The sequence below is a fragment of the Callorhinus ursinus genome, unplaced genomic scaffold (assembly GCF_003265705.2).
Source record: "Callorhinus ursinus isolate GAN/ISIS: 27379988/994484 unplaced genomic scaffold, GSC_fseal_2.0 scaffold19, whole genome shotgun sequence".
Classification (NCBI taxonomy): domain Eukaryota; kingdom Metazoa; phylum Chordata; class Mammalia; order Carnivora; family Otariidae; genus Callorhinus; species Callorhinus ursinus.
The window spans coordinates 20572466-20695581 of NW_027397081.1; the positions used below are offsets into that span (position 1 = coordinate 20572466).

At 46.0% G+C, this 123116-nt stretch overlaps 5 protein-coding genes across 12 annotated transcripts; 2 read left to right on the plus strand and 3 right to left on the minus strand.

The window, feature by feature from the left end:
* The first annotated feature begins 35457 nt into the window (after window positions 1–35457).
* On the plus strand, window positions 35458–41989 carry NRGN (neurogranin). The gene is made up of 4 exons (XM_025893812.2): window positions 35458–35649; window positions 40278–40504; window positions 40759–40776; window positions 41173–41989. The coding sequence occupies exons 1-2, from the start codon at window positions 35635–35637 to the stop codon at window positions 40497–40499; spliced, it is 237 nt and encodes a 78-aa protein (XP_025749597.1). The 5' UTR covers window positions 35458–35634; the 3' UTR covers window positions 40500–40504; window positions 40759–40776; window positions 41173–41989.
* Window positions 41990–42305: 316 nt separating this feature from the next.
* VSIG2 (V-set and immunoglobulin domain containing 2) lies at window positions 42306–48016 on the minus strand. The gene is made up of 7 exons (XM_025893811.2): window positions 46872–48016; window positions 46163–46326; window positions 45347–45554; window positions 44425–44583; window positions 43386–43505; window positions 43125–43269; window positions 42306–42445 (listed from the first exon to the last, which is right to left on the minus strand). Exons 1-7 carry the CDS (start codon window positions 47119–47121, stop codon window positions 42313–42315), a joined length of 1179 nt encoding a protein of 392 aa, XP_025749596.2. The 5' UTR covers window positions 47122–48016; the 3' UTR covers window positions 42306–42312.
* A 139-nt stretch (window positions 48017–48155) lies between these two features.
* On the minus strand, window positions 48156–56475 carry ESAM (endothelial cell adhesion molecule). 2 transcript variants are annotated; one of them, XM_025894003.2, is made up of 7 exons: window positions 56253–56475; window positions 52547–52734; window positions 51279–51480; window positions 50926–51081; window positions 49596–49718; window positions 49190–49316; window positions 48156–48978 (listed from the first exon to the last, which is right to left on the minus strand). In XM_025894003.2, exons 1-7 carry the CDS (start codon window positions 56320–56322, stop codon window positions 48663–48665), a joined length of 1182 nt encoding a protein of 393 aa, XP_025749788.1. In that variant the 5' UTR covers window positions 56323–56475; the 3' UTR covers window positions 48156–48662. The 2 variants fall into 2 exon arrangements, with proteins under 2 accessions (XP_025749788.1, XP_073760005.1); XM_073903904.1 differs by lacking the exon at window positions 49596–49718.
* A 136-nt stretch (window positions 56476–56611) lies between these two features.
* Window positions 56612–84724, plus strand: LOC112840335 (endothelial cell-selective adhesion molecule-like). Of its 2 annotated transcripts, XM_073903905.1 has the most exons (6): window positions 56612–56649; window positions 61035–61134; window positions 81278–81383; window positions 82984–83160; window positions 83358–83513; window positions 84627–84724. In XM_073903905.1, exons 4-6 carry the CDS (start codon window positions 83019–83021, stop codon window positions 84707–84709), a joined length of 381 nt encoding a protein of 126 aa, XP_073760006.1. In that variant the 5' UTR covers window positions 56612–56649; window positions 61035–61134; window positions 81278–81383; window positions 82984–83018; the 3' UTR covers window positions 84710–84724. The 2 variants fall into 2 exon arrangements, with proteins under 2 accessions (XP_073760006.1, XP_073760007.1); XM_073903906.1 differs by lacking the exon at window positions 56612–56649 and having other exon boundaries at window positions 61034–61134; window positions 81282–81383.
* Window positions 60504–92267, minus strand: MSANTD2 (Myb/SANT DNA binding domain containing 2). Of its 6 annotated transcripts, none has more exons than XM_025893676.2 (4): window positions 91153–92267; window positions 67663–67762; window positions 65997–66057; window positions 60504–62038 (listed from the first exon to the last, which is right to left on the minus strand). In XM_025893676.2, the coding sequence occupies exons 1-4, from the start codon at window positions 91912–91914 to the stop codon at window positions 61186–61188; spliced, it is 1776 nt and encodes a 591-aa protein (XP_025749461.1). In that variant the 5' UTR covers window positions 91915–92267; the 3' UTR covers window positions 60504–61185. The 6 variants fall into 6 exon arrangements, with proteins under 6 accessions (XP_025749461.1, XP_025749460.1, XP_025749462.1 ...); XM_025893675.2 differs by having other exon boundaries at window positions 67663–67918; XM_025893677.2 differs by lacking the exon at window positions 91153–92267 and adding an exon at window positions 70463–71698 and having other exon boundaries at window positions 67663–67918.
* Window positions 92268–123116: the final 30849 nt, after the last annotated feature.

Below are 123116 nucleotides of genomic sequence, written 5' to 3' on the forward strand. Positions count from 1 at the left end.
CCAGCCTCCCATCCATTTGCTCCTCAAACAAAGCCACCCTGCTTGCGGGATTATGAAGGAGTCCCAGAATTAATACAAAGACTTAGCTTATCTGACCTGGAGAGAAGACCAGAAGAGAAAAAGGAGATTTCCCCCGCTAGTGAGTATACAGCAAGAAAAAAAGAAAAAAAGACACCTGTCAACTTTTTAATAATTCTGTTCTATACATGAAGTGATTAACACTGTGCTTGTCACATATCAGTGTGCACACATACACAAATCTAGTGGTAGTGACATTTTTGGTGAAGGAAAAAGAAAGAAAAGAGAAGAAAGTAGGGAGGAAGAGATGTCACATCATAACAACACATACTAATAACACTTTACTATCATTTAACTGGTTTTCCTCTTATGTCCTTTCCTGATCCTTCTCAATCTCCTTTGCTGGTAACTTCAACATGAAACTCTAAAGTGCCCCCAGGCTCAGTAGCTGGCCCCCTTTCCAAGTGATCACACTTACTTATTGATCTTATCCAGTTTCATGGCTTTAGAAACCTTCTACAGACTAACTTCTCTCAGATGTGCAACTGTATACACTGGGTCTTTCTCCAACTCCAGACTTGTATATTCAATGGCCAGCTTAACATCCCTATAGATATCGATAGGCAACTCAAACTTAACACATTCAGTACCATGTTATTGCTCCTGACAACCTCTCCTGATATTCAAGTCTTCAAGTCCCTCAGTTTTTCCCATCTCAGAAAATGACCATTCCAGTCTCCTGTTTGCTCAAGCCAAAAGCCTAGAATTCATTCTCAGCTCCTCTCTTTTTTTCACACTCCATTTATAATATATCAGCTAAACCTGTGGGTTCTATCTTCAAATATACCCGGAATCTGACCACTTCTACTGTGACCACCCTGGTCCTAGTTCCCATCCTCTCTCTCGTGAATTATTGCAATTACCTCCTTATTGCTCAGTCATTACCACATTAATGCCGCATAACCCATTGCAAAGTCAGAGATTTAAAACAATTACTTTTTTCTTATGAGTCTGTGGATCAGTAGCACATTAGCTGAGGTAGGCTGGACCCCAGGCTGGAGATTAGGTTCAGATCTGCTATAAGCTGAAGGTTTGTGGGTTGCCTGGGAAAGATTTGCTTCAGGCTGTGAGCCCAGGGGTCAACTGTAGTACCTCTCTTTCATGTGTCCTATTCAGAACCCATACTAAAAATGCTACCCAAGATATGCTCTTCTCGTGGTAGTCACAGAAGCACAAGCAGGAAAAGCCAACATAGAATATTTCAAGCCTTTGCCCATATCACTTCCCCTGACATCCCATTGACCAAAGAAAATCACTTGACCAAGCCTAAAGTCAAGAGGTGAGAAAGTATACTGCTCACCATGCAACCATAACAAAGATCTCATATATGCACTACAGGGTAGTGAAGAATTGTGAAGAACCAATAATTCAACCTACCAGAGTCTGCTCTCTTGGTTATAATTATTTCCATCCTTTTCAAATATATGCAAAATAATTCACTCCTATCCCAAGACCTCTAAAAGATCCATCAAATCCTTGAAATCCTGGATCTATATCAGGTCCAGATATGGCTGTTCCTGAGCCTATGGATTAAAAGAGCAAGTATCTTCTTCTCATACACTCAACATGTAACAAATGATGGGCAAGGACAACGTAACCGCAAAAAAAAAAATACTCTCATTCAAAAAATAAAACAATGGACCCAAAGAGGAGTCACTGGTCCATAACAATTATGAAATCCCACTGAGTGAAGATTGTCAGGTTCCTCTATTTGGGAAAAAGGAATAATGTTCCATGATTAGGCACAGGTTCTGCTCTCTAAGAATGACTTCCCAGTCTATTCACTGCAACTCTTAGTTCGTCAGTCTAGAAAATTATTCTTTTTCCATCATCTTCCTTAGTCACTTGGAAAGGGCATTGGCAAATATGTCTTTCTTGGTGGATAAGTGGATTTCTCAACCTGATTCCTTGCCTGTAGAAAATTGAGGACCCAAATTTCTGTTCACATCTTGCACATCTCTAGTCTCTTTTAGTTGTTGGTAATGTTTTTGCCAATAGACTTTTCTTAAAAACTTTTTGTGAGTTTTCTCTTTGACTCTAGGCAACTTCATGAGCCAAAAGCTGCACCCATAATTTCTTTCAGTATATGCCTCCCCCTCTCTCTCTCTAGATTTAATTATATTAAAAGGAGTGAAGAATTGGAACCAATATTCCAATATACTAAAGCCTCATAACCGTCACAACTAGTCTCCCTACTTCCACCCTTTTCCATTTTCAATACCTTTCCCCCCAGCCAGAAGGTCCTATTATGGTTTAAGTCCTACCTTGTCACTCCTCTGCTTAAAATTTCCAATGGCTTCTCATCTCACCCAGAGTAAAATCTAAAGTCTCCATAACGTTCTACAAAGTTCTACGCAGATCTTGCCACCTGTTACCTCTCTAACTCCTTTCCCCTATCAACTTTCCTCCATGTTTCTGAATACCATCTAATGAATATGTCTGTTTACTGCCCACTTCCTCCTACTAAAATGCATGTTCCATGAGGATAGAGATTTGTTATTTTGTTCACTGCTCAGTGCCTCTATTACATGTGGCAGAAAAGAGTGAAATGTTTCTAGTGGCTCATACAGAAGTGGGAGGAGAAGGGAGAAGAGATATTTATCTTTTTCCATCAAATTAGCTCTGATTGGGTTATACATCCATCCCTGAATAAATCACTGAGGGGAAAAGGGTATGCTCATTGGCTCATACCTACCACCATCAGAACCCACTCCTGGGAGTAGAGGTCAGTTCTGCCCAAAAAACCTGGTTGAAATTCACAGAAGTTTGAAGTCCCTTCTAGGAAATAGAGTAATATTGCCAGGAGGAAGGGAAAGTGGATGCTGGGCCGGCAACCAACAAATAGCCACCACAATACTTTAATCACCACATGGATTCACATTACACCGTGCTGTTTGTTAAATTATATTACGATCTGTAATGAACATATGATGACCCATTTTTGTATGAATTTATGATAGGAATAAACTTCTATCCAATTGGAAGAACTTTTTACAAATAAAGCTATTGGGATTGGCAGTCACTTACATCTGTGAAGCTCTCAGAAGAGAGTGGACATGAAAAATGCGATACTTCAGAATGTAAAAATACTTTTGTGAATAAAATGTCCTTGGGAGTACACAATCTCTGTTGTATAGAGACAAAATGTAAAAATCTGCTGGGGATGGTGATGTTATCGTAACGAAAATCTCAAGAGCCACCACATTCATTACCAAACACCTTGGCACAGGAATGTCAGCCCTCCAAAACCAAGAGGTCACCACAGGAAAGAATATACGATCCCAAGGGGGTCAGAGATCATGGAAAAGGTGCGAAAGGCTGCCACCATTCTATCCCTGAAGACACCTGTCTCAGAGGCTTCTGACCAAAAACTCAGGCATTTTATTCCATTGAAATTATATTATTAAGAAGCAGGGCTCAGTGTGATAAACCAGGCATGAAGCCAATTTTGGAGGCTGCCAGAAAGACTTGTTTTTGAAATCCTTGAGACATTTGAAAACATGCTTGCCTGGAGACGTAAGCAATCAGAAGGGAAATATGATCAGTGACTGCAGTGCTATCCCCATGCTGAGTTTAGAGTCACCTGCTTTTAGATTGTTGGAGTCCTGTAGTGAAGGCTGTGGTGTGCTGCCCAGACCAGCCCCTCCCGACCCCAGGTTTTCAGGACCAAAGGCTACTTCCATTTTAGAAAATGCCTTCATCGTTAGGGAGGTGCTTCCCCCTAGGTTGCACCCTCCCTGGAGACAGCTTGCATCTGATGGTTACAGCGGTACACAGCATGGCCCCTTGCCTCAGAGTGAGACATCTGTGCAGGGCCTGCCCAGCTCTCAGCCATACGATTGGCTGAGATTCTGCTGCAACTTTAGCCCCATTCAATTTCTTCCTCCATCCCATCCTGCTTCCCTACCATCCTTACAGCTATTGTTCAATAAACCACTTCTGCTCAAGCTCTCAAAACCATCTGTCTCAGAAACCATTTCCAAGGAACCTGACCTATGATAGTTAACTTCAAAGTCTCTGACATGCTTGCACATATATAAACTCTTTGCTTCCTCTAATGTCATTTGTATAAAAATTCAATGATGGACATATTGGCTGATCAGGGGCTAATCTATAACAGAAAAATATGCATTTCTATTTCTTCTCTAAATGAATTATAATTACCAAAATTCCAAATAATAATACTATGTACTGAACTGTGTTTCCTCCAAAATTCATGTGTTGAGGCCCTAACCCTCAATGTGATTGTATTTGGATATGGGGTCTTTGGGAGATACTTAATTTTAGATAAAGTAATGAGAGCAGAGTCTTCATGGTGAAATAGGTGCCCTAATAAGAAGAGACCTCAGATATCTCTCTCTCTCCCTCTCTCTCTCTCCCTGTCTCTCTCCCCACCCCACCTTCTTTCCATGGAAGAGCTAATGGTGAGGGCTTAGGACTCATTGATTAATTATCAGGTATTATAATGGGAAAACATGGCAATGGTCACTTAACTGCCACTTTGAGCCTTGTATCAGGTTTTGCTGGGGGTGGCCATTTCTTGACTATCAAGTCTCACCTCCACCTTCCCATTAGCACCTAGCTTTTCTCTTTGATTACTACACTTCACCAACACAGACCAAAAGTTGAACCAGCTCTAGAGGTAAGTCCAGATTGGCTTAAGCCAAATAACACCTTCTGTCATTGTTTCAGACCAGGCATGTGATTTAGGCCCATCTAATTAGGTGAGAAGCTCTCAAATGGGGGTGATTTCACTCCCCAGGAGATTTTTGGCAATGTCTGGAGCCATTTTTGCTTGTCCCAATCCAGGATGGAGAGGAATGGTATTGGTATCTAATGGGTAGAAGTCAGAGAATTTTCTTAACATCCTACAATGCCCAAGATAGACATCCCCCCCCAACAAAGAATTATCTAGCCCAAATGTCACCGAATTAGGCATAAAAATGTCCTGTAGCTGCAAGGGAGAACAAGCTTTAGAATAAAGCTGACCTGGTAGGAAGTAGATCAAAAAGAGAGAAAGACACTATATCTGGTCAATGATCTACTCAATGACCTCCTGAAGTCCTAAGTGCTTTCCACTTGTATGATCCTATTAATCCCTTGGGTTTTTTTTTAACTTTTTAGTAATCCCCTTTATTTCTAATAGTTTTCAGTTGTAACTGATATTCTTCTAAACTCATCACTCCGGTGTATAAGAATAGTAAGGAGAAATGCGGACATAAAGAAAAAGCAAAAAAGAGGGAAGAACACAAGATAGTGACTAAAGGGATCTGCAGCTAGAGCCAGATATGCAGAGGAAGACAACATCCTGCTGCCCATCAGCTAGGGCTTTTCACCCACCAGTTGGGATTTACTGGAATTAACAATGTAGAGGATGAAAGTATATAAATCATGATCCTTGCCTCAAGGGAACATAGAGATTTATCAAAAAGTAAGACATACAAAGAATACAGGAAAGATAGAAAAAGGATTTTTAAAATGTAGCGCAAAAAGCACATACCATAAAAGAAACATCTGATAAATATGATCACATTAAAATTTAAACTTTCATATATCAAAAAACACCATAAGCAAAGTGAAAAACACAGCACAGAATGAGAGGAGATTTGCAATTCAAAATGCATAAAATTAACAAAGGGTTAGTATCCAGAATATAACTTCTACTCAGTATAAAAACTTTGCATGGGAACGGTACACTAAATTCATGATAGTGATTATTGTGCAGAATGGAAAAGAATAGGATTGAAAAAGGGGGTCAAAAGGATCTCAAGTATATACATGTTTTATTTCTTAAAAAAAAAAAACTTAGAGTAAGACAATGAACGAATACAAATAAGAGAATTTAATAAAGCTCAGTGGTAGGAATATGCATGTTTTTTATATTAACCTCTATTCTTACCTATATGTTTCAAATACATTTTACCAAAAAAGTTATGAATTCCTGCAAATCATTAAGAAAAAAATTAAGGAAATGGGCAAATATATGAGCAGAAAAGGAAAGCCAGGTCCAGTATACATATGGAAAAAAGATGTGCCTCCTCCCTATTTAATAAGGGAAATGTAGATTCAACAATGGTAAGATACGATTTCTCATTCGGAGATTGGCAAAACTTAAAAGTAGATGATGTACAACCACTGGAACTCGTACTGCTCCTGGGAATGCATGCACACTGGCACATTAGCAAATAAACTTGTTGACAATAAGCATACTTGCTAGTGTTTATGGAGGTCGGCATATAATAAACCTCGTTTCTCTGTTGCCAGAGGATCTCTTTTAAGCTCTGACAATAAGGGCCATTCAGGAGAGACTTAAAGGCTGGAGGAGGAGGAAGGCACATGCTCCCTTTTTTTTCTTTTTTTAAAGATTTTATTTATTTGAGAAAGACCTAGAGAGCGCATGTGTGCACATGAGCAGGGGGAGGGGCAGACAGAGAGGAGGAAGCAGACTCCCCATTGAGCAGGGAGCCCAACCTGAGCTCATCCCAGAACCCTGAGATCATGACCTGAGCCAAAGGCAGATGCTTAACAGACCGAGCCACCCAGGCGCCCTAGCACATACTCCATTCTGTTTAACTTCTCCTTGGCTTCCTATGCCTGTTGATACCATTCAAGGCTGCTTCTTCCTCACCCCAGTGCAAAGGTTCAGAAGCAACCGAATCCAGCTTCCCAGGACTCATAGCTGGCCTTACAATGTGGCCTCAGAGAGGCCAGCTTCAGCCAAGTGTTCTTCCTCAGATGCCTGAGTTTCAGCTCTGGGAGGCCCTTCCACTAAGTTTCTAACTTTTAGTCATTCCGACTTCCTGTCTTTGTTTTGCAGGCCTAGAAGCAGTAGCTGCTTCCAGCAATTTCTATCTCCGTATCAGCTGAGTTTTCTATTCTAGCTTTTTAGGTAACAATTCTTTATACCTGATTAACAATTCTTCATAGTAAATTCTATTAAAATAAGTGTAGTGGTTTTTATCCCCTGATTAGATCATGACTAATTCAGATAGGAAGGAAAATATCAGATTTTTTTTCACTTAGAATGGTGGGTTGGAGACTTCTGGATTAAGACAGAAGACTGATGTATTACCCAGGAACTCCATTAAAGCAACAGCAATGAATTTTTTTAATGAAAACATAGTTAGTGCAATAGGAACTGAGACAAAATCAACAAGTTTTGGAAACTGGAAACCAGATTCAGCAGAACCAAAAGGGCCAAATCCCAAACCCAAAATGAGGAAGGCTGAGAATGAAGACAATTTGTATGACAAAAATCATAAACGGCACAGAAACAGGCAGTATCAGTTAAGTTAGCACAGGATCTAGAGGTAAAAGGGAAAAGACTAAAAAAAACCAAGTAAAAGCTGTTTGAGAAGCAGTTAGATCCTTAGGTTCATTTTCCCACTCCATGCCACCAGGAACCTGCCCCCACCCCCATTCTAGCAGAAACCTAGAGGTTTACAGTCCAGAGAGAATAGAACAGCCTTCAGACTGGGAGCTACCAGGCCCATTTGAGGACAGAAACACCATGCCCAAAGAAGGCTGTAAGGTGACCATGTGCGTACTGAATAGTGAATCCAGAGACTTCCAGCCTTCTTCCCCAGTCACCCTCCGCCACCCCAGAAAACAGGTAGAAAGACCCTAACCTTCCACAGGAGATTGGAAGGTCCTTCTTTGAAGAATCTGACCAAAATAATTGACATTAGGGCTTCTCAACAAATAGCCCAACAAATCACTCTGACACCCAAAGCCAACAAGACTACCTACATGATAGAGAGCATGATCCAACCAGTTTTCCAGTTCCTCATTCTTGAATAAAACTATTCTTGATCAGCCAAGGATTATGAGACACAGACTGCAAAGCCTCTAACATAGAAACAGATTTTTTTAATTAATTAAATTAACTTTGTGAGACAGACTATACAGGGAGAAGAAATCTCAAAAAATACATATATCATTGATACTCTCAGGGAGGAAGATATTACATCCCATTTTTAAAATGAAGAGGAATTCAGAAAATTTTAAAAAGATCTCTTAAAAATATCTAACTTGATAGTAAAATTTCAAAACTCAATGGAGTTTGGCAGTTCCTCAAAAACTTAAACACAGAATTGCCATATGACCCAGCAATTCCACCTCTAGGTACATACCCAAAAGAATTGAAAACATATGTTTACACCAAAACTTGTACATAAATGTCCATAGCAGCATTATTCATAATAACCCAACAATGGAAACAACCCAAATGTCCACCAACCAACTGATGAGTAAACAAGAATTGTATATCCATACAATGGACTATTATTCTGCCATAAAAAGAAATGAAGTATTGGGGAGCCTGGATGACTCAGTCAGTTAAGTGTCTGAATCTTAATTTCAGCTCAGGTCATGATCTCAGGGGTTGTGGGATCAGCCCTGCTTCGGACTCTATGCTCAGGGGGCAGTCTACCTGAGATTCTCTCCCTCTCCCTCTACCCCTTCTCTGCTCATTCTCTCTCTCTCTCTCTCTCAAGTAAATAAATAAATCTTTAAAACAAAAGGGAATGAAGTATTATTACGTACTACAACATGGATGAGCCTGAAAAAAAAACTATGCTACGTGAAAGAAGCCAGACACAAAAGGCCACATGTTGTATTATTCCATTCATATGAAATGTCCAGAATAGGTAAATCCACAAAAACAGAAAATAGGTTAATGATTCCCAGGGGATGGGAGTAGGAGGGAATTGGGATTAACTGCTAATAGGTACAGAGATGTTAGAAATGTCCAGATCTTGGGCTGTTAGAAATGTCCTGGAATTTGATAGTGGTGATTGTTATACAACATAGTGAATATACTAAGAATCACTGAAGCATACACTTTAAAGTAGTGAATCGTATGTTTTGTGAGGCATATCTCAATTTTAAATGCTTTTAAAATAAAATTCAATAGAAGGATTAAAGGAAACGTTTGGGGAAATCTCTGAGAAAGAAGGGTAAAAAGACAAAGATGGAGAATAGGAGAAAATTAGAAATTTAGGGGAAAAGGGAGCAGGAAAACAGAATAGGGTAAATTATCAATGAAATAATTCTATTAACATTTCCAGAACTGAAGGTACAGTTTCGAGATTAAAAAGATCCTATGAGTATCTAGAACAACGGATAAAAGTAAATCCACTGCAAAGCACATGGAGAAAATTTGTAAATATTTAAGGACAATAAGAAGACTCTACTAATTTTGAGAGAGAAAAAGGTTTTTCAAGAACTATACTGCACTGGAAATTTCTTTGAATTTCTGAAAGAAATTATTCTTTACCCCACCAAACTATCATACACATATAAGGATAAAGTAAAGACATTTTCAGACATGCAAAGTGTGTTGAATATTTTCCATTTGCCTTTCCAGCCCTTCATCCTGCTTTCTGAACTAGGAGAATTTTTTTTTTAAGATTTTATTAATTTATCTGAGAGAGAGAGAGCACGCCTGAGTGGGGGGGAGGAGAAGAGGGGGAGAGACAAGCAGACCCTCTGCTGATTGCAGAGCCCAGTGCAGCGCTCTATCCCACAACCCTGAGATCATGACATGAGCAGAAACCAAGAGTCGAACATTTAACTAACTGAGCCACCCAGATGTCCCTGCACTAGGAGGATTTTTTAAATGATCTGCATCAATGGTTTCCTTTGCCTTCGAGGTTTGATAGTAGGAGACATCAGCAGAAGTTCAGAGGTCAGGAGGAGACAAGGGGATGATATCTATTCTCTTTGCCTTCCTGCTTGGTTTCTATGAATTGTCTACATCCCTCTATCAAAAGCCTGCTTTTGCCAAACATCTTGTCCTGTAGCTACTCTCTCCAGGTTCTAGTAGGTTCTTCCTCCCCTTCATCCTTCAAGCTTACTATCAGCATCTCTGAGGTCCTGCCCCACCTCTTAATTGGTTTTTATTTATTCTAGTGTACCAGCTAGCTATTGCTATACTAATCTGCATATCCACCTCTCCAAAGTCCAATATCCTAAAACAACCATTTGTTCTCATAAATCTGCAGGTGAGTTAGAACTTGGCTGATCTAGACTGGGTTCAGTTGAACATCTTTACTTCATGCTCTGGTAGCTAGAGCAGCTATGCTGATTCTCACTGTAGCTCTATAGGAGAGTCGGACCAACTCTGTTCCACATGTCTCTCATCCTCCTTGGGCTAGTATGTATACTTCTGTCATGGTGATGACAGAGGCTCATAAGAACATACAAAAACATGTGGGAGGGGGACCTGGGGGGCTCAGTCAGTTAAGCATCTGCCTTCAGCTCAGGTTATGATCTCGGGGTCCTGGGTTCAAGCCCCACATCAGGCTCCCCACTCAGCAGGGAGTCTGTTTCTCCCTCTCCCTCTGCCCCTCCCCCTGCTCATGTGTGCGCATGTACTCTCTTGCTCTCTCAAATAAATAAATAAAATCTTTTTTTAAAAGCCCAAAAAACATGTGATTCCTCTTAAGGCCTAAGATTGGAGCTGGTATCTCCTCCCACTCCCATGCCATTGGCCAAAAAGTCACATGAGCAAGTCCAAAGACATGAGGCAAAGAAGTACACTCCACCCCTAATGAGGACATGAAAGGGTATGGACAGAGATAGGGATGGAGAATTGAGCTCTACTCAATCTAGCATCCCCACACTAAGCTTTATAAATAGTCATTTTATTAAACCCACCTCAATGACATTATTTGAGTGTGCCACATTTTGCCTTCTAGGCTCTGAACTGATATAAGAATAGATACCGGGAAGGGCCCAGAAAACAGTACCCCAAAACAGGAATCTGATATCCTATTGCTCTCATAGCTGAAAAGCACAGAACTAACCTCCTTACCAGGAGAAAATGGAATACTGGTAATCCATTCCAATAATGACATTCAGTGGCATCACAGTGACTCAACTTATCCTACAAGGTGGCAAGGAATGAAGTGCAGGTGGAGGACAATGGAAATCAAGTTACTGTGGTACTTAGTCTCCATGGTGACAATCGTGATTATAAAGACTGTGGCATTGGCTGGCTGATTCTGATGGCTCCCCAGAGAGTAAACAGTGAAAAAGACATACTGAAAGCCTCTTAATACCCAACTCAGAACCAGGTAGAAGATCAGTGTCTATGATCTTCTTTCAGAAGAAAGTGTCTATGGTAGCTCTAAAGGACTCCATGTCCTATAGTCTCTGAATTGATATGGATGATGACCAAGTCTAGAAAATAATTTTAACAGCTACAGCATTGCAAACCCAATTAAATACTCAAATCCTTCAGTTTCAATCTCTTAGAATAAACTGAGCATGCTGATGGGAAGGAAGTGGGGTCCCAAGATATGGAATGGACACATTTATGTAGACATGAAGGGACTGAGGACTTGAATGTTCAAAACTTGCTAAACCTCCCTGAATATCCTGCAATCTTCTTCCCACTGAATAAAAACTTTTCAGTGACTGCACCAAGGAAATTCAATTCCCCTTAGGACTCACCTCCACTACCCTCATTGCTTCCAGATCGTCAAGGAAAGTTAAAGAGCAGCATATTTCAGACTGTAAAGTACCAGCCCTGGGCCTTGAGGAGAGAGACTATATGCCAAAAGAGTTGTGGGACTTCGGGAGTCTGAGGAGGGTGTATTTAAGTGGATTCTAAGTTTGTTAGACCAAGAAGAACATACCTTAAGACTTGATTAGCTAAATTTTTGAAAATGGATGCACAACTGGGAATTAGGATTTAATGTTATGATTTGAGTACTTGGGAAATGGCATTACTAGACAAGTAAGTTGGCCAATCTCAACTATAAGCTACAGCCAGTAAGATCAAAATGTCAGAACTTCTCTGGCATATACAGATGGAGGAAGAAGTCTAAATGCTGCAGAATATGAGAATGTTAAAGGGAATCTGTTACAGGCAACCTGCTCACCACCCCCTGTCCCTATTCCCTCAGGAGGCACCAGAGGATACTCTATTCTTCAGAGCATTAAGAAATTAGTTGAATTAAATTAATCCTAAAACCTGAAATACTCTGTTGGATCACTCACTGGAGTGTGTTTATGAAAGTCAGGTAAAAAATGGAGTTTTTGTCCAAGTCCAGTGGGACCATGGATCAATGTCATGGTTCTCAGTCTTCGAAGGTATATTTTGAATAGATATACTTAGTAACTGGAAGAATCTTCATTTTGGTTCCCTGACCCACAGGGTGACATCTATTATGGCCAGAAGGGAGAACCAAGTAGAAGGCCTTAGAACTGCCCTACCTCAACCCATTCCCCCCTGCCAAACTAGTAATTCAAAAGCAAATCCAGCATCCTGAAAGAATTAGAGTTAGTCCCACCATTAAAACTTGAAAGAGGTAGAGGTGTGATTCCAATCACATCTCCATTTAACTTCCTTCCTGGCTCTTGCAAAAGCCAGATGGTCCTGGAGAATAGCTATAGATTATCACACACTTAATCAGTGATGCCATTTACAGCCAACTCTTCATGTGGTTACTTCGTTGGAGCAACACAACAGAGCCCTTGGAAGCTGGTATGCAGGCACTAAATTAACAAATTCTCCCCCACTCTCCATTCCTATCACCAAAAATAATCAGAAGCAATTTGACTTCATGTGGCAGGGACAACAATATACTTTCACTGTTAATGTTCCTGCTCTTTGTCGTCAGATAGTCTTGGAGACATCTCAATTGTCTTGATATCTTTTAGAACATCATACTAGTCCCTTATGCTCTTACCATGATAGAAAGCACAAGGGTTTAACACATCAGTGAAGTTCCTAAGGATCTAGTGGTCTAGTTCATGTCAAGATATACTCTCTAAAGGAATAGACAATTGGCTGTATCTACCCATAAAAAAGAGGCACAATACTTGGCAAGACTCTTTGGATTTTAGCAGCAACATATAGTACATATGAGTGGGTTTCTCCTACTCATTTATCAGGAAACTCCTAATAAGGCTGTCGGTTTTGAGCTAGATCTAAACAAGGAAGGACTTTGCAACAGGTTGCTGAACGAGATATACTTCCACTTTTAATTATATAGGGCAATGCTGACTACGGGTAAGTGAATGGGGCCCATTGGGCACTCTCCACCAGGGTTACTTTGCACAGCTATGGTCAAGGAAGGTTTCTTGGGGGAAGAAAAGGTATGGGATCATATGTTGGAGAAGAAGCATGAGTCCGTTCCAGCCAGGGAAAACAGCTAAAAGGCTTGTGTGTTTCCACTTAGCTTTGTTTCAAAAACCTGGATCTCAGGAAGAGGTATCATTCCTAAATTGGAGAGGTCACATGAAGCTCAGAGTTTCTTGTCCTCTGGTGACACAACCAGGATTAGGGATCATGGGCTGGCTTCTACCCAAGTAACTCCAAACTCCAACATAATAGTATGAGTGTTTTAAAGTAAGTCTTTGCCACCAACACCATCTCTGTTGATATGCCCATACGGGGAGGTGACCCAAAATGGGGAAAACGAATGTGATATCCCTGGGTAAATCTTCACAGGATAGTGGTTATGGCCATTCTTACCCGATATATTTATTCAAGGATGATTTTTTAAAATTGTTTTCCATTCTATAGGCCACAGTCCCTTGAAGGACACACTCCTTCCTGGGAGCTGACTGTGGCTGTCTTAGTGGTTTCTCTCTGGAACTCTTCCCTAAGGGTCCCCAAATCGGCCCTGAGGCCAGAGGAAAGGGGAAGAGAGGAAAGGGGGCCCTGTGTGGTTCTGCCTTCCTTCTGGCTCTGGCGAGGTTGGAAATAAGCAGCACGGTGCACCCAGCTCCCTGACCGCTAGGACTCCAGGGGAGTCCAGCGAGCAGCCAGAGAATCGTGGGTCTCATTGGTGAGACCAGCAGAAAGGAATCTTGAGACCCCAGCTGCCGTCCATCCCCGGCACCGATGTGCCCTCGCCGCCATCTCTAGGGGACAGAATCTGTGTCAGAAGCCGAGGAGGCAGGCAAGGGCGTAGTAAATATTTGGCAACGTTAGCAGCTTCCCCAGTGGGAAGGGAGAAGCGAAGGATCCAGAGAGCAACATGGAGGCCCAGGCAAGCCCGAGCCCTGTTGTGGCTCCCACTCCCGGGGAAAAAGGAACAGGCTTCCGAATACCCGCCTGCTGCCAGCGCAGCTCACCCCACCCCCGCGCCCCCCGCCAGGCGAGCAGCACCGCGCAGGGGGGCCGCCGCCCGGGAGAAGAGGAGCGCCGAGGCGTGGGGACAGCTGGGGGCGGCGGCGCCCTTTGTGCGGGGAGCCGCTCCGGGGCCGAGATGCTGCCGAGGGAGTTGCAGGCAGCATAATGATTTGTTTCTCCTCCGCCACACGGTTGTTAGCGGTGGTGGTTTTATCGTCGCGGTTTAGCGCTGGGTAGCGCCTCGCCTCCCCCCGCAGCGCTTGCAGGCTCTCGGGCTCCCCGGCCGCCCGCCTCCCCGCACCCACGCCCCCAGCCCTCCAGGCTGGGCTCCCGCTGCCTCGTCCTCTCCCTCCCGGTGCCCGTCCCCCGTCCGCGTCTCCGTCCCCGGGCGCGTGCAGCCGGGGAGGGGGCAGGCGCCAGGCTAAGATACTAATTGTATTAACGAAAATGGCAAATACGCATCCTTCCCATCTGGCAGCACAAAAGGAGAGGCTGTGGGAATGCAATCACCCACTACAGGAGAGAGTAAAATATTTGTCAGGTTTAGCAATGAAATTAATATCCCCAATTACTAGAACTTCACTAATGAGATGGATACGAATTGCCTTTCCTAGCTGCAAAAGGAAGAACCTGTCGCATAAAACCCTAAGTGCGTTTTTTTGTTTTTTTTTTTTTTCCTTGCAGGAATCTCTTGCCGTTGAGACAGGCATTCTCCCAGTCTGAGGAGTCCGGGTTGTGAAGCTGGAGACGATGTTCTGATTGTTGGTGACGCACACCCTGACATTACAAACTGGGGTTTGGGGGGGGGATGTCCATCTGGAGCCTGTGCTCCTGGGACTCCAGAGGGCTCTGGACAAGTGTCCAGACCTGTGTGACAAGATGGCCAAGCCCCCCACGCACCCCTGGAGCACCCAGTCACTTTCGCCATGCCACCTGCCTGCCTTCCAGGTCCACTGCAACAAATGGTTGTAGCCAGATATTTCTGCAATTTCCGACATTTTTTTTCTTCATGAAATTTGTATATAGCAAAACCTGGGTTTGCTTTAGGCAGAGCATATGTTTCATATTTATTGGAATAAGTTTTCTGGTTCCTTAGCATTCTGTTCACTGATATAACGTATGTTAAAAATATCTCCGCTTTTTCCCCTGATACTCAGTAGTAGGCAGCCACAGTTTTCGTCTATAGTTTTTCTGGGTAGAAACCAGAATCTGCTCTCCACAGCCCGGGGGAGTATTCTATACCTTAGGAGAGGGATGACCTGATTTCCCACCCATGAAGAGAAATAATGATTTTCTTACTTTCCACCAGTTCCGCTGGTAAGGATATCAGGCAGCCTGATTCCAGGGAGCGAAGACCCGGATTTTAGGAAAAGCTAAGGCCAAACACTTTGCCTGTCACTTAGGGGTTCTGAAATTCTGATTCCTCTTGCAGGTCTGTAGTGTGTTCCGTGTAGGAAGCATAAAGAAGAGGATCCGAACACCTCAATGAGTGGGGGACTCAAGGAGATTGCAAATAAACTCAGCACATGCACTCTTCCCAGGAGGAGTGGGTTATCAGTCCCCTGGGACCTCACATGCTGAGCCCAGGGCTCTACCAGCCTCTGTGATTTCCTGGAGGTCCAATGGGGAGGCCGTCTTCCCTGCTGAGTCCCCAAGAGACACAGGGAACTGCCATTTCAGCAATGGGAAATTGATTTTTATGACAACTTCAGCAATAAGTGAATAAGTGAATAAGCCAGAACTATCCACACTTGAAAAACAGTTTTTGGAGTTAAGATGGTGAAATCAATATCCGAACTCTTAGGCGTGTGTGTATATATACATAATATACACATAATATACAAACACATAATGTGTGTGTGTTTGAGAGAGAGGGAGAGAGAAATAGAGCAAGGAGACAGAGAAAGACAGCCAGAGAGACAGAGACAGAGACAGAGAGAATGAGATGGTTGGGTGGGGCTGGGGGTAGAGGGAAGAACAAACCACTCCTTGGAGCGGACCCCATTTGAATGTGCCCCTCATCTGCTGGGAGAATGGATAGAGGATGGAGTTGCCAAGGCCAAGGCTATTCATCTGCTGGCCCCTCAGAGACCTCCAGGGAAGACCCTCCCCCTCAAAACCCATTGGACCTCTGCAGGAATGCCTGCAGCTTGTTGCCTCCTCTGAGCCAGGAAGCTGTCCAGAGCTGTCCGGAGCCATATGTCATGGCTTCATAGGCCCACTAGCAAATTAGGTGCCCAACCTGGGCCCTGACCTATCTTCTCTGGGCCTGGCCTCAAAGAGATTCTGTAAGCAGACCAACCTCATGAACTCCTTATGTTTCAAATATTCTTTTAGAAGTGGATTATCGTTCATTTAAAATGCCTTTTCTAACATAAACAACAACAAACCAACACGTTTGTTCACTCACCCAACACTTGTTTATTGAGTACCTGGTCTACCAGATGCTGGGAACACCGTGGGGACATAGAGCTACAATCTCAGATCAATGCGTAAAAACCGATTCAATCGATAATAACGGCAAACTAATTTTTGTGTGTGGGAGAACTACATTCTGAGTTCCAGCTTGGGCTACCTGGAAAATAGCATTCCTTGCCTTGGCAATAGCAATTGGAACTCCCACCTGGTCCCTGAGCAACTGCAACCATAAGAAAGAAGTGCAGAAACCAGTATCTGCGCGTACCGACTGTTTGTCTGGCTGTGCTAGCACTTTCCATACATCTATGGGATATTGCTCTGTGAGACAGACACAATTGCTCTCATTTTACAGATAGAGAATCCAACTCTCAGAAGCTAAGTAAAGTCGCTTAAGGTCAGACAGTTAGTGACTAAGCTAGAATTTGAGCCCAGGCTGCTGACACCAACGTCCATGTTGCTGCTTCTGCTCATCAACTGATGGCCTCAGTTTGGGCTTTGGCCCCGACAGGTAGGGCAGCTTGGAAGGTGAGAACTGAAGGTACTTTTCCAGAGCTTCTGACCATGGTTGGCCATGGGGCCACAGGGAAGTAGAGTGTGTAGATGTATAGATGATTCCTCTGTCGAAATCAAGCTCTTGACAACACTAGCCACTTCCCCTGACGTGGCTTGTGGCTGTTACGTGCCCTGCTGCCTACCCTGGAATCCTCAAGACTGATAATATATTCAAGTTCCCAAGACTCAACTGGAGCTAAGAACCCTTTCCTTTCACTGTGTTTTCTGAGGGAGATGCTGCTGGAGACAAGCAGGAGGAAGCCAGAGCGTGAGTAATGAAAGAGTTGCTTATGTAATAAGAAACCACGCAGTCTGGACCATAGGGACCTCTCTGGGAGTCAGGGAGCCCGAATTCCAGAGTCCTGTTCCAAAATCTACCGTGTTTGGACCTGTCCCCTTGAGCAAATCGCCCACACCTTCTCCCATTTTCCCCCATGTAACCTTGATTGGGGGGATACTCTTCCTCCCATTTCCCACTGAGAGGCCCCCAGGAATGCCTGCAGCACGGGGAGCTGTGTGACAATTTGAGAGACATCTTTTTCTTTCTAACCCCCAGCCCAAGCCTCTCACCTCCAGATGCTAACTTTTCCACGGCACTCCACAGGGGTGGTGGCCCCATTTGTCTCTCAAATGTCTTTAGACTTATTTGATGTGCCTAAGATGTCTTCTCCCCCAGGGCCCCCGTAAGGGTTATCATGGCTTCTAATTATCAAGCTGTGTGCAAAGGAACGCCAACGGCTGCTTTGACTTAAAATGGAATGAGTCTCAGCCTGGATACCTGTTTTCTAGTTACTACTTCTGTCACTAACGAGATCTCTGTCTCGTTAAAGTGGAAAGTCACTTACATCTCTGGAACTCAGCTTCTTCATTCGTAACAGAAGGGGATCAAGCCGGCTGTCTCTGAGAGTCTTTGCAGTTCCCTGGTTTTGCTCCCCTTACCTAGGAATTGCAATCATCTTCGACAGGGACTCTCCCCTTCCTGGAAGTTCACCTTACACCACTTCGCTTTTATGAAAAGACATACAATGATGGTACCTGTTTTCGCTCACTGAAAGAAATCCAAAGAGGATTTCTGCTTTTATGACAGAGGGTGAAAAGCGAAAATAGTATTCGGGGTGTGTTTGTCCCAAAGAGGCAAGGTGCACACCCACTCCCCCAAAAGGTGAGAACAGCCCCATCAGAGCTTTGAACTGTGTCTGTGAGCAGCTGTGCTTGATCTTGATTTATTTCGTGCATCCATTTGCAAGATGTGCCCTAAGATATCAGAAAGGCTTGAGAGAGGTTATTTTGGGGGTCTGCAACTGTTAAAAATTTTTCCATATAAATTAATGGTAATTGGTTCTTCACTTTATATCATTTTGATTTAGGAATGGTTTCATAGGAAGGCTCTGCTTTTGGGTAGCTGGGGAACCCTTACTTCCTTTTATTTCATAACCTTAGGAATGACAAGACTCCATGGGTTGATTGGAATGGACACACAGAAACATGCACACAAACCCAGGCCCATCCCCAATCGTGCACCTACTTAGTCCCCTAGTGTCAGGTTGTGAGAAGTACCATTCCAACCACTGCCATCAGATGTCTTAAACTCGAGCTGCTGCCCATCGCCTGCCCTGGCACCTGCTCCCCAGGACCTTTGCCCCCATCCAGTTCCTGGAGAGTTTCTTCTGCACAGCAGGTGGCTGCCCACCAGCCAGCCACTCTCTGAAGTTAGAGGGCAAATCTGGAAGGGGAGACTCACTCCTTGCCCAGCCACCCTCATCCCAGCCTCAGGACAGCTTTGCTCTGCTCCCCACGCCCTGCGTGGGTTGGCTCCTGTTGCTAGGGGAACCTGACCATTTGCATTTCCTGCTGTTTTTATTTTAGATTAGCAGCCGTGCTGCTGCAGGAACACAGGGTATTTTAAGAAAGACAGAAAAGGGAAGGGTGAGGGGAGCACCTAGCATGGGACCTCCTTCCCAAAGGCCTCCCAGGCACTCAGACCAAGGGGGCACCCATCCCAGACCCCGGCCCCACCCAGGACTCTTGTTTCCTCACCCCTGAACAGCACTATCCCCCAGTCCTGGCATCTTCATGAGCATCTACCTGCAAGCCACACAGGAACAAAACCAAGGTCTTCTTCCAGAAAAAGACTGAGCCTTGTGCCCAATGAGACTGGTGCCACACACAGAGCACCAGTTTCCCCATCTTTAAACAAACAAATAAAAACACTTCTAGATTCCCATAGGGATTTCCAACCTGTCAAAACACCTCATCTCCAAAGATGGCTCGTGTTTCCTCCTTTCCCTTGCCCCTCTCTCTAGGCCTGCCTTAAAGATGGAGGCTTGGCTTGTCCTTCAAGGCCTCCCAGAAGTCAGTGTTACCAATCTCTTTTAGGGTTCCTGACCCCAATTCCAATGGTGGGGGTTGGGGAGAGGTCCCACACACACTACACCAAGCAATTCTCAGAGAACCTGCTGGTGTCCGAGAATTCAATTCTGACACTAACTACCCAGAGATAACAGGTGATCCTGTGGTTAAGGGTTCAGTCCTACAGGACTGCCCCTCATGCCCCACGTCAGATGCCCGTCACAAGCCCTGGGCTGTCACCTTTGCTTCTGACCAAACGCCTACAGATTGGAGGCCAACCAGCTACAGATTGGAGGCTCCAACGGCCTCCTCCTTAGATTTGATGAATTTGCTAGAGCAGCTCACAGAACTCCTGGAAACACTTACTTACATCTACCAGTGTATTAAAGGATGTGATAAAGGATGCAAATCAGCAGCCAAATGAAGAGTTGCATAGAGTGAGGTCCTGAACAAAGGAACTCTGTCCTCATGGAGCTTGGGGCCCTACCCCGTTGCATATAGAAGCATTCTTGTTTCCCAACCATGGAAGTTCCCCTAAAAAGAACCCAAACACTGTCCTCTTGGGTTTTTATGGAGGCTTCATTACATAGTCATGATTGACTAAGTATTGCCTATTGGCTGAGTCAACCTCCAGCCCCTCTCCACTCTCAGAGGTTGGAGGAGGGAGACTGAAAGTTCCAACCCTTTAATCACAAGGTTGGTCCTCCTGGCAACCAGCCCCCACCCTTGGGTGGCATCCAAAAGTCACCTGCATTAATAATAAGATACCCAGTTCACCTTCATGGCTCTGAAGTGTTTTCAGAAACTGTGGATAAAGACCAAATATATCTGATAAATACATTTCGGTCATCTGAATGATGAATAGATAGGTATCTTATCTTATCTTATATCTCTATCTTATCCTATAAATCATTATATTGAACCTTCCCAGACCCTTTTGTTCAATTAATCTCTCCCTCCCGGTTCTGAAAATACCTGCATCTTCTCACCATTACTTTTGTTTCAGATCAGGAATCTATTCTTCTGTCTCACCCACTAAACTGTTGAACACCCAGAAGCCAGTATCTTTGCAATTTTTTTAATCCCCTTCTTCCTGCTAGAATATTTGCTCACAATAGACGCTCATTAACACTTTTAAAATTTGTTCATCCCCATCAAACAGGTATTGAGCCCTACCAAGACTTGCACACCATAAGTAATCATGAAACATTCTCTATCATTTATGGGGCTCTTGGCCCAGTGGAGGAAGACAAGTAAACAAGTTTAAACAATGTGATGAATGTTGTAATAAAGATAGGTCCAGAATTGCAAGAAGTTTCCTGAGGCAGGGGTGAGGGTGGGGTGGAATATGAGCAAGAGGAATCAGGAATGGTTTCATGGAGGTAACTCTTGAAGAGGGATTAACGTCCACCATGGGATGACCACTTCAATCAGGAAGAGAGTGTACAAAGGTTCAAAGACCTAAAATAAATAAATAAATAAATAAATAAATAAATAAATAAATAAATAAATAAAGGATTGAATTGAATATACAACCCAGGGGCTCAACAAGTGGAATCTCTCACCGGCCCAGTTCACCTCTCTGACACCCACATCCCAGACCCACCCCCACTGGTGTCTTTCCTCAAGAGGTAACGACTTCCTTCTCCTCAGCCACCTATTCCAGGCTGTGGGGAACAAAGTGTTGCCAGAAAGAAGATAATTATGAGAGACCAAACAAAGCTGTTCCTAGACACATACCACAAAGCCTCCTGTGGAGCCACATTCCTCAGTGGAACAAGAACCCAGTTAGTTAGCTTCCTTTCAAATAGCCATCCTTATCAGAGGCTAACCCTGCCAATCTCAGGTGGGAGGACCAGCCTCTGAAGACCCACTGTCAACTGAGGAGTTGTTCAGACTGATGGGACTGCTGATGGGACTCCGTCCAAACAAAGGAGGCACCTGGGTTTTCGGTCTCTTTCTATAAGCATCTTTGTCTGGGCAGTGGGCATGGAACCCTTTGCCAGATGGCAACATCTCTTCCCCCAAATCCAAGATTCTTGACCTTTAGCAAGACAGAGACTGCAGCAGAAATTTCTAGGTGTCTGCCATTCTCTCCTTTTTCTTATTAACAGAAACACTGGTTTTATATGGAGCTGCGACATGGTCAGTTGAAAGACCGTATTTCCCAGCCTCTCTTCCAGGTGGGTGTGGACAGTAGGATGGAGGTGAATTTCTGGGATAGCTTACTAATGGGGAGACAGAAGACTGGAGTGGATCTTTTCTGCTCCCTTCTGCCCACCCCACCTTTCTCCTGCTCCTTGTCCAGAAGATAGATGCTCGGCTAAGGCTCTCGCAGCTATCTTGGGCTATGAGGTGACCTCAAAGGTGGGTACCACATGCTGAAGATGACACTGTAGAACATCACACCAGCTCTGAAGGAAATTCACTACTGTCCCCAGAAAGCTGTTTATGCGTGCACACATAGTTTGGCAAACAATTTTCAGGGTTTTGTGAGCCCTGTAACCAATGCATGGACCCCAGGTTAGAAGAACCTTGCTTTAGACATCTGGGGAGAGTCAGCTCTACCACAGTTGCTTTGATCACGACTGTTAAAGTGGGGGGAGCGTTGTGACCACGTCCGCTGTAACCTGCAAGCCCTTTACTTCCATCTCCAATTCCAGCACCAATACCTTGGCTGCCTCATTCCTCTTACTGGTTCTAAAGCAGGCCCACCCATCTCTCCTCACCTCCTCTCCTTCCCCCTTCCCCACCTATTCTCCCTGGGCTGCCAATCCCACTCCAAAGTCACTGTATACCAGGAAGGAAATTAGCATTTGTGTTGGGACAAAAAGTGACACTGCTCAGCTCTCCCTGTCATTCTGCTCTTAATTAATATTTAACCTCCGAGACTGTGTAGCAGACGGAAGTGGCTGATGGGAGAACTCAGCCAGAGCTGGCTCTCCTTTTCACCACTGCCTCCCTGACTCTCAGCCTCACTCCCAGCAACTCAGGGCCCAGAGGGCCCAATGGGGAGTGACGGGAAGTGACGAGGAGTGGCAGTGGACACCCCGGGGAATCCCTCGATGGTACGTTATGGATTGGCTCCCTCAGATCTCCCATCCAAACAGCCCTTCTGCAACCAAGTGGGAGCAACTGGAACTCAGAACCGCTTGCCAGTACCCAGAGCTAGACCCAGGCCTGGCCAGCCCGGAAGGATGAAGATACAGGCGAGGGGGAAAGAAAAGCAATGCAAATGTGCCCCTCAACAGATTATATTTAATGCACTATTTTTAGTTGCCTTCAATCCCTCGGGGCTGTCAGGGCGGTTGCAGCCCCACTCCCCCGGGGAGAGGAAATGACAGGCATTATTACTGAGCCCAGAACACTGGTGCAGTGCGCGGTGGGTGGGGGAGGTGCTGCCTTGCCAGCTCCAAAATTTGGGAACTTAACTTCCAGCGGGAAATTGAGGACACCAAGAGAGATCAGGCTATACACAGAAGGGCCCACAGGACCCCCTCCTCCATCTCCAGCCAGCCTGCCAGACCATCCCCAAATACGCGTCCACTGGGCCCGGACCAGGAGTGTGGGAGTCTCCTCAGTCCTCAAGTGTCTCGAAAACTAGGTTATACAACATCCCTCACTGCCAAGTTCTTCCTTGTCTCTAATCTTAGCCCTGCCTTCGGTCTAAGCCCATTTCCCCTTGCTCTGCATGCAGAGGCAAAGGAGGACAGCTGGGCGCCAGCCCCCAGCCAGGGAGTCCTTCTTTGTCTTGAAGAAAATGATTCAGTTTCCTCTCGGCCTTCTCTTCTCCAACCTGAGTCATCTCCAGCTCCTTTAACCTTTCCACACATGTCATGTTTTTTCGCTGATCTCCTAGTCACTCTTCTAACCCTGCTCTGGTTACATCTCCAGCTTCCTCCTTGGAACCTGATCAGACGCTGGACCTTCGCCAGGGAGCACCTGAAGGTCAACCTGAATGGAAGAACTTAGTGCAGACTGTCCCTGAGAGGTCGTCTGATGATCGTTATTGTGCCTCTCCACAAGACCAAACTCTGCTTACAGATCTCATCCTCTCCTTCTGGAACCTCCCTCACCCTCTTCTGCACCCAGCTAAGTGCAAAGCTTTTAAGAAGCGGCACATACATTTTCACTGGGTTTTAGGTTTAAATGAGATGGCACGTATAACATTTTTTTGGCCATGTAGTTATCATTTGCTTTGTAAATCATCCGGCAGCATCTAAGTGGTAGCTTTTATCGTTGTTGTGTGTGCCAGACCCCTGGAGAATGCTTGTTTTTTAACGGTAGCAACGCAAACCACAGCACTGTCTTATAGTCAGTCAACCCACAAACACTGATCAAGTGCCTGCTGTATTTCAGGCACCATGCTAGATCCTGAGACGTCAAAACGAAAGGCCAAATTCTGGTTCCACAGGCATCCACAGCCTCGTGAGGAAGATGAGACATGAACAATTACCAAGGAGTGTGGCAGCCACTGATAAAGCCATGACACATCCTCGGGTATAGAGAAGGAGGGACTGACCACAACCCTTTACTCTCTGTGATTACACCTTGTTGAGTGTTGGTGTGCTGTGCTTATGACTGCCAGCAACCCGGCCAAAGGCCGGCTGAATCTGTATTGTCCAGGAGTATTGGTCAGCAACATGGGCACATACCCAAGAAGGGCCATGCAGAACCCCTCCACAAAACTTGGTATACGGATACTGAGGAAGAGATGGTCTCTTTTTCTTTTGTAGTTTGGGGCCTGTCTGCAGCCTTCTCACCAATCTGAAGGTAAATCTAACACTGAGAGACTCTGAGGGAAGCATGGTTGAAAAATGGAAAGGAAAACAGAAACCTACAATACACTTCTAAGCCCCTGGGTCCAGCCATGCCAACCCAGTCAAGCGGCCCACTGAATCCTTGTTTTTGTTTCTGCTAGGAACTCCAGAGGAAGCAGAAGCCTGAAAAGAGCCTGCAGATGGCATCTCCTGGAGGGTGGTTGAGGGGTAGAAGATCATTGCCCAGTGTACAGACCTAGGGTAATTTTTCCTAATGGCTCCCTGACTCTAACAGAGGAGAAACTCATCTAGGGAGGAGAGGTGGTCAGGTGATGGAGTAGCTTTGGAGTTAAGCGGATTCCAGTGGAATTGCAGCTCTGCTGCCTACCAGCTATGTGACCTTGTTCAAGTTGCTTAACATCTCTGTTTCCCCACATGTTCCTTGTCTATAAAACACAGATACTAGAAATTGCTTCCCTGGACTATTATGAGCATTGCCTGACTTCCTGTACTGAACTGGACATACAATTACTCAGTCAACCTGGTCAGGAACAACTCCCTTTCTTTTGCGGAAATGCTCTTCCCGACTCTAACCAAATGGTTCTTGAGGGCACCGCCAATCATAGAATCCACCTGGCCACACAGTTGTGCGACAGGCTGGGTCAATTAGAGTTCATCCTCCTAGCCACAGGGATTGGTGTGGGGCTGGGCATGCGGCCCGAGTCTCCGAGAGGAGAGACCTCTCCTAGGAATTTTTAAATTATTATTAATGAAATCGGGATTGAAGAGTGATATTTCCTCTTTAGTTTCAAGACTCTGATGGTTTAAGCTCAGAGCTGCCTGCAGCCATAGTTCCAGTAGAATGAGGATGGCAGCATTATGCAGAGTGAGGCAAAGACAAGAAATTAAAAGGGAAGAGGAGAATCTTATCAATATTTTATACCCCTGGATTTGGTTGTCCCTGAAGTCCACCTGTGTCTTTGCAGGGAACTGATGCCTGATGCCTATCCTAATGTAAACTGGGTTTCTATCCCTTACAAACAAGAGAGTCTTGATCAATATAACATGTGATGCCCTTAGTATAAAGCAGATGCACATAATAAATGCTCAAAAGAAATATTTGGCACAGAAAATGCTCCAGGAAAATGGTTTGAGACCTTCCAGACTTATGACATATTTACTTTAATTTAAGGCAAATTCAGAAGTTCTTGCATACATGCACTGGTTTACAATAATAATAAGTGCCCTCCCAGTGTCCCAAAGGTTTCTGCTTATAGGTGCAAAGCATTCCCTTGTCGTGGTTAAAAGTAATACCCATTTTAAAGGAGACACGCCTTCATTAGCCGAAGAACTGGTAGAGAATCCTGGTCCTAGGGACATCTAACTAACCCTTCAGAATATCAGCTCCACTAGACAGGCCACTCCTTGTGGACTACGTGTACTGTCTGCAGGAATGATGAAGGAGAGAAGTGTGCTCTGAAAGAGCTATGAAGGCTGTACAGAGATTCTGGATGAATATCTGCTCTGCCTTGAATCTATCTCTTTCCAGTGCTAACCTTGGAATGTTTTATTTTTACTGAAAGAGGTGGGAGCTTGCTTCACTGTATGGTCTGACATGGTTAATCCCAATTCCCTTGAATAAGGTCATATGTTAATGACTTCTCCCTACCAAACTAAACCAGTGGCCTGTTGGGTGGACAAAGACCAGCCTGTTGCTGTCATTTATGAGGAATCAAGGGTCTACCACCTATAACTTTTTTTTAAAGATTTTATTTATTTATTTGACAGAGAGAGACACAAGCAGAGGGACTGTGAGAGGGAGAAGCAGGCTACCCGCTGAGCGGGGAGCCGGATGCAGGGCTCGATCCCAGGACCCTGGGATCATGACCTGAGCTGAAGGCAGACGCTTAACGACTGAGCCGCCCAGGCGCCCACACCTAAAACTTTTTAAAAACCAGTACACATCAGCCATCTGACTAGAGATAAAATGCCTAAACCCATCCAGTCCTCATCTATCTCTGGGTTCTTGTCTCTGTCTTAAAGGAATTTTCCTTAATTGTCAGTAATTCTAATTATAGCAAACCCACACACTAGTCATGGGACAACTGAGAGGTTGATGTGGTAGCAGTGCTGAGAGGCCAGGGACAAAGGCTTTGAGCGTGACTACAGGAACTATAAATGGTCACTTGGAATCCTACAATGGTTCCTTTAATTAAGCAGAGCCAATCTAGGGCAACCAATTAGGAAGTCAAGCTGCATGAGATCACATACACTTGCGCCTGAATTACTAGCTATTTTAACTTAGAATTTTCAGGTCTGTCATCAAAGAATCCCTGGAAATAACCTGCGCATGCAGTCTTCATCCTGTCAACGACAGGTGCCCTGATCTGCCCTTGAACCTCTCTTGTATTTTGATGTCATATTAGGGATTCATTTGTGTAAATCTTATAGAACGTTTGAATGATAATGGCTTAAATATAAAGGACGGTTTTTTTCCTCGTGATTTCAGTATTTGACTTGCTGTATGGTCGAAAGATAGCGGATGCCGCTCTAGACTTCAGGTCTGTATTTAAGGCAGAAAGAAGGGGGCTGGTGGTGCCAGCAGCATCTGCCTCCTCCTCTCGGGAAAGCAAAAGCTTTCTCAGAAGATTTCTCAGCAGAAATTTGCTTGTATCTCATTGGCCATATCTGTGTCTTGTGACCAGCCCTAGCTGTCATAAAAGCTGAAGTAGAAACAGGCTTAGACTGATTATGGCACAATGTCAGGTCCGGACCCATGACTGCTCCCAACAAAACTGCAGTTCTGTTAGCAAGCAAGGGGAAATGCGTAGATATTGGCTAGGAAACCAACAGCGTCTGCCATGATGGTTTTAGTAAGATCTATACACATCCTCACATAGTATCCCAAATGTGGAACTTTCCTACTGTTATGATCTGACATATGTTTAGCAAATCATAACATAGCATAGCTCCATGATGCTGTTTCCAGTAGAAAAAAAGCACTCTCTCTTTTTTAAGGACCAGGCTTTATACTCTTTTGCTTCGGAGGAATATCTACGCCACAGGATTGTGTCTATTGTATAGACTTTGACTCTGTCTTCTATGTATATGTGAACACTGAACACCTGTAGAAAGACTACTTAAAGACCTTAGGACTTCAGGGTCAAAGGGATAGAATGGTTTTACCTGGCATGCCTTCTAGCTAAGCAGCAGGAACATTTCCACTAACAACCCAGTCCCAAAACAGCTCATGTTCCAGCACTCCCCACTCACCCCACTCCAACACACAATCCCACAGCAGGCAAAGCAAAAATAACAAAAGTATACCAACCCCAAATAACTACCAGTGCTTACCTCATTAAACTTAAATGCTCCGCCCAAATTACAGAATAACAAAGGCTTGTAGTTAATAATCCTTTACTTTCAGCGCTTCCATCTGGCCAAAAAGGAAAAAAAAATTCAAGCAAAACAACATCACTGTCCAAGGTTAGAGGCAGGGTTAAGCTAGGTAGAACTACTCTCATTTTTACATTAGGAAGACATTTGAACCAATGAACAAATTCCTGTGTCATCTAATTTCAGGGGTGTGTGACATGTCTTCCACGTTGGGGGATGCCTTTGAGGAAGCTTTCTCTTACAGATGGCTTGCCAACCAGGCCTTACAATGGCTGAATTCTAATATCTGTTCCCCCATATCTTGGCCCTATCAGATGACAGTCTGCTAGGGAAATTCTGTCAATATCTCCTTCCTTTGGAAGTTTAAGGGTAAGAGACCGCTCCATACCGACACTTACTATTCTCACAGAAGCTTATATGGAAAGTCAGTAGAGATGGTCTTTGGCAACACCATCTCCAGCCATGTGGCTGATCTGTATTGGCTTAAGGAAAGTGAAAGTTGGTAGGCCCTTAATTCCTTATAAATGGGAGTGGCTGGCTGGTCTTCATCTACCCATCAGACCACTGGATTGGCCTGGGAGGCAGAAAACATTAACATATAGACTTATTCAAGAGAATTGGGATCAACTATGGTCCGACCACTCAATGAAAGAAACTTCCCCCTTTAAAAAAAATAATAATAAAACTCTCTAAGTTTATCGATGGGAAGAGAATCTCTCGATGGAACAGGGCAGCAAGACCACAAAGCTGGACTCTCATCTGCCGAGAGACACCTTCCTTGTAAGATGCCCCACGAATGACTGCTGCCACCAAGTTGGCTGTTCTACCTTGGGCTCCCCGACCTGAGACTGCATATATAACTCTTCCTTAAATGTCCCCTTTCATAGCTCAGACAAAGTTGAAATGCTTAACCAAGATAAAGGAAAGAAATAATAAAACAGAAATAGAAATATTAGACTCAATAAACTGGTTTACAGGCATGGCTCCTTCCCTTCCCTCCTTAGGCCCTTCTCATGCTCCATCTCCCATGCTGCTCCTATAAAAGGGCCACCTCAGCATGGACTTCCAAGGAACACGTGGGTCTATGTCTCAGCTCCTCAGAATGGAAGGCCTAAGACTGAATCTCAGAGAGATAGAGTTGCCTCCCTATTTAAGGCCCACCTACTGAGTGCTTGCTGAAGATATATCTGGCCTCTAACAAATTAGATCATGCCTGATCACAGGTGTACGCACTTTTTTATTTGCTCCTTGTTTCCTCCTTTAAAAAAAAAAAACTTATTTATTCATTTGAGAGAGAGAGAGAGCATGAGCAGGGGGAGGGGCCGAGGCAGAGGGAGAAGTAGGCTCCCTGCCGAGAAGGGAGCCTGATGCAGGGCTGGATCCCAGGACCCCGGGATCATGACCTGAGCCAAAGGCAGATGTCCAAGCAACTGAGCCACCCAGGTGCCCCCCCCACCTTGTTTCCTTGTGACAGTATTATTCCTTCACCTCCTTATTCATTCAATCATTCAAACAATATTTACTGAGTATCCACTATGTCCCAGACACTGTGCTAAGGCTACAGTGGTAAAGAAAACTGCTCTAATCTCTTTCTTTATGGAGCTTCCAGGCTAATGAACATATACTTTAAAAATATGTATTAAAGAGTCTGTACGTTTCAAGGACACATACTTAAATGTTTATGAATGAAATGGTAATGGGAGAATCATAAGGAATAAGGGTTCTATGAGTTTGGTGATGTGCTGGGAATTACTGAACGTGGGTAATGGGTACAGTGGGGTTCATTATATATTACTTAACTTTTGCAAGAGTTTAAAGTTCCCAAAATAAGACAAAAGGTAAAAAAAAAAAAAAAAAAGAGTACATTGCTAGATGCCAAATAAATGAGAGCCATGGCCAGTGGATCCAGATCAAAACCAGCACTCCAAGTTCTCAGATTAGACAGTGTGAACATGAAGAAGTGTAAGGCTGGGATACTGGCCCCATACACACGCTCCAAGAGATGCTCATTCTAAGTGATTGTAAGAGGGTCTCCATCTCCCGGATGAGAGTTATTCTTTCTGCCCTGAGGTAGACAATGGCAAGGAGAATGGCCTGAACCTCACTTAACACATATTGCTGGTAAAATCAAGAATGCCTTTTATCTGAAGTTCTGGCTGAACCACAAAAGAAAGGGTCTGTAAAAGGACTAAAGAATCAAGTAAGAAGGAAAAAAAAAAAAAGAATCAGGTAAGAATTGTACCTCATGTAAGTCTTTTTATAAAAACTAATTCAAACAGACATTTGCCTGGACCCAAATTGAGGTGGTTATAAGGTTGGTGCCGGAATTTGTCATTAAAATATTATCAAGATGGTTGTCCCCATGTTATAAAAATGGTTGTGTTGGTCCAATGTTTACAGATGGCCTGTGTAAGCCCAGAAGGTACACACACTGCTTATAGCCATCAGTAGCTGTGACTCATAAGGAAAGGTGGGGAAGTACACTGAGGAAGGGGAAGTGGAGTGAAACAAACAAGTAGACATTTGGGGCAACTGAGGAACAAGGAGTAAACCACATCCAGGACTTTGAACTACACAGGTCCAGAGAACAAGGGGGTGGAGGTGAAGGAAGCAGCCTCCTGCCACATCAGGAGGAGCAAGGGGTCGCTGTGTGTTAAAGCACCAAGGACCAGCATGGCTGGGAGCAGGCATGAGTACACATCTGCTGTGTACCTACAGGTCCTGGAGGGTTTCGAGATGTCGCCATAGGTAAAATCAGGATGCTGAGCTTCAGACATAAAACCTTGTTGGGGGGGAGGGGACTTTGGGAGGATGCCTGGGTGGCTCAGTCAGTTAAGCCTCCAACTCTTGATCTCAGCTCAGGTCTTGATCTCAGAGTCATGAGTTCAAGCCCGCCTTGGGCTCCACATTGGGCGTGGATCCTACTAAAACCAAAACAAAACAACCTTGTGAGGAGCAGGAGGAGATTGGGATTGCTGTCCTCAGGGCCTTTCTGGAATGGGCTAGCGTAAGCAAGACACTACATGCAGTGCACGGCTCGCAACATTTGCTCCTGCCTAAGATGTCCTTCTGCCCATCTCTAGCCCCCTCATCCAAGAAGCCTTCCTGGATCATCCCAATTCTCAATCATTTCTTCCACACCTCAACTCCCATAATGCTTACTCTGCATCATTCATTTGGCATCTATCATTTATTACTTAAATATATCTCATATATATATATATACACATAGATATATATACACGTCTACATCCATACATATATCTACATATATGTGCACACATATACATACGTACTTTTATCATCAGACTGTTAGATCCAAGAGAGAAGAAACTATGTCTGTTTTGCTAACCACTATAATCCATCCCATGAAGCCCAGTGCAAGTGCTGGGTTGTTGTACAGAGCACCTTAGAGGTGAAAACACAGAATTCAAAGTTAGAACTCCTGCATTTTAGCTCTGGTTCTGTAATTCACCAGAGGGCTAATTCTAGACCTCTAATTCCAACCTCTCTAGGCCTTACTTTGTCCTCAGAAAAAGGAGTTACAAATATTAACACCTCCCAACACAATTCTCATGAGCACCAAATTAAATCATGAATTTGGTAGCACTTTGGAAAACACTATTCCAATGTAGAATAATGTTATTATTCTGCTTTGAGTTTTGATCTAGATTTTTCCCTTGAATGACGATATAGCCGTGGGTAAATTCTTCAACCCTTTTGCTTCTTCACCTGTAAATAGGAAACTTAAGGCCGAAGTCACAGGATTGTTGTAAGAATGAAATGGAACCACATAGATGTTGTGGTTAGCACAACACATGACACCTAGTAGTCACTCAGGAGTGCTGGTTCCTTCTGCTGTCTTTCCAAGTATATTAAACCTTCTCTATTGCATCCCTGGTCGCATCCTGCACACAACAGAAGTTCAAGAAGTATTTCCTGTTCTGGATAATGCTGCTAATGATAAGGATACTGCTGATGATTGCTACCAACTATGGGTGAAGAGCACTTAATGGTCAGTTAATGCCCAGCAAATCCGATTTGAATGCACCCCTTGAGCGATGCGCTTTCTTCCCCTCTCCTTTAGGACGTGTGGGGTGAAGGTGGGAGGAGGCCTCCAGTCTGGCAGAGGCCCCTTTAAAAATGTACCCGGGCTCCTCCTCTGCCAACCAAGTTGCTAAAAATACTACTACAGCAAAAGCTGAAATATTTGCAGAGAAAACTGAATTTCCTGCTACCCCAACCCCCTCCATTCAAATGGGTGAAATCCTGACCTAAGAAGCTCCCAGATCAACTCCACCAGAGGCATCGGCCTCCTACTTTCCACCCTCATCTTATCATGGAGTCCGTCTGTGGGCTTGAGCTGCGATGTTATGTTCAGAAAGTGCCCACTCCAAGGAAAGGAAGCCACAAGTATTGGCAAATAGCTTGCCATGTGCCTTGGCTTTTCTCTCTGCTTACGAGGACCAACTCTCTCCAAATCCCCCACCATCTGTCCCCAGATGGATCCATATTGGACCCCAAAAGCTTCCGACTAATCCATCTCTTATTTTTTCTTTTGTCTAAAATCTCTTCCTCGGGGCGCCTGGGTGGCTCAGTCGTTAAGCATCTGCCTTCGGCTCAGGTCATGATCCCGGGGTCCTGGGATCGAGCCCCGCATAGGGCTCCCTGCTCCACAAGAAGCCTGCTTCTCCCTCTCCCACTCCCCCTGCTTGTGTTCCCTCTCTCGCTGTGTCTCTCTCTGTCAAATAAATAAAATCTTTAAAATAAAATAAAAATAAATAAATAAAATAAAATCTCTTCCTCTGCTGGCCCTGGCTTCGACTTTGTGCCCCTCCCCTGCCATGCTCCCTGCTGGATGCAGCCCACCTCCCCCACATGCCCCGGCTCCCTCTCTAACTTGGCCCTCCAGAGTTTATCTCATTTCCAGGCTGCCAGTCCCTCTCCTTCAATAGCTGGGGGGGGGGGCCTCAGAGTTTATGAAATTCGAAGAGGCACGGAGGACAGCTACGGGGCTCAAGTCCAGCTAGTTAATAAGTGACCCTCAGAAGATGACCTTGGCACCCAGGTCCTCATGGGGAGTGTCATCTGGCACGGCTCTGCCAAGCTCCTGAGCTTTGCAGAGTGAGGCAGCCTGCTCCCGAAAGCCACCAGACCCAGGCATTCCACACAGCTCCTGTCCCTTCTCCTTGCTCATCTGTTTGAGCAGGGGCTCGGAGTTCCACCCAGTCCATCTTGCTCTTGAACCCTGGCCACCTAGTCCAAAAGAGGAAGCCCTCACCAAAGAAGCACGTACCCCTGGATGCATGATGGCGAAAGGGCGCACTGCCGTGCATGTGTTTGGATGTCAGTGGGTGGCAACGGGCCCACAGTATGTGTCTCTCTCTGTGGATGTGTTTCTGTGTCTCTGGGTCCGTGTGTGTGTGTCATTTAAATGAGGCTGTGTGTGTCACTGCTCCTTCCTCTGGATTGTCTGAGTTTGTGTCTGTCTTCTGATTCCCGTCTCTGCCTTCCTCTCTGTCTACCTTTTCCTTACCTCGGAGACTGCCCATCCCCCACGGCAAGCTCAGTGGCCAGTTCTGCGTGGGCGCCTCAAGTGGGCTGTTGCTGAAATGCTTGTTTCGCGGATGGAACTGACAGTTGCCATTTCTGCTCTTCCATGGGCCCGCCAGTGTTTGGAGACACCCTCACCCCACACAAGGGCGTCTTTTAGGAAGAGGGAAGGGCTGTGCTGCCTGCGTGGGAGTTTAGGGGGGCATGTTGTAAAGCTACCCCCCCCCCACTTCAGCTCTGACCAGCAGGAAGAAGGGCCCAGAGGCAGCTCAGCCTGCAGAGGGATGTTGCCTAGCAACTTGGGAGACTTTACCGCAAACTCGCTAAATCCCGAATTCCTCAGCTCTAATTTGGGAAGAGAAAAGCAGAGTCCAGGCCTGATACCCATTCTGTCCCCAATTTCCTCCTTCCCTTTCTCCTCTGGATCCTAGATTTGAAGTCCAACCGGAACTGGCCTAAGCTAAGGCCCCAGGTGTGCCCATCATTTAGGCAAGGGGCTGAGTTCCCAGGACATCCTGCCATTTGGTGGAGGTGGGGGGATAGAGGATGTGCCAGAGACAGATTGGGGAACAGATTTTCAGTTACAAGGGTGGGTGGGTCCCAAACATGCTGGGAGAGACACCCCTATACCCCAAGCCCTGGAATCCCGGCCAGCATCCCGCTCAGTTTGGGGGGCCAAGCTGCCTAACCCTGTTCCCATCATGAGTGGCCACAAGAATTTCCCTCCCACTCATTTTCCCTTTGGCCGGCAAAGCCTGCAGCCCATTCAGGTAGGAAGGAAGACTGCAGCAGCCCTGCTAGGACTGGCCAGTGGCTGTGGATTCACTGCGGTACTGTTCCAGGATCCCCTGTCCCAAGCAGAGCCGCAGGGCTTTTTCCCCACCTTGCTCTGCTTCAGTCAACCTGCCTGAGCAGCCTCCCCTCCTCTGGGACCTTAGCTGAGAAAGACTTTCTATTTTCTTCGGAGGTGGCCTACTCTATCCACTTAACATGCCACACTGCCCACTCTCCTACCCAGACAGGCTGCTCCGCGATATTCCTCCCATATCTCCCTTCTCCGGCCTCTCACAAAGCCCACATCCTTCCTCCACCATGGACCCAAAAGACAACCATTTTTTTAAATTTCACAATACTAGGGTTTCAGGTATTTTTCTTCTTCCCAGGGGCAAGGTGAGAGTGGCCAGTTTTTGTTTTACTCTGAAGCAATGGATCAAGAGGTTAGGGAGGGGCGCCTGGGTGGCTCAGCAGGTTGAGCAAGGGACTCTTGGTTTTGGCTCAGGTCCTGAACTCAGGGTGTGGGATCAGCCCCACGTGGGCCTCCACCCCCGCTTAGCAAGGTGTAGACTTGTCCCTCTCCCTCTGCTCCTCCCCACCCTTGCTCGCTCTCTCTCTCTCTCTCTCTCTCTTGCTCTCTCCCCCCTCTCTCTATCTCTAAAATAAATTATTTTTTTAAAAAGAGGTTAGGGAGATTCTGGACTGGGGAGTGGGAGGGAAGGGTATTTCTCCCAAGCTAGTATCTATGCATAAATACATACATTAGATAGATGATAGATAGGTAACGGGGACCTCGCGGGTAGGGTGATTACCCACCTATGCAGGCCGTGCACCCGTCTGCATTTATCAGCACAGCGTGTGTACAAGGTCTGTGTAGTTATTTTTCCAGGTTGTGTCTGTAGGGTTGCATGCAGCAGTGCACGTTTTGGCGAGCCGGGGCAGTACCACATATACACATGTGGGGCTTGTGAGCTTTTGTGTTTATGTGTGCTCACCCTCAGGTTTTGTACTGACAGCTTTCTTGGTTCCTTAGCAGAGTGATGATGGGACTTTTTAAACGCACGTCTTAGGGGGCTTTTCTTTGAGGACTGGCGGGGGTGATGGGAGGAGGAGTTAGAGGGAGCCATATTTGGGACTCTAGCTAAGTTGTGGAAGTGTGGGGAGGTGGGTGAGGGGTGCGTGGTTTTCCACATATGGGTGGGAGGGGTGTTGTGCCCAGATGTGAGTGTGTTTGTCCCCGGGATGTCGGGGGCCTCCTTCTGCCCGCGGCGGCATACATCTGCCTGGCAGTCTGCCGCCTCAGCAAACAAGGGGGTTGAATTTGGGAGGATGGGGTGTGTGGGAGGAATGGATGTAAGTGTGTAGGCGGAGGGGTTGGGGCAGGAGGGGGAGCGAGGCAGAGGGAGCAGGGAGAGGGCGTGGTCCTCCCTGCAAAATCCCCGCCCGCCCTGCCCGAGCCTTCTCCTGATTGGCTTCTCGACCGAAGGGCTCAGGTTACATTCGCGAGCAGAGCGGAGCGCGGGAGAGAGGACCCGAGAGCAGAGCGGCTGCTTCAGCGCTGGTCAACGGGCATCCCAAGGCCCCAGAGTCCCCACCCAGCACCACACAGACCCCACCCCCGCCCTGCGCCAGCCTGTGCCCCAGCCAAGGACCCCCAACACCAGCATGGACTGCTGCACCGTAAGTTAGAGGGCCGGGGGGACCGGCACTCAGCTTGATCTGGGGCAAGGGGCTCCCAAGAACCCCCTGGAGGGAGAGTAAGGGATGGAAGTGCATTTGAGGGTGCAGAAGACCCAGGAGCAATAAAGGGTGCCTGCTGAGACGTGGGTGGCGGGTGGTGGAAGGTACCCGCCTGACTTGGAAGCCCTAGGAAAAATGCTCCCCAACTCGCGGGGGCGTCTGGACGCCCATCCGCCAGGCAGTCCAGGTTGGACCGGGGACTCTGCAGGGCTCTGCAGCAGCGAAGCTGCAGGTAAGACGAGAAGAGGAACTTCCCCCGGAGAGACGCTGTAAACTGTAGCGAAGCTGCGTTGATTCCTTTCGGTCTCCTTTCCCCTGGCTTTCGCGCTCACCCCATTCCCCATCCCGCTGCCACCGCCGTGGGTGGGCAGGCAGGATGATCTCCGTGACCCTCGTGTACAGCGCGGGGGCGGGGGACAGTCAGTTCATATTGGTTAGCTCAGGAATGATGATGGGCAGCAGAGAGCCTAGTCAGTGTGGTTCTGGGGAGGGGTTGGCCCGTCCCTCAACGCCTTCTAGCCCCGGAGGGGGCTGGGTGAAGTGACCGCGAGGGAGCCCTGCTGGCGAGGCAAGGAAATGTCTGCAATTTGTCAGCGCCCACACGGAGACCTGGATGCTGTGAGGGCCTGATGCCCAAGTAGATTGCTGCTAAGGTGACTTGGGTACGAAAGCGCCTGGCACAGGACCTATACCCTAGAGGGATACAGTGATCATACATATAGCGAATGTGTTTATTTTTTATTTTTAATTATTTATTTTTAGCCCCTACATATGGAGAAAGACTACTCCAAAGTCCTTGCATTCTCTGTCATTCAGTCAACCAGCTAATGATACAAGAGGTTATGACTTTGCCTGCTCCCCACCCTCCACCCTATGGCTTACAAAAGAAAAAAAAAAGTGAGGTTTGGAAGGAAAGAATAGCCCAGTTTATAAGAGGTGAGACTTCCCTATGTCTGGGTACCAAGAGGCAGAAAGAACTTAGGGGTAAATCACTGCAGTTGTTATTATGATTTTGATTCATTAACATCAATAATATTGGTCAATTTGTGATTGCTTACCATATTAACTTCATATTTAATCATCACAACAACCCTGTGAGGCCCTGTCCCAGATCTGCAGGGCTAAAGGACTAAGCAAGAGACAGCATCATTGTAAGACTGTTCGGGGGGCTGGGGGGGGGTAAGAAAATAAAGAAGAGGTGACTGGCAGAGGGCTGGGACAGGGCTGGGACTGAGCATCTTCCTACCCCATCCCCATTCTGTGGAGGTGGACTGAAAGCTGGAAGGGAGCTGGGACATGTAGAGAACAGAGTGTATCTGGGGTCTAGAGGTCCTCTTTTTTTTTCTTTTTCTTTTTTTTAAGTAAGCTCTATGCCCAACCCCCTCTACACCAACCCCTCTCACCTGAGCCAGCCAGGCACCCGAAGGCAGCACCCTCTGTATCTTTCATTCTGGGGCTCTCCTTGCTGACCATCTGACCTGGTGTTGGGAAACGGCTAGTCCTGCCTTATTTCCTTCTTGCCCCTTGGTAAGGAAGCTCGAGAAGAAAACAGAGCTTTTTTTTTTTTTTTAAGAGGCAGAGCTGCTGATTCAAACGTACCAGTTGCTGATTTACATAGTCACATATATATGACTTCCCTCCATTCACTTACTATGAAAAGGCAAAGAGACATTTTTTTGGATTCCACTCATTTCTTTTGCTTAGTCTGATTGACTTGGTCTAGCTGAACTCATAGAAATAATTACCTGCCCTGAGGCTTCCGAATCCCATCACAGTTTGTTAGCTCTGTGGCCTTGGGTAAGTTACAAAATGTCTCTGAGGCTGTTTTTTGACCTCTGAAGTAGGGATTAAGTGAGGTAATGTGTGCAAAGCGCAGGGCCTGGCATATAGTAAGCAATATGCAGGGATAATTTTTTTCAAAGATTTACTTATTTATTTATTTGAGAGAGAGCACATGAATGCGGTGAGGGGCAGATGGAGAAGCAGACTCCCCACTGAGCAGGGAGCCCTATGTGGGGCTCAATCCTGGGACTCCAGGATCATGACCTGAGCCAAACGCAGAGGCTTAAACCAACTGAGCCACCCAGGCGCCCCAGCGGGGATAATTCTTAAGGCTTTGAGGATTGGGGACCTAAAGAATGTATCCATCTAAGCCAAGTTCCAGTTGCGGCCTGAAGAAACTGAGACCTCTGGAGGTGAAGAGATACGCCCGCTTGGGACCAGAAGCCATGGTTCCTGTTTTACCCTCTAGCGCACGTTTCCACTGCTGGTTCATATGGAGCTCTCATGCTTTAGAAGGCACCAGCTCAGAACCATGACCCTTCCTGGATTCCTTTTATTCTCCAGTTCTGCCTGTGGACAGGCCACCTAGCTGCTCTGCCCTGAGGATTCAGCTGGAGGGAGAGGGAGCTGATCTGGGGGAGGAGTAGTGTGTTGGATGGGTCTGCCAGTTGTTCTGGGTTTCCATTCTGGATCCGGTTGAGGTGGGTAGAGACAGCAGTTTGGTTGTAGCACGGTTGGGGGAAGATACCCCTTCCTCCATAGCTGCTGGCCAAGGATAGGTGGGTCAGGAATGGGTTAGTTGGTTGGTTGGTTTTAAATCGTTGTCCTCTGTTGAGGAGAACCTCTGTTCCCTAAGGATATCCCAAGAGAGGCATGGGCTCTGGGAATCAAGGGACACAAGAGTTGTTTCTGATTACAGGTGGAGAATAAGACGTCAGAGAGGGAGTGCTAGGCCTGCAGAAGACAAAAAGAGTGCCAATCCCCTCCGCAACCACACAGGCTTCTTAATAACTCCCTTTAACTGCATTTAAATCAATTGTGGGCATCTTGAGCACAAATTGCAGAACACTGAAGCCCAGGAAATAAAAACAGCATTGCGAAGATGATGAGGGGAAGCCATTTTTAAAGCAGAAGTCCTTGGGGTGGGGGGGGGGGGGAGGAGAGAATTCCTAGAAGCCAGAGGGTCAGATCAAAAGAGAAATGCCTTTTTAACTCCATAGTAACCATGTGCATCCCAACCCACATTAATGCTGTGCGTAATATTAAGCAACAAAGGGGCTCAGGGACTGAGGCGCTCTCCATTCCAGAGCCTTACTTCTAAAATCAATACCATCTATTCCCTAACCTTTGCCTGTCTCAGCTAGGGCAGGCTGTGGGAGACAGAAACCTGAGGCCCGGGGGTGGATGTGATTATTATAGGCTGAACCATATGAAATTGGGGTTGTTTTATTTTTTGGCCTATAAAAACAACGATTTCACATCAACTTATTAATTAAAAGAATCATCATAATAGCTACCATTTATTGAGCAACTAGATTGTGCAAGAAACTCGATGTATATCATGCTGTTTATTCTTCCTCACAACCCATAGAGGTAGATACAATGATCCTGATTTCAGATGAAGGAGCTGAGACAAGAAAGCATTAGGTAACAAGAGGTAGAGCTTGGTTCATTTTCTTGACTGCCTTTGCTTATCCATGGAATAGGGGTTGAAAATATACTCTGGACTCTGACATACAAGGGTCTGAATCTTAGGTCCATTAGTAACTATCTGTACAACCTCATGTAAGATTTATAAACACATCATCAGTTTTATTAGAGGTAAGCTCGGATGACAATAAAAGGTGCGTCATAGCTTTGCCAGGACTAAATAAAATAACATCTGTAAAACACCGTGTTACTGTGCCAGGAACAAGAGAAGTACTTAATGGGTAGCTATAGTCATCACGCCTTTCTTCTGGAGCACACAAGGCCAAGGGCTTCTTGCTCCTCCGTATCTTTCCTTTGTCTTTTTTGGAGTGAAGCCTTTTCTCTGTAGCTTCTTCCAGACCACCTCGTCTCTGCTGTGTTTGAGTACCTCCTGGGGAGCATTGGAAAAGGAAGAATCAATGGCAAAGCAGTCTCTGGGCCTCTAGCCCTAGGTGGGGGGGGGTGACTCACCAGGGGTTAGCCCCACCTTCACCCTAATTCCAGCTTTGAGCTCTGATATAATTTTACTTAGGGAAGGGACTGGCCTGATTCTTCTACACCCTGTCCCAGGGAATCCTGGACTCAGAAGGGGCCCTTCTGATCTGGAGGCACCCTCTGAGGACAGGGGGGAGGGGCAGCCACGTCCAGGAGTCCCTGCTGCTGTTTACTTTGCGCCTCCCAGCCCACCCTCCATCAGCTCTGCGGCTCTCCAGCTCGGACCGCTGGTGATGAACCCTTCGCTCAGCTCACTGAGGGCTATCTGGCTGCCTTGTACCCCATCCCACCGTGCACGACTCTTTCCTGAGTTGGAAACACAGCTGTGTCCACCTGACCATGACCCTAACTTTTTGCTTGCCGCTCTCCAGGAGGCGCGCGCGCGCGGGCGCGCGCGCGCGCGCACACACACACACACACACACACACACACACACACACACACCGGCGCGCGCGGCCCTTGCTCAGTCCTTCCCCACGCCCGTAGCTCCCCTCTCTGCGCTTCCCACTCGCGCGTCGGTCCCCCCCAAGGCTCTACTCCTACCCCACCCTGTCGGGGTCTCATCGCAGTCACCCCACGAGTACCCCCTGCCCCGCCCCCAGGAGAGCGCGTGCTCCAAGCCGGACGACGACATCCTAGACATCCCGCTGGACGATCCTGGCGCCAACGCAGCGGCGGCCAAAATCCAGGCGAGTTTCCGGGGCCACATGGCGCGGAAGAAGATAAAGAGTGGAGAGCGCGGCCGGAAGGGCCCGGGCCACGGGGGAACGGGCGGAGCTGGGGGCGCCCGGGGAGGCGCGGGCGGCGGCCCCAGCGGAGACTAGGCCAGGTGAGGCGGGCGGGGCGCGGCGGGCGGCAGGTTCCCCCTTCCCAAACCCGGGACCTGCCGAGCGGCCCCGCTCCCCCTCCGAAGGAGCCCGGAGACTACGGGCGGGCTGCGGGGTGGAGAGGGAGCTAAGGGTCGGGGGCTCCCAGGTGAGACCTGGGGTGGGTGGCTGGGAGGAGGCTGAGGGTGCTGCGGGTTCCGAGAGCTCACCTGTTCCTCTCTCTCCTCCCCCGCTTCTGCCCCGCCCTGGACCGAAGAACTGAGCATTTTCAAAGGTAATTAATAAGACTCGGAAGCGGGTGGGAGGCCTGAGGGGGAGAAAAGGACCAAATCCCCCACCCTTCCCTCTGCCCGCCGTCACCCCCTCCAGCCTACGGGTTTTCTGATACATCAGGACGCCTGAGGCTGCGTGCGACAGGGACACACCTGGACCAACACAGAAACGCAGCCATCCCCATTTGGCTGCACAAACCCGGCCTGAGGCTATAAACACACTGCGGCGCACACACGCACTGGCCACGGGCTTATTTCAGCTCAGTGACTCGGGTGGGGGTTCTGGGTGACTGGGGTCCCCTGGCGTTCCCCGCCCTGGTGTCCTGGTTCAGGAAGGGAGAAGGAAGGGGGAGAGGAAGTACCGGGAGGGCAGGTGCTCAGACCTTCTCTGTCCTCAGTTGCCAAGGAGAGATGGATGCCGCGTCCCCTTCGCAGTGACGAGACTTCCCTGCCGTGTTTGTGATCCTCTCCTTCCCACCAGCCTGCCAGCTTCAGGAGCCCTCCCTGCGTCCCCAGAGACTCCCTCTCCCAGGCAGTCTCCGTCGAGGAGTCGCTAAGTCCCTGCCCTTTTAGTTAGTCCTCCAGTCTAATATGGTCCCCATTCGCCCTTCCTTCCCACCCTAGCCCCAAACCCCGCGCTCTCACATCTTCCTTCTTTTGCTTCTCGCCCACCTCTGCCCGCACCCCGCATGCAGCTCTGCCTCCGCAGCCTCCGTGCACTTCCCTGCGCGCACTGCGGAGGGCGCCCTAAGCGTCGCCCAAGTACACTAACTTAAAAAAAAAAAGTCCTTTCGTTCTGTGCGCAGATAAAGGGGGCGCTCTGCGTCTCTGTGCTGTTCGCGCCCCAGCCTAGCCCCAGAACTTTGGCTCTGGGGCGAGGAGAGAGGGAAAGAGGGTTTTTATGGTGTTGGATACCTCCTGCTCTGATTGTAAGGGAAGTACCTATTTCGCACCCCAACCCCATGCCTGCCTGTAATCTGCTTCCCTTCGCCCCAGCGCACCCCGAGAGCCACCTCTCCAGCTCTCATCTTGTTTATGCAAACGCCGAGCGCCTGGGAGGCTCGGTAGGAGGAGTCTGCCGCGGCCCCGCCCCCGCCCTGCTAGCCCCGCCCCCCGCCGGGCTCCTGGGGCTGTGGCCCGAAGGATTTTTATCTCCGTGTGTGCATGTGACCGTGCTGGGTTGGAATGTGAACAATAAAGAGGAATGTCCAAGTATTCAGAGGGTGCCGGACGGGAGGGAGTTTGGGTGCACAAGGCCATCGCCTGAAGCTTTGGCAAATTTCACTTGACCAAACCCAAAAGTGGAGGTGAGGATGGGGAAAATGGGAAGAGGACCTTGTTAAAACCTACTCTCTTGGAGCCAGCCAAACTTCCCACCTACAGCGTCTCCTCTAGGACTCCAAGCCCATTCCTTCGCGTACTGGTAACACTCTGTGCCGCCTAGAGGAATTTGCTATGCCGGCAGAAAGAAGAGGGAGACAATATGGTACCCAAAGGCTTTAATTCTTGATATTCCCCCTCAAGGATAGGTGAAGAAATCAGACAACCATAGGGAGCTTGGACTTGGTGGTCGTCACACTACTGGCAGAGGGGGGCCTCTCCAGGAGCCCTCTGCTAGAATCAGGTCTCACAGAAGTTTGCTCCGAAATCCCAGGCGCAATGGCATCCTCCCTGATATAAGAAAATTTTTAGTGAATGCTGGGGGCATCCCTCAAATGATTCCCCCCATCCTCTAACCTAAAGACTTTAAATTTTTACTGTGCATGAAAATCATCTGTGGAATTTGGGTTGAAATGAAGATTCCAGGTCCCATCACACACACACACACACACACACACACACACACACACACACTGCTTCAGAAGGAATAGGAAGTAGCCGGAATCTGGTATTTTCTGTCCCAGGAATCTGAAGACCACACTTTGAGAAATATTGCTCTGAGCCCTCTTCTGGACCCCACGACTGACAGCTAATGGGTGACAGAGGCAGCTTTGCCTGTCCTTTCCTTACTCCCCCACACAGAAGAACTAAACTCAGTTGAAGGTTCAGGACAAATCCAACTCTTGGCATCCATATCCTATATATATATATAAAGGACTTAAAAACTAAAAATTCTTTTAAGTGTGAGGAGGGTGAGGGAAGCGGTGAACCAAGTCCCCACCCTGTGCATCGCTCACACACAAGCACACTTGCTCTACCTGCCACCCCCACCACCGAATCCCAGAGCTGAGCAGCACTTCTTACCCCCAAACAACCCGAAATATGTCAGAGTTTGAGGGCTGAAGTCACCTACTCATAACCCAAGCCCTTTTCTCCTTTTCTGTAACCCCCGCCCAGCCCTCCTGCTCACCGAATGTCACTACCCCCATATGTCTCCTTGGGCTTCTTCCTCCTCTCTTTCTGGAATCTTATCAGGCAGAATGCAGCAACTGACAGGAGCAGCACACCCAGGAGCACCCCAATCAGGGCCCCAGCCACTCGGCCTTTGGATGGGTCTAAAGGGAACACAGGGAACTCGGAGGGGCAGACCTTCCTTGGTCTCTCCCCAGGTGTCTCATGCAGCCTCCCCAGCCCAGGCCTGCCAGTCGGGCCTCTGCCCAGCATCCCCTACCAGTCACAGAGAGGGTCAGCTCACAGGACGCACTGCCCATCTGGTTGGTGGCCACACAGCGATAGGTGCCAGAATTGGTCAGGGAGAGATTGGTGAGGATGAGCTGGCCAGACACCTCATCTAGAGGGTAAGGAGGAAGTGTTCTATCATTCATTCAGCTCACAGGGAGCACCTACTATGATGAAAACATATTTCATCCTTACCACAATCCTGTCAGGAAGGGACTCACCTCATTTATTAGGGGGGACCCTGGCTCAGAGAAGGAAAATAATTGTCCAAGGTGACCCAGAAAGGAAGTGCCAAAGTCACTGCCACTTCTGTGCTCTTTCCACCCTGCACAGCTGCGTTTTCAGGGGAGGGGGAGATGGCACACTCGTAGGATTGGGGTGGGATGCTTACTGGCTGATGTAAGGTTCCTGGTTGAGGTGAAGGGAAGGCTTGATTGCTAGAAACTGTACCTTCTGGGGTAGCTCAAATGTTTTACTAAGCTGCTTACCCTCCCTTTAGAAGGCAGAGCACACACCAGATGATCCAGAGGGCTCTCTGGATTGATAAAGGGGTGTGCTGGGGCTGGGGCAAGGGACGGGGCGCTGGAACCAGCATGAGGAGGCTGAGAAGACAAGACCCTTACCCATTTACCTGGCTCCTCCCAAGACACTGACTAAATGATTCAAGCCAGTCCATGCTACTCTGCCTCAGTTTCCTCTCTGGGAAGCTTGGAAATGATTTGTGACCCTCAAGAAATCCCCAAAAGTGGGAATCATAGAAGACCCCCCTGTCTTTCCCCTGTCCTCCACTGTCTTCCAAGACACCAGGAGTACATGTAACTTGAGAAATGCTGCCAGGAGCACAGAGCCACAGACCACAGGAAGCCAGACAGGTGGGAGCAATACAGGCCCGCAGGGAAGAAGCAGGGAAAGGTACAGCGGTCTGCCTGGGATCCACAGGCACAGAACCGATAAGTGAGGGGGTGTGGAGTTTAGAGACCAGGTGTGCCCAGGTCCTGAGTCCCCTCTTCCCTGATGCCCCAGGCCCTTACCTTGCGCCATGGTGCCAGGAGAAGGTGTAGAGAGAGATCCAAGGTGTACCCAGTTGTACACTGGCCTGGGGGCTCCCCGGGAAGAGCTGCACTTCAGTGCAGCAGAGCCCCCCACGGAGGTCTGACCACTCTTGCTGCACAAGGGACTACTGGGGGGCACTGCAATAATCACAGAAAGTACTTTAGCCATCTTTTAGTCCCACCCCCCATCACGTGCTAGATTTCCTGCTCCAGTACTCCCACCAAATAGTAGTCCACTTCTGTTCACATTCCACTGCATCCCCAGGAAACGATTGCCACTATTGGAAATTCTGATAGTTAGAAAATTCTTCCTCGTGTTGAGCCAAAATCTGTGTTAATATAATATCCAACCGTTTGGTCCCAATTTCTGCCCACAAAGAGAAATGAAAAATCTCTCCTCCACAGGACAAGCCTTCAGATACTTGAATGCAATTGTTACACACCTCCTAAATCTTCACTTTTCCACCTAGACATCCCCAGCCTCTCTCATAGTTTCTGTTTGCTCATCTCTGAGCAGGTTCTGGGTTGGAGTGAGATGGAAATTCTGAACACAAGGTTGGTGCCTAGTGACAGGGGCCCTTGTTCCTTTAATGGCCACTCCCCTTTTCTGCCACTAACCTACGGAGAGACAGAATCTGAGCTACAAATGGGACGTTCCCCCAAAGAAAGAGTTGTCCGGAGCATGACTCAGATCCCTATATATGGGAAGAGCTTTCTCTCTCTTGAACTCTTTGTGACTGGAGACTGAGGGAAGAGGCATTCTTTGGGGAGGGTGGAGGACTTTGGGAAGGAGGTATTTTCCCTTGGGGTAGAAATCAGGGATCTGGGGGAGGGAACTTAGCAGGGCCAGTGCAATCTTTCTCAGTACATGGGTGGCTGGTGGGTCCCCAGCCTGCCTTACCAAGCACAGTAAGGTTGATGAGCCCCAACCCATTGGTGTAGAAATCTGGCGGGTTATTAACTTGGCAGAGGTAGGTTCCAGTGTCCGAGGGGTTGACATCAGGCAGCTTCAGGGTGGCCACCCCTCTTGTGGGGGGGTTCTGAAGCAGGCTGGCTCTCTTTGCCTTAGAACCAGTAGGATACAGATGGCCATTGGTGAAGTACAGGATCTGGGGAGAAGCAGAAGACACACATATGTGCCTTTTTCTTCCTGGCATCAACTCTACAGTCCTTTCTCCAAAGCGGGTGTAAGAAAGTATTAGAGGCCCTCCTTTTATACCAGACAGGGAAGCCGATGCTCTGGAGCCAGAACCAGCAAGGTCTATCTGTCCCCAAATACCATCCCTTCCCAAGGGCTAAATAAACTAGTTTTATTGCTTTCAGCTAGGCAAGGTCTCAATCTGAGGGGGGAGATTAATGCAAATATTCCTGGAAGGGGCATCATTTGATCCTACTAACAATCACCAGAGCTTAGCATTAATGGGTTTATTAACTGAAACTGGGACTGCACTAGGATAGGGGAGTTGCTTGTAGGAGCTAGGGGAGAGAGGTTGGATATACAGAGCCATATATGGCATAGGGAGTCATGCAGACTGTGGTCCTAAGAAGATCTAGAAAGAGTCCACTCTTTTTTTCATCCAAGTATGCCGATCCCCAAACCCACCCTCTCTGACCCGCACCCTCATCCTGGGTGGGCCTTCCTGTTCCCGCTTCTCCCAGCCAACCCCACTAAGAGGCGGGAGGGCCGCCCCACTCCAGCGCAACGCTCTCAGCTCACGGGGTGGGACTCAGAGATGGGCTTCCCAGGCGGCACAAAGCTCCACTCCAGGGCGAAGTTGTCTCCCACCGACGTGCTGTAGCTGCAGGTCAGCTCTGCGGTCTTGCCCACGGGGGTGCTCAGGGGCTCAGCGGGTACCTTCACCTCCACGGCTAGCCCGGGGGCTGGGGGTACAGAGAGAGAGGGGAGGCCGGCGGGAGAAGCGCTCGGAGGGCGCCAGGCCCGGCGCTGGGGTGGAATGGAGGTTCGGGCCCCGAATCCCGGTGGCGGTCTTGGGGTCCGGCCCAACCCGCGGCTCTCAAGGCCTCCCTCCCTCCTCCAGAGCTCAGCTCCCTCCCCTCAATCCCTCCCTTCTCGAAACCTGAGGTTGCCCGGAGGGAGGAGCACACATCTCGGCCGGGGTTTTGTGGGTAAAATGCCCGAGACTGGGCCAGGTATGAGGGTGTGTTTGTCAGGGAAAGGAAAACAATAGTCCGGTGGTGGTTAAACCCTCCCGGGGAGGCCCAACTTGCCCGCTGGCTTGCGTGACTGTGTCCTTCGCCCGCCCGGCCTTCGACGCCCTCTCCCTAGTCCCGCCCCGCGGATCCCCGGCCCCTGCGGCCCGGGGCACCCCCAGCCCGCTCCGCGGGACTGAGCCGGCCCCAGAAGCCCGGAGACCAGGCGTCTCGCCCCCCAGCTCTGACTGTGGTCCCGCCCGCCGCCTCCTCACCGCCCAGGCAGACGAAGCCCAGCAGGGCCCCGCAGAGGAAGGGCCCCGGAAGCCGGGTCATGGCCAAGTCCAGCCGTCTGCGGGTCGGTCTGAGCGTCTGGGTCTGGGGGAGGGAAGGCAGAGCCCACAGGGCGGCCTCCTCATGCAGGGCAGGAGCGAGACTGGTTATCTCAGAGCAAACAAGGGGAGAGGCCGGTGCCCTCAGGTAAGGAAATGCTCCTCCCTCCTCCAGCCCCAATACTGGAATCATTCTAGCCCTACTCCCTTCTTCCGACCGCTTCCCGCCAATTTCTGAAGCTGTCAGGCCCCGGGAAAAGGGCTGGGCTTGGGTGGCCACCCCAGGGGAAAGGGATCAGATCTGGAGCGCTCTGTAGACAAACAAAGAGTGGCCCCTGAAGAAAAGGGAGGCATTCTAATAACCTGAGTCTGCAAATGGACATCACCACTTTGGGGTCCCGCCCCGGAGCATGAGCCCCAGGCAGAAGATCCTTTCTGACCCTTTCCGAGATTCTTATTCCTTCCTAGTCCTTCTTTTCTCTGAGAGTCCTTCTTTGGCACCTTTATCACCGCTTGCTGAGGTAGGAGTCTCCATGGAAACTAAAGCCAGCTCCCCGCTCCCAGAGCCACTCCATTTCTCGGCAGAGAAACTGAGTCTTGGAGGAGACCCCACCCTTGATAGGAAAGGGTGTGGCAGAATTGGGGCACACGCCTGCACCCCCCATCCTATGTCCAGCTTTCCCTCACCACACTGGAAGGCAAGAAGATGTGTTTGTTAAGGACTCAGTGGTCTGGGAGAGGGAAGACCAAGTCAGGTTTCTCCCTCCTGCCCTTAAGAGGAAGCAGGAGATGAAGAGCACCCACACCCCAAGTCCGTGAGTACTCAAGCCCTAGCAGAAAGGGCACCGGGTTTCATCCCCTTGCTGCTCAGAGTGGGTTAGGGTCTTCCTGGCCTCAGACTTTTGGGGCCTTCCCCATGCCACCTGATAGCAAATGACCCTTTTATTTATTTTTTTAAGACCTATCTATTTATTTGAGAGAGAGAGAGAGAACAGGCAGGATGGGCAGAGGGAGAGGAAGAGAGAATCAATCCCAAGCAGACTCTGCGGGACTCCATCTCAGGATCCTGAGATCACAATCCAAGCCAAAACCAAGAGTCAGATGTCCATCCGACTGCGCCACCCAGGTGCCCCCACCAAAAGACCCTTTTAAAGACTCTAGAAGAGCGGTTTCAGGAAGCTGTTTGGAGAAGCCCTCCAGGGTTTGAAAAGGCAATTTGACTCCTACTTTCCATACAAACACAATGCATCTTTATTGAAATTTGCAAAATAAAAACAAAAACACACATTTCAAGTTAGTTTAAAAAATACCTTCCCTATCCCCTGCCCCAACAAAACCCAACCAAGCCAGCAGGACAGGTTATATGAATGCAGGGAGCTGGAGTGGGAGCGAAGGATGCTGTTAGATGGGGTGGAATACAGATCAAGGGGGCCTGGAGGACTCATTCACTGGCAGTCCCTACCAGGGCCCTACCTCAGCAGTATTCCCTGCAGTCCTAAGGAGGACTGGGGGAGGGGGCAGGTGCTCTTCCTAATCTGAGGTCCACTTCCTCTTCTTCTACTTCCTGAATGTTTGGATCTTAACAGAGACTCAGTTTTCCCATAGTAAAGAAAGGTGTGGGCAGAGGACTGGAGGTCTGGAAGGTGGTCCCCCAAGACTCAGGCCTCTGAGGTAGGGGTGACCCCTATAGGAAGGAGAGAAACCAGATGGCTTAGCTAATGAGTGGCTGGACCATCACACCAGAGACCCAGCCTGACTCTGGGCGGGCACCATCACGGGGACAGCACCCATGCGGCTCAGAGCAGAGGAAGAGACCCCACCAGGGCTGGGGGATATTGGCTGAGGTTGGGCCCCATCTGTCCTGGGCAACCTGGGTGAGGGCAGGACCTGACTGGAGAGGCTGAGTGTGGGGGTCAGTGCACCAGGTCTGGGAGGACCTTGGGGGTGCCGGAGGGCTCGTGCTGAGGTGACAGAGGAAAGCGTCCCATTCTTGGAGATTGTGTCTGAGCCCTTGGGCCAAGGCAGGGTCCGGGGAGCAGTGGCATCTTCCCTAGTGATCAAAGAAGTAATAACAGGTCAGAAGCTGGAGGGGGGAAGAGGGGAGAATTTCTACATGCTTTGTCTTACTCCCCGCTCAGACACCGTTTCCTCTCCCCTCCCTTCAAATCCACCCAATGGAATGATGTTTCAGACAGCTGCCCAAACTCCCAGCCAAGGGAATCTAGGAGAACCCTGTTCGGGCAGAGACCAGACACACTTACTTGATATCATTGGCCGGCTCCTCTAGGGCCTTGCTCCGGCGTTGGTACAAGAGGACCAGCCCAGCCAGCAGCCCCAGTCCAACCAGAGTGCCCACAACAGCTCCAGCAACCACCGCAGGCCCTGGGCCTGGAAAAGCCTTGGTGTCAGAGGGAGACCCCCAGCTGGTCCCCACCCCCTCCAATCCCTCTACCCCACTGCCACCATAAAGAGTTTTTTCTTCTTCCATTTTCTGTCAAGCAGAAAATGGTCAGTCAGTGACCAGACATTTGTACAAACATCTGACCAGGACAAGCTCCTTGTCCTGTTAACAATGACAGGCCTCAGCAGGCAGGCCTCCTCTCCTCTTGCGACCCCACCCCCACCAGCGTCCAATCTTCTCCTTAACCACACTTACCCCTCACTGACCTGTGCTCACTTCCAAGGTCACATTGCACTGGGCACTGCCCACCTCATTGTGGGCCTTGCAGATATAGACTCCAGACATGGGACTGGAAAGGTTTGTGAGGCTTAAGGATCCACGGATGGCATCTATGGACACAATTGGGCCATCAGTCCAGGGACCGTCTTTCCCACTGAAAAAATTCTGTCCCTCCTGGAATGTCCTCTTTGACTCTCTGGGAGACTCATCTGTCTGTTCCCTCACGGTGGGAAAAGTTGTGATAGCCAGCATGTTGGGTTCTGCCCCTGAGTACAGAACTGCTAACTCGATGGCGCGCCCCATTTCCCTGATTGATATCTAAAAAGATTCAGAGAGGAACTGATGCCCAGAAAAACCCAACACCATGTTTACTTTTAGTTCGGATTGGCGGTGTGGTGAGATAGAACACATTAGGCTAGGAATCAGAAAACCTGACCTCCAGAACAAGCCATGTGACTTTAAACAAGTTGCTTGCTATCCCTGGGTCCCAGTTTTTTGACCTGTAAAACGGGGTAATATGACCTCCTTGATGGTGTTGAAAGAATTATATGAAATAATCATTATTAACAGTTAAAGTTTATTGGCCGCTTACTCTATGCCAGAGACTAAGTCCCTTACACGTACCAACTTACGAAAATTTCACAACAAACCTATGAGCTGAGCACTATTTAAAAAATACAAATAATTTTATTATAAAAATGGTCACATGAAAAGTAGAAAGAGGGATGAAATGAAAATCCATATACCCACTACTTTGATTCAATGATTGCTAACATTTTGCTATACTTACTTCATTTCTCTCTCTTCTTGTGAGACACTTAAAAATAAATGCTCAGCATGAGTCTCCAAAAAATAAGGACATAGACCACATAACTACAATACCACTGCTGCATCTGATAAGTTAATAATCCTCTAAAGGAATTATCTAATACCTAATAATAATCATCTAATCATCCATATGGAAAATGTCCCAGTTGTCCCAAAACATCTTTTATAACTAATGGGTTCAAATCAGGGCTCTGACATCCCCGTTTTACAAATGGAAGCACAGAGTCACGCGGCTAGTAAATGGCAGAGCTAGAATTTGAATGCAGATTATCTAGCTCCAGAACCTCTTCAGTAACGTAAGTTTACAGCACGTGTAAGCCTCCAACACAGTGGTTGCACCTGCTGGGCCCTCTTCCCCCCCCCCCCCGCCCCTTCTCTCCACACCCTCCTCTGCCCCAGGACTTTGCAGCACTGCCTCCCCTTTTCACCCCAGTCCCTCTGGTGCCTCTCATCTTTCCCTCCCCCAGCCACAGCCTCAAGCTCCCTCACCTAAAACTGGTGCAAAGAAAACCTGGGCGGATGGGGGTGCCCGCTCCCACTGGTACTGGGCAGCTGGCTTACTCCTTGGGGACTGGCAGCTCAGGGTCACGTTGGTCCCCACACGGGGCACACCCAGGAGACGGCAGGATGGAGAAGCTGGAGGAACTGGAGCAGGGAGACAGGTTAAAAACTCAACCCCAAGGGATCAACAGATCCCTCCCACCCACCCCCAAACACACACCCCCCTTCTGTCACTCTGTCTGCCCTCCTCCAACCCTTACAGTCAGCCATTTGGGAGAGAGAGCTGCCTGGCCTCCACTGCGGCTGGGGAAGGTGTTGCCAAGTGTGCGCTTCTCACTTACCCAGCACCCTGAGCTCTAGAGTTTTGCTGCTGTGGCTCCTTTTGATGCCTTGGTGGTCTTGCACATTCACAGAGCAGCGGTAGGACCCAGAGTCTTTTTCCTGGAGGCCCTGCAGCCGCAGGGACACATTCTGGGAGGGCATGGAGTAGACCAGGGAGACCCCCGGTTTGCTTGACGTGACCCCACTGATGTACGCCAACACCTGGTATGGGACAAGATGCCTCCCCATTATTACATGTGTGCCCTGTGCCCACAGGCTCGGCTAATCCCCCCCCTCCCCCGGACTGGCAGTCTTCAAGCCTTCCTCCCCTGTACTCACCCCTCTAACCTGTCCCAGCTCCCTGTTCACCCCCTGTCTCCCTAGGCTCCCTCTCACTGCCCCCGGGTCCTCCTCCCCACAGCAGTTCTTGATCCCCTATGCTCTGTCTCTTCATCTCCCCCTTGGGGTGTTTAGAAGGGTGGTATAATGGTGAGGGATAATGTAAACAGGGGGTATTTATGAAAGAAACTTAGATTGCAGGGGTAGATCAAAGAATTTTTAAAAAAAATCTTTTTATAATCTTCTTTATCTTGAAGATGTCCCTCCTTCCCCATGTATAAACTCAGGTCCTGTGAAACCTGGATCTACCTCTGCAATCCAAATTTCTCTCATACGTACCCCCTATTTATCAAATGACCTCTAGAAAATACTTTCCAGAACTTGGGAGGAGCCCGAGCAAATAAGGGGCTCTGAAAATGAAGTTTTCATTGGCTTCTGGGTAGATCTGCCTCTGAGAAGTCTGGTATCAGGAAGGAGGGTAGGTGTACGGTTGGGAAAGCAGACTGCCCCTTGTCTCTCAAAGGAGTGTGTAAAGGGGCAGTGGGACAGATTCGGGAAGAGAAGTGGCCTGTGACAGTATCCAAGGCATTAAGAAGGTGAAAATAGGAAGATGCTCAACTTTTTCAAGTTGTGTGAAACTTGCCCTAACACTTTCCTGTTCCTCAAACCCCAATCCTCACTGCCCCTCCCCCAAAGCAAAGCAAAATGCCTTTCCACTTTCCTGTGTTTTGTGTACTGGATTTCTAGGGCAAGTTGGGGAAAAGAAAATTTTGCGGGGCAGCCTCCAAGGTCAGAACAAAAATTGAGCCGCTGAGGAGGACCTTACTTTTTCCTGAAATTCCCTCCCGGTCCCCCCTTCCCTGGCCAGTCCTCCTACTCTCACCAGCCCTTCCCCACGCTCAGCCACAGGGTGTAGCTAGCCTCTGGCTGAGAGGCTTCCCTCCCTCACCTGGTTCAGATCCTTCCCTTCTTGCTCCAAGAACCACATCACAGCGAGCAAGTCCCACGGCTGAGACGAAGATACCTGCCCTTGCAGGGTGTACCACGCCGGGAGCACTACTTCTGCTCCTTCTACTGCCTTCAACCGGGTGAGACCAGCGGGCACGTGGAGTTGCAGCTGGGCCTGCGAGGGGGACGCTGAGGACAAAGCAAGGAGGCGTGAGCGCGGAGGACTGGCTCCCCGCTCGGCCAGTGGACCTCGCCCAGCGCGGCGGGAAGAAACGACCTCCCTCGCAGGGTCCCACCTCTGTGGGCCTCAAACACTGCCCAGGGACTGCTGACCTCGCGTCCTGCTTTCATCGGAGCTTATTCTCCGTAACCTCAGCCCGTCGGTTCCTAACAGGGGATAGGGACACATTTCTGCGTTTATTTGTATCCAGAGGAGCAGATTTCAGAGCACCAAGAAGAGGGGGCAGATTTCCAAGGCAGGGGCGGGAGGGGGAAGACCTCTAAGAGGAAGGGCAGGTTGAATACTTTTAACCTGCACTCTACACAACCCACTTGCTCCCCCAGTTTCCCCGGGCGAGAGTCAAGAGGGGGTAGCGACGCTGGTCAGGATACCGCCAGCGCTCCCCGCTCCTGCTTCTCAACCCGACGGGCGGAGGGGGTTGGGAGGCCGCCGGATTAGCGATTAACCCGCGGCTCGTTCTGAACTAACAGCTCCGAGCGAGAGACCTGAGCCGCCCCGCGCTCCAGCTGACCGCCGGACGACAGTGCTCCCCCGCCTCCCTCTCAGTCCCGACCCAGGGCCTCCCCCGGGGAAAGCCGAGAGTTGAGGCCCAGAAAGGAGCCCTTTTGGGGTCCAGGCGATCTGGGCGAGTCCTGTGAGGTCGCAGGAAATCACGGCAGAGCTGGAACACGAATGAAGGCCCCCCCCACCCCGACAGTCAAGTACAAGTCATCTGTCTGTGTGTGCTTGGCGTTCAGGAGGTGTACTGGGGTGTCGCTTTCAAGGAGAGGACGATGGAACCAATGCTTGCGCGATGGCGTCCAGAAACATTCACTTTTTGCCCTTCAGAGAGGCAATGGAGCAGCCGAATCCTAAGCCCTTGGGAGGAATAACCTTGGGCTTGGAGCGGCCAGGCCCGAGGAGGCTGGCCACCGTAGTCCTTGGCCTCCGCGCTCTGGAGTCCAAGACGCCATCTCCGCGTGGTGACCAGGCGGCCAAGGCGCGAGCAGAGGCGGCGCGCAGCCCGGGCTTTCCGCCCTCCTGGAGCCGGGCTGCAGGCCCGTAAGGGCCCCGACGCGGAGCCGGCCAGGATGCGAGCCACCCCCACGGCTTTCCGGCTGCGAGTCTTTACAGAACCCCCACCCCTATTCCTTGGCCTTCGCAGCCCGCCCCCCATCCATTTCCTGGCGGGGGTCCCTGCGGGCCGGGCGGGAAACTGGTGCCCGGTGATAAGCCAGAAGACAATGACCGGGGCGCCGCTGGACCGGAGGCGCTACAGGCGAAAACAACGTCTGCCTCAAGGAGCCCGACGCCCCCTTGGGGACCGGGGCGGACCCGGCCGGCTCGCAGGTCTCTGGAGGCCGGGACGACAGGAGGCCTGCGGGCGGTGCCGGATCTTTCCCGGCCTTTCTGCCGCGCACACCCGAGAGGCCACAAACGGTTCCCGTCGGGAAACCTGCCTGGGGGCGCGGGAGACGCGCGAGCTTCTTTCGCCGCGGGCGCCCCCAGCGACCTCCCCCAGGTCCTGCATTGACCCTTTTCGCTGCGAAAGGTGGGGGTGGCGGTGGCGAAAGATAATGATGGACTCCCTGGGGTCTGGACAAATGCTCCCCGTCCTACGCCCCAGTCGGAAACTAGGAGCTGAAGGGGGCCCGAAACTTCCCCGCCCTCGGGCCTGGGTGTCCGCTGCAGCAGAAGCCCCTTGTAGCTCGCGGGGTCCGTGGTGCCATAGGGCGAGGACAGCGGAGTGGTTGGGTCCGAGTGAAGGACACAGGAGCAGCCCAAGGAAGGGACCCTTCTGGCCCACTCCGAGACCAGAGTGAGGGAGCCGGCAAGGGCCGAAGGAGCACAAAAAATGGGCCCGCTCCCCGGGGCTACTATTTTTAGTCTCCCTTTCTCTGGGAAACTCCCCCCGCGGGCTTCTCACGCCCCAGGGGCAGCAGCGCAGAGCCACCGAGGAGCGCGGAGCGAACGGGCCTCCCCGAGAGCCCAGTCCAGCCGAGCCCAGAGGAGCCGGGGCCTGCCCCCAGGGCCCTGGCCCCGAGTGCCGGTTAACTCCCGAGTGGCGGGTGGGCGGTCAGCAACCCCCGGGGGGGGGCGGCCAGGTCGGGACGCTGAGCCTGGGCTGTCGTTGAGGAAACTGAGGACCAGAGTTAGGATAGAAAAAGAAGTTGCAGGAGAGGAGCAGGAGAGGCCCAAGCAACGAACTTGTACTTTTCTCCCTTGCTTCCTAAATGCCCCAGCAGAGAGATGGGGAAGTTGGGATAGAATGCAGAAAGGAAAGGGGTGCCGAGTTCACGTTGGGAGAAGGCGGCTGAGAGATTAAGGGATCCTGGAGCAGGCCCACCAAGCCTAGAAGGACAGAAATCTGTCCCAGCTTTGGTGTGGCAGGTGGGCTCCTCTGGAGCCCTCTTCGTCTGGGGACCCTAATTACTTCATGCCCCAAAACCCTTGCAGCACGAATCAGGCTAAAGGGGGCATGGGTGAGAGTTAGGTGGTCCCCATCACTGTGGCTGAATTTCACTCTATGTCTCTCTGTATCTGGTGACTTCCAACCTGAGTGAAATGAGTTAAATTTGACCTTGACAGACTCACCCTTCACCCTTTTTGGGATCCTTGAAAAGAGATGGCAAGACAGAGCCAGAGGAAGTGAAACTCGCTTGTAATGGGCTTAGTTCTTGCTGGGGCTTTACTCTCCAGATGTCCCAGCGGGCCATCCCTAGGTCCTGGGAGCTACTGGAAGCTTTCAACACTCCTTAAGCACTTGCTCTAAGGAAGCGCCCTTCCTCTCTGACTCTTTGAGGAAACTCCTCTCTACTTCCTTTGTCCCTTTGGCTCTGGGAACCAATGGGGGTGGTGGACTTCATGAGGGGGGTCACAATTCTGCTCCTTTAGGCATTCAAACCCCTCCCCCATTTCCTGTGTCCCAAGTGACCTCACGGTCAAGCTTTCGGGGCACTTCCCTTTATTCCCAGGGCAGGAAGCAGGAGGGGGCTTGAGGGTGGATCTGGGCTGGGGAATTGATGTGAAGTGCGTTTGTCAAGCCTGGGATCTAGGGAATTCCTGGGGGTTCTTGCATATCAGGTTGTGTGGGGGGTGTGGGCTGGAGTTAAGTCCTTAAGCTCTTTAGCCAGTGTCTCATCTAGCAGCTCAGCTCATCTGGCTCTGCGGGGTGGAGGTGGGGAGTGCTGGTGAGGAATGGTTCCCACAACTCACATAGAGGTCTACCCAGACCCTCTCCCCTACCACACACAGTCCACGCCCAAAGTGGTAGCTGTCGGGACAGAGCGGAGACAGAAGTCACCACCAGCCAGTGATGCCCTGGGTGGGTAGATGGGGGAAGGAGTGTGGGGGGAGGAGGGCAAGAGTCGGCGGCTGGAGGCAGCACCCATCCAGTTCCTTCATCAGTGCCCAAGACCACCTCCCTCAGGGTCGGATTCATCCCATGACCCATCTCAAGTCCGTTCCCCGTCCAGGTTTCACTCACCGAGGGTAGTCAGCCCCAGGAACAAAAACCGCAGCAAGCTGGTCGCAGGGGGCCTGGGCAGGGAAACCATGGCACTCCCTGGCCCCGACGGAGTCAGGGGCGCCGGCTCCGGGACACACCGACCGACAGGTGCTGAGGCGTCTCGGCAGCTGGGGCGGACGCGGGAGCCCGACCACTAACACCGAGGGCGGCTCTAGCCAGAATCTGTGCGCGTGTGTCCCGCCGGCGGGGTGGGGACCGACGGGGACAGGGGGGCGGGGCGTTCGAGGGGGCGGAGAGGTCGCGGTCTTCCCGGGCGGGGCGTGCGGGTGACCCGCCACCGAGGGGGGGGCGACTCCCGTGCTCCGACGGCCGGATCTCGCGGCCTCCACCCGAGCAGGACGCAGGGTGGGGTCGGGTAAGTCGCGGCGCCCCCACAGCCGGCCGGGGGCCAGGGGAAAAGGGAAGGGTCCTGAACTGCCACACTGGGGCCATACCCTTCCCCCTCCGCCGCCGGCGGGTGGGAAGGAAGACGGGGAACGGAGAGAGCTTTGGGGGACTCTCCGACGTCCAGGAGCCGCCCGCACGCTTGACGCCTAAGCCGGCCGGGGCTCTGGCCGGACCACCGCTCCGAGCTTGGGGGTACCGTGTCCTCCGCCTAAGCGGGGCGGCCTTCCTGAAGGAGGAAGAGGGGAGCCGCGTTGTCCCGGAGCCACTGGGCTTCCTCAGGGTGTGGGGCGGAGCGGCGGGAGGGGGACCGGTTCTCCGGAGCCGGTCGGGAGGTGCGGACGGGGAAGAGATGCGGCCGAGCCCGCCTCCGCCCAGCCCCGCAGGGACCCCTGCGGATGCTCCGGGAAAGGCCCAGAGCCGCGCCAGCCGGGGCGCGCGGGGACCGTCTGCACCTGCGAACGGCGGAGAGAAGGGAATCCCTGAAACCCAGGCCCCAGGTCACCGGGTCTTGTGCTTCACACCCCGAGTAGGGGAAGGACTGGCGCCAGGAAGCCCCAGGAGCTGAGCAGGAAACTGAGGAAACAGGAGCCCGGCTCCCAGCTCCTCGCCTCTGAAAAGAATGGCTTATGGGCCTTATGCTGACTGGGGAAGAGGCGGGCGGCTGTGAGAAGGTAGACCGGACAAAGCCCCCCGTTTCCTTATCCCCGTATCTTCGCTGCCCCCCATCCGCCATCAGCCCCGCTCTGATCCTTTAATTCCCGGGACCAGATCTCGTTCGCTGTGAATTTAATTTAACCGTCCCCCCCGCCCCCACGGCCCACCCCACCACCTCCCGTCGGTCCAAAGGCACCTCTGCGCCCTCTGGCGGCCGCAGCTCCCTCACAGAAGGGCACGCACCTGTTCTTGCTTCTCAGTCCAACAGCCCAAATACAGGTAACTTCAAACATTCGGGCACCAGCTTAACCACCGAGCAAAGGTCACTGGGGGCAGAAAGCATAACAACGAATTCTTGGCGCTGCCTGCTCCGGGTGGCAGTTGACTGGGAAGAAAAGCAGCCAGGCCTGCGATCCCATTTATTCCACACAGTTCTGCTGTTTTAACACCAAGTGTGGTCCTGGTGCCTGCATGCCCCACAGACTCTCTGGGATGCCTCTGCCTGGTGTGACTTGCGTGGCTGCTCTTCAAATACCTGCCAGGCAGTGGCTTTGAGAAATGCCTGTGCAAACACTAGACCGCTCATGCAACCCCTGGAATCTAATACTTGGCAGCTGAGCCGGAGCAAAGGCAACAGAAACAGACAACTGCCAGGTCTCATACCCTTATGCAAGGATCTACAAACTTGGATCGTCAAGGAGAGAGAGAGAGAGAGAGAGAGTGTGCTTAGGGATTGTTGGTTTGGTTTTCCTCTTCTATCACACTCAAATTTTTCCTTAGTTTACACTGCAAACCACCTCCTGTAAACATCCCTCCTTCATTTCCAGACTAGGGTTAAGTTACCCCAAATAGGTAACTCCTTCCAAGAAAGGTAGTGCAAAGTCTCTTGGTTGTATCCCAGGAATGCTAAAGCCTCTGATGACACGGGCCGTGCTCATCCCTATCAAGTGCTATATATTCACTCTGTGTGTGTATGTATATACCTACACACCCTCTGTAGCTAACTTTTTCGGAAAGTAGATCCCAAATAATTTGCAACATCGGAAGTAAAGCTGCAACCAAAGATGTGTAGGTGGTGAATCTTTCCATGTAACACAGGGGCCGTCCGGTTAGGACTCTTTCACTGCCTTCACCCCAACCAAAAGATCTCCCATTCTAACTCCTATTCCAACCACTTCTTTCTGCTGACCCCGAGTCAGTCAAAGTGACAGAAGTTAGCAGAGCAGCTCCACTCCTTTCTCAAAGTTTTTGCCAGGATGCCTTTTAGGATGAACACTGCTCTCTACCCTTGTGTAAAATGAGAATGTGGGCAGACAACCCAGGAGTGGCCTGGAGACTGCTTCCATAAACATGTTTCATGCGAGAGCTGAGTTCATAGTTTCATATGTTAAGAGACATGCAGGTCACTAGCGTTTCTTCCAATCATACTTCATCTCATCTCTCAAAGCGCCTTCTCATGCTAATTCTTACATTTGAACATAGTGTCTCCATCCCCCCGACTCAGTTCTAAGGCTTCATTAAGGTCCACGTTTTGTCTTTAGTAGTGCTCATAGAGTTATAGGATACCCTGCTATCCTCTCTTCTAGATCGTTCTGGCCAAAGAAACTGGATATTCAGTTATCAGCAAGCTCCTTTCTTTCCAAGCTTCCAGTTCCCAGTGCTGTTTCTTCCTCTTGCCCTTACTGCTCACTCATCCCGGGTCAGATGGTGAAAACATACTGGTTCCGGGATCCAGTCTCGGCCCCCTTCTCCATGCTGCTCATGTTGCTCTAGAAATGCCCCATTCCCAGTAGTGTTAGGTAGATCTGAAACACCCTCACCAAATGTTCCCGAAAGTAACTCAACAGCAACAGAAAGTGGGATGGGAAAAAAAATGCATGAAGCATGTTGGCTTTGGGGTTGGTCGGTGGCAAAGTTTGGGGGGTGCCATGTGGTACTGGTAATGCTTTTTCCTGCAGCACTTAGCACTGAATATTAAGAAATTACTGCTAAAAGATGGTCAATGGCGCCTCAGCCTTTAGGTCTGTAATTCCAAGTTCTAAAGAAAAGCAAAGTCAGGAGAATTTCCTAAGGCCCATACGTATCGACTGCGCCCAGAGAGAAGAGGTGCTACACTTGAATTCCAAGAATATTTATACTCTCCCCGAACTAGCATCCACTTATTTTTTTGTTTGTTTGTTTTATTAAGTAAGCTGTACACCCAATGTGGGGGCGTGAACTCACAACCCCGAGATCGAGAGTCACATGCTCTACCAACTAAGCCAGCCAGGGGCCCCAACTAGCATCCATTTTTAGCAGCTCATATCAGAAAATAGCCAACTCCTTAAACCTAGACTAAAATGACATTAATAAAAGTCATCCCATTGATTATACGCTCTCTAACCATCGAAAAATAAGCATCAACCAACCTAGAGGTATCAGGATGAGAAAAATCACTGCTTTGAGGCCATTCGGGTTGTAGGAAGGAGAATTTTTTTTTTAATCAATATGCAATTTTATCTTCAATAGTATAAAAAAAGTGGGGAAAATTATAGCTCTTACCTGGATTTGCAGTCCATCTAAAGGAGAGCACCTGAGAGATGTTGAGGGAATCACTGAAGATAAACCATCAATCTAACAAGTCCCAGCCATGAGACCAAAGTGACCCTTGACTGCCCTTGCAGTAAACTAGTTGTTAGCCAAGAGCACTAACCTTTAAGTGGAGTGCTAGTTGATGCAAAGAAATCCCTGAAAGGTCTAAATGGGATAGCTACTTTCCTAATGGACTGATCCCTTACAACTTCCTTTACTGCGGATCACTTAAAAAGTTTTTGGATGTTTCTATTACATCTTCTCTTTTTTAATGAACAGCGTGAGGACAATAAGTCCCCACTTACACTCAGGGAGTGGCCCCTGCCGACCGAGTGTAAAGATGAAGAATGAACATCTCTTACACATTCACGTACGTAGGGTCAGAAGGAATATCCCAGCCACTTTTCAAAAAGAAATACAAAATGCAATGTCCAGTGACTTTGGTGCTCTGCCAAGAAGTAGTGACCTTGGTCAGCGGGGTGCAGAGAGTGAAGAAATCCCGTTCCCTTTGTTCTGTACGTTCTGAGCAGTGAGGTCAGAATATAGACCACACTACCGGTGTGTCCACACCCGGCTACAAAAAAGCTCAACTAGTACTCCAAGAGGCCAAGATTACTTTAATAATTTTTTTTTTAAAAAGTTTAAATGGCAACACAACTGTAAAGTTGGTACATCACAGAAACAAAGGTCTTTGCAGGCAACACTGATTGGGAATAGCAAAACACTTGGTTGGTGAAAAAAATGAAACTCTAAATTATATACAATAGTAGCTAAGGGTGATATTGAAAAACAGTCTTATTTTTACTGTGACTCAAGATTTAACTTGCCATTATCTATTGCTTATTTATTCAGGGTTGTAAATAATACTTATATAGAGACATAGAGATGTGTAAAAATGAAACATTGTGAAAAAAATACAATTTTTCAATTTCATATGAAACTCAAAGTATAAGTTTTGTCCAATATGGAATGTACCTACATTTGTTTATATTAGGGCTCTAAAATCCATTTAAAAATCGTCTTTTTGTTTTTAAAAAAGGAACAGCTGACCCACCATGCAAGTTCGCTGTATATCTTGCTTGCTCAAAATGAGCATTTTCAGGTGAGGTCTGTTTTTTCTGCCCAAAGTCTAGCGTGATTCCGTTGAAGTTGTACTGGCCCGATTGTGGAAAGAATTTCCGTGAGGAGTCTGATGGCAGCATCTGGATGAGGGGCAGTCTAATGCAAAGTGAGTAGAGAAGAGGGAGGTAAGAGCCCAAATCCTTATGAAGGATGACATTCAGTTGTTAAATTTTAAGGGGTATCCAATGGCTTTTTCCAGGCACTCAACTAAAGAGCCAGCGGAAAGAAAATCCCTCTCTACTTCTACGAATTTGATATAGATGGATTTGGGGGAAACTCCGGGATCCACAAGACAGTTCTGAGACAAAAACCCATTAATACCAACCCAATCTTTGCTGAAGGTTTTGGTATTTGCCTGGAAATGTAAAAATAAGCATTGCTGGAGAGTCCTGACCTCAGCAATCCCGAGGTAGCAATAGATTATTCGGGTGGGTTCAATTTCCACCTGTAATGAGGCTTGTGCTGAGAGGGTCTCCAAGTCAACCCGGCCCTCCTTTCCTGGGTCCAGAGAACGTCGCTCCAGGTGTGGCGAGGGGGGCCTCTCCATACATTCTTCATAGCCAATGGCATAAAGGCCTGGACTTTTGGGAATGCCTCCTGGTAATAAATACTGAACCACGTTCCCACCAGTTGGTTTGGAATGGGCAATGGGTATCCAGTCAATTTCCATATGCAGCTCCAGGCACCTAGCTTCACTAATGGTGATCTCTAAAAACTTGTAGTAAACATTTTTCCAGTTCATTTTCTGCACGCGGGTCATAATGATCCGTCCCTCAGGCTTCTCGGAGTTGAAGTACTCCCGCAGTCGCTTGCCAAGGGGCACCTGGGAGCTGATCTCAGCATAATGGTAACGGATATCCTCTTTCCAACGGGTGTTATAACCAATTCCAAAAATGGCCAGTTTGTTAGAAAGATGAAGCCTTGAAAAGTCCGTCCAGCTCTGAAACAGTTCCCACTTCAATTGTACTGATTCCAAAATCTGTACGATATTTTGCATGATGTCTCTCTTCCTAGAAAGAGAAATACAAAGTCAAATTCCTCAGGTGTCTAGCTCAGCACGGTGCAACAGAACTTTCTGTGATAATGCAAATGTTCTGTATCTGTGCTGTCCAATATGGTAGCCATTAGCACTTAAAATGTGATCAGTGTGAGATAGGAAATTTTTAATCATAATTTGAAATTACGTTTAAACAGCCACATGTTGGGGCACCTGGGTGGCTCAGTCATTAAGCATCTGTCTTTGGCTCAGGTCGTGATCCCAGAGTCGTGGGATCGAGCCCCGCATCGGGCTCCCTGCTCAGCGGGCTCCCACTCCTCCTGCTTGTGTTCCCTCTCTCGCTGTCTCTCTCTCTCTGTCAAATAAATAAATCAATAAAATCTTTAAATAAATAAATAAATACCCACATGTGACTAGTGGCCACCGTATTGGACAGTGCAGGTCGAGATAAACATAGTATTAAAATCCGAGAAACACTCTTTCCTAGGAAATTTCTAGGAGTTAATGATAAACTGCTTTCTATCACTTCTATAGTCTGGCTGTATTAAACTCAGTAACTATTGATATGTAAGACCCTAGGATTTCAGAAACCCAAGGATCAAGAATTTAAAAATTTTTTAATTTATTATTATTAATTCCAGTATAGTTAACACGCAGTGTGATATTAGTTTCAGGTGTACAATCTAGGGATTCAACACTTCCATACAGCACCCACTGCTCGTCACGACAGGTGCACTCCTTAATCCCCATCCCCCATTACCCCTCTGGGAATCATCAGTTTGTTCTCTATAGTTAAAGGGTCTGTTTCTTGCTTTGTCTCTCTCTTTTCCCTTTGCTTGTTTTGTTTCTTAAATTCCACATACGAGTGAAATCATACGGTATCTGTCTTTCTCTGACTGACCTATCAAGTGGCTATTATAATGCATAGGACGGCCTTCCGACCTAAGTACCAAAAGCAGATGAAGGATGTTGTATTCAAAATGACATCCCATATCACTTAAAATAATAAATAGCTTAATTTCTAACCTGGAAGTTCTTAGAGGTCAGTAATTTGGGCCCATACATGCTTGCTGTAGGAAATGTACAACTGATTATGTCTAATGGCCTGATGCAGAAACAAAATGATATTTTCTTCTGTTTGTCTGAAACTCATTACTACTCCCAAATGTAGAACTGTCAGTTAAGCACAGAATTAAGATCCGAGAATTCAGATGGAAGAGGTCTGCACCAAGCTTAGAGGGGAAAATGAATGAATGGAGACTATCCTAGAAAATATTTTCTAAAGGAGAGCAAAAGTATAGAAACCATTCCGATTTGGATTTGGAGAGTTAACAGAGTAAGGCCGAATGTGCTGGGAAGTTTTTGTTTCAAATGCTGCTTAACTCATATAATCATATGTGATACTTCACGATAATTCATGCACTACATATGAGCATATGTAATTACAAGTTTGTTCCTCAGGTATGGCAAGACTCTGATACTGAAAGACTGAAGTCTGTTAAATATTAACTTGGCAACAACCTATTACAGTCTATATCCGTCATAGGTTTAAGCTACAAAAATACTCAATGACTACCCCCATGTATGATCGAACATAGGCAAACGGAAGAGGGTGTACATGGTTGCTAACAACTTCTTGGAAGGAGACAGATGCTTGAAAGTTTCCTATTAAATCCTCGTATCTTCTAGGGGAAGAGTTTTGGGAACAAACTGTCATTTTGTTGAAATGAGACACATAGTCGTTCTCAGTCTGTCCTCTTAACTCTCTTTGGCTTTCTCTGCAAGATGACAAAATGCTAAGATTTTGTCACCTGCTGCTTCTCGGAGCCAAAGACTGCCCTAGACTTATCTTCCACTCTATAGTTTGTCCCGGAAGTTCCCAAGTAACGGAGTGGCCATCTAGATGAAATCACTGCATTGTTGGAGAATGGTTTCTTCTCCGAATACACAAAGACACTCAATGATCATTCATATATAGCTTGGTGCTCGTGAGGTGAAGATATAGGACCGTGTTTCTGCATGAATGCTTGAAGAAAAGCTCTCTTTCATAGCCACCATCCTTCCTTTGTCCTCTTTTGAAACGCTACACTGATCTCAAGGACTAGGCTAAGGAGTTGGAATGGAGGGCAGAGATTCTGCTCACTGATATATCCCAATGCCTGACATAAAGTAGGCACTTGGCAAATAACTGTTGACTAAATGAGCAGGTTAGGTAACTCTTCTTTATGGATGAAGGATGGTTTATTTTAACTCTAGGCTATGTCCGCTAGCTCGGGCTCATCCCAACTATACCTGGAAAAAAAAATCCAATGCCCAGATGAAGTTATTTTATTCAGCACTGTCCTAGGCCTAAATCATCCCTAAGGAATAGTTCTGAGGAAACTTGCGCTGGAAAATAAATGGCCTATTAGGAACCACTTTAAAATTTCTCCCCTTGTGAGCTAAAACTTGGGGAGGCAGCAAAGCTGTCCATTTCTACGGAACCTGTCAGTGTCTTGCCCTGCTGATCTGATGTCAGCCTGAAGACCCCTGGGCCTAAGACTCATCACATTTTCAAAAATACAGAGCGCAGTAAAAATGAGACCTGGTGATTTAAATGGCTGCAGAGAAGGGACTATTTTAGTTCCTGATTTCTGAAGTTCCAACCACGGGAAAAGTGCAGACGGTTTGAGGGTAGGGACACCAATTCTGTGAAGCTCGAGTTCATCTCCAGGCATGTCAACTGGGCCTCCCCTCAAGGTCCCAAGTGGTGAAAGGGAGAGTCAGGACATTTTAGTGAAGGAGACGCAATGGCCTTTTTGGAGACTCAGGATCTGAAGGGATGGGCTAGTAATAATGCATTTTTAAAACTATTCATCATCAAAGTTTCCCTTCCTTTGGGACATTCTGATGTCACAACTGGAAAACAGACCTACTTCCCAACAAGGGACGGCCTCAAACTGACTGACTTGAGTCATAAACTTCTTTTTTGAGGAGTGGGGAGTGGTTACAATTTTAAGGAATAATTCTTGATCCCTAAACTTTCACCATCTCCCCTGACATGGGAGTAGCTGATACTGGGAATTCTTTGGTTCTACAGATACTCTGAAAAAGACAGGAGCATTTGCAAAGCCGGTGGTGGTGGTGGTGGTGGTTGGCTCAGTGAAAACAACAGTTTCTTTTTTATATTGCTTGTTGCTTATCACAGCTCTTTCCATCTTGCCTATTCCCCCTCAAACATCAAGACTGCATGTGTGGAATGAAGTACAGAAGGAGAAAAATGGATGCTATCAATGCTTCAAAATGACCAGGTTGAGAAAGAAAATGGTGTTCCTCTACTTTCCCCCTAAATTTATCTTTTAATGTATTTGTTTCATAGATTTGATCAGGGACTTCCTTAAAGTTATTTAAAAGAATGACAAACATACTATCACCGACTGAAACTCAGAGACCTGTGGTCTCCTTACAGAAGAGATAATGCTGAACTCTATAGGGGAGGGTCAGGTGATGTAGCCAGCAGAAGGACCCCAGCCTGGGACTCCATCTTTCATCCGTCAACAGCTTTTTTTTCCAAATGTATAAAAAGGCCACCTAAGAGCTCTCTCTTTGATCCCCAAAGTGTAATATCATAAGGAATGTAAGTGCCCCTCTGGCCCTCCTGTCATCTCACCCAATCCCAGATAAACTCAGGGCCCCGTGAATCATCTTTGTACTGTAATTAAACATGCACATAGCCACATTCAAGTACAGGCAAACACCAACACACTTATTTTTGTGTTAACACATTTATTTCTTCATGTTGTATACAAAATTCTCACCATAGATTAACTATTGGCAAACGTAAGCTGAGCAGATGAGAAACCATGAGTACACCTGCCCCCTCAGTGGCATGTCTGTATTTTCCATACGTGTCTATTGACAACATTTCTGGGTCTTCCCAACGGTCATTAAGTTTAGGTAAATATACTTTGTAGAAAGAAGCATCTACTTACTGTGCTTCTTCAGAAGACTCTTGTTTTATTTTTAACGTTCTCTTTGTGACAGGTATTTCATCTGAAAAGCAAGGTTTTTGAAACAAATTATATTTTTCTAAAAATCATATTTTTCTAAGTAGCATACATTTAAGTAGAGAAGTAACTGTGTTTATTTACTGTGCATTTCATACTTTCCAATGCAAGGCTATAATTCTAGTGTCAAACACTGTCCAATGTCAGATTTATAAATATAACTCTTATATAATGAGATGCATACATTTATATGCAAGATCAGAAACCAGCTCTACAAGTATAAAATTCTTCAAGGTCACCAGTGGATTTGTAGCTAGGAGCTTAAGGCTTAATTTCACTGCAAACATGATTTTTAAAGGAACGAGAATGAAAAATGATTCTCTTCTATTTAGATATTCTATGTAGGTTTTACAGAGCAATTTTTCCCCCCAATATCACGATCAATATACTCTGCATGTTATTATTTTCTTCCCAAAGGTTTGGGTGGAACATAACTCTCTAGGGCAAAACCCGAATAATGGGATGCCAAAGCAATTTAGACCTTATTACCGTTTAGAAATTAAAAGGCAGTGATCACTTGGCATCAGCCCTTTTTATTCTCCCGATCTTTAAGTCTCTTACATTGCATCAGTCTTATAGTTTTATAGCTTCTTTCTTTTCTCCTTTTCCCTTCCAATATTTGAGAGATTTAAAAAAGAGCATTTATAGGAGATAATTAGCATTTAATCCTTTTTCTTTTGAATTAGCATTTTTCTCCATCATCAGGAATTCTGTAGAGCCGTGCCTATGCGCTTTTATCTTAAGCTAGGATAGCACATTTATAGTGCCAATCCTACTTATACTTCCTTGGAGGTTGCCTCAGTAGCTCACTGGGGAGTCAGAACGTTTACTTAGGAGTGAACACTCATCACATAACTTGCTACTGAAGCACAGCACCTGCACTGGAAACTAGACTCGGACTTCCAAACTACGAAAACCCAAACTAGAGCATTTGTTGCAAAAAGAAACAAAAAAACAACTACCTATATACCCGTTTTAATGAGGTCACCCCAGTTTGGATTTGATGGCCAAGAATTCTGTTTCCCAGTTACTGCGTGGATGGGATCCTTAGTGAATCTGAATTTTAAAGGAGTATGATCACTGCTAAAATTCGAATATCAGCTTTTTTCAACATAAACTGAGGCTTCTATTTTTTGTTTGTTTGTTTGTTGTTGTTCAGACTAAAGTCTGGCTGGGGACCTTTCCCAATTCATAAACAGAAAAGTATTTGGGATAAAGGAAGGAAAAGACCGTCACGTCTAGAGCAGCTGCGCCAAGAGTTAATGTTCTTGGCAGTTGTCTTAGACCTAGACGGTGCGGGATATTTTAAATTGCATAGGATTCCACCTGTCACTGATTAGGAATTCTGGGTCTTCAGGAATTCTCCTCGTAGCCAGATCCAAATGACTCACAGCAAAGCACCAACTCACAGTTTAGGGCTAAAGCAATGATGCCCAGGTTGCCCCAGGGAAGCTGGCCGTGTGCCTTGTGTTAAGCAGCACCAGAGGATGTGACAGGTACTAAGGACAGGTGCACATGTAAAGCTGTACAAACACACACACACACACACACACACACACACGTGAAGTATCACACATACGGGCTTTCTTACCCAATTCCTGATCTGTTGGATAGCCATGGAGATCCTGACTGTGGTTTCCCCAGTCCTCCTGTGGATACTCCTCCATAGCGCTGCCATCTGACCCCAGCTCCTGGTACAAGCCACTACTGTTAATAAGTACAGGCTGGCAGGGCTGAGCATCCCATCCTCCCTGACCAAACACCTGTTCCAACTGTTCAAATGTGTAACTGCTCTTTCTTTTCCCAACACCATGTTCTTTCACCCGACTGTAACACCTGCGAAGGGTCTAAGACACAAAGTCTTTTGTTATTCCTTTAAAGCTGTATTCCTCTTCCAGGTACGGACCACAGATATTAATTACTATTAGACAGACACAGACAGACAAACACAGACACATTGTTACAGGAATGCTAGATTTCAAATTCATTATTATATTAGAAAAAAAAACAAAACTAATTTAGCATTTACGCAAACATGTTATAGTTCAAACAATTATTTTGCAATTGATCATCATCCATTAAACAACAAGAAACATTACAACATTATTGCATGTACCCCATACACATATTTTTATGCCCCCACCCCCCTTTTAAAAAGAATAAGGGGAAGAAAAAAAAAAAGAAAACAAGAAATACCAGCCAGCCAATAGGATGCACACCTGCCACAGAAGAGAAAGAACTGCTCTTGTGCCCAGAATTTGGAAAAAGTGAGGGAAGGGAGGACAGAAAGAAGAATTTCCCAAAGCAAAGAATATAACCTTCCTTACTCCTAAGAAGGAAAACAGGGTAAACACAATTGCCTGAACGAATCAGCTAGGAAAACATACTACTTACAAAAGTCCATAGTCCTTACTAACTGACCCTGTCTTTAGGGAAGTTGCTAAAATTTGAAGGAGGTCAAATCAATTATGCTACAGATCCCCAGTCTCAAACAACAACTATCAAGAAACGATACACGCATTCCTACACCGAAAGATTAGCCAGTACTCATCTATTCGACCAACGCAAACCGCCAGCTACACAAACCAACAAAGGAGGCCAATAATTTCCACTTCTTGGGCGGGGGTGGGGTGGGAAGTGAAGTGGACAGGGTATCATTTCACTTCTTTCTCTGCCTTGTGCCACACAGCAAATAAAAATCACTATGTGAGTCCACAGAGAAAACCTGCATGATTTTATTATCGTGCACAACCCTTCCATTTTGTTCATGGTCTTCTAACGCATACATTAGCCCAGTTTCCTTAACTCTGTCTTACATGGTATTTTAAAGGATAAATCAAGGACTTAGTGCCAGCATCCACATTTAGTTTAGTGCTGTCCAGTGTCTATCCCATCTCTGCTCCCTTTTGTTCCTTCTAACCTCCCTTCTCCTTGACTGGACTTCACCCAGAATTTTCTTGAGAGACAAGACCCTTTTTCCCTGATGGCTCCCAAATACTTTCTAACTCAACTCTGCAAAACCGGTTCACCTCAGACTTAATTTATACGCATTAGCCAGACTGTAGGTTTCTCCTAAATGTGAGATTACTTTCCAGAAGCCAATATATCGCATATTCTCACCAAACTGAAACAACTCCTAATAATCTTTACAGAGCCTCCATGAAGGTTCCATATCTTTAAATCACGGTTGATAAAGGACAAGAAGACACTGTCAAATACTTGGCAGATCTGTCCCTGGAGGCCAGAAATCCAGATGGGCAAAAGGAATAATAAAAGCATGACACATAGGATGATCCTCCTCAGACATAAACAGAGCAGTGATTAATCACCCCGTCCAAAAACCAGCCAGCCTATCCCCTGCGTAAGCACCTGCCTTTCTCCCTTTCTAGAGATCTCTTCTGGTGCTTCCAATGATGCCTTAAAGAACTGAGGTTTCTGATTAATACACTCCTTAAAAAAGTGTTCCCTCTCTTTCTCTTTGTAAAAGACAGTCACAACGACATAACACAAAACTTTCTAGAAAAAAATCAGGCATGAACTTGGGAAATGTGTCACAGGGCAACCCTTCCAATGATAGGAGACAAATGCCTGCAGCAGATCTCATTTGACTTTCTATTTACTCCCCTTTCCCAGTGTCCTCTGCCCTCCTTGCAGGGACTGGAATTTGAGTTGCAAACATCTCCTGCCAATTTATTTTTATCTCACAATGTCTCGTTTCTGCCTCCAAGAACACCCCAACCACTCTTTTCAAGTCCTCCAAGGACCGTACATGGAGAGTCCCAGCCATGTCCCTTTTACCCTTCCAAGGCCATAAATGGAGATACGGCTGCTCACCACTTACTGGCTGCCTAGAGAAAAGCACGCAGCACACAAAAGAGCCCAGTCGGATCTGTCACTGAGGGGTCTTTCAGAAGTCAAGGAATAAAACTGATGCTCCTTTGAAGAAAGGTGCCACCCTTATCAGGATGTGATATGGGCATAAAGCAAAGCCACCAGTCTTTGACAATATACATGGTGGGAAACCACAGAAAAGATTTACTTTCTTTGAAACCACCAAATTGAGCTTAAAATTTTCCTTGGCTTATAATTGTGAATAAGGAAACCAGCAATATCTAATGATTTTAGATACAGAACAGTCAGAGGATACATTCTATATTTCATCAAAAAAGACTAAGAGATCTTGCCATCTCTTTCTTCGTAGTGTACTTTTGTAATACACTTTAATAGTGTAATGTGCTGATACGTGAAATATCTATCTGGGGCCTGCAGGAAAAATGTTTGGTAATTCCTAAATCCATACGATAATAGGAATTTGGTATGTTGAAATAATGTTCAAAAGATTTCCAGATTGACTTTAGCTCTCTCAAGACGTAAGTACACATAAGAGATACCTTCTGGGTTCAGTAAAAGATCCACAGATCCAAGGACAGGCTGTTTGAATAGGGACACATCAACTAAGATAGAAAAAAAAAAAAAAAAGTGAGAACTCAAACATGAACTTGACCACCACTACAGGAGACAATGGAATTCAGTGGAACTGCAGGGACTTTAGAAAGCGATAAAAGGAACATATGGAGACCTTCCAATCAGAAAAAGTTGCACTTCCCACACTCTAGATGATGAACCAAAGCAGGCAATTAAATGACTGTGTGTCTGTGTCAACAGTCCTAAATAAGCCAACTTAAAAACCTACTCTAAATCTGAGATTAAGAGAATGCTCCAGAATCTAGGAAAAATAAAATCTCACCTCCCATTTCAGACAGCCATGCCAAACCCAACAAGAATCTCAGTTTAGCTTTCCTGGAAGGCCATTTCCTACTCAACACAAATACCTCACTGCCCTTCCTTCTTTCTTGACCTCACTGGTCTTAGAAATGTATGGTAATTTAACCTCTAGCATTTTTTTTTTAATTAAGATCTCAGGGGTGGGGGAAGAATTTGCTTAAAATTATTAAAGACCAGTCTAGTCACAACTGAGAAGAATAACACTTTCCTTATCGCTAGAAATTTCCATGGTAAATCAATACTACAGTCTCCTCCCTGGGGAAGAGGAGGAAGACAATACTGTATCTTGAATGCAGGCGGAGGGACAGATGTCAGGAGCAGTCAAGACAATCTGGAAAGAAGAACTAAAGGATAGGTAACAACGTGATCAGTGGTCAAATCAGAGGAGTTGGGAGGTATCCGGTTTGGAAGAAATGCCAAGTGTTTCACGACTCCAACAGGAAAAGAACCAGAGAAAAAGACTCGAAGGATTGTCCCATTACCAAAGCAGGGAGGAAAGTTAAGATGGCTGACAACTGCTAATTAGACAGAGGGAAAGTTTCACTAAAGTTTAAGACTGGGGTGAAAGGAAATGAGAGAATAAAGATGACATTCATTGTGGATGAATGTAAGGGGGGGTCTATGGGAGAGGGGGGCAGGTAAACAAAGGAAGGAGTTTTAGATTGGCAGGATTGGGGGTTGAACGGCAGCAATGCAGAGAAAGACCCAGGGTTACAGTACACGTAACATCAAATACAGTGCACAGTGCAGCTGTCTTGCCAAAGTAAGTCAATCCAGTATTGGGCTGTGCAAGCAGAGGAATCACATGTAAGCTATGAAGGTGGCTCTTCCTTTCTACTCAGCACCGGTGAGGCCACAGCTGGAGCACAGCGTTCAGTTCTGGGCATCGAACCAGCTACAAGAGAGGGAAATTGCAGAGTTCAGAAAAGGGCAAATAAAATAATGAAAGGCTTGGAAAATAAGATCTACAAGTAGGGCCAGTGGTCTCATCAAAGCCCTTCCTGACATTACGTGAGCTACTTTGGGGGTAAAAAAAATAAGGTGTCTTTCGCTCCCATGTCCTCCAGTCCCTCCTTTGACTTTCGGGAAGCAGGAGTTGAATTCCTTCCAGGAAGCAAACTCAATGAATCATATGGGCATATGCCCACCAGTTCTGCTACTGGCTCAATCATTTTCTCAAAATTTGCCCCATTTCATACCATCATAAAATAAGCACATGACAAAACCACCGTTCTAACTGAACTGACTACAGGTGGTACAGGGTCTATGATAAGGAGGAACGGAAATAAGGCATAATAGCTACATAAATGTGTTGTTTGGGAAACACTGGCGTGATCAATCTAAGACGTCAGATGAAAAACAAAGTCAAACTGCAAGGCAGGACAGCTTAGTCATAAAAGCAGGAAACAATGTTGTACGAAAAAACAAGCGGTGAAACAGATTTTCAAACGTAGTTGTCAGACTGGCCGTAATTAGAAATGGATTACATAGTTGATCTTAACCCTCTGGCAACTCAATATGATAAATTTGAGATATTTTTTTAAACCTAAATGATTCCATACAGAATATACTTATTTGCAGTCAGAGTCTTAAAAAATCACATGTTCTAGTCCACAAGCCATAGGGGAAATTATCCTGGGGGCAAATCTCCAATGACTAATTGTTTATGAAAGTGTTAAAAACAATACCTCAGCCTAAGCAGATGTGTATTTTGAAGCAAAAAAGGTCCTTGTGAAATACATCTATCTTCCTTTAAAGTTACTGCTGTAGGGCATCTGAGTGGCTCAGTGGGTTAAGCGTCTGGCCTTCGGCTCAGGTCATGATCTCAGGGTCCTGGGATTGAGCCCAGCATCAGGCTCCCTGCTCAGTGGGGAGTCTGCTTCTCCCTCTGCCCCTCCCCCCTGCTTGTGCGCTGTCTCTCAAATAAATAAATAAAATCTTAAAAAAAGTTATTGCTTTATTGTAACTGTTAAAACAAGTTGCTCTTAGTTAATGAGGCGACAACAACAAAAAACCCACTGAGTTTCTTTCAGTATCTTTTAGAGATTCAAAATTTCTTTAATTAGTTTTAGTTTCTTACTGTGAGCACAAAAGGTGGAAAATAAAAAAACCTGAAACAGGGGGCATAAGCAAATAAACCCATTTCTGCACACAGTAAGAGGGATGTTATGAGTACAGCATATAACTAATGATTAGGAAGTCACTCAAGACAAAAACCATCTGGGGCCCGCAGAAGTTTTATAGGTTTTCCATCAAATCTGGCAAGTGGATTTGCCAATCACCTAAATCCCTAAAAACCAACCAACCCTAAACCCCAACAAATCAAAACCAAGACCAAAAATACTTGTTTCACACTCCCCCACTTCTTAGCGCTACAGAGGAGGTTTTGGCAAGTGAAAGATTTTTTTATTCTTAAATTTTCCTTTTCCTCTCCAGAACAGAGGCTCTTAAACTTTTTTGGGTCAAGGATCCCCTCCCCAGAAAAGTGCATATATGAAACCGTTCCATACAATTTCAAGGGGAACATGGATTCTCTGAAGAGCCCATACAAGACCCCTGGGTTAAAAAGCTGCTCTCTACCATGGTGTGGTTTCTTCCATAAAAGAACAGAACGGGTATCCGTCAGAAGCCCTAAAACAAGGTAGACTTAAATTGTGTATTAGGTTTTACAAGAAAGTCTAAAGATTGGGACAACCAGTTTAAGTACAATTTAACCAGTTTGCTCCGTATCCTGCTCATTTAGATAAAGCAGCATTAATATTTCCTCTAAGAGGTAAATTAGCCAAATTCCCCTGCTTTTGGAAAGAAACAATTCCTAGCAGTAAAAACATACAAGGATAGCAATTTACTTACTCATCACAGAAATACAGCACTTTTTTCCCCCACCTCCTAGGGAAGAGATCTTTTTCTGAAGTGACAATTAAGCAATATTAAATGATTCACAAATTATGCTGGTTATCTGTTCCAATTGAATCACATAATACGTGATTATTCATTATCTGATTCACTTACCAATACAGATGCTAGATAAATTACCTAAGGTGACAACTTACAAAAGGGACATTCACACATCTAGAAACAAGTATAAGAAAGGAAGTCTTGACTACTTTCCTTAGTAGTCACAATGGCTAAGCTTTAGCATCCTCCCATTTTAATACTGCCTAAAGACCAAAGGGTCTCAAAGAGATAGGCAGTGTCTACACTAGTTAGTCCTTACCCAACGGGACTAAGGGACTAAGTCTGATCTATTATTCTGCTGAAATCGTTCATATCATGGTGAGCAGTGTCTTAATTACTAAGAAACTTTGTCCTCAACTCTTTTGAGCACTTGACACTATTCATCACCTGTCTATATCACTATCCCTGCCAGATAATCTCTTTTGTAAGACTTCCTATAATAAACTGATTGGCAGCGGGTGGGTGGAGCTGCCCAAGGCTCAAAAGCTCAAAGAGCAAACCAGGTTCCAGCTTCCAAAATATTATGGATGTTTTGAATGGAAAAGAACCTCAGAGATCATGTAGTCCACCTTCCTCACTTAACAAATGAGGAGACAAGGACCCAAGACAAAAAAGTATCCCTTTGAAAGGGATTTGGCAAGAAAAAAAAGAAAGAAAAGAAAAGGTACCAAATGCCACTCACATGTGAATGTTCCCTAAGAGAACTATTCCTTAGATCATGAACTCTGGGAGGTAGGAATTATGTCTGCCGAGTTCATGGTTTCCCTGAGCCCAGAATAGTGCCTATAACATAAGGGTTCAATATATATTTATTAAGTAAATGAATTAAGGTGATTTTAACATTGTAAATCACTCGCAAGAAGATTTTTTTTCTTAGCAGAGAAAATTAGGAAATTCACTGTATAACCACAGTGGTGTATTATATTTATAGAATCAATAAATCCAAGGTAAGTAAGGCTCCTACTTGAAAAAAGCAGGAGCAGAAAAGGGTCTGAAACATAGATACAGCTGTAATTAGCAAAGCAAATTCCCTTTGTAACCAAGGGAATAGGTGCAGAGGGCAAGGGCTATTTTAAAAAATATCTACCATTCTCGTTGTTATACTTTTCTTTGGGTGGGGGAGGGGTCACCCGCCAAATAGAGCTCTGTTGCTCTGTCCAAATTTGATTATTTCTTATGCCTTACAAATTAAATAAAATATTCAACGATATAAAGTAGAGTAGAAAAGGAAAAAAAGATTCAATTGTTTCCTGGATTCTGATAGGGCCAAACAGGAGAATGACCACCAGAAACCAAGAGATCTTACCTCTCTGGAGCCCCAGTCTCTGTGGGGAACTGTCCAGGATTGCATTTTTTCAGCTTGCACCGCATTCCAAATCTGGCTACGAACGACTCACTTTTGTGTCTATAACTGGTCAGTACTGTCTTCGTGAGGGAGATTCTTGCGTGGAACAAATAATTCAGGAGATTTTGATCCTCAGGGAGCATCAGCTCCTCTAAGTTTTCTAGGTTCCTCCATGCTAGCAGGTGAGGGTCTTGTCCATTCAGATTATGAAGAAAAGCCCTCAAGGAGGACCATACCAATTGTCGAAAACAAATATTTTCCATTGCCCAAGGAACTATATTCATAGTACCACAAATTTTTAACCCTATGCTGTAGGTCAATCATATGGGTGCTCATACAATATCTCCTATTGGTGGCAACACAGTACAAGCATTACCTAGTAAGTGTAGTCATGCTTAAGGGCTTCTTTGGGTTATGAGAATCCTAGGCATGAAATCCTCAAGTGCTGCTCTATTTAGAACAAGACAGGTCAAAAAAATTAGGGCTTACTTAACTACTTAACTATTTCAGACATAAGCAGCAACAGATAGTTATAGTCATCAAAGACAGTCCTATACCACTCTGTCTAGAACTTCCTCCCCATCTAAATGGGGGGAAAGATCAGTTGTTTGGTAAAGAATTAACCTGGATTAGGTTATTTTCACCTGACCTCCTCCATCACTTCTGAAGTTGCTGTATTAGCATCTCTTTTTCTCAGTGCTTCACACCCTGGGGCACCACCTCAAAGTGGTATTTAAATGATATTTAAAATATTAACTTTTATTAATATGTGAGAACTAAAAAAAACATATTCAAGAGAGTTATCTAAAATATTTCTAGAATGGCAGGGGAGAATCATTCATCCGTAAAGGCCTCTCACACAAACATCCTGCACTGCACACTAATTGGTCCATAATTAAGAACTACACACACGTACACATACATGCACACACATTACAAAAACACCTCACACAGCTTTATCATTACAACGTTGTACTGCTTCCCAAACACAGGGTACTTTCTGCTAGTAACGAGACCAATGTTTAAAAGGAAAATGGTGCAGAGTAGTTCCCCCGCGCCCCCCCCACCAAAACAGTAAGCCACCTTATACCTTTCATGTGAATCGTGAAAGTTTTGTAGTTATTTTCTTACTAAAAACTACCATCTATTATACAAAGATTATCTATAATACAAATTCTTTCCCTTAGTAAATTTTGCATATTTGGTTGTGACATTCAGTCAAAATCATCTAAAAAGTAAGGTTATTAGAAATCCTCCATCATGGTATCTGGGTACAAGCATTAGTCTTGACTGAATCTGGGACAAGATTCAGACAATTGTTTTAAAAAGGGTAAATACTGAATTAAAGTTGACCCTTGAGCAACATGGATTTGAACTACAAGGGTCCACTTACACGTTAATTTTTTTTTGATAAATATATTACTGTAAAGGTATTTTCTCTTTCTTATGATTGTGTTAATATTTTTCTCTAGCTTATTTTATTGTAAGAATACAGTAAGAATATTGTAAGAATACAATACATAATACATATAACATACAAAATATGTCAATCGACTGCTCATATTATCAGCAAGTCTTCTGGTCAACAGGTTATTAGTAGTTAAGTTTTTGGGGAGTCAAAAGTTATAACCAGACTTTTGACTGCACAGGGGGTTGGTGTCCCTAACCCCCATGTTGTTCAAGGGTCAACTGTACTTCAGAAAGTGGTGGGTTTTTTTTTTTTTTTTGCATTTCCATGGTGTAAACTACAGATCATAAATGCATGAAAAGAACCCATCTTCATATGCTGGCAAATACCTTTTCTATGAAAGACCTGAAAATAAGCATGTTTTAAGTTTATGCATTTGTCCTTGGGCAACCTGAACTTATTTAGGAAGTTGTTAGAAAGAAATTCAGACAATCATAATCCTTTTTATAGCTCATTTGGTAGCATTTTTATATTTTACTCTTACCTTTATGAGGATTGCTAAAAGCAATAGCCATATGAAAAATGCAGTATACAAAAATCAAACATTTTCCATATGTGGCTAAATGTCCCATGCAATGAAGGCAAAAACCGTAACTACCATTTTTCTCAGTGCCTACTGTACGCCGAGATTTGGGCTAAGCAGTTTATACTTATTATTCCTAATGTTTACTTTAATGCTAAAAGAGAGGGTCCCAGGAAACAATCTTGAGAAGTCAGTGCAGCAGGCTTACTGAGGAGAGCTCTTGAGAACACCCGTGAGAGACTGACCAGAACAGGGTTGGGCAGACAAAGAAGTTGCAACAGAGGCCTCAGCTAACCCAAAGTGAGGTGCGGGAACTGGGATGAACCTTCAGAGTTGTCCTAACTGGGGCAAGGAGGCTGTACCTTGTAGTCCAGCCACTGGATTCAGGCTGCCCCTGGGGAGGGAGCCTAACCTTGGGAGAGACAGCTCCCTTGGGCAAACAGAACTTCCTTCCAGGAAATCACCTGGAAGCCTCGGCCAATCATTGCTCCAGGCAGCCCTGGGACGGGTGGACAGACTAGCTGACTGGTGTCTCACTCCTGGAGGAGGGGTCTGGGTAGTGTAGCACATGTATATGAAAGCTACGCGATACATCCCTACTTAACTGAATAGAGAACTAAGGGAAAGGTAAGAGCTTATCCAACATCACTATCAGAGCCTCTTTAACGTAAATTTAGGTTTCAAAACTAGGACCTGGTATTCCTCTCTTCAGTGGACATTGAAAAGTATAGAAAATCAGTGTATTTACCTTTTTGCCACAGTTGCCAGTAAGTTTATATAGAGCTCATTTTAATATTTAGTGGAAGTAACCATTTTTACCTGGGTTACTCCCTGCACTCTCTGATTTCTTATTTTTGAATTCTATTTTTAGCTTTCTTCATATGCGTCTACACTTTCTTTGGCACATTTACGTTATATATTACAAGCTGCCCAGCTCATCCTCATCATCTCTAAGAAGAGTACCTAAACCATTTACACATTAGGTGAACGATGGCAGGCTTAGGTAAGGGACACTCCATGGCCTCCTTTTGGTAAACCACATCCTTACCTGCTTTTACTGCCAAAAAGTAATTCTACTTTGTAAATTCCTTCTGCAGTTCAAACTTACTTCCTTTAAGAGGAGTTGGTAGTTCAATAAATACCATCATTTATATAAAGATTTGAGTGACTGCGTCTTTGACAACAAAAGCCTTATTTATGTTTCAATACCTGTTGTAAACTCTTCCTTGGGACTTCCAAATCAAATGTTTTTCACTGTGCTTATAATCTTAGGACACCATGAATTTACCTGCAAGAATTTTTAAAACTCGTGTCTTCCTTCTATGTTAAGTAACATGTATGAGCATAATAACATCCATCTGTGTGTTGCTAGGTGTCTTTGCTATTGCATTTGATTGTTTATGATCGACTTGTTGCCAAACACTTCAATTGTCAACATTTTTTAAATGTGGGCTGATGATTCATAAAGGGGTTAATATTAAACAAGTGGCCAAGAGCATGGAGACAGACTGCTCAGTCTAACTTCACCACCAGCTAGCTTTGTGACATTAGATGAAGTAATCTCACTGTGCCTCAATTTCTCCATCTGTTAGGTGGGGCTAGTAACAGTACCACCATCATAGATGTGTTGTGAGTGTTCAATGAAAAAATACAAACACAGCACTTAAAGCAGTGTCTGCCTAATAGCTTGTACTCAATAAATGTTAGCCACTATAACAAAAATGACAGTCACACCACGTGGAGATCACTTGTAAATAAAGGTTAGTTCAAGTAGGAAAAGATAGCCCCCGAGTTATATCAAAAAGCGCATGGTAAGAATAACAAACTGTCGCAGTCAGTATCAGAATCTTGTCTGGAAAGCAAGTAAGTTTCAGCTAAACCGCATCATCCAATGTTAAAGGAATGCCAGCTTGATTTTGATTTTTAGTTTTATTGGTATGTTATGTAGAAGTATTTTAAAGTTATTTTTGTTTGATAACATGTGAGATCTGTGTTATACCTAGATTTAGGTTTGTTACATATTAAGTAACATTGTTGCATAAACATGCTGTAGATTATTCAAGTTTTCAGAAACACCTGGCTATACTAGCATAGTTTAACTTTTTGTTAGTCTTTCCTCTTTATATATAAAAGCCAATCATTTAACTATTTTCAAAGGTCTGTAGTTTTGGCAAGAATATGGTGACTAACACTGACATATAAAGAAAAGGGGAGAAAAGGAATCCTAACTACAGGAATAGGCCTTACTCATCGGGCAACCTGCTCACGAGAAGCAGGCAGACAGAACAGCATGAATCAAATAATAAGTATGAATGACCCATATATTTTCTTGGAGTTCAATGGAACAAAAAGCATGTGGATCTCTCATTCTTTTTTGGTGCATGAAAATTTACTGGAATTAAAATCATGGAGCACCTGGGTGGCTTAGTCGGTTAGGCATCCGACCCCTGGATTTGGCGCAGGTCCTGATCTCATGGCTTGTGAGATCGCACCCTGCTTCGGGCTTCAGGCTCTGGGCTCAGTAGGAGTCTGCTTGGATATTCTCGCCCTCTGCCCCTTCCCCCGCTCTCTCTCTCAAATAAATCTTTTTTTTTTAATCAGATTCACCACTTTTTGAAAAATAACATTTCATAGGTATGTAATTATGCTACCATGAAGTATTTCCACTGATTTTTCTTAATTTTGTAATGTGGTTTATATTACTTAAGGCAAAATATTCTTTTATACTATTCAAAAACAAGCACAACTCTGATCCCTCAAAGTCCAACTATTAACCATGTCTCCTAATTTGCAAAAGAGAGAAGGGACATTACCTGGTTATGCAGGAGACTGAACAGGGGTGCTCATTACCTAATGACTGAATGAATATGAACAATGTTGTACTTCGCTGCTTCATGGGGCAAACCTCAGTGACAACTGGACATATCACAATAAAAAGGTCTAATATAAAATCATGTAACTCGTTCTTAATAAAGAAAAGGCAAACTGAACCTTTATGACTAACATACAATGAAAGATAAGAGCTCAAACATCCAAGGTGCCTGGCTGGCTCAGTCGGCAGAGCATGCGACTCCAGATCTCAGTGAGTTCAAGCCCCATGTTGGGCATGGAGCCTACTTAAAAAAAAGAAAAAAAGGAGCTCAAACATTATAAGGTCAATAAGGCTGATATCTAGTTATATCATATTTGAGTGGTCTTCTTTCTATTGTGCTAATTGTTTTGAATTGCATTATTTTTAAATATCACATTGGTTTCTACCAGAATGTAAGCTCTTTGAAGGCAGGGCTTTCCTTCGATTTTGTTTGCTGATATATTTCCAGCACCTAAATCAATGCCTGGCATGCAGAAGCAGCTCAGATTTTTTGCTAAATGAATGAATGAATGAATGAATGAATGAATAAAAATTCCTTAAGATTTTATATGGCAAGTGAGAAATCAAATACGGGCGCCTGGGTGGCTCAGTCGTTAGGCGGCTGCCTTCTGCTCAGGTCATGATCCCAGGGTCCTGGGATCGAGCCCCGTATCCGGCCCCCTGCTGTGTGGGAAGCCTGCTTCTCCCTCTCCCACTCCCCCTGCTTGTGTTCCCTCTCTCGCTGTGTCTCTCTCTGTCAAATAAATAAATAAAAATCTTTATTTAAAAAAAGAGAGAGAAATCAAATATAAGGTTGAGGTTCTTTTTGACCTATCACATCTTCTTTCTAAATCATAAACCAGCTCCTTCCATTTAGAGAAAGTATCTGTAAATTTAAAATAATAATAATAAAAGCAGTTTTTGATAGATATGAACTTTATTCTGGTTTTATTAATATCAATTACAAACATAATTGACTTATTCGAATAAATGAAGAAATCTGAAGGTAGATATTAGAGAAACAATATTGTGAGTTTCAAAAATTCAGGCTATTACAACAAGATATGTCTTACACAGGCTGAGAAAATGCAACTAGGAAACATATCTAAGTAAATAACTTCCATTCTGTTGTATCAATTTGTATTGAATGACGTATTACTTGGTAGCTCAAAATATGTAATTTATGACTACAGCCAAGAACACATATATAAAAATAAAATAATGGCTGCTATTCCTAAAATGTCTGAGAATAAACACAGGTTTGTATTTTACTAAGGAAGAACAATACATCCCACTAAGTGACAAGATAACACTTGCTTGATTAGTGCCAAGAAAAAAAAAGTATTTCCATTGGCTCTCAAGGACTCTCTCAGCTACAAAAGGTAAGAATTAAAACAGATTTAAATACATGCCTTTTTCCAATACGCATTTTCCAGTGATTTAGAACAGTAGGGGGGAAGACTCCGCATAGATTACAAACTCCAGATAATTTGTAACATATGCATACGAGGCACAGATTCGTTAAGCATTCGTTCTGAACAATGAATGAAGTTTCTGCTACGGTCAATAGCAGGCAGACGACCCCACTGCATGAACCCCACAAGAGAAATAAGATTAAGAAGTACCTGATAATCACAGCAATCCTAACAATCAACTGTTTAAAATCTAAAGCTTTGTGGTACTGGTCCTTGTTTTTGAAACTCAAGACATTTTTCCTCCCATTTTTAAACTTTTTAAAAATATTACAAAGATAGAACCTTTGAAAAGGGAAAAAACCCCGCTCTTCTACCTAATATGAGCATACTTGAGAGGGCCTGTATGACAATTAACATCTGAAATTGGAGATGTGACTTGTAGTTTTTGCCCTCTGGTAATGTTAGAAAAAAGAGAAGGCGGGGGAAGAAGGCAGGATCATCACTTCCGAAGCTCAGGGAGATCAGAATCAAAGAGTCTAGAATATATCCTCGAGGTAACATAGGCAGGGCTGTGCTAAAATGGTGTTTTAGTTGGATCTCATTGGGTTCTAGAACCAACTCTAAAAACTTAGGTTATGAAGCACTGTGGTGATCTCTGAGGACTACAACAAAGAATCCTGTGCAAGCTGGTAGCAGTTCTGTGCAAGTTAAGATCTATCAAACCCTAGAGATGAGAATTTTCAGATTCCCCGAACAGCCTCGCTGATCTGGGGGTATCTGACATCTACTATCTTCTCTGTTTTCATAACCACTGTTTTATTGCACTTCTCGTCAACTTACTGCAAAAAGCCTCTAAACGATCTTGGTGCTTCCGGTCTCACTCTTCCCAACTCGTCCCCACGTCACAGCCAGTCCAAAGCCTAAGGCTAACATGTCCACTCCCCAGCTTACTGCTCTTTGATGATTAGGGTAAAACCAAAACTCCTTAGTACATTATCTCACTTCTTGTTTATGTCTCCAGTCTCATTTCTTGTCACTTCCCACCTCCTTCCACTCTCTTCCCACCAACCCTAGGCTCCAGCTCTCTAGAACCACACAGTACAAAACATTTCACCAGAATATCTGGGACGTGACCTATTCCAAATTATGATGTTTCTGAAGTTCTGATACCTTAAATCTAAAAGAGCACAATGACTGAAAATACCTTGATCTCACCTCAGTATCTTCTAATCTTCTCTTATCTAACTGCAAGTTATGGCCCATTAGTGGGTTGGGTTGGGAAATCAATTTTAGTAGGTTGTGACCACCCTTCTAAACGCCCCAAGTGGAAGATGAAGAGACAGAGCACAGGGGATCAAGAACTGCTGTGGGGAGGAGGACCCAGGGGCAGTGAGAGGGAGCCTAGGGAGACAGGGGGTGAACAGGGAGCTGGGACAGGTTAGAGGGGTGAGTACAGAGGAGGAAGGCTTGAAGACTGTCAGTCTTGTGTGTGTGCGGGGGGGATTAGCCGAGCCTGTGGGCACAGGGCACACATGTAATAACGGGGAGGCATTGTGTCCCACACCAGGTATTGGCAAACCGGGGGTCTCCCTGGTCTACTCCATGCCCTCCCAGAATGTGTCCCTGCGGCTGCAGGGCCTCCAGGAAAAAGACTCTGGGTCCTACCGCTGCTCTGTGAATGTGCAAGACCACCAAGGCATCAAAAGGAGCCACAGCAGCAAAACTCTAGAGCTCAGGGTGCTGGGTAAGTGAGAAGCGCACACTTGGCAACACCTTCCCCAGCCCCAGTGGAGGCCAGGCAGCTCTCTCTCCCAAATGGCTGACTGTAAGGGTTGGAGGAGGGCAGACAGAGTGACAGAAGGGGGGTGTGTGTTTGGGGGTGGGTGGGAGGGATCTGTTGGTCCCTTGGGGTTGAGTTTTTAACCTGTCTCCCTGCTCCAGTTCCTCCAGCTTCTCCAACCTGCCGTCTCCTGGGTGTGCCTCGTGTGGGGACCAACGTGACCCTGAGCTGCCAGTCCCTAAGGAGTAAGCCAGCTGCCCAGTACCAGTGGGAGCGGGCACCCCCATCCGCCCAGGTTTTCTTTGCACCAGTTTTAGGTGAGGGAGCTTGAGGCTGTGGCTGGGGGAGGGAAAGATGAGAGGCACCAGAGGGACTGGGGTGAAAAGGGGAGGCAATGCTGCAAAGTCCTGGGGCAGAGTTGGCAGAGGAGGAGGATGTAGGGAGGGGACTGGAGAAAGAGAGCCTACCAGACAGGCAATGTGTTGGGTGCTTTCAGATACTGTATACTTATGACACTCAAGAGGACATGTGGCCTACTAGATTACCTGTGCTCACATCTAACAGAACATGCTGGAGTGTACTGCACATAGTTAAGGAGAATATCATTTTGTGGATTAAGCAAATGAATATTTGTGAAACACTTCCAACAGTGCGTGGCACGTGACAAATGTTATGTAAGTCTTAGCTATAATCATAATTTTGTGAAAAGTGTTTCAGTCACACATATATATCATCAGAATATTAGGCCACAGGGTAAAATATATGTCTTCCTATTCTATGTTCAAAAGATGCACTGCTTTGGTTTTTCTTTCCAGTATATAAGAATGAGATATATAATAGATATTTGCACAACTACAATCCAACACTATAAAAAGGTTATTTATCAAAACATAGGGATGCCTGAGTGGCTCAGTCGTTATGCATCTGCCTTCGGCTCAGGTCATAATCCCAGGGTCCTGGGATCAAGCCCTGCAGCGGGCTCCCTGCTCAACGGGAAGCCTGCTTCTCCCTCTCCCATTCTCCCTGTTTATGTTCCCTCTCTCGCTGTCTCTGTCAAATAAATTAAAAAACAAACACACACATAAAATTGTCTAGAATTGGCATGCGCACTCTACTGTTATTCCAAAACTACCTGCTCCACCTTTTTCTTGGTTCTTAAGGACACCACCAACTAGTCATTTGTAGATTCTAAGTCCTACCTTCACCAAATGCCATGCACTATAACAAATTGTTCTTCAATTGAAATGCATGACTTTGTAAGCAACTTATCACTTATAAATTTTCTGGAACACTACAGCATTTAGATGTTTCCAGTTTAGGATTCTTGAACAAAATATATTTTGCTGTATTTGCGGTTTGCACTGTTCTAGGCTCTGCGGTTTCTGGCCTTTACCCCAACCGCTCATCTCTCTCTACTTTCCTCTGCTCAGTTTGGTCCCACTTCACCTTCAAGACCCACCTCCTGAAAGTCTACGATGACATGCCTTTCCTGTGTGTGCCCGAAGCACCATGAACTTAATGTCGACATGCTACACAGACCTTACTCACAATACCGTTAACTGGTGCTTTAGTAGTCTGACTCCTTCAATGGAAGGTGGACACTTGATGGTAGATGGTACCCTGCTGCATGTCTAAGGTCTACCATGCAAGGTACTCAAATATTTGTGGGTGAATAATAAAAAAAAAATCAAGTGCCTATTTCATACTTTAGTATTTGGAGAAACCCTGTGATCAATCTGTGAGTTGAGTCTGATGAAACGGAATGGGCAAGATCTCCAAATCTTCCCACAGATTCTTGCACTTTAGCCAAGAGTTAAGCTCCACACGTTTCTCCCGTTTTCCTAAGGGCAGTGGAATCCAAGGGCCCAGCCCCACTATATCTGCCAAGAAAGATAGCAGAAAGAGGCTCAGAGTTCTAACGCAGTGGCCTCCCGCTGGGGTATCCCTACTCTTTCTTTAATGATTAATCAAGGCACCTTAAAACCTTAGGGATTCCTGGCAGCATTCCCAGTCTGGTCCATTATTTCTTAGGTGGAAAGCTTGGCCCCTTAATTTAGAACAACCAAAGCAAAATAGGCTAGTGATATTGTTTCTTTTAAATGTAAGTGGAATATTGTCTGATGACCAACATTTTCAAGATGCATTTGATAAAATCTACAGAAATGAATTTTGTGTGGATTTTTCTGATTCAGAGTACATTACTGAGTAAATTTACGGTCAATCCTCACATCTGATTCATCTCATACTAGATTTACTATTTCCTATATCCTATTAACTTCCCGTAAACTTTCATGTATGATGAAAAAAATTTCAATGTCAGCTTTAAAATGTTCGAGAGAGTACAGAAACTCTTTTGGGAGTACATAAACAGAAAAGTTTAAATACCATTATTCCAAAGCTGTTCTGGCCAATACAACAGCCACTGGCTAGATATACATGACTCTTTAAATTAATTAAAATTAAATAAAATTAAAAACTCAATTTCACAGTCCCACTAGCCACATGTCAAGTATTCTATAAGCAGCTATGGCCAGTGGCTACTGCACGGTGACTGACGGACAGCGCAGACAGTAAGACACTTGTTATCACAGAAAGTTCTATCAGACGGCACCCCCTAGAGAGCTAAGAGCAGGACACCCTTAGCCCCAGCCCACTGAGGTTGTGACACTGCAGTCCTTGCACTAAAAGCTCTTCCTCCCTAGTACAGTGGACCATTTTTCTTCACTTCTATCAAGGTTCCTCCTCCTCAGAAGCAAAGTGACGGCAGGTGGAGGGGGGGGGGGGCGGGCGCCAAGAGAAAGGAACTTTGAGCTTCCCGTAAAAGTCTGAGTACGTAGCTAAGAGAACCGTTTCATAAAACAGACTTCTTTAGTACTCCAAATAACAACTTTTTACCTACACTGTTCAATATGGTAGCCACTAACCACATGTGGCATTTATAGTTTAAAATTAAAAAAATTAAAGGGGCGCCTGGGTGGCTCAGGCAGTTAGGCATCTGACTCTCGACTCCGGCTCAGGTCACGATCTCAGCGTGTGAGATCGAGCCCCGTGTCGAGCTCCGTGCTCAGCGTGGAGCCTGCTTGTCCCCCTCCCTCTGTTCCTCCCCGTTCACTCTATCTCTAAAATAAAAAAAATATTTTTACAAAATTAAATTAATTAAAACAAAACATAATTTGAAATTCAGTTCCTCAGGCACACTCACCACATTCCAAAGTCTCAACAGCCACAAGTGACCGGCGGCTATCACACGGAACTGCGCTAGATACAGAACATTTCCATCATCACAGAAAGTTTTACTAAACAGCACTGTTTGTACTATGTGCTTTCTAAGTTCCTTTTTCCTTTAACATATCCTCTTAATGAAGGATCCATAATAATTTCACTCCACTCTTCACTAGATTTCCCAAAATGCCAAGAAATAAACTTGGAAGCCTGTTCATCCAAAGTTTTAACATGTGCGTGTTAGACCTTTATACCTCCTAAACTGAGAGACCAAAAGTGTATGGTCAGTAGTCTAAGATGGTCTATTCTCTTAAGATACACATCAAGCCTGTATCAGATTCACAAGCAGACAAGCATTCTGGAACACACAAGCTTCTGGGTGACAGTGGCATGTTCCCAAGAGAAATATGTCAAAAATGGAAGCAAACAAATCTGACTAAATCCTTCTTACAAACTATTTGAGTGGTATACCGTATTTCTTGGAAATCTTTCAATGACAGTACAGAGGGACCGTCTTGGCTGCAAACCCCAGAGGAAAGTCCTCAGAAATTGGTGAAGTCTATTAAAATGCTTATACAGGGACAAAGATATCTTCTGGCTCCATGTCATCTTTACCCTAATGGTTTCTGCAAACAAATAATGACAAGGCTTGGGAGCTAAAATGAAAGACCAAATGTACTACATGCCATTTGTCTGTTAAAGTACGAAATTTGTCCTGAAGACTATGACAATGATCGATGAATAAATCTAAGAAATCTCCCTAAAAAACTGATCATTTTGTTTGCCAGGCAGAAGACTCCCAACCAGTTTTAAATTTGTCTGATGAGCAACCCGTACTGATCCAGCAAAGACAAGCTTTTTAGGTCATACAATCACCTTGCTTTTCATCTCGAGGCAGAGCTAGAAGTACACATCTGTTTCAAAAACATAAAGCCAACTCTCAAGAGGCAAATTTTTGGAGAACACCCAAAAATATGGGACTTGAGAATTAGTTTTGCAGCGCATCAGATTAACTGACTGAAGTGTGAATACAGCATCTGGCTCCGAAGTGAATGCTTTCATGAATGCCAAGTCTAGATAGATCTTTCAACTACTACAGTGTGGACTGTGATGAGATCTTTCCCTCCTTTGAAGTCATCACATTTATTGTCTGCTTTAGTCATATGACACTTAATCAAATACTGCATCACATACCATCCCTTGTGTTGTAGAGCTTTTTAACTCTTTGATGTGTGTATACAGACTTCAACTGCTCTGTAAGCTCTTGGACTGTATATTACAATTCTTTTATTTATCCTAACATCTAGCATACAGCCCTGCACACAGTAAGCACTCAAGTACTTGGTGGATGGAGATGGGGAGAAAAGGACTATAGAAGAAGAGAAAAATCATGCAATGACCAGACAGAAAACCACCTTATTATGTGTTTATCTGACTCCAAAATTAGGCTGGAATTGTTAGTGGACAAATTTTCTTCTGGCAAACAAACAAACAAACAAAACAACAACAACAACAAAACTTCAGAACCAAACAATCTGTGGAGTAAGGCAGTCTCAAACACATCCATTTCATCCAAATGACTGAACGAATACCACTAACAGGACATGTCAGACTTCAAAATGAAAACCTTTACAGCAATAAACAAATGTTTCTACGTGACTTTAAGCTAAAATCCTGTGCACTTAGAAATATACATATTCAGTTGGATAGTATTCAAAAATAGTACTCTGGTAGCAAAATCCAAGAGTTATTAATTTCAAAATTTACAATTTTAATAGACAAGAAATCTAAAACACAGTCCAGAAAAGGGAGGCGATGTGCTTTCCGTTTATTCAGGAAGATGGCCAGGGAAGAGGCTGGGCTAGCACTCAGCTTTCTGATGCCTTCTTAGGATGAGATGGAAGGCTGCTACATCAACATGCTGAAACTAGGAAAGTTTCATGGAAAAACCGAAGTTACTGTATATCTCTTCCCTCCTTTCAAACTTAGAAGACATTATTTACGGAGTTTTCATAATTGAGTTTTAATAAATATTCCAAATACATTCAGCCAGAAATTTAATTAACACACATGATGTTCCTTCCCTGTGAGCCTCTGACATGAGTTCACATTTAAGTGAGCACATTAGTCTAAGAAGTTCCCCATGGTCCATTTCTTCCTGCCCTACTTCTTTTCTATTTTATAAAATCTAAAGCAAAAAAGATTGTTGAATTTCTTTTGGCAGTTCTCATCAAGACAATAAAGTAAAAGAAGAGATTTCTGAATTATTCATTCTAAACACGCATTTCTGAAAGTGGGATCTAAAGATTTGTTTTCAGGGATTTGAGATTCTCTGACGATATTTTTAAGGTTGTGTTTTTATTTTCATAAATATATTCTGGATTACTTGGACATCCACCTCATAACTGTGTAAGGTTATGATTTCAGTGACAACATTTGCTTCTATGCTTAAGATTACATTCATAGTAAGTCTTCTGGAGGGACAGAGCTTAGTTTTCAATGCAAAATTTTTCAAACGGGGTTTCAAAGTCTATGTCTTTGGATTAAAGTTTAGGTAACACTGATCTAGATTTCTATACGTCCCAAAATTCTCCTTCTAGACTTTACTTGGTAAGTTTAATAAATATGTATCCAGTGTCTATAATGTGCTAGGCACTGGAGATACAGTAGTGAATAAGAGAAACCAGAACTTGCCTTAATGGAGCCTGTAATTCTGGCAGGAAAGGCCAACATTCTTAATGAAGAAATCTGGTTCCTTGGTTGAAATCACTTAACAAGTAGAGAAAAAACACACACACAGTTATCTGTCCTCCTTGTCAACTACAACTGTTGATTAGAGAATCCATTATCATCAACATATTTTCAAAATATTCTAAGAGCTTGAGGTCAATTTGGTCTTATCTGTTTGAAAACAGGTAAACTGATCCTCTTTTAAAAATTCTTCAGAGAAGCTCAATCTCCTTTCCTTGCTTTAGGTTATGCTTCTCATAACCAGACAAAGATGTAACCCAAACTAGATATTTCCTGGTTATTGAGAAACAATTTTATGGAGAGGTTTTAGTCAGTGAGGTTTTGATAGCACAACACTTTTTCCGTTTGATTGGGAAATTTCTACGGACAAAAATCAATCAAACTAGAACAGTTGCAAATGCCTAAGTACACTTCTAAGTCAAGAAAAGTTGATGGGTGGATGCTAACCAGCACAGCGCAAAAACTCTCTCAGAAATTTAAACTTGATGACCTTGAAATTGAATTTGTACCTCTATTCTTTAACAGAAAAATGAATGAGATTCAGGAAACAGTGGCTACTATTAGGTACTACTTTAGTCCTGTCTATAAACAATTATTTTAATGACCCCTTGTTAGGCTGGGGGGGGGGCGGGGGAAGAGGGGGCATAAGAAGACCTAAAGGTACATGTTATCAAGTACACCAATTCAATTTTGTAATTGAGAAATGGGTGCCAAATTCCTTGAACGATAGTTAATAAGTTTGAAACATCTCAGTTTCTGACCCAAATTTTCTAACCAGCATTGCCCCAGGATGAACACTACATGAGCCAAGATCTCCCCAACTTTGGAGCAATCTCTGACTTTAGTGTGATTGCGATTGTTTTCATGGGTTTTTACCCCCAAAGAGCTCTGGAAAAAGTGTCAACCCTATCAGAAAAGAAGTACACACATAACTATGACTTTTACCAAGAAGTAGTTCATTGAAAACTGGGAGAAAGAATCCTAACAGAATCTTTTAGCAGACACTATGATGAGGGAACTAGCTTACAACTCTCTAGCTGCCAATAATACAAACCTGAAAGCCTAGATTAAAAGTCAATAGAAACAGCAAAAAGATAACCTGGCTGGTGATAAAAATTTCTAGCCCAAATTAAGCCTCTGTAGTTAAACATTCAGATACACAACGATAGCCAGATGCACACTGAGAGCTTTACTTGTCACCACATCCGGCACAATAGCTAATTAAGCAGGGAAAAACTGGCTTTCATGAAGGAGCTTAGTCAGAAACATAGCAGGGCCTCAAGCCAATCTAACTCTAGAGGCATCGACACTCCACAAATTCCACACCAACTCTCAGCCAGGCTAACTTTAATTGCGCCCCTAACTCCACGATAACAATACACTAGCTGACTGCAATCAAGCTTTTCCGATTCTCCAAAGCCATCTCAAGTCTTACTCGTCCTTCGAAGCTCAAGTTAGAAGCAAGGCGACTGACACAAAGGCCAGTCGTCCAAAGGCGCTTTTTGCATGGCTCTGCACTGCCACTCACTTGAAAATTCCTAAACTGGGGGCTCACCGGCCCCCCTCTTCTACCCTTCCTCAAACCCGCCCCGGCTGGTAAGCCTCTGCCTGGGAGCCCCTCAGCCTGGAACAAAGCGAGGGGCCCTGGCGGTGGGGGCGAGAGGCGCCAGCGGACACGGGGAATGCCGCACAGCGCACAATGAGAACTACCAACTTCAGAGCGCAGGAACATCCTCAATTGGCAAGAAAGAGGGGCGGCGGCGGCAGGCACGCCCAACTTCAAACTCAGGAAACCTACGGGCTGGCGGCCATCTGGAAAAAAGCCCCCTTCCCAGGGAGAGAAGAAAAAGGCGGAGGAGATGCGAATCACCCACCGGGCCCCGGAGGGGAGCCCTGCGCTCAGACCGGCCCCCGCCCCCGAGGCCCGCTTCCCCGCCTTCTCTCTGCCTCTGGTTCGCTGCCCCAGGCCGGGCGGCCGGTTACCTTGATGCGCTCCCGGCACTGGGACGGGGTCCGCTCGTAGCCCAGCTCGGCCAGGGCCCGGGACACGCGCTCGTACATGGCTGGCCCAGGGGCCTTGCTGCCGAACACCGTGCCGGCTCCCTCCAGCTGCTGGTACCGCGCTTCCACCAGCCGCTCGTTGCCCCACACTGCGATGAGCGCGTTCGTCTCGGCCGGCGTCCACGACATGCCCCGGCAGGCGGCGGCGGCGGCTGCCGCAGCCCCGCCACCGCCGCCACCAGGGGAGAAGGAGACCGAGGACGAGGCGGCGCTGCGGCCCCCCAGCCCCAGCCCGAGACCCCCGGACGCCGCTGCCCCCGAGCCCGCCGCACTGCCCGGCCCGAGCGGAGAGGCACCCCGCGGCGTGGAAGGGTCGGACAGCGATGGATTTCCGTCGCTCAGGCCACCAGGAGAAGCCGGGGAGAGCACCTCCATCTTCGGGATTTTTAGCGGCGAGTTGGCGGGCAGCTCCGAGCCACAGGGCGCAGCCATCTTCCAAGCGGCCGCCGCTACACCGCCCGGAAGTGACGCGCCCGCGCATCCGGCCGCCGCGGTCTCCGGGGCTGCCCTCGGGCCTGGCTCGGCTGTGGGCGGGCGGCTGCGGGCTCCTGCTGCCGAGCGGAGGCTGTCCGCTCCCCCCGGCCTCTCTCCGCGAGCCCTACCGCGCCGCCCGCTCCTCTCCCGGGGCGAGGGGCGGGAGTGAGGCGCGCCGAAGCCGCGAGCTGAAGAGAAGGGTGGGGGCATGAGGGCGCTGGTGTGAGGAACAGATTGGAGCCTTCCCACTTCCTCTCCAATCTCAGCCCCCGGGAGGAGGGGTGAGGCCCGCGAGGGGGCCCGGAGTTAAGGAGGACTTGACCATTTCGCTCGCTGGCTCTCCTCTCTCCCTCCGCTCTGCCTCTCCTCCCTCCAAGCTGGCCTCGGGGTGCAGAGGCTGACGTCCAGGGCGGAGACTGGGGGAACCTGCGGAGAGTATATCCAGGAAGCACCAAGGCTGAAGGGATGCATTTCTGGGGGAGGCTTTAAAAAAGCAGTTTTTGGACCGCGTTAGAGTTGGTACTCGGTGGCTTTTCAAGAAACCCATGCGCATTATTTGAAGAACAGCAACTCTGACTCAGTTAAGATCTATTTTCCAGTTAGCCCGGGTAGCTGTGACGATTTGTAGAAAAATTAGATGTCTTTATCGCGTTTGTAGTTTGTAGCTTAAATATGTTAGGAACCCTGGAGCCCGGCAGGAAAGTTACTTTCCAGTACCATTCCCCATCCTCCTAATTTGGAAGTTGCATCATTTTCTTACTTTCCTACTGTATTTCACACTCTGGAGTGTAAGGAGATTGAAAAGAAGACTGTCAATTAATGGCAACTCTTGTGACCTCTAGTAATTAGTGTATTAACCGTTCCTGAATACTCCTCAAAGTGCTGCAAATCCAGTACATAGCTGAAAGGTATTTTCAATACTCTTCAAAGCCAAAAATCGAATTGTTTATCTTGGATCCTTAAAAAGCCTCAGCGGATCTTTTTTCAAATATGAATAAGCCATCCGATATTTTTTTCAAATATACATTAAGTTGTTTGTTTGTTTGTTTGTTTTAAATAGAGCTGAGGTTACCTACATTTAAACTCCGAATCACTCGAGAGAGAGTGATCCGGTTAGGAAGCCAAAGGTAAAATAAGCAATAGGGATGAAGTAGAGGAGATAACTGTGTATTTCACATTACAATGCCACCATAGTTTTAAATTACCAGTATGAGGTATCATAAAGACGTTCCAGTATTTATGCTACCTTTCCTCTTTTTCTAAGACAAAGATATAGTCAAGCACCATGGTTAAGAGTATGGATTCTAGGGGTGCCCGAATGGCTCAGCCGGTTAAGTGGCTGCCTCCCACTCAGGTCATGGCCCCAGAGTCCTGGATGGAGTCCTAGGGTGGCGCCCCACATCCGGCTCCCTGCTCAGCGGGGAGTCTGCTTCTCCTTCTCCCTCTGCCCCTCCCTGCCTCTCATGCTCTCTCTCTCAAATAAATAAATAAAATCTTAAAAAAAAAAAAAGAGTATGGATTCTGGAGTCAATTCCTGGCTTCAAATTCCAGTCCTGCAACCTCAGCCAATTTACTTAAGCAATCTCTTAGTACCTTGGTTTCTTTCTTTATAAAGTGAGGATGACCTCACAGCACTGTTGTGAGTAGATGAGTTAATACAGGTAAAGCCTTAGAATGGTGCCTGGTTCATAGTAAACAGTGTATGAGCTATTACCTCACTTTGGCTAGCAGTAGTCCCCTCTTCTGTGCGGTTTCACTTTCAGGGTTTCAATTACCAATGCCAAAGGCAGTCGGGAAAGCAAATCATCCTCCTGATCTATGGTCAGAAGGTCAATAGTAGCCTAAGGCTGCCTCACCATGCCTCTGTCATTCACCTCCCATCATTTCATCGTGTAGGCAATTTATCATCTCACATCATCGCAAGAAGGGTGAGGACAGTACATTCAGGGAGAGGAACCAGATTCGCATAACTTTTATTACAACACATTGTTATAATTGGTCCATTACTGTCACTAATCTCTAACCATGCCTAATTTATAAATTAAACTTTATCATAGTTATGTATGCATAGGAAAGAGCATAGTACATGTAGAGTTGGGGACTGTGTGCACTTTCAGGCATCCACAGGGGGTCTTGGAACAATCCCCTGTGGATAAGGAGGACTACTGTACTTCAGTTAATAGAGAATCTTCCCTTTGTCGCTTTCTCTCCAACACTAGTTTTCAGTGTCTTCATTGTCAATTCTTTTCAGGGCTCTGGTGGCATCTCAAACACCTGTCAAAGCAAAATTCACTCTCATTCAGCCCAGCAGTAAGTTTTTTAATGTCATAAAGTATTTAATGTGTATGAAAAGGAGAATCATGCCTAGATCAGAGACTCCGAAGAGTTTTAAAATCACTGCTTATCCTGCTCTCATTTTCCCACAAGCCTGAAAAAGATCCTCCCTCCTTCTATTGTTAATTCTGGATGATTCTCAAATCAACTCTGACTCATGCAGGAAGCCTTCCTAGATAAAGTGGGTTGACTGGGAAGTCTCCCTTCCCACAAACTTCTGTTTCTAGACATTATTTCTCTATACCCCCCCTTTATTCCCACACTCATCAGTCTATCCAATGAGAAAAAGTATCAAAAATAAAATTGCCAGTAACATCCTGAGGTTAAAATTAATTCGATAACATAAAAGCTATTAATATGTACTACACAGTGTGGAGGCATTGCTATATAGGCAACCTGGATCATGTGCTTGTCATATTGGCTTACCATGGCTGATCCTGGATTCCAGGTGTTGTGTGATGGGCTCGTTCAAGGCTTCATAGTTCAATCAGAATGTATGGAATGTGTTTGAAGCAATGTACTGTACCTTTTATTGTGGATTCAATTGATAGCATAAGTAGATAAAAACCTATTTGAGAGATAATATATGCAACATCTCAAAATAATGTACAAACGAATACAGAACAATACACGGTAATCGACCTATAAACTGTCAGCTCCTCCCTTTAATTGTATCCCTCCCCTTTTCCACTTCTTCCACAATCTGTGCCCAGGATTTGTTTCTCAGCTTTTCTTTCTTTTTTTTTCATTGATTATCTTCCCCATGCTGTATCTTTTATTCCCATGACTTATTCATCCCATAACTGGAAGCCTGTATCTTCCACTCCCCTTCACCTGTTTTGCCCATTTCCCTACCTCCCTCCCCTCTGGCAACCATCACTTCATTTTCTGTATTTACAAGTCTGTTTCTGCTTTTTGTTTGTTTATTTGCTTTTTTTCTGGATTCTTCATATACATGAAATCATATGCCATTTGTCTTTCTCTGTCTGACTTAATTTCACTTAGCATAATACTGTCTAGGTCCATCCATGTTGTCACAAAGGGCAAGATCTCATCTTTTTTTTTTTTTTTTTGGCTGAGTAATATCCATTGTGTATATATACCACCTCTTCTTTATCCATTCATCTGTCGATGGACACTCAGGTTGCTTCCATATCTTGGCTATTGTAAATAATGTTTCAATAAACATAAGGGTGTATATATCTTTTCAAATTAGTGTTTTCATTTTTCTTTGGGTAAATATCCTATTGTAGAATTACTGGATTATATGGTATTTCTATTTTTAATCTTTTGAGGAAACTCCGTACTGTTTTTCACAGTGGTGGTTGTCCCAATTTATGTTCCACCAATAGTGTCTGAGGGTTCCTTTTTCTCCACATCCTCACCAACATTTATTTCTTGTTTTTCTTATTCTAGCCATTCAGACAGGTGTAAGGTGATATCTCATTGTGGGTTTGATTTCCATTTTCCTGTTGATGGGTGATGTTAAGCATCCTTCTCATGTGTCTGTTGGCCATCTGTATGTCTTCTTTGGAAAAATGTCTGTTGAGGTTCTCTGCCCAATTTAAAAAGTCTATTTAATTTGGGAGAGTGAGTGAGTGCAGGAGCAGGGGCAGGGGCAGAAGGAGAGGGAGAGAGAGAATCCCAAGCAGACTCCCTGCTGAACACAGAGCCCGTAGGAGGGCTCCATCTCACGACCCTGAGGTCATGACCCTGAGATCATGACCTGAGCTGAAATCAGGAGTCAGAGGCTCAACTGACTGAGCCACCCAGGCGCCCCTCCTCTGCCCATTTTTAATGGGGTAATTTGTTTTTGGGGTTTTTTTAGTGTTGAGTTGTATAAATTCTTTATATAGTCTGGATATTAACTCTTTATCAGATATATCATTTGCAAATATCTTCTCCCACTGGTTAGGTTGCCTTTTTATTTTGTTAATGGTTTCCTTCACTGTGCAAAAGCTTTTTATTTTGATGTAGTCCCAGTAGCTTATTTTTGCTTTTGTTTCCCTTGCCTTAAGAGATGTGTCTAGAAAAATGTTGTTATGGTTGATGTCAAAGAGATTACTGCCTGTGTTCTGTACTAGGAGTTTTATGATTTCAGGTCTCACATTTAGGTTCTTCATCCATTTTGAGTTTATTTTTGTGTACTGTGAAAAAAAGTGGTCCAGTTTCCTTCTTTTGCATGTGGCTGCCCAATTTTCCCAGCACCATTTGTTGAAGAGACTGTGCATATCCTTCTGTGTTCAGGGCTTGTATTCCTAACTTTTCTATGAAGCGTCTCCTAACCAGCTGGATCTCCAGTGGGTCTAAGACCCACTCCTACAATCTACTGCTTCACTTTAATGTGTTCTGTTTCCAAAGCTTCGTTAATTCTGTTGTACACTCTCTTGCTGTGTTTTATGACTGTTGGTGTGTTTGTTGCTTCAGCTTTTTTTTTTTCCCTTCACGTTCCACATCAAGTCCTGTTACCTCCACCTCTGAAATATTTCCTAAATCCGACTACTTCTCGACTCTAGTCCAAGACTTCATTGTGTCTTTACTGGACAACTGGACTTCCTACTTGCATACTTTCCTGCTTACACAGTAGCCAAGGTGAATTTGGTTTTTTACAACTTTTTTCTTGTGAAATATAACATGAATATAGAGGAGTACGTGAAACATACATGTACAACTATTATATGGCTTATTAGACAGCAAATACTACATAGCCACCATCCAGGTCAGAGAAATAGAAAAACTCTAGAAGCTCTGCCCCATAATCCTTGCCCAGTGTTAACCCCTATCTCTCTTATAAAGATAACCACTATACTGACTTGTCTTTCTTTATAGTTTTATCACTGTATCATGCATTGCTGAAAGTTTTCCCTGGTTTTGATTTTTTTTGGTAAGTGAAATCACATGTATTCTGTATCTCCTTCTTTCATTCAATATTATGTTTTTAATTAAGATTCATCCATTCCATATGAGGCTACAGTTTATTCATTTTTGTTGCTGTAAAATACTCTTATGACTATGTCACATTTTATTTATCCATCCTACTGTTGAATTTTTGGGCTGTCTCTAATTTAGGATATTATGAATAATGCTGCTACAAACATTCTTGTACATGTCTCCCAGCCCATATGTGCAAGAGTATATGCCTTCCCCCCTCTCTCCTTCCCTTCTTGTCTTCCTTCTTTCCATGTGGATACCCAATCATTCCAACTCCATTTTCTGAAAAGACCATCCTTTCCCTCCTTCTCTTGCAAGGCTATCTTTGACATAAAGCCAGCGTCCATATGTGCTTGGGTCTGTTTCTGGGCTCTTTAGTTACATTGGTCTATTTGTCTATTTTTCTGTGTTCCTTGCAGCACAATAATGAGTCACACTGGCTTTATAATAAGTCTCATGTCAAGCAGAGAAAGTCCTTCCTCCTCCTCCTTTTTCCAGAGTGACTTGCTATTCTTGATCCTTAATATTTCCATATATATTTTAGAATTCGCTTGTCAAGTTCTACAGAAAAAGCTGTGGGTATTTTGATTGGTATTGCACTGAATCTATGGGCCACTATGAGAAAAACGGACATCTTTATAATAATCAGTCTTACGGTCCTTGAAAATGATATCTCTTGGAATATATCCCTATATCTAAGAAAAATGTTTCTTAATAATTTATTGAAAAATAGGCTTCCATTGCAATTTATTAATTTTTAAAAGGGTGGAAATAATATGCGACAGGTTTTAATACTGGTTATATCTAATTCTGGTTTTCATTTTGTCGTTGATCTTTGTTTTCTCACAAAGAAGTGATGGTTTCGTGATATTTGAGAAAACAAAAAAAAATTCAGTTATTTTATCTTTATTATTTTTTAATTAATTTTTTTATTTGAGTGTGGTTGACACACAATGTCACATTGGTTTCAGATGTACAATGGAGTGATTCCACAAGCTTAAACATTATGCTCTGCTCACCACAAGTATAGCTACCATCTGTTGCCATACAGTATTGTTACAATACGATTGATTATATTCCGTATGCTGTGCTTTTTTTCCCCATGACTTACTCATTCCATACCTGGAAGCCTGTATCTCCCACTCCCCTTCCCTTATTTTGCCCATCCTTCCATGTCTCCTTCTCTCTGACAAAGGGGGGAGGAGACAAAAGATCAGTCTGTTCTTTGTGTTTACAGGTCTGATTCTGCTTTTAAAGACCCAGTTATTTTAAAAAGGAATGTTGGAAGAAGTAAAGGCAACAGTTTCCCCTCTCTCCCACTACTGTAGCACCTATGGGACACTGTAACACTGAAGGTGACTGTGTCAATTTTTTCCCAAATGGGGACATGTGCCTACCTCTCAGGAAAGTCTGAAGCATAGATAGGATAATGATGAAGTGCCCTTAATAAAAGATAGCGGCAAAGGAAGCTCTCCCACCCCAAGCCCTGACGCAACACAACAGGGACAGCCTTGCCATCTCTATCTGACTCGGGACTATCAGGACTAACCTCATCGTGCCCATTTCCCTGTTTAAGTCACTCCCCATGGGAAGCCAGGGAATACAAGGGCATCTTAAATGCGTTTGAATTTAATAACCCTGGGACTCTGTAAATTCTCTTTTCTGATTCCGTTACCCACCCCTACAAACTCCTGTGTCCTCTGGTGTTTGTGATCAGTGGTAAGAAAAACCCCCTATGCCCTCAGTTTCCTCTCTGACCCTTCTTCATACTTTCTTGCTCTTACTCAACCTTGGCTGTCCATAGCTTCCCATTTCAGCCCTTTAAATGAGGACTTTCCCCTTTCCTTCACTTGTTCCTTTCTGTCTTTGTAGCACTCGTTGGCAAAATCACAATCCTGTTTAAATGCAGCTGTCTGCCTATGCACCTTGGACCATGCAACTGCTGGTGGTTGGAGAAATACACCAATCAGGCTAACTGGTTTGCCTTTCAATCAAATGCTGATTGCTGACCTCAGGTGGCCCCTTGATATAGTTGAGCACTCATTTCATTTCTCTCATTCAGTCTCTCATTCTCGTGTATGACTACATTATTCAATGCCTTTGTTTGTCTCATATTAAATATTTGTGAGGAAGTGATCCAACCCCCCCTCCTTTTTTTGCATCTGGATATCCAGTTGTCTCAGCACTGTTTGTGGGAAAGACTGTTCTTTCCCATTCTTAATCTCAGGAAACAAACTGAGGGTTGCTGGAGTGGTGGGGGGGTGGGAGGGATGGGGTGGCTGGGTGATGGACATTGGGGAGGGTATGTGCTAATGGTGAGCACTGTGAATTGTGTCAGACTGTTGAATCACAGACCTGTACCTCTGAAACAAATAATACAATATATGTTAAAAAAAAAAAAAAGAAAAGAAAAAGATAGCAGGAAGGGAAGAATAAAGGGAGGGAAATCGGAGAGGTAGCCAAACCATGAGTGACGATGGACTCTGAGAAACAAACTGAGGGTTCTAGAGGGGAGGGGGGGTGGGAGGATGGGTTAGCCTGGTGATGGGTGTTAAGGAGGGCATGGTCTGCGTGGAGCACTGGGTGTTATACCCAAACAATGAATCATGGAACACTACATCAAAAACTAACGATGTAATGTATGATTAACATAACAACAAAAAATTAAAAAAAAAACTGTTCTTTCCCAATTGAATTGTCTTGCCCAACCCCCTGTCAAATATCAATTGACTGTAAATGTGAAATTTATTTCTAGACTCTCAATTCTATTCCACTGATCTATGTCTATCACTTTGACATAATCACTCTGTCTTCATTACCGTAGCTATATAGTAAGTTTTGAAATTGTGAAGAGTGAGTCCTCCAATTTTATTCTCATTCAGGATTGTTTTGGCTACTCTGGGCCCCTTGTATGTCCATATGAATTTTAGCATCAGCTTCTTAGTTTGTGCTCCCTCCCTCCACACAAAAAAAAGCCAGCAAAGATTTGATAAGGATTGCATTGGATCTGTACATCAATTTGCCATCTTAACAATATTAAATCTTCCAATCAAGGAACAGAGAATATCTTTCCATTTATTGAGGGCTTCTTTAATTCCTTTCAACAATTTTTATGGTTTTCAGAGTATAAGTTTTATACATTTTTTGGTTAAACATATCCCTGGTACTTTATTCTTTTAGATGTTACTCCAAATGGAATTGTTTTCTTAATTTCATGTTCAGATTGTTTATTGCCAGTGTCTAGAAATCTACTGATGTATGTAATTGATCTTGTAGCCTGAAACCTTGTTGAACGTGTTTATTCTGATAATTTTTTAGTGAATTCTTTATGGTTTTCCATATACAAGATCATGTCATCTAAAAATAGAGATATTTTGGGGCACCTGGCTGGCTCAGTCAGTGGAGCATGCGACTGTTGATCTCGAGGTTGTGAGTTTGAGCCCCACGTTGGATGTGGAGATTACTTAAAAAAATTTTTTTAGTTTTTTTTATTATTATTATTTGACAGAGAGAGAGAGACAGGGAGAGGAGGAGAGAGGGAACACAAGCAAGGGGAGTGGGAGAGGGAGAAGCAGGCTTCCGGCGGAGCAGGGAGCCTGATGCTGGACTCTATCCCAGGACCCTGGGATCATGACCGGAGCCAAAGGCAGACGCTTAATGACTGAGCCACCCAGGTGCCCTGAAAAATTTTTTTTAAATCTTTTAAAAATAGGGATGTTTTTACTTCTTCCTTTCCAATCTGAATGTTTTTTACTTCATTTTCTCGCCAAATTACCTTGGCTAGAACATCCAGTACAGTGTTGAAGTGGTAAGAGTGTCTATCCTTGTCTTATTTGCAACCATAAAAGGGGAAAGGCATTCAGTCTTTCATCATTAATAATGATGTTAGCTGTGAGTTTTTGGTAGATGTTCTCTATCAAGTTAAGGACATTCTGTACTATTCCTAGTCTGTTGAGTATTTTTATCATGAATGGATACTAGAGTGTTGAATATTGTCAGAGTACTTTCTCAGCCTCTATTGAGATGATCATGTATGTGATTTTTGTCTTTTCTTTACTGATATAGTGAAGTACATTAATTGACTTTCAGATGTTTGAACAACTTTGCATGTTGGGGATAAATCTTACTTGGTTATGAGTTGCAATTCCTTCTATATGTTGCTGGATTCAACTTATAAGTTTTTGTTTTGTTTTGTTTTAGAATTTTTACATCTATATTCACACTTGACAGTTAGGCTTCACTGACTGACAGCTGATTGCTTTCTGCTGTTTTCTATCACGAAGTGAGGCACAAATTGCCCCACAATGGGAACCAGTTAAGTCTGGTCCTCTTTGCTGGGGTAGTTGGTTTTTTGGGGTTTTTTGTTGTTGTTTTTGTGTTTTTTAAGATTTTATTGAGTAATCTCTACACCCAGGTGCCTCTACAGCTGGGCACCCCTGCAGGGGTAGCTTCTGAGGTAAACTTTTGAGATTTGTACCCCAGGAGTGCTGTTCTTAACTGACTCTTTTCCCAGTTCTCTCTGGGAAACTTATTGGCCTATAGTTTAGCTTCCTGTCCTCATGGAGCTACCAACTTTTTAATTGCTTACCACCAAAACCTCCATTGTTTTCAAGAGTGCCTTTAGGTTTGAACTTCCCCACATTCTGTTCCATATAAAGTCAGTACCCGGGCGCCTGGGTGGCTCAGTTGGTTAATCGACTGCCTTCGGCTCGGGTCGTGATCCTGGAGTCCCGGGATCGAGTCCCGCATCGGGCTCCCTGCTCGGCGGGGAGTCTGCTTCTCCCTCTGACCCTCCCCTCTCTCATGTGCTCTTTCTCTCTCACTGTCTCTCAAATAAATAAATAAAATCTTTAAAAAAAAAAAAAAAAAAAGTCAGTACCCTTGGTGAAAGCCTTGGCAGTCTGTTCTTATGGCCTACCTCTCCCCAGGGGCAGAACTTCTGCACTTCTGCCTTAGAGCTGGTGAGAGGGACAGTGATCCAAGTGTCTCACAGTGAGCTGCCTCTGCAGGGCAGAGGATGGGGGTCATAAACATCTGGTCTTCTTGGCTTGCCTCTGGCCATGTGGAGCCTCTGTTCTATGAGTGAATTGGGCTGAGAGAGATTGGGGTCCCAGTATTCTAGGCCTGTCATGCCTGGGTAGAGCCTCTGACCTATGAATGGGGGCTCAGTGAAGGAAGAGAGACTCCAACCTCTTGGCAACACTTCCCTGGCATTTAATGTCTGCAACACAGAGTTTGGAGGTATGGAAGATGCTGGTGGTTGCCCTGCACAGGGAGATAACATAGTCTGTGACTGGAAGCTCTGCCGTGCTGTGTTTCTATCAAGCTGAGGTGGGAGAGTGGTCAAGAGAGGCAGTGGGTTGTGGCTGAGGTGCCACAGACTCTGTTCAAACAGATCTAGTAAATTTTTCTTGAATAAATATTTCTTCATTTGCTCTATGCCCTTAGGACAGTTTCCAGGGACTGAAAGATTGGGTTTTTTTAAGAAATAATTTTCACCAGTTATGGCTGTTTCACAGGAGAAAGGATCCACAAAGCTCCTCACACTACCATTCCAGAAGCCATCCTGTCTCTCCTTCCCTCTTATGCGAAGCTTCTCAAAAGTCTTGTCGATACTTCATGTTCAATTCCTGTCTCTTTCCTCCTGCTCCCTGCCAACCTCTTTCTTGAATCAACTCCAAGCAGACTCTGATTCCCCCACAAACTCAATGAAACTGCTCTTGTCAAGGTGGGTGATGCCTTCCTTGTTGCTAAATCCTGTGGGTGGAGTCTCCTTTTCATCCTACTTGACCTGGCGACAGTATCGACGCAGTGGATCTCACGCCCCCCCTTCACCACTCTGCATTCCCAGCACTGCACTCTCCTGCCTCCTGGTGTTCCTCCCACCGCCTTCATGGTTCCTCCTCAGTCTCCTTGGCCGGAGCCTCAGAACCAGTCCTCAGACACCTTGTCCTTCTGGTCTGTACTCATTTCCTCCATGATCTCCTTCAGTCTCACAGTTTTCAATAATTCTCCATATGCCGATGACTTTCTTTTTTTTTTAAAGATTTTATGTATTTATTTGGCACAGAGAGAGACACAGCGAGAGAGGGAGCACATGAGAGGGGAGAGGGTCAGAGGGAGAAGCAGGCTCCCCGCTGAGCAGGGAGCCCGACGCGGGGCTCGATCCCAGGACCCCGGGATCAGGACCTGAGCCGAAGGCAGACGCTCAACGACTGAGCCACCCAGGCGCCCCTACGCTGATGACTTTCAAGCGTTATGTCTCCAGGCCAGGCCTCTCTTCCAAACTGCACACTCATATAATACACTGCCGACTTGACGTTTCCATGTGGTCACCTAAAGGGCTTCTGAAACTGTGCCTACAAAACAGCTCCTGATCTTCTCCAAACCTGTGCCTTCTAGTCTTCCTCATCATCCCAGTTGCTCAGGCCCAAAACCATGGTACTGTCATTGACCCTTTCTCACTCTGTGTCCAAGCTATCAGCCAGCCTTGTTAGGTCTACCTTCAAAATTATTCAAAATATGACTTCTTACACTTTCCACCACCGTTCCGAGTCACTAATATCTCTTGCCTAGATGATTTCAAGAACCACTGGAGTGATCTTCCTGCTTCCATTCCATTACCCCTCTGACTTCATCTCTTATTGCTGCCTCCAAGCTCCAGTCACACTGGCTTCTTTGCTGTTCCTTGAATATACAAAGCATGTGGATGAGTGTCTTGGATTGGCAATACTCTGCCAGTTACCACACATTAATGCCAGGAGGGAAACACATTCTTGAAGACACAAAAGGTTGCATTTGGAACCCTCTCACTTCAGATTCTGCCATACGCATCTCTTCTGGTTCTAATGTGTATCCCTTCATTATAATAAAACTATAATAATAAGTCCTGAGTTCTGAGGGTCATTCTAGCAAATTATTGAACCAGATGGTGGTCGTAAGAGCCCCCTAATTTGTAGCCAGCTGATCTGAAGTAAGGGTGGTCCTAAGGGTCCCAAACTTGCAGTGGGTACCTACAGTCTTGGACACACTTGGCACCCTGGAAGACTGTGCCCTTAACCTCAAGTTTGGCTACTCATGGTAGCATTAGAAGAGGTTAGGCAGGAGTATCTAGTATCTCAGTTTGAGAAAGATAGTGGTGTCCTACCGGCAACAATGGTTTAGATCACTGAGTTTCCACATCCTGCATTAGATCCTGGATGGCGTCTAGAACCTCTAGGTAAACATCATAATGCCGTATGTTTTTATACCATACCTTTGCAAATTGCTTTCATATTTGAGCTTCAAAACAGGTAATATCACCCTACTTTTACAGGTGAAGAAACTGAAGTGACTGGGAAGACACTCGTCCAAAGTCATTTAGACTCAAACACAGGTGTTCTGCTTCAATGCAGAGCTCTTCACACCAGGGCCTACAAACTACAGAGGTGGGTTACAACACATGCGCAAGGGAGTATCTTTATGATCAGTTCTCCTTTAACACCTTGTAGGAAACTGAAGGCAAGTGAGTCCCTCCAGACTTAAGACTCAGGATTCTCTCCCACCTATGTGGTTTTCTCCTTTGGGGGCAGTGAGATTTAGGGGAAAATATCTAGAAACCTGGGTCTTCTCTATTTAGACAACTACATATTTCTTTAGAGCTCATTATGGACTCCTCATACTAATGGCCGTTCCCAGGGGAGAAAATTTGTTACCTTCAGCAAGACCGAAATTGGGTATGTAAGGAATCTTTTAGTTCAGAGACTCAAGAGAACCAGTCCCAGAGTTGGTATCCAAGTATCCAACTACAAACATGTGCAAGTTCTCAAGGGCTTTGAAAGATGATAAGTCATGCCTACAAACCAAATGGAAAATGGCAAACATATGACTAGCTGCTTTCAAGAAAAGAAAATACAACTGGCTCTCAGTAAAATATGCCCAATCTCACTCATCATATGCAAAATGCAAATTAAAACTACAAGAAGATGTCATTTTTACCTGTCAGGTTGGCAGAGAAAATAATTTGGAAAACACATTGTGTTGTGTGATCTGGAGAACCCTCAGCTGGCATCATACGTTGATGGTGAGATTCAAAATTTGTATCACCTCTGGGAAGGGTGACTTGGCCATATTTCCCAAATACGTATTTGCATTTGACTCAGCAAGTTCACTTTTAGGAATTTATTCTAAAGATGTATCCACGTGTTAAGTGTGAAGATGTCTGCTGTAGATTGAAAAGCACTGTCACATATTTCACAACTCTTTCCATTAAGAGATGAGTCTTTCCCGGACTCCTCACATCTGGGATGGCCCTGCGGCTTGCTACAATAAAATGTAGCAGAAGCGATGCTGTTCCAGAGCCTAACCTCAAGAGGCTTGTAACTTCCACTCTCATGCTCCTGGAATTTTGCCCTTGGACCAGTTGGTGGTTAAAGGCTGGAAAAACCCCAAAGAGGCTGTTAGCAAAGACTGGAGGAATGATGGACAAAGAGTTGCTGGAGGCTGGGAATGCAGTGAGAAAATCGTTATCAGAGGCTAAAGGGAGGGCGACTCGTGTTTTGTAGTGACGCAATCATTGGCAAAAAGTCGCCTGTGAAAACTTGAAAGCTAGAAAACGTACCTCATAGCCTTTTTAAAAATATGATTAAGGAGATTTCCAGACAGAATGTTGAAAGTGCCATTTTGGCTTCTTCTAACTGCATGACAATGGACAGGAAGAGAGAGATGAACAAAAGAAGGAAATTATGAACCTTAGAAGAAGAATCTAGAGGATATCTAGAAGCCCAAGGATTTGTTGCTTTGGAAAATATAAAGCACAAAAATATGTGCTTCGGCAGCACATATACTAAAATTGGAAAATATAAATCTTACCCCAGTTCTCCCAGCCGATAGAAATTTCTCAAAGCCAAAACTCAAAGCAAGGGTATGGCTGTAAGGACCCTTGTTCAGACCTCTGAATGATTTAAGGTAATGCCTAAAGGACGGTCTCAACTAGAGCTTCTGAGAATCTTAAGGATATTTTCCCACAGCAGCCTCAAATTATTGCCCAAAAGACCGTATGTATAACACAGAACACCATGAAGTTCCCCTATTTTGACGTCATTATGTTAATTGGATCACTTGAATACCAGAGGGGAACAAATACCTAAAATGATTCCGTGGGTGGGGGGGGGTCTACTATATCAGTGAAGTTTTTAGGAGACCAGTTGTCTGAAGAATGCCAAGACATCCACGCCAAGTCTGGGGACAAGTACCTTGCTTTTCCTACCACTCAGAGATACAGTACTGGCAGGTCTCTTTGGAGTTTGGTGACACCATAACTGCTCAATCTACGAAAGACTCAGGTTTTGAGGGAGGCGCAGAGCAAGAATAGACTTTGCAGCAGGTTCTGGCTGCAGTTTAAGCGGCCTTGCTGCTTGGGTCAGAGGACTAGTAGATTCCAGGGCGCTGGTCTTGTTTGTTGTGGATGTCTATGCCATGTAGTCCCTGGCAAGCTCCATTAGGAAAGCTGCCGTATAGACCTTTAGGGGTTCTGCTGCACATCCATTCTTTTTAATGTTCCCAGAAGCAGATCTTCACTAATGCTGGATGGAGAATTGGTAAATAAATATCCCGACTTTCTTGCTCCTCACATGGTATAACTCTGAGATGTGTCTTGTGTGATCTCCCAGAGTTCCCTGATGGGATTATATCCCAGTTACCCACAACCCACCCTTTACTGGCTTCTTTCCTTTCTCTCCCCTACTTCTGTTTTCCTACTGGTAATTCTTTCCCCTAAATAAGCTCCTTGCTCTCGGGCACCTGGGTGGCTCAGTTGGTTAAGCCGCTGCCTTCGGCTCAGGTCATGATCCCAGGGTCCTGGGATCGAGCCCCACATCGGGCTCCCTGCTCATGCAGGAAGCCTGCTTCTCCCTCTGCCTGCTGCTCCCCCTGCTTGTGCTCTCTCCCTCTATCTCTGTGTGTCAAATAAATAAATAAAATCTTTAAAAAAATTTTTTTTAAAAAAAAGCTCCTTGCTCTCTAATCTTTGTCTCTGAGTCTACCACTGAAAGACCCCACCTAATCTACCAACAGGACATCTTTGACTCCTACTTGAAACAGATCTTTTTCCCAGAATAGAAAGTTCCTATGATGCAGGACCCTGGTTTACTGACGGTTCAATGGGCTTTCTGCTGTTCTGCTGGTCCATTCATACTCTCTCCATCACAGGTGAAAGTTTGTCAGAAACCAGCTGAAGCTGCAGGGGTGAACTAGGCTTCTATGGTCACAGAGCTTCGGGTCTGGGGGATACAAAGAGCTTTCATTCACTGATGCTTTCTACTAGACACGATATGAAGCATTTCCTATGCATTATCTTATTTAAGCCTCGCTTTACAGTGAAGTTAGCCAAAGCTCAGAGAAGTTAAGTTCCTTGCCCCAAATCTTATCCCTGGTAAGTGGTGAATCTCAACTTCGAACCTGAGACTCTCTGATGCCAGCTTATTCTCTAAAACCTGTACTATTTTCCTTATGTCAGTTATTTTCTGTCAGTTCTGCCATTTGCTAGAAAGTGTATCCTTTTAAGGCAGAGTAAGACCCTCTGCCCACCTCTACTCTTTGTCTCTCCTCCTGCCTTGAAAAGGCTGGGGATACAGTAGAGTGTTCTGGATTAGACACTGGCTGCAGAGAAGATTTGGGACTAGAAACAAGGGACAGGAATAGAATGGCGGGTGGGGGGAGGGTCCTGCTGCAACTGGGAACCATTAACAAGACCTCACAACTCCTTCAAACTGCATCTCTCTGCTAGATAACTTGGTCTATTCAAGAAGAAAAAGCTCCATTTAAAATTCCTTTAAATGAGTAATTGAAAGAAGACAGAACCAACTTGGTATACATACATGTGCTGTTAAAGGTAGCCGTGGGAAAAAACAATTATAAGTTAATTTCAAAGACCAAATGTTGGTTTGAATGTGTCTGGATATTTGCCTTGATCAACATTATCTCAGTAAAAGGTAGGGTTTCAGTGGGTTTTTTTTTTTTAGCCTAATTTCCTGGTATGAGAGTCAAGAAGATAGGCCATTCCATAAGTGTTAGAGATGTGAACACACTTTCATTTATTGGTGGTCTTAGATGCCTATAACTAAGGCATAACCTTCCAGGTAAACATATAACTTTGGAGCATTAGTAGAAGATGATTCACTAACTTCTAAAGTTATTCTTCCCTCACATGAACACTATCCCATTAGGTCTGTAGCTTTTGAGTCCATATACTCAGATACGGGTGTAAATAAATCCACAGATATTACTTCACTGTGTGATGGTTTACATAAGGCCTTCCTAGTACAAACGGGGTTGTTAAATTTGCATCTCAAATTAGTTTCTGCTAACTGAGCAACTAAAGCAAATTCCTTTGTGAAGAAAAGTTTCCAAGCATGACCTGGTAATTGTTTTAATGGATTTTCAATGAAGGGTGAAGTACCATGCGATGTGCCCTGAAGGCATTCCATAAATATGTTTTGAGTGACTCTGTTAACCCACATAGAAAAAAAAACACACAACAAATGTGTACTATTTAAATAATACTTTTTTTTTCATAGTCTCTGTCTTTAGCACCGATATCCATAAATATCGAAGGTTAACAAGGGAGCTGAAGCCTCGGCAGAGAACTGACCAATGAAGGACCTCTGGCGGGGGGAGCTTGGCTTAGTCTGAGATTGTCAGTATGCCCCTGGGGTCTGCCCACTCCCAAATGAGGTAGAAGGCCTAACGTTGATCAACTGAGAGAAGTAAGGACCCCTGCAGGCTAACAGGATGATATCCCACCTGTGTTAGAGAACCTGATACTGGTATGTCCAATTTCTTGTTGTCTATGTAAGGAGTGATCTGCTCTGACCTTGGCTTTGGGGTGGATACTACTGTATTTTCAGTCTCTGCTGTACCTACATCTGAGATGAGAAAGGTGTGTAGAACAGAAATCTTCATCTTCCTTTCTTTTTTTTTTTTTTTAAGATTTTTTATTTATTTAATTGACACAGAGAGAGAGAGACAGCGAGAGAGGGAACACAAGCAGGGGGAGTGGGAGAGGGAGAAGCAGGCTTCCCGCCGAGCAGGGAGCCCGATGCGGGACTCGATCCCGGGACCCTGGGATCATGACCTGAGCCGAAGGCAGTCCCCCAACCAACTGAGCCACCCAGGTGCCCCCATCTTCCTTTCTCCCAAAACTTTCATTGAGCCCTCCTGTAAGAGATACCTACATATATTCTTTTTTTTAAAGATTTTATTTATTTATTTGAGAGGGCAAGCGAGAGAGAGCACAAGTAGGGGTAACGGCAGAGGGAGAGGGAGAAAGCAGGACACCAGGATCATGAGCTAAGCTGAAGGCAGACGTTTAATCGACTGAGCCCCCCAGGCGCCCCACATACATATATTCTTGCTGTATGTGTGAAACTTTTGCTTTCGTTATTGTAGGGTTTAGGTTTTGTTCAATATTGAGTATCATCTGAGGGTCACGATCATTTGGGTATAGTAGAGACCATCCAAGTGTCCATTAGATTGCAAGCTGGAATTTCGTAAGAAGGCCCCTGAGCGGATTCTAGGGTTAGAATAAAGCTTTCATTTTTTGTTTGTTTGAAAAAAAAATTCAATATGAGCAACAGAACAAAGAACTCTTGGATGGTAGGAAGTAGAGGGGTGCCTCCCAGACAATGGCTGGGAGAAAGAAGCCGAACAATGTGCCTATAAAGTGGTTTAAGCTGCCACATGTCTTTATGGCACCAGAAATCTCTGGTCTGAAGTTACATTCTTTGTATTTTTCTTAGTTACATAACCCATTTTCTTACGGCTGCAAAAGGGTGTACCTCTTTTCCAGAAGGAAAAACTAGAACGCCTCATTGATCCTTTTCTGACTGATAGGGAAGCTCAGGGAATCACTCGAGTACCCTGGGAGCAGTTACAAAGGTATTTACAAGCAACTGCTCTCCCTGCCTCAATGCCCGAGAGTCTTCTAATAAGAGAAACAGCCCTTTTGTCCTGGCTCTGATTTGAAAAAAGTAGAGTTTAGGCCAGTCTTCAAATGTAGGGTGATTCACATTCCTGAGGAAAGGTTCGCCGCCTGGTGGTAAGAAGTGAAATGCCACATTTTTCTCATCCAATCTCCCTCCCTCTTTCCCTTCCTCCCTCTTTCCTTCTCTCCTTCTTTCCTTCTCTCCTTCCCTCCCTCCTTTCCTCTCTCCTTCCCTTCCCCTCCGCTATCTCTCTCCTTCCCTCCCTCTCTCTCGCTATTCAACTTTTGCAAATCCATCCTCAGTTTCTGACTTAAGGCTTGTCACCTGCCAAAGGCTTCCTAACTGATGATAAAGATACTGACACCTCAAAGAGAACTTTTTGGCAACCATCTGGAATTCAAACATCTTATATCACCTTTATATTGTTTCAGAACAGCTGGGAGGAGCAAAGAGTGAAGAGGAGGGGACTTGTAAGTGTTAGGGTTCTCCTAAAGAGAAATAAAAGCATGATTGATTTATTCATACACATTCATTGATTCACTACAGAATACCAAAAACCTATGCTGATCAGTTTGCAAACAGAAATGTCTGTGACAATACCCCTGCTCCTATAGTGACAAAGAGATGAATGGATGACCAAATTAGGTTGGGAAAATAAATTAGGGCCATTCCTGTTTCCATTTGTAAGGTGGAGGAAAGCACAGAATCCTTACACTCCATTAGGGGGAGTGCTAAGTCTCCAGGAAATTCACAGGCACTGGGCGAATTCAGGACCATGCCCACAATTCCTTGGGGACTTAGCCTACCTCTCCCTCAGAGGGAGCTTGGGAGCTTGAACTGCCAATAACCGTTTCCAGTACCACACATTCAGTACTTCAGTGTTCAGCCCCTACTTTTGCTTTCCGCTTCCCTGGTCTCAAAGTATGGTCCCAAGCATCAGCATTGTCATCACCTGGGAAACTTCTAGAAATGCAAATTCTCATACCCTAAGAGAGACCCACTGAGTCAGAAGCTGGGAGTGTTTTAACAAGCCCTCTGGGCATTTTGATGCAAGTTAAAGTCTGAGAACCACCGGTTTAGTAAACCTTGTGAGTGTGGACCAGGGAGACTGACCGATGAGAGTGGAAGGGAAGGGAAGGAGCCATGGATCCTACAAGCCAAAGTGAGCCCCACAGTGTTAGAGGAGGCAGAGGGACAGCTACACGGAGGGACCACAGAGTCATTGCAGAGGTTTCTGCCAACTCAGGTTGGTGTCTGTGTTGTGGACACTACCCTCCAAATTTACTCTAGGTTAGATTCGTTATGGTACCATGATCTTCATGCTAGAAACATGGACTCTGCCTTCAATACATGCTGCTCTAGAGAGGGAGCCTTACACTGTCCAGGCCAAGCAGGCAAAACCGGGGCTGTGCCCACCTGTACCCATGCTCAGGTCCAACTCTCTCCACTCTCCCAGATCCATGGGAGGCCCATTGTAGCTCCCTGGCAGTGTGGTGTAGTGGTGAGCCCCCTCCAGCAAGTCCCCCCGCCCCAACACACAGACACACTAGTGTTTGGGATGCCTGGCTTGGATACTGACTCCACCACACCCCTGGTGGCCCTCTGCAGGCTGCTCCCTCTGTTGAATGGAGAGAATACTACTTGCTAAAGGAAATGCTATTTAAATGTACAGTATTGCTGTTTATATAGTACTCAGGGCAGGCATTAGTCCTTAATTGTGTGTGTGTGTTGCTATCCTTTCCCACTTTCCTCCTCCCCCCCCCCATCCTGTCTGCCTGTGCCTCCCCACCTGGCATTTCTAGCACAAAACGGGCACTTGATTAAAAAGAGTAGAAAGAACAACTGAAGTATGCTTCTGCTATTTTTCCATATTTTCCTCGAGCTGCTGCCGGAAAGTGCTAGCTCAGAGCCAGAGGCGCAGACTTTGCCTGTCTCTTCTGAAAAAAACAAAAACAAAAACAAACACTCTTTTTTAAAAGGGGAAAAGTAATAAGCTTATTCGGGCATCTCCCTGACCTCCATTCCTCCTCCCCACGCGTGGACACACAAAGAGCACAAGCGTGGGGACAGGCTCCGTCTGTCCGCAGTCCGGGTCACTTCGGCCCGGGTGCGTCTAACTCAGCTGCAGACTAGAAGATGGGACCTGGCAGGGGCACGGAGCACCCCCCACCCCCACCCCGCCACCTCCCCGGGCTGGGTGACTGTCAGGCCGCATCTGCTCCAAATTTATAGCTGCTCCCCCGGCCGCCGCGTCCTCTCCACGGCCTCTTTACCAAGTGCAGCCCCAGCTGAGACCCCTCCCGCGGGGAGGGAGAGGACACACCCGCGCCGGCCCCGGGCTGGGGGCGGGGAGCAGGTGTGAAGCGGAGGTCGCAGCCGCGCGCGCGGTCACCCTCCATCGCACCGCGGAGACCTGGCCTCACCCTAACGTGCACACAATGGCGCGGGGGCCAGGAGCTCATTACCAATTACCGGGACCGGCCGGGGAGCGGCTGATGAAAGAGGTGGGAGCAAGGGAGGGCCGGCAGGCCGACCACTGCGCTAAGACCGCTGGGCCGGAGCGCGCGAGGGCAGAGGGGCGAGGCCTGTACGGAGGACACCGGTCCAGCGGCGGCCGGGAGCGACCCTCGCCGGACGCCTCCCGCTGGTGCCAAGCTGGGCCCCCAGGGCCGGGCGGGAGTTGGAGCCGAGGAACAATAAGAGGCCTGCGGGCCGCGGAGGGCCGGGACTCTTCCCGGGAGCGCGCTCCCTGTGGGCGTCGTCCCCCCGCAGCCCCGGGGTCCGCTGATTGCCTATTGTCCGTCCCCGCTCCGCGCCCGCCTGGCGTCCCGCGTCCCGGGCCCCGCCGCCTCCCGGTGCTCCCGGCTCGCGTAATTCATTCTCCCAGCCCGCCTCTTCTGCTCTAAATGAGCAGTTAGCGCCGCAGACACGTGCCGGGGGAAGGGTCGTCCACTGCGGAGGGAGAAGTCGGGGTGGAGGCAGGAGGGGATGCAACCAGAAGAGACTGCACACAAAAAAAGCACTCAGCCTGGGTCCAACACTGTCCCTCACGCGTGCCAGTGGATAAGGGGACTTTCCCTCGCTCCCCACCCCCACCCCAAATGCTCGGTCTCCCCACATTGACAGCCCTCTTCTCTAATCCGAACTGCTCTGGGGAGATTCCTGCCTTTTATTTTATTTTTTATTTTCTTTTTCCTGGGCAGCAGATGCCTTTGTCTGGGTTCTGGAACGCAGAGGTAAAAGGTGGGAGATCGGCCAGATGTGTGTACCTTTAAGGCTGAGGTGAAAGAGTGGGATAAGGGTGGAAGGGATTTTCAGGAAGGCTGCTAGGTTGTGACAGCAGGTAACTTCCAGCTCCACACACCCTAATCCCTTGTGTCTTCTGTCCCAGGGAACTCCTCCTAGTGTTTATGGCTTGCTTTAATGCTCCTCTCCGCACACCATCTCATGTTCCCTGGGAGATGGGCACCTCTAGGGAAAGGAGTTGAAAAGGGACCAGAAAAAGTTTTGGGGAAATTGAGGTCTAGTAATAAAGTTTCTAGTAATCTACTAGTAATCTAGTAATAAAGTTTCCCATCATTGATGGTTTGGTTCATGGGCAATTTAGAGGTGAAGGTGAATGGAACCACAACCTGGCTGCCCATGAACCCAATGGAGGCAACAGACACATTTTGGCCCAGAAAGTATTTTTAAAACATTCTATTTTATATATATATATATATATATATATATATATATATATATATATATACACACATACACCCATGCAATCAAAAATACTTGGTGTGAAATACATCACATATGTGTGGATATATATGTATATATATATATATATATATGATATAAAACATTCTATTTTTAGAATGTGGATAATATCCAAAATTAGAGAGACTAATAGAATAATAGAATGAAGCCCCGTGTATCCATCACCCAGCCTGAGCACTTAACATTCAAAGGCAATCTCCTGTCATTTATACCCCTACTCTCCGCTCATGATTTGGGAGCAAATCTTGGAAATCATATTTCTTCTGTAAATATTTCAATGTAGTTCTAAAAAGTAAGAATTCATTTAGTAATGTAATGACAATACCATTATCAACCTACTATATATCATTATATGTAATCAATGTTCAAACTCCCCCAATTGTCTCAATTGTTTTTCTTCATTGGTATTGTTTTTCAAAATAGAATACAAATGAATCTGTATAGTGTAATGATGTTCTCTGCTTAATCTCTTTTCTTCCCCTTTCAATTTATTTGATGAAAAACCGGGTCGTTTGTTCTGTAGAATTTTCCACAGTCTGGATTTTGTTGAATGTATCCCCATAGTGTCATTTAACATGTTCTTCTGCCCCTATATTTTCTTTAAATTGGTTGCAAAATATAGAAGCTAGATCAATTAATGCCTGATTTTTTTTGGTATGAATTCTTCATAGGCAGTATTGTTTGTCCCCAGAGTAATGGTTGCTTGTCTGTTTTGTTGTTGTTGTTATATTAACATCCAGAAATGATCATTGCCTAGACCCATTATTTCATTAGGGTTTGCCAAATTGTGATATTCTAATTCTGTGATTCCATCTTCATTTATTAGCTGGAATACTTCTCTAAAGACAGTTTATTACTTAGCATATTTTAAAGGTGAGCAATGATTTAAAAAATATATGTCATTATGATTTCATGGATTTCAATACGTGTAATGTGTTTCACACCAAGTATGTTTTGATTGCATGGGTATTTTTAAATTAGGAGATACCATATTAAAAATACTGAGGGCTGGCGTCTGCTGTAGATGATCTGGCAATCCTGAGCCCCTTTCTAGCATGGCTGGAGTTGTCTGTGGTTGAAGGGCACTGCCCTCTTTAGTGGGCATTTGTTCTTGCCCTGGTCTGCTTAGATTTTTTTTTTTTTAATCTTCCTGGACCCCACAGGTATGTGTTTGTAAGCCCAATCCAACTCACATTTCATTTTACAGATGAGAGAACTGATGAAGTAAATTATTTACTTGGGATTAGAAGATAAGCCTCCCATGAGGGGAAAAGTATCTGGACTCTGCCTTCCCTCCAATTTGAGATGGGTCTGACACCTTGGAATACCTCAATATCATCTTGCTCCCAATTCCCAAAACCATCCTTTGCAGAGGAAACTTGGGAATATTTGAAACTCCCCCCCTCCCATTTCTCCTCCCACACCCAGTCAGTCACCTTGCTTGCTAATTGGCCTCCCTGCCTCCATTCCTGTCTCCCTCCAAATCATCTTCCTCGCTGGAAAAGAGGTTTTCCAAAACATGGGCCTGATCATGTCACTGTCTGACTTTAAAATCTCTCCGTCAGTCCTCATTGCCTTTAGGTTAGATCTAATCAACCTCTGCATAGCATACAAGGCCCCTCTTCACCTGGGTCTTACCACATCTGCCTCCTTACCTCCTGCTGTCCCCCGGTCAGGACCCTGTCCTCCACCAGATCAAATTACCCACAGGGCTCTGCACACACAGTGCTGTCTAGCTTTTGTCCCCTGTATTTGTGATTTGCTTCTTTAGGCACCACTCCTTCACCAGCTAACTCCCACTTAGAGTTTAAGTCCCACTTCAAGCTTTGATCCCTATAGGAAACCTTTTTTGGCAGGCCCTGGCTGCATTCCATGTCCCTCTCTGCACTTCTATAGCATCCTGTGCTTCCTTTAAGAACCTCACCTTGCCTTGGTGGGTTTTTGATTTTGCTTTTTCAAGTTGGGTTGTTTTTTTTTTTTCATTTGTCTCCCTCCTGGATGGTGTGGGAACTCCCTGAAGCCACTGTGTCTGTGTCTCCAACACCTAAAACGACAGCACACAGCAGGCGGCTCAGCGAGGACTTGATGAGTAAATGAAATTAGACTAGAGAGATTGAAGGTTTGTGGACTTTTGGGGACAGAAGTTCCCCCTTCCCTCGTAGGGAGGGGACTTCATGCAAATGACAATTCCACAGTAGACTCATTCGACAGATGCCGAGGAGACGCTAGTGCTACCTGGGGCTGATGCAGCATCCTGGGAACCGAGCCCGGTGTCTGCTGCCCTGGCTGGGTCACGACCCAGGACCTGCTTGGGCTTGGCCATCCGCGGGCTGGTGAGTGTGTGTGTGTACGCGTGCGCGCGCGCGAGCCTGTGTGCGCGCGCGCCGGGCCGGGGTGTGTGCGTGTGCGTGTGCGCGCGTTCCCCGGGCGCACGTCGCCCACCCCGCCTCCTCCCGCTGGGAGGATAATTAAAGCGCCAAACCGTGGAGCTGGCGGGTAGTGTTCCCGGGGGCGCATTTCATCGCGGCTGATTAATGAGGCCGGGGAGTTAATGAGGGGAAAGCTAAACGGAGGGAGCTGAGCAGCGGAAGCCGTCTCGGAGGCCCTGAAGGGGGCCCTCCGAAGGCATCTCCCGCCCTCTCTTTTCAGGAGAGGCTTAGCGCAAGCCACATGGTGCCCCTGGCTCCCGTCGCCGCCTCCGGCCCAGGGAGGGGACGGGTCGCCGCCGCCGCCGCGGGCTAGCCACAGTGGGGAACTCGCTTCTCCTGCCTCCGCGTGGGCCTAACCTGGCTAAACAGAAAACCTGCCCTTGCCATCTGCAACACAACAAAGGACCTCAGAAGATCGCCCTTTTCTTTTCACCTTGAGGAACGTCGGGCAGAAGTCCCAGACCACCTGCAGATGTAATTCCCACCCGGTTTGAAGAATCAGCTCTGCTGTTACCAACCGAGGGACGTTTACCGAATTCCTAATCTTTTGGGCCTCGGGTGCTGCATCTGTCAAATTGGGTCATGCTCCTTACCCCCCTCAAAATGGCTAACATTGAGAACTTAGTTTATGCCAGACACTAGTCTAAGCGTTTGGCATGTATAATCCCACTTATTGTTCCCAGCAACTCTAGGAAGTAGGCTCTGTTATAATCATCTGTGTTCCACAGAAAAGGACACTGAGGCAGGAAATGTGACACCACCGACCCGCGGTCACCCTGCTACTAAGCAGTGGGGCTGGCAAGTAAATCTAGCGTGACTCGGGATCCTATGTCCTTAAGCATGAAGTGATGGTGCAAGTTCATAGGGTGGTTTTAAGGATCTAATCCTATAACACCCGGGAAGGACTTTGAAAACTGTAAAATGCTAAGCAAAACTGAAAAGAAGCCCCTATCATCAATAGTGATATGAATTTTTTCATTCCCAGTTTTGAACCCAGGGTGGAGAGGAGGCAGTGAGGGATGGAGCCTCTGAACAGAGAGAGAGAGAACAGGCAGTATGACGGCCTCCCCAACAGTCTGGGGCCTTGTGTCCTAACCTATGCTGGCAGAGAAGAGCAGAAAATGACCTCTGCCTGCCCCCCCATACCTACCGTCCATGCACACCCTCCTATGATCAGACTGCAGCACACCCAGTGTTCTCTGTGTCCCCCCAAGTGGCATAGGAGTAGTCGCCTCAATTTTCAAGGATAGAGCATGGCACAAAGGGATGATGCTGGACTCGGAAGAGCCATGTTCCAACATGGATTTGTTGTTGACCAGCCGTGTGAACCTGGGTGGGTTGCTTGAGGACTCCGAGCCTGCCCATTGGGAATGATGACTGCCATACCCATTTCATGGGGCTGATGGGAAAGGACGGGCACGAAGCTTTGCCTTGAAGAGCCTTTGTAAGTTGATGTGCTCTGTATCTGGAAATGGTTGGAAGGAGAGCCTAGGTCACTTCCTTGTGGTATGCCGGGAGTTTCTAGCAATGGGCAACAGCGCCTGAGCTCCTTAATGAATACACCTCCTTTACTCCAGTATTCTGACTTTGGGCTCCACAACTCCATACTGATCTCCAGTCAAGAGTGATTTGAGACCAGAAGCCAGTCAGCTCCAACAAAGTCTTGGTGAGTTTGAAAAAAGCCAGTTTCCTCTGGATGAGTTTCTTCTGCGGAATTGGGGAAATTGAGACCACCCAGGCCAACTAGAAACAAATCAGTCTGCCCCATCTTGTCAGATCCCCCCACCTTCCCCATCAGCCACCGGACTCTTAAGCCCCCAGCCCTCACTAACGCTCCACACCACCCCCCTCACTGTGGGAGCTGGCCAGCACTGGCAAAAGGGGGAGCATCAGTAATTTTCTCCAAAGGAGCTTGTGTCTAGAGAAACCAATATTTAACATCCCCATTTACATTGAAAGCGTGATTCTGATTATGAGATGGTAATGAGGGGATTAGCCAGAGAGAGCCCCCTGCCTGCCGCCCCCTCCCATTCTTCTCTCCATCACCCAGCACGTGGGCTTATTCCTGGAGAAAGGAGGTGTGGGGGAGGGTGCGGGCATTCCCACTGGGAGAGCATCAGGGATGCCAGAGCAGGGCAGGGGTCCTCCAAGACCCCATCTGAGGACCCCTTATTCATGTCTGGAATCAATTAGCTTTAGAAGGGGTGATGGGTGAGAAGCGAGACCCCTGACTCTGAGGGTCCTTCCTTTCATTCCTGCCCCTTAGCCTCTGCTGAGGCCCTCCGCTCTCTGATTCTGCTCGGCATTCCAGATCGGTGAGTTTCTTCTGGCAGGCTTTCCCTCTGAGGTGGCGGAGTGAGGTACAAAAGTCTGTTGGGGAACTTTTGCTTGGCTCTGGGCTTCTCTGACTTAATCTCAAACCCAGCCTCCTCCCCTAAAGCCCCTGCGTCTCTGGAATGGCATCTCTGTTCTCCTTGTCCCAGACCCTGCCTTTTAACCGGGCAGCAGTTTATCTCTGGTTCTTCTTGTGGGGCAAGGGGTGGAGGATGGAGAGAACCCAAGGGGGTCACCCATCCTGAGGCCCCGTTTGTTGGTGGACAATTGCGCTCAGACGGGATAATTCAGTGTGTGATTGTGGTCACGCCCCCCCTTTTGTGCCCCTTTCAGAGCCAATCTCCCAGGCCCAGATGGGTTAATCCATAATGCAGACGAGCAAGTAATTGGCTGTCAGCCCGGCCCCCTGCACCCCCTCCCCTATTAGTGCCACTGCCCTAATGAAGCCCAGCTTGGAGAGCCCCCTTCTCAATGAGGCGCCAGCCCCAACCCAGCCAGGCACACATGTGTCTCCGCTGCTCTGCCTGAAGCCTGGCTCCCTTCAGGGACCCCCAGCCCAGCCTCCCCGGGGTGACCCAGCTGCCAGGGCAGTAGCGGCCCCCGGGGGGAGGCTGTGATGGATGGGAGGGAGTTAGTTAATAGAGCCCAAAACACATGGGCCCTGTCCCCACACCATCCCTCCCCCCTCACACACACACACACTTTTACAGCTTCCTCTGACAGCTGCCCTACCCGTTTGAAATAGCCCCATAGACTATTTCCCACTCCCTTCTCCAACCTAAGCTGTGCCCAAAGAGGACCTAAATGGGGGCCATGAAACTGTATCTTTGGACACTAGCCCAAGCCATTGCTGTCCACACTGGCCCCAACCTCTGCCAACCTAGGTCCTCTTGTGTGTTTTGGGCAGAGCATTAAAGGGTGAGCCTGGCCCTGAGTCTCCAATGTCTCAACTAATATTAGAACCTTACCAAGAGATTTCTTTTCCTTGATTCTTGGATTCCATCCTTGTTTCTTGATCCTGTTTGTCTTCTGAACCACTTCCCAACCAATTATTTTGCTAGAGACAGGTAAGATGTCATAAAGGGGGGTTTGGGGGAGGATATTTGCAAAGGGACCTACCATTCTTTGATTCCCTGCATTTATTTCCTATTTCCTGTCTCCATTCCCTCCTGCCCCCCAGTGCAAAGAGTGGGGGCTTTGCTGATCCTTTCTCCAAACCAGTGGAGGAAAGGTGAGACTGGCTGTGGCCTTGGGCTTGGGCTGCTCCAGCGTGCCCCTGAAGTGGAGCTTTTTGTCCCGAGGACAGTCCTGGACTCATAATCTGCCTGCCTCCTTCCTCTACTTAGCACCTTTGAAATGATACTTTTATATTTTCCACTATTAGTGAACAAAATATTTTTAAATGGAGAAAAGATGGAAAAATTGTAGATATTCCCTCACACCTCACCAAACATTGCTTACATTTTGGCTTATTTTTCTTTCCATTTTTATATGCATGTAGGAAGTCATTCAACACAATGAAAATATTTGCTAAATGTCTTCTACGTGTCAAGCACAGTGCTTATAATTTTTCTACCTGGGTCATAACTCCAGATCCGTTCTCTTCTTCTGTTGTCCTAGAATAGGCAAACCTTCTCATCATGGGATATTTGAGAATTCTCACATTTAGAGGTAGGAGTCTCAGGGCCTATCAAGGTTGGAGCCCATGAGGGGCTCCAAAGTTACAGTGGGCAATTCCTTTATGATTAAGATCATGCAGAGGAAAATAAAGCCCCCATGCTGATAAGTGCAGGGTTCAGGGGTGGAGGCAAATGACCCTGGAGAAGTCAAGCCCCATTTCTGATTAGATGAAAGAATAACACTGCGGAGTGAAATATCATTCAGAGGTTGCTTCTAGGGAATGTTGAATATTTATGAGCTGTGCAATCAGGACCTAGGAGGTAAGTCTTTAAAAATAAACAGGCAGCAGGATGGGGGTAGGGATGATGGAAGGGGAGAGAGACATGAGAGAGAGAGGGCCACATGAAAGGAAGGAAGGCAGGCAGCCTAGGTTCCCATTACTGGTCAGAACAGTGACTTCTCGGCTGCTCCTAAAATCTAGTTGAATCTCTACTCATCATCTAGATGGGGAATGAGGTCACAGTGAGGCTGAATTTTTCCAGGTCAGGCTGTGCTTTTTTGTGGGAGCCCACAGAGATCTTGGAGTCATCTTTACTCCAAGGAATTGAGCTCATGGAAAGGAGCCCCTTATGGTATGGAAAACCAAGGATCAGTGTAGGACAGTGGAAGGAAGGACTCCAGGGCAGAGGGATCCCTGCAAGTAAAGAAAATAGGTCTAGTATTCGAGGTAAACATAGACAAATCTATGAATACACACAGGCAACCAAAGAAACATGGAAAATAAAGACTCAGTAAAGTAAGGTGGAAAACCATTCACATATACATTTAGCACAAAAGCATTTCCCTCTGAATGTAAATCACTAGAAGTGAGGGAACAGTCCTCTTTAATTGAGAAATGGAACACCCTCTGTTGGATGCAGCAGATTTGAAGATCTTAATTAGTCTCTTCCTTTGTGAATTTAATGCTCATGTACAGATTAAGAGATAAAGAACAGAGTCCATTTCTGACTTCCCTGCAACTGTAAAAATGTCAGGAATTACAGAAATGAGGAACTCCTGGGTGACTCAGTTGGTTAAGCATCTGGCTTCGGCTCAGACCATGATCTTAGGGTCCTGGGATTAAGCCCCAGGGCAAGCTCTCTGCTCCGCAGGGAGTCTGCTTCTCCCTCTCCCTCTCCGTCTGTGCTCTCCCTTTCTCTCAAGTAAATAAAATATTTTAAAAAAGGAATTACAGGAATGAGCAAATATAAGATGCAGCAGGTTTAATAATGATAGGTATAAGGGACTAAGGAATTTAGGAACCAAAAACAGAATGGGAGAAAAAGACCTAGATGTCTTAATGGATTATACTCAACAATGTGATTGTAGAAGTTATTCTGTTACTAGAATTATATATAAGAGTAGAATACTGGGGGGAGTCACAGGGGGAGTCTTCCTTCTGGTGTATGTTTGGCCTGAGTTTGAATACTGGATCCTCAATTTACTAACCAAGTAACTTTGGGCAAGTTAGTTGATCACTCTAAGTCTCCCCATCTGTAAAAATGAGGGTCATAACAGTATGTGTTCGTAGAGTTTTAGAAGAATTAAATGAGTAAAGCACTTAGAACAGCCCTGGCGACAGTGAGTTTACAATAAATGTTATCTATTGTAATTCATGTCTTCCTTAACATTAGAGCACTGACTATACGCTGCCCATTAAGTTAGACACCAGGGGTACAAAGATAAATAAGATATAGTCCCTACTCTCTAAAGGGAACTTGGAGCTTACGGGGGATGGTAAATGTAAGCAAATAATTAAAACATTGTATGTTAAGTTATACAGTAGGGGAATAAACCAGGTGGTTTGGGAGGACACTACAATCTATGTGGGGGAACCAGGAAGGCTTCATTAATCAGGTGACTAAAGCTGGATTGCCAGGATGAAAGGAACCCAGCAGGTGGTGAATGGAGGGGAGAGGGCTTTTCAAGAATAGGCGATGGGAAACACCACACTTGACAGAAATAAGGTAGCTTGGTGGTGAGATATGGATGGCCAGAGGGGAGGGGGTAGTTGTGGGCTAATGGAGAAGATCTCGGAAAGGCAGACAGCATCCGGACTATGGCCATACTTGGGTGCCACTTGTATGGGATCTATCCTGTAGGAATTGAGGGGCCACTATAATCCTTAAGTGAGTGACATCAGATTTGAACATTAGAGCCGAGCATGTAGCTCAGTACTTAGTAGGTGCTTATTAAATGGGGGTTGAACAACTATATGACAACTCCCCAAAGCAGCAGTGTGGAGAATGGATTCTCAGCGGAAGACTGGATGCAGGGAGTTAATTTTCAGTTGTCAGAATGAAAGATGGTAAGACAGTGGCATTGAACTGGGCAGGAGGTACGGAGCTGATGATATACCTCCAGAAACTCACTGGAGTGGCATGCTCAGCTCAGAGTGTAAGGGGGATATGGAGAGGTTAGGAGACCAAAAGAAAGATCCTGTATACATTTGTAACACAACAGTAACAAACATTGGAATAAACAAACAAGGAGTGTTCAAGGTCTCCATGATGAAAACTTTAAAATTAGTAGAGGACATAAAAACAAGGCAGCTATTTTCCTCCACAAATCTATATCACTGGTCCTAAAGGGCGATAAGCATACTCCTTCCTCTTTGTTGTTGAATCGGAACCATTCTCCCTGCCTCCTCCCTAAAAAACTCCCCAATTTTCAGTCTAATGTCATAAGACTCTATGATCCACCATCTCAGGACCACCCACTACCAACTCCAGGGTCATATCACCTTGTTCCTTGTGTATTTTAGCTTCCAGTTAGCTGTCTCTCACCCACTCTTCCCCTGCTCTAATTCTTTTTTTTTTTTTTTAAGATTTTATTTATTTATTTTGACAGAGAGAGAGACACAGCGAGAGAGAGAACACAAGCAGGGGGAGTGGGAGAGGGAGAAGCAGGCAGCCCGATGCAGGGCTCGATCCCAGGACCCGGGGATCATGACCTGAGCGGAAGGCAGACGCTTAACGACTGAGCCACTCAGGCGCCC

What these genes read in the sequence shown, in the direction of transcription:
- ESAM (XM_025894003.2), bottom strand. Translation starts at nt 56,322, where the DNA reads ATGGTTTCCCTGCCCAGGCCCCCTGCGACCAGCTTGCTGCGGTTTTTG. An exon ending in AAGGGAAGGATCTGAACCAG is followed by an intron (nt 51,481 to 52,546) that starts GTGAGGGAGGGA and finishes GTCCCATACCAG; the next exon opens with GTGTTGGCGTACATCAGTGG. An exon ending in TTTCTTTGCACCAGTTTTAG is followed by an intron (nt 49,719 to 50,925) that starts GTGAGGGAGCTT and finishes TTGTGTCCATAG; the next exon opens with ATGCCATCCGTGGATCCTTA.
- MSANTD2 (XM_025893675.2), bottom strand. Translation starts at nt 91,914, where the DNA reads ATGCCCCCACCCTTCTCTTCAGCTCGCGGCTTCGGCGCGCCTCACTCC. An exon ending in AGTGCCGGGAGCGCATCAAG is followed by an intron (nt 67,919 to 91,152) that starts GTAACCGGCCGC and finishes TTTGTGTCTTAG; the next exon opens with ACCCTTCGCAGGTGTTACAG. An exon ending in TCCAACAGATCAGGAATTGG is followed by an intron (nt 66,058 to 67,662) that starts GTAAGAAAGCCC and finishes CTTGCTTTTCAG; the next exon opens with ATGAAATACCTGTCACAAAG.
- VSIG2 (XM_025893811.2), bottom strand. Translation starts at nt 47,121, where the DNA reads ATGATTCCAGTATTGGGGCTGGAGGAGGGAGGAGCATTTCCTTACCTG. An exon ending in CCATCTCTGAGTCCCACCCC is followed by an intron (nt 45,555 to 46,162) that starts GTGAGCTGAGAG and finishes GCTTCTCCCCAG; the next exon opens with ATCCTGTACTTCACCAATGG. An exon ending in GCTGACCCTCTCTGTGACTG is followed by an intron (nt 43,270 to 43,385) that starts GTAGGGGATGCT and finishes TGTTCCCTTTAG; the next exon opens with ACCCATCCAAAGGCCGAGTG.
- LOC112840335 (XM_073903905.1), top strand. Translation starts at nt 83,019, where the DNA reads ATGCCCTCCCAGAATGTGTCCCTGCGGCTGCAGGGCCTCCAGGAAAAA. An exon ending in TCTAGAGCTCAGGGTGCTGG is followed by an intron (nt 83,161 to 83,357) that starts GTAAGTGAGAAG and finishes TCCCTGCTCCAG; the next exon opens with TTCCTCCAGCTTCTCCAACC. An exon ending in TTTCTTTGCACCAGTTTTAG is followed by an intron (nt 83,514 to 84,626) that starts GTGAGGGAGCTT and finishes TCCTCTGCTCAG; the next exon opens with TTTGGTCCCACTTCACCTTC.